General features: G+C 40.3%; 1 protein-coding gene across 3 annotated transcripts; it reads left to right on the top strand.

The window, feature by feature from the left end:
- The first annotated feature begins 34,812 nt into the window (after nucleotides 1–34,812).
- PFKFB3 (6-phosphofructo-2-kinase/fructose-2,6-biphosphatase 3) lies at nucleotides 34,813–124,197 on the top strand. Of its 3 annotated transcripts, XM_063448285.1 has the most exons (16): nucleotides 113,431–113,736; nucleotides 117,945–118,070; nucleotides 118,356–118,452; nucleotides 118,637–118,703; nucleotides 118,804–118,878; nucleotides 119,001–119,057; nucleotides 119,321–119,445; nucleotides 119,577–119,784; nucleotides 119,902–120,048; nucleotides 120,557–120,661; nucleotides 120,768–120,897; nucleotides 121,285–121,347; nucleotides 121,461–121,528; nucleotides 122,089–122,262; nucleotides 123,142–123,164; nucleotides 123,972–124,017. In XM_063448285.1, exons 1-16 carry the CDS (start codon nucleotides 113,655–113,657, stop codon nucleotides 123,976–123,978), a joined length of 1,554 nt encoding a protein of 517 aa, XP_063304355.1. In that variant the 5' UTR covers nucleotides 113,431–113,654; the 3' UTR covers nucleotides 123,979–124,017. The 3 variants fall into 3 exon arrangements, with proteins under 3 accessions (XP_063304356.1, XP_063304355.1, XP_063304354.1); XM_063448286.1 differs by lacking the exons at nucleotides 113,431–113,736; nucleotides 123,142–123,164 and adding an exon at nucleotides 34,813–34,907 and having other exon boundaries at nucleotides 123,972–124,197; XM_063448284.1 differs by lacking the exon at nucleotides 123,142–123,164 and having other exon boundaries at nucleotides 123,972–124,197.
- Nucleotides 124,198–143,001: the final 18,804 nt, after the last annotated feature.

Below are 143,001 nucleotides of genomic sequence, written 5' to 3'. Positions count from 1 at the left end.
GGTTAATGATTTTCTGGACTTGGAATATTTTTTTTTTCAACTTTTTTACCTCTTCCATAACTTTTATTCCATTTCTATTCCAAAAGTGGTTAATGAGATAACTGAAAAAAAAAAAGTATGTGGAATTCAAATGGTCACTTGTTGATTTAAATGTCATGATGTTGAAGAGGAGGTTTTTGTAGTCTTAAAGTAGCTCTGTCACCTCAAACTTACCTTTCTTCTATTTTATTTTTTCTGTCATATGGTGGCAGTACCAGTGGGTTTTGCTCCTTCCTGTGGACAAGCATCTAACAAGCTTAATTAACTCAACAAAACCCCTCCCCCTTGCCCTATAAGAAGGGCTATCCGGCAAAACCAACCTCAGTTTCCTTTCTTGTCCCGAGAGGGAAGGACACAGCATCTGGAGGGTGAGACACACAGGCTGCTGGTCTGGGGGATTCCGGTCCGAGAGCTGCCCGGGCGGTTAGCTGAGAGACCATGCTACCTCCGTTATGGTTACGGAGCAAATGGATACATTGCCTCTTATGCCGAGAAGGTTCCGGCGAATACTTTCTGGAGGCGGTCTTGATGACCTGCGCACAGCGGTGGAACGCACGCCCGGGAGGTGATGCGTTCCACCAAAAGTTTCCGGTGGTGCGCATGCGCATGCCGAAACTTTATAAAAAAAAAAAAAAAAAAGCGCAAAGTTTGATGCTCGGCATAGATGAAGCTGTGCAGTACCCACTGACAGCATGGATGCTTGCCAGAAGTGGTACGCCGTGTCACCAACCCCCCACATGGTTCAGAGGCATTTTGAGGTGAGGTTTTTATAAAAAAAAAAAAAAAAAGCGCAAAGTTTGATGCTCGGCATAGATGAAGCTGTGCAGTACCCACTGACAGCATGGATGCTTGCCAGAAGTGGTACGCCGTGTCACCAACCCCCCACATGGTTCAGAGGCATTTTGAGGTGAGGTGAATTAATCTTTCCTTCAAAATGATCTCTGTAAAAGTTTAGACACTTCATTTGCAAAGTGTGAAGCCACGTGGTAAGAAGAGGACGAAGATGACGGTATACTTTATGCACTATGATGAATTGCTGTGAGCAGTATAGGTACTCTCTATATGCTCTATGACGAATTGCTGTGAGCAGTATATGTACTCGCTATATGCACTATGACGAATTGCTGTGAGCAGTATATGTACTCACTATATGCACTATGACGAAGTGCTGTGTGCAGAAGATGTATGCAATATATGCACTACGATGTGTTGCTGTGAACAGTATATGTAATCACTATATGTTCTATGACGAGTTACTATGAGCAGTATATATACTCACTATATGCACTATGATGAATTGCTGTGAGCAGTATATGTACTCGCTATATGCACTATGACGAATTGCTGTGAGTAGTATATGTACTCACTATATGCACCATGACGACTTGCTGTGTGCAGAAGATGTATGCAATATATGCACTACGACGTGTTGCTGTGAACAGTATATGTAATCACTATATGTTCTATGGCGAGTTACTATGAGCAGTATATATATACTCACTATATGCACTAGGACGTGTTGCTGTGAACAGTATATGTAATCACTATATGTTCTATGACGAGTTACTATGAGCAGTATATATATACTCACTATATGCACTAGGACGTGTTGCTGTGAACAGTATATGTAATCACTATATGTTCTATGACGAGTTACTATGAGCAGTATATATTCTCACTATATGCACTATGACGTGTTGCTGTGAACAGTATATGTAATCACTATATGTTCTATGACAAGTTCTGTGAGCAGTGTATGCACTCACTATAGGCACTATGACGAGTTGCTGTGCACAGTATATGTACCCACTATATGCTCTGTGTGTGAGTGTCTAAGATGACTCGGCCTCAGTAGGGTACACACTATAAAGTCCTTGTATAAGGACAAGAACCTCTTTAGATGTATCCACTAGATGCTCTGTCGCATTGTTTTGTTATCCACTCGACCTTAGTAGATGCACCCACTATATGCTCTATGCCGAGTTTGAAGTGTGGCCTCCGCTTCATTAGTTGTATGCACTGTATTCGTTAAGAATGAGAACTCAACCTCCGTGCATGCTCTGTTAGGAGTTACTTGAGGACTCAGCCTTAGTATATGCATCTACTATATACTCTGTCGAGTTGATGGGTGGTCTCAACTTTAGTAACCACTATAGGCTATTTTAGGGGGGTTCTTTTCCTTTTATATACTCTATATAAAAAAAAAAAAAAAGCCTCACTAGTTTATGGGATATAGGTATACTCTATATGCCTTATGTATGAGGTACTGGGAAGACAGGGCCTCAGTATATGTCTTCACTAGTTTCTCTATGGATGAGTTACCAGGAGATGTATGCTCATTAGACGGTATAGAGATGGCATCTTCACAGTAGCTCATATATCTATATCTGTATCTATATCATCTCCACAGGAGTTGTGTAACCCTGGTATATGGCATAGGTTGTGTAGGTATGCTTTCTGTTCATACAAGATTCAGTATAGGTTACTGATATCTCTGGCAATTTGGACGGTTAACGAACACACACAATGTAGGTGTTTTTTCATCAACACACTGCAGAACAGGATTAACCTCTGCCCCAGTCGTTTCAGAAATTGCAGTGGTCTAATAAATTCCGTTACTTGTAGCAGGTGATTAGCGTGTAACCTCGGTACTGTCTAAAGAAGTACTGTTGTGTATATTAAGGCGATTATTTTAATTTTTGGAGATCAGACTGAGCGTACAGAAGGAAAAATTTCTGAGACCGACGTTTCCCCAGCAATCCATATATTCTATTGCCTATTCATAAGAGTCCCTAGATCTCGTAACATGTTAAAAAAGAAATCCCACTGTTTTCTCTCCCCGATCATAGAAGAAGGGGTGTTGGTAGTAGCGGATCCAATTTTCAAATTAGATAGAGTTCATTTCAGGAAGTCTGTCTTCCGTCTAATGTTTTCTGGTTGGGGATCGCTACAGATGCTCTTTTTTAATCCCCTTCATGTTTCGTGGTAATGATTAAGGGAAAATCCGCAGATTCCAGGGGTTTTAAGGTGTATTGCCACCCTTCATCTCTTCATTCCGTAGATATGGCAGAAGGCTGTAAATTTTCATGCGCACTCTTCTACAGGGTTGGTACATCAACCGGCAGGGAGGAACCGGTGTAGGCGCTCTCTCTCTCTCCTGCATGCGGTTATCTTGCTGAGGTGTAAATTCATCTAGTAGATATTTCGGTAGTTCCTTTCAGAGGGATTGACATAGCCGTCTAGCTCAGAGAGGGTATTTGGAATTAGGAAGTTTGGTCCTTATGTCCGTGTAATTTGACTCTCTGGAGTGGAAAATTGTTGTTCCAGGGCTCTGTTGACAAACTTTTCAACGACCAAGTCACTTCCTGTTTCAGTACAGGTCCCTCGGTGATGGATTACTCTCTTTGTAATGTGTCTTACTTCCGCTTACGTTTTTTCTAGTTGTCTTAGAAAATTAGGTCTATCGGAGCCTTATCCTGGTTCTTATTCCATGCTGAGCATAAAGATTCTGATTCCCAAACGTTCAAAGCTCTATCGGTCTCATGATGTATAGGGATCTACCCTAGTGGTTCTGTAGAGTTTCAGGTTGATAGCCTGACTACGGCTAGGGTTCTTCTTCATCATCTAGGTCTGCGGGAAGATTTGTTTGGCTATGTTGCTTGGCAACTATATATCCTGTTTAAAGGTCTACTTTCTGATAAGGGTTAGAAAATTTTTGGGGGGATTTTGGGAACACCCCTGCTGGTGTGTTTCATTCGTCTAAAAACCCTTGCTTTAATGGCTTCTGGTTTTTTGTTCGGCAGGCTTCGGCGTTTTCTGCTTTGAGGTCCAGGCCTTCAAGCCTGAGAATCCTGCTGTTCTTAGAATTTACATCCAGATTTTAAGCTTGAGGTTTTTTGTAATCTGCCAGGTCCAGACATCCTCCTAGAGTTCTGTTTTCCCTTCCTGGTATTTTTGTCCTTGAATTTTGATATATTTTGTTACATTTTTTTTAGGTAACACCCGTTCGATCCTGTTAAAGGGTTTCCCTTACAAGTTTTGTTTCTCCAGGACACCTTCTTGGGGGCCATCTTATCGGCTAATATGTTCAGAGAGCTTCAGTCATTTTTCATCCCCAGATGATTTTTCAGTATTGCTCATGGACACGGTGGTTCTTCACGCTAAACATTTTTTTTTCCCTACGGGTTGGTACTAAGTGTAGCTTGAAGGAGCTTTGTAATGTCTCTTTTCCTAGGACTGAAGAGCTCAGTTATTCTGGTCCTCTGTTTGTTAGCCTCCCATAAAAGGTGTAAGGATACAGTGATTCCTGCAACTCTTTTGTTTCATTTGACTCAGGCGAGTATGTTGGTTGGCCAATTTCTCCCGGTGGTCTTCAAGTTCCGGCTTCTCTCAGGACGCTTGGAGTATTGGCTGCCTCTGGGCCAGTAAGAACACTTGTTTTTTCTAGTGGCCTTCTGTTAGGCACCATCTTGGGCTTCCATTCCACATTTTCATAAAGCTCTACAGGTTAGAGATGTTCTCATCCTCTGAAACTGCTTTTTAGGCGTATAAGTTGCGACCTACGGTGACATTGAACCCGCCCTAGTTAAGGATCTTGCTATATCCCACTGGTACTGCCACCATATGACAGAAAAAACAGAAATTTTTACTTACCGTAAATTCTTTTTTTCTTAATATGGTGGCAGTACAGCTTCCCTCCCTCTATTTTACATTGTCTTGATTCAGTATGAGTTCTATTTGGGATTTTTCTTGCTACTTACTGAGGTTGGTTTTGCCGGATAGCCCTTCTTATAGGGCAAGGGGGAGGGGTTTTGTTGATTTAATTAAGCTTGTTAGATGCTTGTCCACAGGAAGGAGCAAAACCCACTGGTACTGCCACCATATTAAGAAAAAAAGAATTTACGGTAAGTAAAAATTTGTTTTCTCTTCTGCTTTCAGAATCTATTCTTATTTTCTTCCTTTCTGAGCTTTTTCTTTTTAAAACACAAGACAACTTAGGGACTATCTCACAATATAAATACAATAGACCGCACACATGGATAAGCTCCTATAGTCTATAGAAAAAAATAGATGGAGGATATGGGAAGTATGAAAAAAGTGCATATTTATTGGTACATAAAAATGACATAAACCAATGGAATTAGATTGTCATGGCAGTCCTCATAGGTACTCAAGGGTTGAAGCAGGCATAATTTATTATACAGATGACATGTTGTCTCGACAAAATCGCATAGATATCCAAGCAATAGAAACAGGCTTTGCAAAAATAGGACAGATTAATAAGAGGAATAGCAAAGTGTCACAATTCCTGCTACTGCCAGACAAGGGAGAGATCACCCACACCACTACCCGAAAAACAAGTGATGCAAGTACCCTGGACGCGTTTCGCACCTCCCTGGTGCTTTCTCAACATGTAATGGTGTGGGTGGTCTCTCCCTTGTTTGGCAGTAGCAGGTATTGCGACAATTTGTTTTTCCTCTCATTCATCTGTCCTATTTTTGCAAAGCTTGTTTCTTTTGCTTGGATATCTGTGCTGTTTATGGAGACAATATGTCATCTGTATAATATACTATGCCTGCTTGAACCCTCGAGTACCTATGAGGGCTGCCATGACAATCTAATGCCATTTTTTAAAAATGTTTTTATATATACACCAATAAAAAGGATTTTATATCTCCTCTTTTTCACATTTTTATGTTTCAACTTATTAACATAGGGACTACTTTGTCTTATGTATTTTTTCCTACACTTTGACCGAATGTTTGAGTAAATTCATTGAAAAAATTCTACATCCCTTAGTGCTAAAGTTACCTTCCTACCTCCAGGACACAAAATCGACTTTACTTATGTTGCAGGACAGGATCGTCCCTCCATACACACAATTGGCTAGCCTTGATGTGGTCTCCCTCTACACTAACATACCCCACCAGATGGGATTAAGGGCCTGCAGGTTCTTCCTAAATAACACCTCATACAACGACGCACAAAAGGATTTCATCTTGGCCTCACTCGAGTTTGTCTTGACACACAATTACTTTGTGTTCAACGGCTCCTACTACCTTCAGATCTCCGGCACTGCTATGGGGACAGCGTGTGCACCCACATACGCCAATCTGTTCCTGGGATGGTGGGAACATAATGTCGTCACCACCACCAAGTTCAGTAAATTTCATGAATTCATTCTAACCTGGCATCGGTATATAGATGATATGTTGCTCCTATGGACAGGCTCCGTCACCATGTTCGAGGACTTCGTCAAGATGCTAAATAACAATGACATTAACCTTAGCCTGACACACGTGATTGATGAGCACCAGCTAGTGTTCTTGGACCTCAAGATTATCTTGGAACAAGACGGAACAATTCAGACCTAACTGTTCAGAAAAGAAACATCCACAAACAGCCTATTACATTGGACCAGCCACCATCCCTATCGACTCAAAGCATCTATCCCATATGGTCAGTATTTAAGGGCAAGACGGAACTGCTCAAAAGATGAGACCTTCTATAAGGAATGCCAACTCCTGAAATCCCGCTTTAAAGAACTCCAATACCCCAATCGGGTTCTTAAGCGGGCATTTCAACGAGCCAGTGGTACCGATCGTCACACGAGTCTTCACTTCACTAGACCTACACAGGACTCCAGGACCCCCCGCTGTATTGCCACCTTCGACCAAGGTTGGGATTGTATGACCAACATCTTCAAAAGGAATTGGCCCATTCTACAACATGATCCGGCCCTTCAAAAAATACTACCCAGCCACCCATCCCTGACAGCACGGAGACCACCCAACTTACAGGACCAATTGGTTCACAGTCATCTCTCCTCCCCTTCAGCACCATCAAACTGGCTCTCTGATCTAAAAGGAACCTATAAGTGCGGCCACTGCAAGGCCTGCCAGTACATCTTACCTACCAAATCCGTAATCTCCACTCAAACACAAGTCAAGGTAGTTACTAACGCTTTGATAAACTGTGGCACCACCCGCCTGATATACCTCATCACATGTAGTTGTGGTATTCAGTACATAGGCAAGACCTTCCAACAGTTTAGAAGAATGGTCTTGCAGCATATTAACTCGATCAAAAACACTGTTACCCCAACTACAGTAGCACGACACATTGTTAACTTTCACAATGGAAATAGCGATAATCTACGATTCCAGGCAATCGAGAAATTGATGCCCAACCCAAGGAAAGGTGACTTCAATAAAATTCTACTACAAAAAGAATCTCACTGGATCTTCACCTTCAAAACTCTAGCCCCTCATGGCCTAAACGAAGACTTTAATTATACACCATTTATTCACCAGTGACCTGAGACAACGGTGTATAACTGATAATTTGCTCTCCACCCACTGGTTCCTTACCAGAAATTGGGAACACACCAAATGGTGCCCTTACACATTTGTATGCTCCCACACAGTATATTGTGACTAGCAATTGACCTTGTGGACTGATATTATTCTCAGGAAATACCGTAACAATACCACCATTTGATCCCTATATAATACCGATCCGAAAAGATCATCCCCTGTAATCCTATTGTATCATCTCATATATGGATAATATTTAAAACATGACTCTATTAAGAGATAATGACGAATTGAGTACATATTATTACACATAAATAATATATATTCTCAATTATGAAACACACTAATCACCCCTCATTTGCTATATGGCATGACCCGTTTTGACACTACTCTGATATGCTCTTAATTTCAGTGACAAATTTGAGAACCAAATGTACACAAGAATTACGGCATGTTCGTGTCCTTAAATCAAACCAACAATTTTGATTCTACTGAGCCACCGTAGCTTCTCATTCCCTGACAGCCGAAACTCTACCAATCAGCTGCCGGGGCGGGATTTATAAACTCCACCAGTGGAGGGAGTCATTTCCCCCTGACGAGCCCCTAAACAGGGCGAAACGCGCGTCGGGTTCCTCCGACATTATTCTATACTAGCACTAGATATGCTGCATACCTAACTGCTCCTGAGACAAATTCCAAACAAACTCTCTTTTTGTTTGGGATACCGACCAAGGCATCAGGGCACTTGGGCCAGCGGAAAAAACAGTGCAGAATAATTGATTGACCGACCGATGGTCTCCACACATTATTTAAATTATTCTACTACTCTGCTACTTCTACCACGATTTTACTTCACTCACTAGCAAATCACCTTCACTCTTGCTTTACTATAACCGATGCCCTCGAAGGCATCTTTCTTTCTCCTCTTTCAAACCTCTACGATTAGCTGTAGGAGAAAATCTGACGAAAGCAATTGTGCCGCCCGTCTAGCCGCTAAACGTCATATGACTGATAGTGGTATCCGTAACGGCAGGCACCAATTCAAGAGGCAACCTAGCAAGGGATACGGCACACCGACCAGACTAAACATCTGATCATTTTCCAGTGCCCACTCCCCGCTATTTGCCCATTACGGGAGAAACACCCGTTAGCACTAAAGCGGTCACCTAATCTACAGATCTCTCCGAACTGGGAGACTACGATACCTCTCGTGCTGGCCAACTGAGTGTCATTAACATCTCCCAATCAGTGCTTAGTTACGGGAAACCTGGCATACTACTTGTAATTACTTATGTAAATTATGTAAGCGATCTATTTCTTACCATACTGATTACAGCAGCAGCCAAATTTCTCCTCTACTCTCTAGGTGAGACGACCCCATCTCTAGAGAGATTAATAACTAAGCATTCACTTCTAATAGCCTCTTACGGCTTAGAACCATAAGCTAATCCCTAGAGGTTACTGGGAAAGAAAGTAACCACATATTTGTGCTCTGGGAGAAAACTGTCTTATCCGGAACACATGTTGACAAATAAATGTGGTTACAAATGCATTGCGTTATACAGGGTGATTTGACATCTGTAATCATTCACCTGGAACACATGGTGATATAGTAACTTGGTTAAAAGCGTATTACGCTACACATGGTGATTTGTACACGTGTATCCATTCCAATTGAGGTAATAGAAAGTAGCTACATATCTGTTCTCTGGAAAGGTCTGTTGATACACTACCTCATCCGGAACATATATTGATATATATACTTGGTCACAAGTGCATTACGCTACACTTGGTTATTTTGACACTTGTATCCATTTGAAGTATAGTAAAATAAGTTACTCCATATGTAGACCCATACTATAGGAATAACGATATCTGTGCACACAGAGTTGGACTATCACACAACCTGCGTCCACATTTTATGTTGTGTCTTTCCCTCTATGTTTACCCCCCTACCTACACACCCCGATTTTTCTTGTGCTAGTAAGTCTGGATGCTAGCCAAGAGCTAGCCAGCATACTACTGCGACTTAAAATTGGTGACTGTTTACGTTAGGATCGTCTATTTCCCTATTAAAGTATTATGTTTTAACGCTTTTTTCAGTACACCTAACTCTTTTGGGTGAATAACCCTAAGAACATTTTGGTTCCTAATAAATTAGGAAGATCTTTTCTGAGACTAACATCCCTATATCAGGAACATCATAAGGACAGTCTCTTCTCCCTTTGCACTTGACAAATGGTGCTGCATAAGGTAAGCTCTACTATCTTAATAAAGGGAGTAGAGCTTGACCAATGCCTTAAAGGGACACTATAGTCATCAGAACAACTAAAGCTTAATGTAGTTGTACTGGTGTCTAAATCCTGTTCTTGCAGACTTTTTGCTGTAAACACTAAATTTTCAGAGAAAAGGCAGTGTTTACATTAAAGCTTAGGGACAGAAGTTGCTTCCTGAGTCAGTGCTGCGCAGTGTGCAGCACTGATGTTAAGCGCTAAACTTTCTCCAAATAGATGCATTGATTTGAATTCATCTCTATGAGGAGATTCTGTTTGGCCCCGTCCCGCCTCCTTGATGATCTCTGCCAATCCAATGCTTTTCCTATGGCAAAACAATGGATTGCCTGATAATGTCAGCCAAGGAGGCGAATCGTTGGGCGGGGGAGCAAGTGACCTAAATGATGGTTTTAACGTTATAAGGTAAAGAATACAGGTTTGTGTTCCTGACCCTTTAGTGTTCATTTAAGCTCAACCCTTTGTCAAGATTATCAACTGTAGGAAAAATACACAATACAAAATAGCCCCTACTCTGTCTTATGTTTTAAAGAAACATAGATCAGAAATTAAGAAAAGATTTCTAAAAGAGAAAAAGAAAAGGAAACAACAGAAGAAAGACACATTTGAGGTGATGGGCCCACTTGAAGGACAATAATGGATACTATTATTGGATAACATTATTGCAGAGCCATGGTGCTTCATTTCCTATTTTCTTTGTGATTTTTCACAGATGAACCTATCATAGTTGGGCTACAAATCAAACTTAACCTTTTCACCATGAAATACTTGGCTGTCAGGTGTTGATGTAGATTAATTTAGAAACAAACAAATATGTTTAAATGTCTATCTGTTCCTGTCCAAATCTGAGATGATTAAATTGCGTATACGCAGAAGTAAGTTCACACTGACACATGGAGTTCAGGTTAAAAGCACTTCAGAAAATTTAATGGCATCTGGTTAGAAAACGGGTATGCAGACCCTTTTAAAGGCAAAATTACATCATCATTGAATATCAGATAATAACAAATAAACATCATTAATTGGATTAAATGTTAAGTGACTATATCAGTGTCCACCCATCAATATTATTAATTGGCTCAGGGATTTGAGTGACTAGCTAGGTGTCCTCCCACCGGGAGGTGGTATTGTTCTGGACACGGGTGTGGACAGAAGGCTCAAGCGCCATCTTTCCCAGCATGAGGTTTACTCGGTGGAAAGGGGGGCTTGAGTGTCATTTTACACAGTCAGTGATGTCAGGTCTTGTGGTCAGGTGCAAGGTTCTTCTATGAATAGAACATTTCATTAGTACAGTGTTCTCATGGCCTTCAAATTATACTATGTTGCAAGTTAAAGGAAATTCAGCAGTTCCTGGGTTAGTCATGTCTTTATAGAAAATACAGTCTCTGTTCATTGTGTTAAATGTTGCTGGGAAATTCTGTCATGTAATGTAGTTTAAAATGGATTAAAATGGAGGATCTGTCAGGTAATGAGGACAAAATGGAGGGTTTGTCACAGTGTGAGGTTAAAATGGAGTTAGTACAATAATTCAGTACAAGTTCAATAAAGATTTTTATAATGCAAGAAGCATTGGATACATTTAAACTGCTTTGGGATTTTGAGAGGCCCATTTGTGGGTTTTGTCGGAATAACCACAAGCTTAAGGGGTCCATCGGGTGGCCCATGCACTCAGGGCTACCCAATGGCCATCTTTGATCAGGGGCCCGGTCAGCGTGAAGCCGCAGTTGTGAGAGAAAGTGATAAAAAGTACCCTCCTTCCAGCATACCAACGAACCACACTGCAGAGGGGAGGAACCAGAGAAAGGGAGAGCCCAGAGTCTGGGCCTGACAACATTCAGACCTAGCCAGATGCCACTGGACCCCAGGGAAGCCACCCCAGTTTTATTTGTATCCACTCTGATTATTAGGTGATCCATAAGGTTATTTGTGGGACCTTTGAACTTACAACAGTGTTTAGAAATAGTTATTTTCCTCTCTTCAGTCTTTCTGTTGGATATCTATTTATTCACTGTATCAAGAGCCCATCTCCAGCATCCTAGTTTATTTTAAAATGCATACGAGCATATCCCAGACGCGTCTGCCCAGAAGCTGTTATTTGGTATGTAGTTAGGTTGTTGGCTTTCTGTGAGGAGGTCAACACTAATTTGATATATTCACAGAAAAAAGTGAATTAATATTCTTGCACATATTCTATTAACTAGTGCAAGTAAAGCCAACTCAGGGTTCTTAGGAATAAACAACGATGCCAAGTGTTTTTTCCTGATCAAATCAGGCAGCATTTACTCATGGGTTAGCTCCTCTCCGCACAGCAGAAAGGACAGGAAATAAAACTCTGAAATATGTATAAATAGATCCTCCCCCTTCCCATCAGGCAGTCTTTTTTTTCCTGTCCTTCACAACAGTTTGGAAGGAGTCTGCTTATGCAGGCCTACAGTTTTCTTTTATGCGCACCAGGCAATATTTTTGTAGCCCTGCCAGGGTTCAGCCTCTTAGCCCTGAAGACCCAGCAACGCACTATTGTAAAAGTGGCTAGCCTGTGTACCCCCTTTAGGGACCGTGGGTCGGACCCAACATCTCCCTCAGGGGATGGAAATGGTCCACCACATGCCAGGGTTCAGCCTCTTATCCCTGAAGAACCAGCAAACAGCACATCCGTAAGAGTTGCCAGCCTGGGTACCTCCTTCAGTGACCAGGGGTCTGACCTATCTCTCTCCCTGAGGTGATGACAGCGGTTCACTGCATATACGAGGCCCAGCCGAGTCTAAGCCTTTATCCCCGAAGAACCAGTAAACAGCATTTCCTTAAGGTGACTACCTGGGTATGCCTTTTCTATGTATTCTACGTTGTCTGGGGTTTGATTTAAACCTTCTCCCACTGGTGATGACGAACAGCATATGGGGTACAAATGGAAGCCTATAGTTTAAATAGTTTAGGCCAGGTATAGGCAACCTTCAGCACTGCAGATTTTTGGACTACACCTCCCATGATGCTTTGCCAGCATTATGGGTGTAAGAGCATCATGGGGGATGTAGTCCACAACATCTGGAGTGCCAAAGGTTGCCTATCCCTAGTTTATGCAGTCAGTTCAAATCCCTATTTTGCCGCTGAAACACAGGCCTGCAGCTGTTCAAGTAAGTGCATTTTTACTGTTTGGCATAATCTGTACTATTTACAATCTGTTTATCTTTGATTGTAAGTACTGTCGTGGTTGGCCTACATAGCCTACTTATAATTTAGTAGTTGACACAAATTCTACGGTTCATACCGATATTTTTTTAAACTAATCTGTATGATATGATTCTTCTTGCCTTTGCCTAGTAAGATCCATTTGTGTTATTGGTTTCTACTTCTCCTGTAACTGATCATTATTGTATCAATTCATTTACAGTGTGAGGTATGGTTGTGAGTCTGATTTTTGCAATATATAGCCATTGTTGCAGTGTTATAATAACAGACTCTCTTATTTCTCTTCTAGGCTCTTCCTCTTTCTGACAGACAGAGACTGATTTGTTTCCTGTATCTACAGGTAAGTAGTTCACTAGGCAAGAGTGCATACAGACTCCCTGGCGCAACCAAGTCGCCAAACTTTACTCCACGGGATGTAATTCTCCACTGTATATCCTCCCAAGATAAAGGGCAGCTCTTGGCTGCACTGAGAGGCAAAACACCATTCCCATTCGAGAACTCACACTTATCTTTTTACCAAGAACTGACCAGGGATAACCTGTAATGGCATAAATGGCGCAAATCTCTTGTTTCTCCACTCTTATCCAGTCAATACTGTCTCATTGATATCTTGTGTATTGAAAATTGCACCTCAAAAATAAAGAATTTATATTAAAAAAAAAAAAAGTAGTTATCAATGTATCCAGTCCATATGTAAATCAATAATGAAAGTATTGAACAGGCACTTTATTTTCATTATATAGATATGGGTGGAAAAAAATCTACCCTGGATGAGTGGAAAAAATGGTTGATTTGGTCTCAAAATATGATAATAATAATATGGTAGAGAGAAGTCCTCAACTGGTAAATGAGCTCCCCATTAGAGCTCTGAAACAATAAAACTTGGTATAAGGGAAATGAACCCTAAACGTACCAGGAGATCTTCTAACCATAAGAGGAAACAGCAGTACTGGTCCAGAAATGAACCCAATACAAATATCTCACCCAGGGTGAGATATTTGTATTGGGTTCATTTCTGGACCAGTACTGCTGTTTCCTCTTATGGTTAGAAGATCTCCTGGTACGTTTAGGGTTCATTTCCCTTATACCAAACTTTATTTTCATTGTGATAACATATTGGTATGAATGAACTATGCAATTAAAATGTTAATAAGTTAAAGAATAAATAAAAAATTGGGAGGGGGCAAATGAAGAAGGGAAAAAAAAGGGGGCGGGGGGGAAGGGGAGTGCATTCATCCACTATAGCTTTTTTTTTTTTTTTCCAACTTAAATTCTAATGACTATAACCAATTCTAGTATACATAACATGACACAATATCTAGTTCAGATAATAATGTAATAGAGTAACACTTTTTGTTGTCAAACACTTTTCCAAATAGATTTCTTTATGCAAGCAATCAAAACCTATATTTTTTTTTTAATCTTTGTTTCCCAATGCATCAGTGCATATTTTGTTCAGGTATTTACATAAATTTGTTAACTAGCACTCTCATAAAATAAGATTTATATATTTTTACAACTAATATAATTTATGGAACAATTTAGTATATGATAATAGGGTACGCACTTTAGAATATGCAACAAAAAACGTACTTGGTACGTATGCCAAGACTTTAGTACTTTACGTATAGCAGTCTACTAGGAAATTGTTTGAAAAATGTTTAATACAAGCCTAAATTAAACAGACAGTTAATGGGCAGTGACAAGTTCTTACACAACTTAGAAACATTTAAGTGCCGATCATGTAGAAACTATAAATGAGATTTACAAACTGGAATATCCAGAACTGACATTGGTAGGGAGATGCATAGATAATGTAAACCCTAGTCATATGTTTTTTTAAGAAGAAGATTAGGCTGAAAAAAAAATTGATTAAGGCGCTACAAGTAAACTATGCTGCATTGAGCTGTGCTCTATGAGTGTCAAATGAATTGTACACCTTAACCCCTTAAGGACACATGACATGTGTGACATGTCATGATCCCCTTTTATTCCAGAAGTTTGGTCCTTAAGGGGTTAAACATATGGAACATTACTGATAGAGCTCTAAGCTCTCTGTACTATGGGGCAAAATTTCAGCCAAATATTCTATGTACAGAATGCCTGTGGTTTGCTGCATTGGATCAGTTTAACAAGTTATCAAGGAAGATAACATTCACTCTTAATGCCTTTCTGTGTATCGTTACTGGTAATCCTTTATTAATCCTAGCAACAATGAAAACTTCCTTATCATAATGTTGTGAAAGATCCCCTGGATGAAGGATAATTGCTACCATCAACATGAATTTCTTGACACCCGTTCAACTATCTCTCCCTTGTCTCTGCCAGTACTCCTTATCCTAACCTCATCTTACTCCTGTTTCCATTTATCATTTTGCTTCTCTTGCTAATGGGGTTTTCTTTTAGCTTATTTTTTATTCACCTGTGAATATCTCACTATCTCCCTCCATCCATCCCCCCTCACTTATAGTAGAAGTGATTAGCGGTAGGATCTTCATTTTAGAGGTGGTCTTTACCTAAACTCTTATTCGGTCACTGCATCTGTAGTGCTTCTAGTGCAGTGCACAGCTAAACTTCCAATAGGCAGGTCTGACACATTCAGAATTAAATATGCAGATTAAGGAAAAGCACACATACATTTTTACATTTTACCAGGCTACTTAAAATCACCTAACTCGGCAAACAAATATGGGGATTCAGTTCCACTATATGGCCATATCATGTTAAACACACCACTGCTTCACAGTACCCCAATATCGGTGGGTGCTACACTAATTCCAACTTGGGGGACAATTGGTTCTAACTGTGCTAAAGTGTCTTTAAATAATCATCTTGTCAGCATGGTGATCAACACAAAAATGCCAATTTAAAGCAGATCTGTCACTTTACACAATTTAATAAATATATATTGCTTAAGACTTTTTTTGGAATTTCATTTTAATTCCTGTGCAATCCAAAGATAGACAGGGACTACTTTGTCCTCTTTTAAAGCCTCAGGTTGACAAAAGGCGGAGCTCTGTTGTCATCTTTTGTCCAATCCCAGCAGCTGTCTGTGGAGGGTCTCATGGGATCCTCAATGTCAAAGTGCCATATCGGCAACTGCAAGGTACAGCCTGAGCTAAGTAAAACTTACATCCCCTGCACCCCACAGCCTTCAGAATCCACACCAGGGCTTTTTCAGTTTTTCGGAAATCTTTGCAAAATACACTTTTTCATGACATGAATAATTATTGGAACGCACACTTTAATTTATGGATGGATGCCTAACACATGGGTTTATTCACTAAACACTGAATTAACGTGACTTGTTGGCCTTTCAACAGCATTTAAGGCTGTCAGACCCAAATAGGATGGAGAGATATAAAGCTCTCCCCTGGAGCTGGTCTATCAAACGTGCATGTGGGACTTCTTTAGGTATCTGCTAGTGCCATCAGAACATTTGGCACTAGTGGTGCAGCAGTAGGTTGTAAGGGCAGTCCTCAATTTACTCATTACAGTGCCTGGAGCATGTGATCTAAAGATCACTTCCTCCCAGCACTTGTGAAGGGGTATCTGCAGGAGAGGACAGCAGCCTGCTGCTGTACCTGACCAGCCAAGTCCTCACTGGACCCCAGGGAACCACTCACACAGCTGCAGAACAAGCCACCGACACACGCAAACACACACTGAGCCCCAACAACAAACATGCACGTACACAATACTTCAAGCAGCCTCCCACTAATAATACTCTGAGCATACAAAATATTACACAGCCCACATACACGCAAATACAACCCTACAAATCAACTGCAGCACCCATACATATTAACACAAACAGAACACGGCGATATACACGTTAAAGGAGCACTATAGGGTCAGGAATACAAATGTTTATGTTTAGGTTGCCAGCCCCCCCATTGCCCCACTTAAATAGGGTTAATCTTACCCTTATTCCAAGACCCACGTAAGTCCTCCGGTGCTTGCTCCGCCCCTCCTCCTTGGTTGAGATAATAAGAATTGACTATTGCAACTCATCAATTCTGATTATCTTGGGTTAGGGAGCGGAGCCAAATGCCTCGCTTGCAAGTCAATACATCTCTATGAGGAAAGTTAAGCACCTCCGTGCAGTGCGTGAAGACGCTTAACATACTGACCCAGGAAGCACCTCTAGTGGCCGTCTGAGTGATTTCCACTAGAGGTGTTCCAATGCAGTAATGTAAACATTGCCTTTTCTCTGAAAAACATTCAAATGTCTGCAGGGACATACTATACTCAACAGAACAACTACATTAAGCTGTAGTTGTTCTGATGACTATAGTGTCCCTTTAATTTATCAATACAGGACCGGTACATCAAGGAACGTCAAAGTGTTCTTTCGGCACATTGTCGCAAAAAAGTTGCATTTAGAGTATCGGGGGGAAAAAGAACTGGAAAGGAAATAAAATTAATTTGGGAAGATAGAGAGGAAATGGAAGAAGAGTGGAGCCAGAGCGTTACAGCCCCTTATTGGAGGATAACCCCGGTGTGGATAAACAGGAGAACAAAGAGGAATGGAGAAGGTAACCAGAACTAGTGAAACAGATTATATATGTTAAAACGTAATATTTAATAGATTTAAAAAGTCCAATAGGACAAGAAAAAACAATACATAAATAATACATATCAACAGACATGATACATCACATTAAAAAACTCAAATAGTACTATGTATAGAAAATAATAAATAAAACACACACAAAAATAAATTAAAAGAATATATACATATGCGGCTACAATTAGCCTAAATAAAATGGAGGAGAGTCTATATCTATGACTAATATGGTGCTTATGTAGGTATAAACTAGCACCTAGACACGCTTTAGTAAATATACGAACTGGGTGGTAGACAGGGAAGAGGTATCGAACCTCTAAATGATTTGTAGTATAGTGCCATGTCTATATAGATATGATGCTAAGGGTGATATGCTCATTCATACTAGTAACACAGCAGGAAAAAAGAAAAGTAATGCCTGCTAAAATAATCCTACTATATGTCACTGTCTCTGATAGTTATGGTATTAATGGCATGTTTGTAATGTCTCCCAATATGGAAACACATTTTAGTAATGACCATTCAAATAATTGTACAGTTGGCCAAGTAGGTTTGTGCAAAAATATATTCTAGGATTCAAGTAATCTGTCCTTGATACAAAAAGTATCTCAGGGATCAGTATAACGTGTTGTCTAACGAAGCAGGAGTGCCATTGGTAACAATGTCAGTGAGCTCGCTCACGATGTATTTTAGGCACAATGTTGCAGATATCTTATTTAGATACCAATATTATTGAATTGAGGAATTGACAGGCTAATAGCTAACCATGGTGGATGCAGAATATTGTTATTAGATACTCTATTCATCTAAAAGGGTTGTATATGTGATATCATTATAGCTAACGAGTAATAGCTCCTAAGAGCTATTTTTTGTGCAACTTTTTTTTTATTATTATCTAGCGTTTTTAGGCTATTGGAGATACTTACCAAGAGATACTTGGTAAGTATCTCCAATAGCCTAAAAACGCTAGATAATAAAAAAATTAAGTTGCACAAAAATTATTATACATATCTAATATTGTCTTTAGAATGCCTGGTAGCAATATACTAAAGTTGCTAGTATCGATGAGGTACCCCTAAATAGGTTTTGCCCATTTATTGTATTCCACAGCTGCAGGTGATCACATACACCACTTTGGTGGAACTGCAGTTTACAAATTGATGAAAAATTGTGTTTTAGTTTGGGTACATTCAACAATTTTGGATGGTTTGACAAATTCACATGCCTTACAGTGTCCACACCTATAGGTGCCATTGATGGTGGTAAACCAAGTTCGAGGGGCCATGACGGGTTCCATATGGATGTGTACCGACATGTCTTTTACATTTTTTGGTCTGCGCACTGTAATACTGGGGAAGGGCGATAAATGATTAGTCAGGTCCGTATTGTGTGTAAGAATAGGCCAATGATCGCAGTAAATCTGTTTTATTGAATCCCACAGTTGATCAAATGTGCCAATGCATCATATAGGTGGTTTTTCTTGTTCAGGTCGACTAGTTCTCAAACATGCAGTTCTCTCCATAGAGACCACCCTTTTGAATGCTCTTTTCAGTACTTTGTTTGGGTAGGATTATTTTAGCAGGCATTACTTTTCTTTTTTCCTGCTTTGTTACTAGTATGAATGGGCACATCACCCTTAGCATCATATCTATATAGACATGGTACTATACTACAAATCATTTAGAGGTTCGATACCTCTTCCCTGTCTATGACCCTATATTTACTATAGCTTGTCTAGGTGCTAGTCTATACATCCATACAGACATAAGCACCATATTAGTCATAGATATAGAGGCTTGATACCTCTCCTCCATTTTACTTAGGCTAATTGTAGCCGCATATGTATACATATTCTTTTCATTTATTTTTGTGTGTGTTTTATTTATTATTTTCTATACATAGTACTATTTGAGTTTAGTGTGATGTATCTTGTTTTTTTCTTGTCCTATTGGACTTTTTAAATCTATTAAATTTATGTTTTAACATATATAATCTATTTCACTAGTTCTGTTTACCTCCTCCATTCCTCTTTGTTCTCCTGGAAAGGAAATATTAATTAAAAGCAAAAAAATAATAAAATAAAATAAATTATGTTCTGTGCTATACAAAGCATTACATCCACAATGCAAAATGTACAGTACAATCTGTTATATGAAGCTTGTTTTGTAGCTCTATTTTTTTAAGACTATTCCCAGAGGTGTTCCTCTAACGGGAATTGGACATAGAACATTGTGTTTTAGTCTTTTGTTTATGCCCGGCAACTGTAATAAGATTTAAGCATACAAATAAATCTACCTTGATTTTACTTTGAAGGTTATAAATTGGCTAGAATGCAGTTGGTTTTCTTTGTAATTTTGTTATGTCAATTGTCACTATTAATCTACCATCACATGTAGCGGCTTTTATACTGCAGTAGGTAAAATGTTTATGTGATCCAGTTAGCTAGTGTAAAATATTTTGGCATTGATTGAAGAAAAGAAACAAAAAAACACTCTAAAATAGGTATTATAACTGAAGCCTATTAATATATAAAAAATTATATTTCACAATTATCAATACTGTTAGAAGTTTTATTTTTAGAAAACGGTTAGTTGCAAGATTCAAAACAAATCTGTGATTAAAGTTTAAAATTCCTTCATGCCATAGCATGAACAAAACAGGTGGCCGCTAACTGATCAGTAGTTTTGGCATTCACTGCTACTCACAAGGATACATTTGTGCTTACTTCAAATTGGAATTGCTTAATTTGTAAACAAATGGGGACAAGAACACCTTTTTACTCTAAGGTTCATTAATGGTGAAAATATGGAAAAATATATCATTAATTAGGATCCCCAGCCATAGCCCATGGGTGGAGACTGAGGGGGGCATTAGTTGTTAACTGCTGGAGGCTGCTCCATGTTTTAGGAAGCTGTGAACAGAAGAGGAGATAATAAATTCAAAACAGACTGTGCAATAACAGAAGCTTAAACATTAGACCTATCTTTAAGGGAAGTGTAAGTTACAGGAAGGTGAGGTGTGATTAGGGCTGCATAAAGAAAGTGATTTATAATGATACTAAAAGCATAAAATATAATTATTAAGGATGTGCATGGGGAAAAAATTTGGTTCGGTTTGGCATTCGGGACTTCGGCATTTCAAAACTTCATGACTTCGGATGTTCTCTTGCAGCCGCTTAGTAGACTTAGTAGTAACTCCCTAATTCCCACGGTATTAGGGAGCTATCTACCAAAAGGCTGAAAGACCAATTTAAAAATGTCTATTAAACAGTGATCAGCCTGTGGCAGTGGATGGGGGCTTTTAAACTAAAATACTTCAAAGGGGTGGGGGCAGGGGGGGTTACAATATATCCCCCCCCCTTATTTTACTTTAGGGCCCCCACCCGCCACTCAGGGGTGGTGTCCGGGAGGGGTGGACAATAGGTTCCCCCCCCCCCCCCGATTTTACTTTAGGGCCCCCACCCGCCGCTCAGGGGTGGGGTCTGGGGGGGGGGAGGACAATAGGTTCCCCCCCTTATTTTACTTTAGGGCCCCTACCTGCCGCTCAGGGGTGGGGTCTGGGAGGGGAGGACAATAGGTCCCCCCCTTTGAAGTATTTTAGGGCCCCCACACAATAGATCTCCCCTTTAGTTTAAAAGCCCCCACTCGCGCGTCTCGAGTAGGGGCAGATTATTTACTAATACCAAGTCATTTTTACTTAGCATTAGTAAATTTGGCTGAAAGACCAATTTAGGTCTGTCAGCCTTTTGGTAGATAGCTCCCTAATACTGTGGGAATTAGGGAGTTGTCTACTTACTCATCCCCATCCATTGACTGTAATGGAAGTAACTTACATTTTATATGAATATGTGTTACTTGATTGTTGTAAGTGTTGCAAATGCTTACAGCTGAATCCTGGCTATGTTTGTATACATTTTATTTAAACTAGTATACAGTGTAACATTCTTCATTCTTCTAGTTCGGCACTTCGACAGTTCGGAACTTCAGCAACTTCGGCAATTCAGCTATGCGGAAGTCTCTGAATGATCGAATTGCCCGAAATTCGTCTGAATTTACATTCATAACTAAACGAATTGCACATGTCTAATAATTATATCATATAGGAATATTAAATAGGATATTGTGGAACTGTAAAAAGTACGCAAAAGGATGTTAAAGTTAATAAATAAAACAAAGTCTTGTTTACACATTGGGGCAAAAGAAAAAAAATATAACTTTCAATATGTCTGGCACCAGTGAATTAATAGGATTAAAGAGGCAAAGATTATTTAAGCAAATTTGAGTCGATATCCAAGAATTATAGTAAAGTAGAGGTTAGACAAAAAGCATAAACCTTTTCCAAGCAATTTAATAAAACCAGTTAGACAGGAGACATAGGGAGTATCCAAAAGCCAAAATTCATTAAACAAATCTGAGTCAAGTCTGGCTATATGTTTAAGACTCACAACAAGCACACAATTAACAGCGCGTAGAGGTACTGACGGCACATGCATTTATTCTGTTGCGTGACGGACGTCATTGTCTCTTACAGGTAACAAGCAACAAATTATGTAAAGGTACACAATATCATAACAATAACACTGTACATGTATAGTTTAAGAAATATAGTTTTGTTCCTGGGTATTTATTGATAGGACAATGTTACACCCTGTTTTGTTGAATTAGACGTTTTTCAATTTAGTGTCCAACCTTTTAAACTGAATACAAAATAAAATGTCAAGAGCACACACTAAATGTGGGTACTCTGATTATAGGTAGAGGGAGTAGAAGAAAATGAAATAAAATAATAAAAGAAAATTAAGCTCACAACTAGAAGAATAGTTTTATATTAAGCAATAAATAATAGATGCCACTCTTAAGCCACAGTGAGTCACAGGAGCTGATGTGCAAAACATATAAAGATGAAAACAAGATCTAAACAACTACACTAAAAAGTCCCAATAACAGATCGCATGTTCCAAACAAAAACAAAAGCCAGGAAAACAGAGAAAATAAAAATAAAATTAAAAAAACAATATAAAAAGGAGTCCACAGATGTAGCACATGGGTCACGCAATCCCACAATTAACACAAGGAAAGCAGAGTGGTAAATTACAAGGAGATGTAATCTTCAAAACACGAATGTTAAATTATGTAATGCTAAAAATGCATACAATAATAAGAAGAAGAAGCAGCTCAGTACATAGAAAGACTGGCTGCTATTAAGATATCAGTTGACCTAGTGTCACATCCGGTTCCTGGCTGCGGATCATTTCTGGCAATGGCTTCTGGTATCCAGTACTCCTTTTACAAATCTTGTTTAGTTTTTCTAGGTTTTTTTTATGCTGGGTTTTCTGGGTTCATTCCTGTATTCCATTCCTGAAATTCCCAGTCTCTTGGATTCCTTTAAATATTTGTTTTTTGTTGCCACACCCATTCCTTTTCCATTAATCCCTTTTGTTTCAGTTGGTTCCTACAGGCCGTTGCTCCAAGTCCTCTGACCCTTTCTTGCAGGTAAGTGCTGTGTGTGTTTTATTATTTAGTCATGTATATCTAGGCAGTCTAGGACCCACCGTAATTGGAGTACTTTGGCGCAGTGCTGGGCTGCATACATCTTGGCCATTTATGTATGTCTAAATCTCCAATGTTTATTGCACATATTAGTAGTTAGTTATGTCTCCTTTTGTTTTGCCTTGTATTCCCAGTTCATGTTTTCCTTATGTATTGTCTACATGTTCTGGGTTCTGCTTTCTGTCCTTCTAGTCTTGTCTTGCTGTCTTTGGTGCCTGTTCTAGTCTTGACCTTTTTTCTAGTACTGGATACATATCTGCTGCAGAGCCTCCCCATTCAGATCCTGGGAGGTCTGCTTATTGTCATCTGGCACCTGGGATCTGCAGAAGCTGCATTAGGGCCCTGGTATGTGGCCGTACAAACGCTGGTGCTCAACACCAGGGGGCGTGCAGTTACCCTGCACCAGGCCCTGATAATCCATTTCCACACAGTGACTCCTACTATCAAGATTAGGCATACTGGGTCCTGGTCATCGGACCGCTGCACATGACACCTAGAAATAGAAAAAACAGAACATAGTACTCACTGTAAAAAAAAAACAGGGGGGGTTGGAGGGGAAGAGGGGGCGGAGCAGCGCTGAACAGGTGAACAAAAAAAAAAGGATAATAATTACATTATTTATAAGTTGCGGTGTCTGAGCTACACTGTTGCAAAAAGATACTGAATCTGTTTTTTCATCTCTTTAAATTTATTCACATTTCTTGAATTTGTTTGTGCTTCTAGTTGAAGGTTTCATTTGATGTAATCAGTTCTTGCCTATAGGATTAGGCTGTACTATTTTTTACACACTGTGACATAGTTGAATTAAGCTAGATCGTTAAGGAAGAAACAAATAGTGTGTATGTACAGGTCACAGTGTTCATTTTGCATTTAAGATTTTTCTTTTGTTTTTGTGTATTATCAGCAGCAAAAATAATATAACCTAATTTGAGGTGTGAGGGCACCCTTTCTAATAGGTGTTTTTGGCTATTTCAGCCATACCCACTTGTGGCAAACTCCCCTTTTTACCTGAGTTTGCCACGAGCTCCTGGAGGAGCCTGCTTGCCAGCCTCCTGCCCAAAGACTATGGACCCTGTGGAAAATAATGTAAAAGTCTCTGTTCGTGCAATTGGGATTATATGGGTCGTTTACCGAACAATCGCACAAATAGAGTCCACACTGGAGCTTGTTAACACCTATTAACAACTTGGAACGTTTCTCACTCACCGCAGTGTTCTAATTGTTCGTCTGGGTGACCGCACTTCCTGTAGACAACCACGAGGTGGCGGCCATCTTGTTCGCATGAATGCAGGCGATGTTTGGGCATGAATCTCCTGGAACTAAAATCGGATACAGAAACTCCCGAACATCGCTGGACTTCCATCATTGCCTGCGTTCATTTCTATACAAGTTAGAAGAGCACTGTTCGGTGGGATCATTCGTCTGGATGAAAGGAACAAACTCCAGGGTAAGACTATTGACTTTGTTCGGTAGTTTGTTCGTTTGCAAACTACCGAACTAGACCGGCCAGTCAAAATAGGACTTCCATAGAATTTCTGAACCCCTGATCTGATCTGGGTGATTTTGGATATGTTAGTCACCCAGATCAGGGCTATCGGGGGATGTAAGATTTGTGGGGATATTGTGTGCTTTAAGGCATTCCGGGGGTTTTGTAAAAATTTGTGTTTAGAGATAATTGAGTTTAGTAAAGTGCTTGACTCAATTATCTCCTAAGTAAGGGGAAGGCTTATTGTATTATGTGTGGGAGTATCTTAGATTGTAACTCTATTGTGATTGGTGTATAACTTTGTGACCCTGTGCCCAACAAGGTCCACGTGGGTGTCACCCTTGTTGGGGGAATTGCATAAAAGGCCAGTGTGGCCCCATTCAAATCTATTACAGCTTACACTCCAAAACTGTGTGTCGTCCTGTTATTGGAGGGAAAGAAGATTTACTCCTGTGTCTGCTGTTCCAGCTTTCAGGGTATTCAACGGGGAAAGTCCTTATAAGAACTAGAGCTAATTCCCCAATTTGGCTCCAGAAAGGAGCGGTTCCAGGGCCCCAGTCAAACCACGGCGACTGTGGGCAAGAATGCTGAGGTTTGTCCCCTGTTCCAGCTAGGAAGCGGTCCTTGGCGGAGGTACCCAGCCAGGGGTACAGGAAGCTCCGCTACACCACTGTTAGGTGTGAGTGTTTTTTGCCATATCCAAAGACATTTAGTCTTTAGTAGTATGTTCAATACTGCAGAGCTTAATGACTGTCAAAGTGGCACCATCATATGATGCATGATAACTTAAAAACATTGCCCGCATCCGCCCCTTTCTCACGCAAGATGCTGCCAAGGAGCTTGTTCATTCTCTCTTGGATGGATTACTATAATTCTCTCCTAGTTGGTCTCCCCAGAAGCTGAAGAGCCCCATAACAATTTATAATGAATGCTGCCACCAGGCTGATCTTTCTTGCCCCTCTGTCAATCCTTACACTGGCTTTCTGCATCCTATAGGTGTCAATTCAAAATACTAAGCCTTACCTATAAAGCTTTAAAAAACTCTAGCCCCTGTTACATTTCTTCACTGATTCATAGATATGCTCTTTCTTGGTCTCTCCGCTCTGCCGGTGACCTTCTACTGTCCGCTGCTCGCACCCTCATTGCTAACTCATGCTTGCAGGACTTCTCCCCTAGTCTTAAATTGTTTAAGAAGTCCCTCAAAATACATCTGTTCAGAAATGCTTATGTACTCCCAGAGTAACTTATCTATACTTATCCATATCTGTCTCTTGCTCTCCGAGAGAGCAACACTCCACTCTCACATCCAGTTCTGCTACTTTTCCACCTTGTCTGGTGGCTGTCACCCTGCTGCCCTGTTGTGTTTCTGTACCCCACTGCCTCTAGACTGTAAGCTCGTTTGAGCCGGGCCCTCATCTAGCTATTGTTCCTGTGTAATAATAGTAATAATACAATAACAAGTCAACTCATCAAAGGCCAGCGCTGTTAAAGCTGCTCTGGTCCAGTATAGGTGATGTTGTGCTTGACCCGCTTCAGTCTGGATTCCCCCCTCGTCACTCTATTGAAACAGATGTGACCAAAGTATCCAACAATTTAATCGCTGCTAAATCTCATGGCCATTACTCTATCCTAATTCTCCTTGATCTTTCTGCTACCTTTGACACGATTGATCATCAACAGTTTTTTCTCATTCTCTGTAATCTTGGTCTACAAAATACTGTTCTCTCCTGGTGCTTCTCCTACCTCTCCCAGTGCTTTTTCAGTGTTTCTTTCTCTGGCTCTGCCTCTTCTCCCCAACCCCTTTCTGTTGGCGTTCCCCAAGTTTCTGTCCTTGGTCCCCTACTGTTCACCATCTATACTGCCTCCCTTGATAAACTCGTCAGCTCCTTTGACTTCCATTATCATTTACATGCAAATGACACTCAAATCTCCCTGTCCTCTCACCGCCCATCTTTACTCGTGTCTCTGGCTGCCTCTCTGCGATTTCTAACTGGATGGCTGCTTACTTACTTAAACTCAACCTGTCCAAAACAGAACTTCTGGTCTTTTCTCCCTCAAGTGTTGCTACTCCCGTGTCTGTCTCCCTCCAAGTCAACGGCGCCACCATCACCTCTACATCGCAGGCTCTTTGACTCCGACCTCTCCTTCACCCCTCATGTCCAGTCGATCGCCAAATCCTGCTGCTTCCATCTCAAAAACATAGCTCGCATCCGCCCCTATTTGACACCAGACGCTTCTAAGGTGCTGGTCCATACTGTTGTTCTTTCTAGCCTTGGCTACTGCAATCCCCTTCTCAGTGGTCTTATGTGTTCCCAGATTATACCACTGCAATCTAAAATGAATGCGGCGGTGAGGCTTATTTTCCTGTCCAAAAAAAAACAAAAACACTATTATGCAACTAAATGCCAATAGTGAAGGTATGTAGCGCTGAAAAGTAATCACTTACTCCCCAAAAAGAACTTTGACAGGATAGGTGATCCACCAGATAGTATGTCCCAATTAAAATTGCATTTATTACATTCACAAATTTAAAATCAAACGATACATACAAAGTGCTGGTGTAGTCGTCCAAAACGCGTTTCGACGATTCCGTTCGGCTTTCTCAATTGGCCAACGGAATCGGCAAAACGAGTTTTGGACGACTACACCAGCACTTTGTATGTATCATTTGATCACCTATCCTGTCAAAAGAAGGGCAGAGTCACTCTTAATAAGGACTCATACACCTGTATACTCAGAGCCAGGTTACAGGCTCTTAATAGGTGAGAAGCAACCTATATCCTTACCACTATACCACACTGTATTGAGGATTTCAACTCCGGGGCAAGTTTCCCTGTCTCTCTTTCTTTTTTATCTCCATGTCTCTGAGGTTTACATTGAATATGGATCCATAGGGTGTGTGTCACCTAGAGTACACAACAGTGTAAGTGATTAAAGCCAATCCTCAATAGGCTCTAAACCATGTGAGTGCTTCAAATTAAGAGTTTATATCCCCACTTGGATATTACTGTAATACACTATATATTTCTCCATCTTTTTCCCTACAGTCATCTGTACAATTTCTACGTCCCTAAAAATTTGGGGAGTACCGTATATACTCGAGTATAAGCCGACCCGAATACAAGCTGAGGCCCTTAATTTTACCCCAAAAAACTGGGAAAACTTATTGACTCGAGTATAAGACTAGGGTGGGAAATGCAGCAGCTACTGGTAAATTTCTAAATAAAATTAGATCCTAAAAAAAATTATTAATTGAATATTTATTTACAGTGTGTGTATAATGAATGCAGTGTGTGCGTATGAGTGCAGTGTGTGTATGAGTGCAGTGTGTGTGTATGAATGCAGTGTGTGTGTGTGTGTGTGTGTGTATGAGTGCAGTGTGTGTGTGTATGAATGCAGTGTGTGTGTGTGTGTGTGTGTGTATGAGTGCAGTGTGTGTGTGTATGAATGCAGTGTGTGTGTGTATGAATGCAGTGTGTGTGTGTATGAATGCAGTGTGTGTGTATGAATGCAGTGTGTGTGTGTGTATGTGTGCACTGTGTGTATGTGTGTGTGTGTGTGTGTGTTGCAGAGCTTTGGTGGGGGGTGGGCAATGTTATTATTTTTTAAATTATTTTAATTTTTTTTATTATTATTTATTATTATTATTATTATTTATTTAATTTAATTATTTTTTTGAATTTTATTATTATATTTTTTTTCGTCCCCCCTCCCTGCTTGATATATGGCAGGGAGGGGGGCTCTCCTTCCTTGCTGGTCCAGTGGCATTGGCACAGTGGGGGGGGGAGAAGGGGGGCTGGCAGAGCTGTAACTTACCTTTCCTGCAGCTCCTGTCAGCTCTCTCCTCCTCCGCGCCGTCCGTGCAGCTCTTCTGTCAGCTCCCAGTGTAAATCTCGCGAGAGCCGCGGCTCTCGCCAGATTTACACTGGGAGCTGACCGAGGTGCTGAACGGACGGCGCTGAGGAGGAGGGAGCTGACAGGAGCTGCAGGACAGGTAAGTTACAGCTCTGCCAGCCCCCACAGCCCCTGTCTGTATTATGGCAATGTAAATTGCCATAATACAGACTATTTACTCGAGTATAAGCCGAGTTGGGGTTTTTCAGCACAAAAAATGTGCTGAAAAACTCGGCTTATACTCGAGTATATACGGTAAGTGATTACTTTTCAGCGCTACACACCTTCACTATTGGCATTTGGTTGTATAATAGTGTGTTTTTTTTGTATTATATTATAATAGGATTGGGGAGTTCCTATTTATGTGTGGAAGCTGCCAAACTTAAGAGCACCTTTATCTCTACTTAAAGCGCCTTACAGCACAGAATACTTTGTTGATTTGTTTATTTTCCTATCCGCCTGCACCTCCCACGCCTCCCTCTCTGTCAGTCCCTACATTGGCTTCCAGATAGATATAGGGCTCAATTTAAGATTCTGGTGCTTGCTTACAAGTTTCTACATAATGCTGCTCCAACCTACCTATCCTCCCTAATACACAAGTATGTCCCGTTGAGGCCCCTGCACTCTGCACACCTTTTCTGTGTAACTCCCTTCCCTTCTCTGTTAGACTTTCCCCCAGTCTCCACTCCTTCAAAAAAAATCTTTGAAAACACACTTCTACAGGAAAGCATATCATTTAAACTGTTTGCAGGTTTTTTTCTTTCCCCCCCCCCCCCACCCCACCCCTTCTCCCCATGGACAGCTGATTGACCGTTCAGCTTTTTGCTACACATGCACAATAGCCACCCCAGGGGAAAGCATTGGATTGGCTGAGATCATCAAGCCAAAGTGAAGAACACACTCATAGGACTTTAAAAAGATTACATAATTTGTTACATTCACCATTTCAATCCCCTTCCCAAATTATTAATATGTCAAGGTAGTTGGACTGCAACATTGGTTATATGCAAATACATATCTCTTTAAAATAAATTTGCTCTTTTGTTTACTTTGAAGCCCTACCAGTGTGAGGACGTCCAGTGTCAGTTAGGCAACTTTTTTTATACCGTACTTTTCAAAATAAACTGAAGTTTTCGGGTTTTTTTTGCGGTCCACATAAACTTAAAACGTGTTTATTTGGCCCATGTTGTCCTTTGAGTTTGACATGCTTGATGTAGGTACTATAACCATTACATTATATTGAATTGGTTATAGTGCCTGGAGTCCCCTGGCGCTGTCCGTCAGTGTGAAACAATCTTCTAGCAGTTCAAAACTGAATGTGAGGATCCATGGCTTACTATTCCCACCCCCATCCACTGGAGGTACAGCTAAGGCAAAGGTTGCACACTTCCTTCTAGCCATACTAATTCATATCTCAATGGGCACTGTGATAGGCTGAAAGGGTGATGATTTTACACAATAATGGCCTAATGTTTACATAACAAGTGTATTCTTGGGTTATTCTCAATCCCCTTTGGTTGGTTACAATGACAGAACCTGTAGCTTTTGGGTACTAATATGTAAAAATAAAATAGTAAAATTCCCTAATACTAGATCATTTAGTTTTCTCCTCAATGTGGTGCAAATTACTCTGCCACATTTTTTGTATGAAAGTACAACCTAGAATATGGCTCATGTTCTATAATTTGATTTAAAATTATAAATGTCAAAGTATAAGATATTTCCAAAAATAAACATATTTCTGCTTTTTTCCCCTTCAGCTGCTCATATTCCCATATTCTCTAGTGAGCTGCAGGAGTTATGGTATGAGGTGCTATCCGGTGCTACCAGAGTATAGGTCTATTTACAATTGGTTTTACACTTATCTGGCTCTGTCACTTATGTGGCTTCTGTTCCCCGTGCTAAAGTAAAAGTATGTACGTTTGCATAAAAGGGATACTATAAGTGCCAGGAATACAAAGCTGTATTTATGGCACTATAGCCGCTCTGCCTCCACCCTCTCTCGCGCACACCCTTCCCCAGTGAATAAAGAGTTCAAAGCCATTTTTTTACTTACCTTATCCCAGTGCCAAAGTCCCTCGGTGCTGGGTCACGGCTCCGCCTCCTCTGACCCACAAAGAGCGGGCAGTAAACTGCATGCGCGGTAAATGCTGCAAGCGCATTAGATGTTCCCATAGGAAACCATTAAATCAATGCTTTCCTATGTGGAAAAATCTGGAGCTGGATGTCCTCATGTTCCATTAAGATGCAAGACGCGCCTCCAATGACTGTCTGGGAGACAGCCACTGGAGGCAGACTTAGTGCTGCAATGTAAACATTGCACTTTCTTTGGAACTGCAATATTTTATATCATGGTTGTGTCCAACCTTTTGGCTTCCCTGGGCCGCGTTGAGGGCAGAGGAATTGTCTTGAGCAGCACATAAAATCTATCATATAATTATTTTATATAATACAATTTCAAAAGCCCTTTTCTTACATTTGTTTACTAGATAACTCCCTTATGTTATCTTTATGTGGGTTTGCCATATTGAAGGATATCAACGTAAGGAGCTATCTACTAAACACATACACATGTATATACATATGTTCACATCACCACACATATACATACACAATCACAAATATGCAACACAAAATCACACACACATATAAATCACAGATCTATACACAGTCATATACATACACAGACCTATACACACACTATCACATACATATAATCACAGACCTATACACACACACACATGATCACAGACATATACACAGTCACATACATAATCACATGTCCCCACACATACAATCACAGACATATACACACTGTCACATACATACACATAATCACAGATGTACACACACAGAGACACACACGCGCAGTCACATACACAAACCTATGCACACAATCACATACATACAAACACATAATCACAGATATACACACACAATTACAGACCCACATACATAATCACTGACTTACACACACACACAAAAATCACATATACACACATTTAGTACTAAAGAGGTCCACCCAGCCTCCCTACTTTGCTCTGGAAGAGCTGGAATGGATATTCTGTCCCTGGTGGCCAGTGGTTGCTGCAGGGCTCTTCCTACACAGGTCCTTTGTGCTCCCAGCAAGAATGCCGATGCTGGGATGACGTCATATTCCGGCGGCCAGCTCACAGGGCGCATGAGGGGGCTGTCCAGGAGGAGCACAGCATGTAAAGTGCTCCCTGCCTCCCAAGCCGCCAGGCAGAGCGGACGGTAACAGAGCCGCACTAACTAGTGGTCCCGGGCCCCGGATTGGACACCACTGTTTTACATTGTAACACTAAGTTCAATAGGGATACTGCAACCAGACCATTGGATGAGCTAATATGGTCTGGGTGCCTATAGTGTCCCTTTACCATAACAACTTTGAACATTATTAATTGGCTAAGATTCATTAGTTAATGATTTCAGCCAATGAGTAATGTCCAAGACTGGTATGCTCTGGCATGTGAACGTGGAATAGATATGTGCACACTGAAAAAAATAAAGTTTGGCTGAACCAATTTTAAATTTTTTTTTATATGCAATTTTGTTTGAGATCTCCAAAACTCATTTGACAGTTCTATTTTGCTGATTATCATGCATGCGAAAATATTTGGGAAAAAGATTAGGACAGCAAAAAGGCATGAAAACATGTCTATCAGTGTACTGCAAAATATATGCTGTGACGGAACACTGGCACTCCGACTGAGTACCTCCGCCAATCGATGCTCCTAGTGCTCGCTGAGGACTCCAAGCACTCCAACCGACACCATCAGCACTGCGGACCCCACTTCCAGTGATGCAGCTACGCCGGGGTCTCGCCGTCTCCACCCACCCTGGACTCAAGGCCAGGATCCAGCTTCCAGTGGGTGAACCTCTCTTTCCCCAGAGAGCAGGAACAAGCTGTTAGCAGAGTTTAGTGCCCATACCCTGGGGAGTATAGTGATTATAGCAATCCCCAGAGTGTAGGTATCCCTTCCCCCAAACATGAGCCAAGGCTTCAAGAAAGGTTCAAGATGATCTGATTTTAATGACCACACACTGGTTTTTATGCAAGTCCCCATGCAAGGGGACATCCCACAGGGTGGGACACAGTACAACCAATCACAGACAACACAAACAAAACACTCCCACAGTGACATCACAATCCCTCCTCTCTAACCATGGAGATAATTTTGAAGTAATCAAATTATCTCCCAGGACAGAGGCAAGACTCCATTAACCACATGGTTACAAAAAAACATTAAATTACACAATGTTACAATTACTACATAAAACATATACATGCAACATATACCCAGGTAGCTTAGATCTGAGTGCACATTATTATTGAATGGCGCTCAGATCACATACATACAATTCAATTGCCATGGACCAAAAGTCTTTTCCATAGTCTTTTGTTACACGAATAGGCTCCATGGCATAGCTATCTGGGATAGCACTACTCACATACTGAAAGTCAGAAATACACAAATAAACCTTTCTGCAGGGGAAAATACAGCTATCAGCACAGGGGCCATAGTCGGAAGGCAGGAGGCTAGCCAGTAGTCCCCTCCAGGCACAAGTGGCGAAGGGCACTTCGTCACATATGCATTATATACATTTTAAGTAGATATGTTGCAGTTACCTCAATAGGTGCATTTCCTCACCATTTGGTTCACAGGTCAAGTGACAAATAACCAGAAGAGGGAAAATGAGGAGCAGTAAAAAATAATCTCTATTTTTATATTATATATAATGTATACATATAACCCTTTTTTTTTTTTACTGTACTAACCTAGACACCTAGTACCATAACCAATTCAAGATGCTGTCATGGTGCTTAACCTAAACAGAATTACAAATATGTACTGAATGGCTATATGTACTGAAAAAGAATCAAAATAAAACCCATGAAAAATATATAGCATATGAATAATCTAAATACAAAATTACAAATACATTTTTTAAAAAGTGGGTGAAGATAGAATAAATAGTGCAATAAAAAAGGAAAAATGTGTTGTCTTAAAGGAACAGGTTAATTCTAATACTCCCTCCTTTCCCATGGCATTTGGCTTCTAAAATTTCACATTCAGGAAGCGCGCAGTGCCGCAACTTAACGACTGAGAGTGGTCAGATGACTCTTTCAGCCAATCAGTGACTCCCCATTCACAAAACTGGATTGGATAGAAACATTCTCCACGCCAGTTTTGTGAATGGGGAGTGACTCTCTGTGTCATGTTGCCTCCAGCGTCAGGAAGATTAGATTTGCGCTGGAGGCCACTTCTGGATTCAACTGTTCGAAAACGGTTTAACAGCTGAAGGTAAGAACTTGCCAGGGGGCCTCCTGGCACCATAACAACTTAATTAAGATAAAGATTGTGTTGGTGCCTGGAGTGTTCCTTTAAATTAAAATCTAATATTAGGTAAAAGGTAATGTGAGTGAACAAAAACAACATTTTCGTACATATTGTGTACACTGTAATGAAAATTATGTTATGCAGACCAAATTATTACTATTTTTTTTTTTTTTACTTATATTGACACACCAACTCACTCTATTACTGACAGTGTTTTGAAAGAAATAAAGAAAAACAACCACTACATGCCTGGCAGCAGTTCTGACAATCTTCTTTAGTTCCCCTTTCAGTCTGACAAAAATGCTAGCAACTGCAAAGTCCTTTTGGCATCAGTCATGTACTGCTATGTGGAATGTCCCACTGATATCACTTTGTCTATCAATTATCTCCCTCTCCCACCCCAAACAAAAAACAAACAACCACAAATAAGTAAATTAAAAAAAAAAAATCAAGATAAAAAGGACTATAGGGACAGATTAGGATGCCAGCAAAAATGTATTTTTATTGAGTGCACTTGCCATATTGTGCTGGTCTGGCTAAAGGGATTACTTCTTGAATTGTATAAGCAAAACCTATCACAAATGTTTGCATTAGCATGAAGAATAGATCAAGTGATATTTGGCATTATCTTCCCTCTAATAAGAAGTAAGAGACATTTTAGAAAATACAAAATAAAATTAAAAAAATAGAAAATCTTGCAATAATGGAGACCAGGAAGGAAAAAAAAAACAAGCAAAAAATAATAATTAAACAAACTGAACTATTGGAAACAGGATTAAAAACGGATTCTGGATTAAAGGTATGAGTTAGGTGTGTGGTCTAATAGCATCTTGAAGCATTTTCCACTGGCTATGTAATAGTTAATAGTGATTAACAAAACCACACATTAATTTAAACAGTTTATATATAAACTAAATTTCTGTGCTTTGCTAATCACTCTGGCATTCTAAGTGTTGGGATTACAGTGTGTTACAGTTCATACACTTCCTTTACCATCTCACCGTTTGTGTAACAGAGCAAAGGGTAACTTCCCCCTGTCTCACCAACCTCCTTCCACTTAGTGACGTGGTGGGTGAAATTGACCATATATGACAATTTCCTGCCTTCCTTGACATCCCTATCAGTACACACTGTTGCAGACTTCCTGGACTTTTGTCTGCCAATTCCAGGCTCACAGATTGACCCCTGACCTCAGCAATGGCACTGCGAAAAGGTAAGATATGCTAATACACACCCCACTGGCTGGATGGGGGAAGAATGTGACACCAAAATCACAAAACACATGTCGTCATATCTTTAGTCGGATGTTAGAAATGCATGTGTAGGGAAAATACTGGTGATCCTTTAATCCAGTGCATTTTATCTGTAAATTCATGGCCAACAATTAATGCAGCCCTTTAGCATGGGGTTTGTGTTTAAATGTGAATAGGACAAAACAGCAATGACTGAATAAGAAGTGATATTTTGTTAAAATGGTCCATTCCCCATGAGGTGGAGATAAACAAGGGGATCATTGTTACAGAGTGCTGTGCTAGTCTTATGAGTTATAATTGTGACTGGTAACCCCCTTCCCATTTAGACAATTAACTAGCATTTAACTCCTTCTGTGTCACAGAGACATACAGCTAACTGACATGTAATCATAGAAACATAGAATGTGACGGCAGATAAGAACCGTTCGGCCCATCTAGTCTGCCCAATTTTCTAAATACTTTTAATTATTCCCTGGCGTTAAAGGACCACTATATGGTCAATTAAGTGGTCTGGGTGCCAGGCCCCTCTAGTTTTAACTGTGCAGCTGAAAACATAGCAGTTTCAGAGAAACTGCTATGTTTTACTGAGGGTTAATCCAGCCTCTAGTGGCTGTCTCACTGACCGCCGCTTGAGGCACTTCCACGATTCTCAAAGACGCTGGACGTCCATAGGAAAGCATTGAGTAATGCTTTACTATGGCCGGTTTGAATGTGCATTCGGATCTGATGTCGGCAGAGGGTGGAGAGTTCCCCAGCACAGAGGGAGCCCAGCACTGGAGAAAGGTAAGTCGCTGAAGGGGTTTTAACCCCTTCAGCCTAGCGGGAGGGGGGCCCTGAGAGTGGGGGTGGTGGGACCTAATAACTCTATAGTGCTTCTTTAAGGCTAGCCTGTTACAAAAAGAAAAGTCCTGCGCTCACTCCCATCACTCCTGAACAGCAGCAACGACCACGGTACACATCAGCTGCAATACATATAGTAAAAACCAAAGAAAAAAAAAGTTACCTGTGCTCTCTTCTTAATCCCTATGTATATTAAACAAATGGAGGTCATTTAGTTACTCCAATGGCCACTGGAGGGAATGCCCGCCTGCCAACGTCAAGGCAGACCCCTCCTAGGCGGGTCCTACACTGACCTTTCACCTTGCTTCCTTGAGCTTCTGGCAAAGATATCTCTAATGAGACAGAAAGGGGTATTTTTTTATATTCCCCCCTATATACTTATTAACCCTTAATAGGGAACACATGGGATGGGCGGCAGCATTGTAACCTAGCTCTGTGATACAAAAAGTGAATACAAATACAAAAAGAAAAGTCCTGCACTCACTCCCATCACTCCTGGGCGGCAGCAACGACCATAGTACACATCAGCTGCAATACATATAGTAAAAACCAAAGAAAAAAAAAAAGTTCTCTCCTTAATCCCTATGTAATCCCTTATGCCTACCCATGCATGCTTAAACTCCCTCACTGTGTTAACCTCTACCACTTCAGGTGGGAGGCTAGTCCATGCATCCACTACCCTCTTAGTAAAGTAATACTTCCTGATATTATTTTTAAACCTTTGCCCCTCTAATTTAAGACTATGTCCTCTTGTTGTGGTAGTTTTTCTTCTTTTAAATTTAGTATCCTCTTTTACTGTGTTGATTCCCTTTATGTATTTAAATGTTTCTATCATATCCCCCCTGTCTCGTCTTTTCTCCAAGCTATACATTTAAAGATTAGAGTTGAGCGGACACCTGGATGTTCGGGTCCGGAGGGTTCGGCCGAACTTAGGAAAAAAGTCTGGGTTCGGGATCGAACTTGACCCCGAACCCGATCCCCTTTGAAGTCAATGGGGGCCCGAACTTTTGGGCACAAAAATTGCTCTAAAAAAGTCCTGGAAAGGGCTAGAGGGCTGCAAAAGGAAGTAAAATGCGGGTAAGAGTAGGACAAGTGCCCTGCAAACAAATGTGGATAGGGAAATCACTTAAAATAACATAAAATAAGCAGCCGCTTAGTAGATAGCTCCCTAATTCCGACGGTATTAGGGAGCTATCTACCAAAAGGCTGAAAGACTTAAATTGGTCTTTCAGCCAAATTTACTAATAGTAAGTAAAGATTACTTAGTATTAGTAAATTTAGCCCCTACTCGCTATACCGCGATTAGGGGCGTGTCTAGTAAACAGTGAGCAGCCATTGGCTGCTCACTGTAAAAACTAAACAAAAAAAATACCTATTGCCCCCACCCCTGTTCGGGTGGGGGCCCTAAATAAAAATGTAACCCCACCCAGGTGACTAGGGGTCCCCAAACCCCTAGTCATCCCGCTCCCCCCCAAAAAATAACCGCTACCTATCCCCCACATCCTAAAAATAATGAGGGGGGCCCCTCATCTAAATACCATTTAAAGTCTTATTTCTTCTAAACTCTTCTTTTTTCAGCCCCATAAAAGGCCAAATAAAAATCCATAATAACCGACGCACTTTAAAAAAAAAAAAAAAAATCCATCTTCATCCATGGAGGGCTCCGCAGGGCGGGGAAAGGTTTATAAAGCCTTGCCCCGCCCTGCAATTAGGCTCAGAGCACTCTGATTGGTGGGTTTAAGCCATCCAATCAGAGTGCTCTGACAGGTAAATGCAGAGACTGACAGGTAAGTCTCTACATTTTCCTGTCACAGCACTCTGATTGGTTGGCTTGAAATCTACCAATCAGAGTGCTGTGTCATTTTACACAGCGTGGGAAAGTTCTTTGGAATTTTCCCACGCTGTGTAATTTGACTCATAAAGCCTTGCCCCGCCCTGCAATTAGGCTCAGAGCACTCTGATTGGTGGATTGAAAGTAACCAATCAGAGAGTTATGAGTCAAATTACACAGCGTGGGAAAATTCCAAAGAACTTGTTTAACCTTAAATACAGCAGTCCACCAGGAAATATCTTAGTGGGTCAATGTAGACCTGGAGAACACTCAGATTAGGAGACACCAGCTCATGCACACACCCATACTGTGCTGAGATAATAAAGGCCCTACATAATACTAGCCTGTGGCTAATGGCCTGCGTCATTGTGCCAAAACACAATTCAATGCACCTCTTGCTGTTTTAATGTTTGGAAGAATGATGTGATGCTCTAGTCCACAAACCCTGCATGTTAGTGACCCAGGGGCAATTTCCTGTCTTCCTTGAAGGCTCTCTCCCGCTTGTAAAATGGTTGTGTAATACAAAAGCATGTAAAACACACACACCCTTTGCTTAAACTCCCACTACTCAAGGCTAGCAGCCATGGGTAAAGTATTGCTTAACCAGCCAATATTCCTATTTTTTACCACAAAGGAAGTAACATTTCAGTCATAAACAGAAATTACTAATTTTTTGTGTTGTTTGTTTTCTGGGTACAGTCTGATTGTGAATAAACTGTCTGAAAAATTGAGCAACAAGATTTATACAACAGCATCAATCTGAATTTTATAATTGCTATTAATTAGATTTTTTCAGTGCTTTAAATTAAGTGTTTTGTTGACCAGTAAGGATTAAAAACAGGCACAATATACATAGCAATTATACGTAGACATAGCAATTCAAAAGAAAACGAGAACTGCTTGTGAGCCTAGAATATAAAACGTGGATCTCTTTCAAAGTCAAGAGATGGCTCGTGGGTTTCTAATCTACGAGAGGTAATGTGTATCAAGACAAAAGATAGTTTTCATTGGATCCACTTATTGACAAATCCCTTATTACACCTTATAAAAGAATAAATTCCTGACTCGTGTGTGTGTGTGACGGTGCATTGTGTGTGTAAGACGTGTGTGCTGTGTGTGAGGGTGCAGTGTAAGACGTGTGTGCTGTGTGTGTATGAGGGTGCTGTGGTGAGAGTGAACTCTAGCGATATCTGAGTGTTGCCGTGGTAATCGCGGCAACGCTTTGACCTCGCAAGAGGAACCCGGCGGAGCTGCAGGTAAGAGCTCCACCGGGTCCCCCTCTACCTACTTCCCCAGCCGGCGGCTGCTTGTTAGTGCTAGTGGGCCGGTGAGGGAGATCTTTGATCTCCCTACTGACCCATTAAGGCACACAGGAGAGCAGGCGCTCAGATGTGATCTCCCCTGCCGGCCTTGGCCCATGGCCATTGTGGCCCACCGGGCATTTGCCCGGTATGCCCGATGGCCAGTCCGGGCCTGCTCACAAGTGAGAGAATCCATCAATAACCACCACTAGGCTTCCAGGCCAATCATAGTGCTAAGGCAGCGTGATCACAGTGATCGTCTCTAACAGTGTTCACTCAAGCTAACGACCTGATCGAAGTTTGGGGCTAAGGTTAAAGGTAGAAGAAAGGTTCAAGTTCGTAATAAGATTTGGATTATAGTTAGGGTTAGATTTAGGGATTAGGGAGGGTTTCAACCAGTGTTAGGATTAAAAGGTTTAGAATTTGGGATTCATAATTGTAATTGTCTAGTAGTTAGTTCAGAATGATATTTAGGGGAAATTAGTAGGTAGGTATAGAGTTTTAAATTGACAAAAAAAAAAGATTAGGCAGTTTTTTTTAATTCAGATAAAGGTTATTAGATAAAGTCTACTAAATTACCAGGAGTAGTTATGGTATGTGGAATATGTCTTTAAGAAATATGGAATACGCCTTTAAAAGATGTAAAAACAGAAAAGACGCCAGTTAATATGCCACACAGTGTTACAATATATTAGTCCCAAAATGATGGTGTTATTTAAGTCCCAGTCTTTGAAAATGCGCGTTTCGTGAGTGTAATCTCTTCATCTTCATCAGAGGCTGGCATCAGTATGGAGTTTTTGAGTTTAAATAGCCGGCTGGGTCTTTGCGGCTATGCGTTAATTCTTTGTGTTACAGGATGAATACACATGTGCTTGTTGTACAGGATTGTTGGTACAAAATACACATACATAAAATATAAATAATGGTTTTAAAAGAGGAAATGATTCATGGAAATACCTATTGAAACATTATACATAAAATATGTAAGAACATTGCAATTTTGCTAATGGCAAATAAACTAGTTTTGTAAATATCAAGTCATAAAAATTATAATATTAGATAGTTTTGTTTTTTTTAACATCGTAGTATTAAAAAATCGTGAAAATGATAAAAGTTACACATAGTTGTGAACAGTAGAGAGAATGATGATGTAAAAATGGAATAAAGTAGGAAGGACTATAACGAGAATTCTATATATTATCATACATATGGTATATTTAGTAAGCATTGTCTGCAGTGTGGTTTAAAAATAATTTAAGCAAAAACTGTTAGAAAAATAAAATATTTTTTTTTAGATTTCAGGTTTTGTTTTATATACCTATATGGTATCAAAAATAAACCCATATCTATCTTTCAAAAGCAATATATAAATAAAAAGCAAAAAGAGAAAATGAGAACTGAAATAAGGAGAACAATCCCACTCAGTGGGTGTAATCCAATCTCGCTCTCAAAAATATACCTCCAAATTGTAAATGTCACATATAGAAAAAAGGAAAAAGGGGGGGGGGGGGGGGGGAAGGGGTTTCTATTTAAGCCTTTATTAAAGTATATTAAAAAATAGCAACTAGTTTCCCAATAATAGTAATACACCTAAAAGGTGGGAAAAATGAGTATAATTACCGTATTAGGTTCGTGGAGCAACAGGTATATCCAGGATACAAATACCTGGGTAGTTAGTTAATGGGGAGGACAATAAGAGCAGGGGGGGGGGGGGGGTATCAATATACCAAAATATGGAGAGGTACCTAGTAGCAAGTAGAGGTAGCTCAAGGAGTCACTATATAAGGTACCCAATGGTGCATTTAACCTGAGAAAATATAGAGCATATATGTGTAGGGAAATATATTTGGTATTCCCTGGTATTCCTGCATACAACTTGTGCAGGTAAAAAAGTATTGCTCTGATATCAGGGGATATTCTGGCTAAAGTTGCAGAGCCATAACCCCTTTGCTCACTTAGGTACCACACAAAAAGTCCTAAAATTGCCCTGGACTAACTATCAAAGCTCACAACAGTGAGACAAAATTTAAACTGCTACTTCAAGGCAGCCTCACCTTTCCCTATCTCCCCATACAAATAGCAGCCCCAGAGTACTAAATGGGGGTATTCCCCATCCACTTAACAAACAGTTACACGAACACCAAGGTAAAAATTAAGTAAACAAACCAACCAAAAAGAAAGGTGAATGAATCAAAACGGGAAACTGAAAATCAATAGCATCGGCTCAAAATTAGCTCGACGCGCGTTTCGGCGTTTAAATGCGCCTTTGTCAAGAGCTGAGCAGGGACTGAGCTGATTACCGCTTATGTAGGGTAGAGGGACCTCCCATTACGGGACAGCCACCAATCTGCGTGCAGGGACTGTTCCCGGCAAACGCGAAGGACCTGTGAGCTCCTCCCACCTATTGCTGTCCAATCAGAGGGGAACGACCTCCCATTACGGGACAGCCACCAATCAACGTGCAGGGGCTGTTCCCGGCCACCACGAGGGACCAGTGGACTCCTCCCACCTATTGCCATCCAATCGGAGGGGGAATGGTCACCCTTTGTGTGCCGCTTTGGGAGATCGTAACCCATTGTGGGTAGATCGTGACAGCCTCATACATATTATATGGGGGAGCTAGTATATGTAAATAACACATCGATGTGATTATACTGATCTCCCCCAACAAAAAATATAAATATATCTCTATGCATAATCGGCTAGAGTATCGAAAAAAAGTCTTTTTAAATGTACAGCTCCCTTTTTATCAGACAGAGGTTATTAATACCCGTACAGATCATTCTCTCACTCAAAAGGTAACTTATAATAGTCTGTGTAGTCTGACTGTATACATTTTGTACAGTATGTATATTGTCTGGCAAACCGGGAGATATGTATATCGTACTGAGATTTAGATTGATAGCCTAATGCATTAGGAATAAAGAGTTGTGCGAACATTGTATTCCCTAATAATAAATAAATATGTTTTTATTTGATTTTGTTTTAATTTTATTTATTATTATTGATTCTATATTCTTATTTTTTATATTTTATATATATATATATATATATTTGAGGGCTCTCAACAATAGAAGATTTCTCAGAATGTGGGGATAGGGGGCCCATAGGTAGAATCAGTCATCAGTGCTAAACAAAGAAAGGGGGGAGGGGGGGAGGGGAAAGGGGGAAATGTATTATGTATACATAGATTCACACTAATACTCTATATTCATTAGATGGGTATTCTATATTATATAGAAAGAAAATAAGGTGTCTATTGCAAATAGACATAAACTCATCACTTTAACAGGGTATTATATCCTCATTGTAACCATTCAGTTAGGGATGGAGGGATATTGGATACCAACTAAAGTATGTTCATTTAATGCATAGGGCTCTTTTAGATGACAGGGGACATGTATAATAAAGTATATTATAATAGGGGGCTTATCATTCAGATAAAGGGGGAGAATGAGAAGCCCTCATTGAGACCCTTCGGATTGAGGATCTTCAGTTTGTGAATCCACCTGCATTCCTTTTGACGCAGGATTTTATCAAAATCCCCCCGTCTCTGTTCTCGTTTAACCAGTTCTAGCCCGCAGAACCGTATATCCCTGGATAGACCCCCATGTTTTTCTTTAAGGTGTCTAGAAATTGGTGTTTCCATCCGGTTCTTAGTGCACCTCGCATGTTCTTTTATGCGCTCCTTAAAAGCTCGAAAGGTCTTCCCCACATACATTAATTTGCAACTGCATGTGAGAAGGTAAATCACACCCATGGAGTTGCAATTGAAAAAATGCTTTATTGTGAAGGACTGCTTTCCCTCACTATCCTGGACTGTCTTGGAATTCCCCAGAATAAACTTACAGGCCACACATCTACCACATTTATATGTGCCGACTGGGATCGTGCCACTGAGCCATGTAGATTGAGGATTTCGTTTGGCTACAAAGTGGCTAGGGACCAGGATGTCACGTAGGTTTTTCCCCCTTCGGGCCGTGATTGTGACCTGTGGAGACAGTACTGTTTTTAGATGAGTGTCTTTAAGTAAAATGGGCCAAAATTTTTGAAGCGACCCTTTTACTTCCTCCCAACCAGTATCAAACGTTCCAATCATTCTAATGGTTTTGTTCGGGGTAGTTGTAGAGTCAGACGGTTCTGAAAGGAGATCCTCCCTCTTGGTGAGAAGGGCCCTTTTATAGGCCTTTTTCAGGCATTTATTGGGATATCCCTTCTCCTTAAACTGTAACCTCAAGAGTTTAGCTTTTAACTGGAAATCCTGTAAATCAGAGCAATTTCGTCGGAGTCTAAGATATTGGCCGGTTGGGATTCCTTGCTTTAGAGTTCTGGGATGGTGACTCTCCCATTTTAAAAGGGAGTTGGATGCTGATGGCTTCCTAAATAGGGTTGTTTTAACTGAGCCATCCTTACAGATTGAGATGGTTAAGTCCAAAAAATTTAGGGAGCTGCCACCAAATTCCGCAGTGAATCTAAGATTCTCCTCGTTATTGTTGAGGAGAGAGACAAATTGGTCAAATTCATTCCTGTCCCCTTGCCAGACCAGGATGACATCGTCGATGTATCTATACCAGGATATGACCTTAGACATAAAGGGCGCTAGTGTATCACAAGTCTTAATTTGTTCCTCCCACCAACCCAGGTGGAGGTTGGCATATGATGGCGCACACGCCGTGCCCATAGCCGTCCCTCTCACCTGGTGGTAGAATTTGTTATGAAATAGGAAGAAATTATGTGATAGTATGAATCTCAATAGTTTGATCGTGAAATCAGTATGTGCCTGGTATTCAATGCCTCTCTTGGTCAGGAAAAACCGGATGTGATCGGTTCCCCTTTGGTGCGGGATAGAAGAGTACAGGGCCTCCACGTCCAAACTACATAAGTTGAATGTAGGCTGGACGTGAAGGTTCGAGAGGAGATGCAGAGCCTGTTTGGTATCTCTGATATACGAGGGGAGATTTTCCACAAAAGGTCTGAGGATCCGGTCAATATACAGACTTCCATTTTGGGTCAGGTTTTCTATCCCAGATACTATGGGACGACCAGGTGGATCCTCCAGATTCTTGTGGACTTTCGGCAGGCAGTAGAAGGTTGCTATTCGTGGACACGGGTTGAGGATAAAAGAATATTCCTCATTGGATAGCAACCCTCTACTGCGGCCCTCATCTAGGATCTCCTTGTATCTACCCAAAAACGTATTGGTTGGATCCGACTGTAAAACCGTGTATGTGTCTCTATTGTCCAGAACATCTTGGACCATCCTCTCATATTTAGCTATATCCATAACTACCACATTCCCCCCCTTGTCAGCTTGTTTAATGATGATAGCATCGTTCTCCTTTAGCTCTTTCAACGCTCTCTGCTCTCTATGAGACAAATTCTCATTGGGATATGAGCTAAGGTTTTTAGTTTCAATGCAGTCGATCTCATTCTTGACAGCTTCCAGAAATAGATCGATGTTTCTGAATGCTGAAAAGTTTGGGGTAAAGCGACTCTTGGATTTAAGGTCTGTGTGTTTAAGTGGGGGTCTCATTTCATTATCATCGAGTAAAGACACCAGGTTATTAAGACAATCAATGTCACCACTGGAAAGACCCAGAGATCTTGCCCTCTTCTCCTTATTTAGTTCGTGGAATTTGTGAAGTGCAAGTTTTCTCACAAAGAGATGTAAGTCTTTTGTCCATATGAACCTATCAAAGGGAGGAGTAGGGACAAAAGATAACCCCTTTTCCAGAATTTTATGGTGGAAGGTATTAAGCTGAAAAGAAGATAAATTAATAACCTGTAGTCTGGGGGTGTCTGTGGATTGAGGGACTGGTTTATTAGTTAATATCGTCTTTTTCTCCCTCCTTCCCCCCTTCTCCCTGCTCTCCCTCCTCGGTTCCTTGATTGGTACCGTGTTAGATAGTTTGGGTACTCCTCCTGGTGGCTTATTTCTAAAAAATCAACTCCTTTCTTAAGGATGCCACGGGGGTTACTGGTACCAGAGGTTGTTGGAGTTTGATCTATTTTCAATATATAAATAATATAATATGTACATGTCCACCCCCTCCCTGTGGACTCCTTCACTGGCTGCACATAAAGGGTTAAAAAACAGTTTTTAAAAAAAAAAAGTACCTGATTCCAGCACTGATGTCTCTTGGAATTGGGTAAAGGTCCTCCTCTGTTGACAACATGATGATTCGGGAACCTAGTGCACATGCATCCCCATGGGGTTTTTGAAGATGCTGGACGTCCTTATACAAAGCAAGAGGACGTCCAGCGTCATTTTACATTGTTCAACTATGTGAAACAGCAGGAAGCGCCTCTGGTGCCTAACTGGTAGACAGCTAGCAAAGGCAGTCTTAACCCAGCAATGTATATATTGCAGTTTCTCTAAAACTGCAATGTTTGCAGCTGCAGGGTTAAGGGGACATAGAGAGTGCCCCCAGATCACTTAAATTAGATAAAATATCCCTTTAAAAACAAACAAACAAAAAAAACCAATGCATAATAAAAGTACCAAAATGTCTATTATTAATGTATAGAAACTGGGAAACAAAACTATATTAACCCCTTCAGGACGGGTGACGGACGAGGTCCGTCATCCTGGGGATACCCTTAACGAAGGGTGACAGACCTCGTCCGTCACGCGGTAAAATTAACCCCAGATCGCCGCAATCGCGGCGATCGTGGGGTTAATGGTGCTCCGGTCTGCCTCTGTATTAGAGGCAGACCGGGAGCACCCGATAGTGCTGCCCCAGCACATGTGCCCGCTCTGACAGTATGTCAGAGCAAGCACATGTGCTCTGTATACTTACCTTCCGCCTCCCTGCACTTCCGGGTTCAGTGTGAAGTGCAGGGAGACGGATCAGTGCTGATCCTGCCCCCAGTGTAAAAAAAATAAAGTAAAATTAAAATCCCACCCCCCTTTACCCATTTTAATAAAAAATTAACCCCTTCCCTGCCAATTGATCACTGAGTACAGTGATCAATTGGCAGGGATTACATTTTAATATGATCTGATTTTTTTTTAATCCTTGAGGGTTAATTCTTTTTTTTTTTTAACCCTCAGGGGTTACATTTATTTAATTAACTAATTTAAATATTGTATAATTAAATATTTTGCTAGCTGGGGTGGGTGGGAGTTATGGGAAAATGGGGAATTTACTGTTAGTGCTGCTTACTGCTAGTTAGGGGTTAACGGTAAAAAAAAGCTTAGAAAAATGTTAAATCTGTAAAAAAAAAGTTTTACGAAAGTTTAGGAAACTTTAAAAAAATTAATAAGCAAAACAAAAGTTTAAAAAATAGTTTTAAAAAGTTTTAAAAAGTAAAAAATACATTTAATAACGCTCATTACCACTACACCTGGTACAAGCTAGCGGAAAAATGATCCCACGCTAAGGTTCAAAATATGCCTTTTGAAATACCCTGGGATGTCTTCTTTAAGAAATGATATGGCTTTATGGGGTATTTGGATTATATAGCCTGGTAAAATACTCTAAAATGGGACATGGGCACAGCGTAAAAATTTCAAGTTTGAAAAAAAATGGAATGGCTGTGTCCCAAATGTGCCCCACCGATGTCCACATATACCTGGCAAAGGTACATACGGGGGTATTTTTGTACTCAGCTGACATAGCTGAGCAACATGTGAAGTATTATACAGTCGTAGCACACATAAGGTTTGCAAAATATACTGTGCAAATTCACTTTGTGTGTCAAAAAGGCAGAAAAAACGCTTATTACCACTACACCTGGTACAAGCTAGCGGAAAAATGATCCCACGCTAAGGTTCAAAGTATGCCTTTTGAAATACCCTGGGGTGTCTACTTTAAGAAATGGTAGGCCTTTGTGGGGTAGTTTGAATTTAAAACCTGCGAAGATGCTTGGAAATTGCACATAGGCCCGCGTCAAAATTCAAAGTTCTGTAAAAACTGATATGGCTTGGTCTCCAATATGGCACTGTAGCTTCACAAAATACTGCCAAAGACAATCATTGGGGATGTCTTTTTACTCAGAAGACTTAGCTGAGCATAATTTGGAAGTTTTGTACTTAGTGGCACATATGAAATATACAAAATGCCCAGCAAAAATGCAATCCTTATGTAAAAAAATGCCCCAAATAATTTTTTACCACATACTTTGGCATATATTGGTGAAAAAATGGGGGCATGCTAAGGCACAATATGCACCTTATGATATACCCTTGAGTGTCTACTTTTACAAATGGTAGGCCTTTGTGGGGTTTTTTTTTTTTTTTTTTTTTTTTTAAATTCTTTATTTTTACTGTGCAAGAAGAATTACAAGTATAGCAAAAGTGCCACAACAGCACGCATAGATTAGTCAACAGATTTTTCAGATAGGCACGTAAAAACTGCACATTTTGTTTTTTTTTGTATTACGTTGGAACATGCTAGGTACGATTGTGATGTATAGTGAGGAAAACAAAAAATATAAGTGGTAGGCTAAAATAAAGGTCATGCGCTTGGTTAGGCTATACGTGGCGTTTAAGTGAGCTATGTTTAACCATGTATTAGCCTCAATATATTTACTCAGGAGTTCTGAGGTTTAACATGCTCTTAAGATGGGTCTAGATGAGTAGTATCACCCAGGCTGGTCTGATTTGCGCTTGCTGGTGTAGGCCCTGGGAAATATCCGTGGGACGGAGAAGCTGCCTCTTCGATATGCGTCGCTTCTTGCACAGCTGATGACTCGTTGGGCTAGATAGGGTTGTCGGGTACACTTTTCCGCCGGAGTGGGAGTTTGGGCAGAGTCCAGTGTTTGGTGTCCTGCAGGCCGCCCGGGTCGGGCCTCAGCTTGGCAGAGTCCTTTGGGATACATTTGAAGTCCGAGGAGGTCTGTCGCTTGGTGTCGTCTGCGCCCCTTCGTTTGGGCTGCCGCCTTGCAGAGCTTATGGTCAGTGGGCAAGCTTGTGGTCAGTTTGTGAGGGCATGTCACTGTGTGTAGTAGTCCCTGTACGCCATGGTAGGTAAGCACTTTCAGCAGTTTCGTCCCATTACGTGCCCCGCTTACCCGTGGTGTCTCTCGGTGGCGAGATAGTGTAGACCTCGCTTGGTGAGCTATGGTGCGGGGTATGAGGGTCGCAGGCCTCTCCGCTACATCAAGGCTCCTACCCGCAGTGCTGATCTTTGCTGAGGGCTCGTTGTGGTGGTGGCCCGTTTCTCCCGCTGCAGTACACATGGCGTCCGCCATTTTAGGTAGTGCGCCCGGGTCCCCATGCGGGGCGACAATCTCCCTGGGCCTTGCTCGTGTAGCCTTTGGGTGGGGACCGGGATCACCCCCCCGGTCCATAGGGGGGGGAAGCGGGGCCGGTTCCGCCCGGGGCTGGGTCTCTGGCCGGGTGCTTTCTGGCAGGATAGTGGGGCAGCGGCCGTCTGCCCCACTCACCGCCGGTGAAGGCCTCGCCCGGTCTGACGGCGACCTTCCCTCCAGGGGACTGAAACTTGAATAGCCGGCCTCTCCCTGGAACCAGCACCTCTTCGGCATTGAGAACTGTTGCTGTCGGTCCGAAATTAACATTTTTTGTCGATTTTATGCACGGTTTTGGCTGTAAATTAGCAGGAGCTGCTCTTTCATGCGACTTTCCCGCTCGGCGGTCCGGCCCCGCCCCCTGTGGGGTTTTTTTGAACAGTCAAACTGTTATAATACCCCAAATGGAAGCATAGGCTCATTAAATCCGTCTCTCAAAATTCTACTGTGAATACTGAAAAGGACAGGTCTCCTATATGGCACTGTAGCTTCACAAAATAGTGCCAAAGACATACAATGGGGGTACCGTTGTACTCAGCAGAAGTAACTGAACACATAATAAAACTTTGTACAGGAATAGCACACACCAACTTTACAAAATACACATGAGAAGTTCTTTGTTATAAGTTTGTGTGCGAAAACACCCAAAAAACACAATTTTACTCCAATATTTAACAGAGGTTGGCGGTAAAATGGCTACGTAGAAAGTGTCAAAACAACCTTAGGTAAATAGCCTGTGGTGTCTACTTTATATAAATATATACTTTTGTGTGGCAATTTTGTTTTATTTTATGGCTATTAAGCTTACAAGACAAACATACCAAATTCTAAAATCTCTCCACATTAAAAGTTTATTTTACTCCTTGTGCTTTGTGACCTGTAACTACCAAAAAAAACCTTAAAATCCCAGACACATTATATATTCTGTAAACCAGAACAACTAAATGAATGTATTTTTCATTACTTTCCTTAACTTGCACTAATTATGCACACATTATTATTGCAAAAACTGTAAAAAAATAAATAAAAAATTTTCATTTTTTTTGCATTTTTCTGTATTTTTTAATAATAAATAAGCATTTATGTAAATATATGTTACATCAAATTAAAGCCCTTTCTGTCCTTTAAAAAACGGTATATAATATGCGTTGGTGCAATAAATTAGTAAAATGCAAATTGCAGTTGAACGCAAACAGCAAAAAATGGCGTTGTCATTAAGTGAAAGACAAGCTTCTGAAGCTCTGTCCTTAAGGGGTTAAGGAGTTAAACATGCAATACATTGCAATTTTTTGCATTCAAAGTATTTATGTGGCCAGTCATACCGCACACGAGATACAAAGAGTCCAACCTATAACTCACCCATCCGGTTATAGGGTAAGAATGTGGCCATGTAATACGCATGCAATAAAACAGTTCAAAGTATACATAGGCACGTTACTTAAACTGGAATAATAATAACAGTATAGTAGGGTTTTATTTTCTACACAGTGAATTAAAAACAAAATTGCAGAATTCAGACTAGATAGCCAAGCTGTGACTATGGCTGGGTTGAAATGTAGGAATTGGGAATTTAGGCCTAGATTTTTTAAATTCGGTTTCAATTTTCTAGAATTCAGTATTTAATATTAAAACCACTCTGTTTTGGGGAGTTCTAGTAACTGATTAGCTAATTAATTAATTAAATTAATTAATTTAACATTATAGCTAAATCAGGAACATGACTAAATGAGTTGGGAGATTTAGTGTTTACTTTTGTATGGCTTTAAATACAAATTTTAGTCAGTTGGACATTTACAACAATTAATTATATGGAAAATAATGAAGTTTCATCTTGCACAAAGGAAGAAGGTGTGTTTAGAGGTTTTTTTTTTTAAATTTGCCTGAAGCCAAAGTGATCATCTGCATAATTTACCCTAAAAAAGGCTGTACCATGGAGGGGGGATACACTTAATGATTTATTTTTAATCAGTTACACCGTGTAATTTTTCACTTAAGGTAGTGATCAAAGTCAGGTAGACAAGGAGTGCTATCTTTTCAATAATTACAGTTGCTAAATGGGCAATAAAATTCATGCTGGTTAAATTAACATTACAAACATTTAATATAATTTGATGTCAAACAACTGTGTTGTCATGTTTACATAGTAACATTGGTGTTCTCTGGACTACGTGACAGGAAGCACACCCAGAGGTAGCTGCACAAGTGCTGCAGGAAATTGATGTTGGCTAATTGATTTGTAAATTTACTCCCTTTACTCATCTAACTGAAACAAGGAAAATAGTCTTGAGTGGTTTGCTAAGTACCATATCAACTAAGCTCATTGTAGGGGTTATTGCAAAGAGTGGGTTCCATCCCTTTGGTTATTAATCTCGTGCATTAGTTTTTCCAACTTGGGATGTCAATAGTAGGCCGAGAGCACCTGCACCAGTCTACTCAAAGAGCCCGGCCAACCATCTCAGTCTGTCGTTGCGGCCCAATTTTCGTTAACAGCAGCAGAGCATCGTATGCACCAGGAGAGCGTAATTTTTTTTCAATCTATTCAAATGATCGAACTAGAAAGAGCTCTAATCGTTACCGGTTTTAGATTGCCCCTTTCATTCTGAAGAGGCCTACGACATGGAGATGCTGCTGAATCCGTAGTAGCAAACTTTAAAAAAATCAGAGCTGCAGTTAGAGCCTACAAAATGCATCTACTATGCTTCTAGTTCATACTGAATATCGGTTTCTAGGAATAACACTGGGAAGGCATTAAATAATATTGTTATTTGAAACTCCATAACAGAACCATGGGGACTATTATTTTTCCCATGCCCTCTAACTATGCTGGTTTATAACCCAGCCTTTCCAGCAGCTTGTAATTTACAGCCCTGACTACCTTGTTCTCTCAGTCAGTGCCTCAGGTTAGACCAGGGCCGGCATGTCCATAAGGTAGGACAAGCGTCTGCCTTAGGACGCACCAGCCTGGGGGCACTAGATTGGAGTAACCGACAGGAGGTGGGTGCACAGCGCTCCCTTCTGCCAGGCACTCTGTGTAGCGTGGCCGAGCGGAGCAGCGCGCACCACGGTACAGGAACTTCTGTTTTCTGTACCCGACCGGACTGAAAGGAAGTGCTCACTGAGAGAGCGCTTCCTGTATGTCCGGCCGGGTACAGAAAACTGAAGTTCCTGTACCGCAGTCTGCTCCGCTCAGCCACACTACAATAAAGGTAGGAGACTTACCTGGGACCAAGTGGGGGAGAGAAAGGGGCACTAAGGGACAGGGCGAGGGGTGGTAAGAGACACTATGCGAAGGGGGAATAGGTGGAAGAACACTATGGGACAGGAGAGGTGTGTGTGTGTTAAGGAACACTATGGGACAGGGTAGGGGGGAACAAAAACTATGGGACAGGGGAGAGTGGTGGAAAGAACACTATGAGTGGGGGGAGAACACTATGGGGGAAAGAACACTAAAAAGAGGGGAGAGGAACACTGGGGGGGAGAAAGAGGAACATTAGGGGGGGGAACTAAGGTACAGGGGAGGGAAGGGAAAAGGAACACAGGTGGGGGGGACCACTAAAAGAGAAGGGAGAGGAACATTAAGGGGAATGGGGGGGGGGGTGCACTAAGAGACAGGTATGGGAGGGGGGAGGAACACTATTGGACATGGAGCGGTGGAGAGAGAAACACAGGGGAGGGCTTGAGTGGGGAGAAATACACAGAGAGGGACATGAGGGGAGAGAAAGACGCACAGATGGGCCTGGGGGTGAGAAAGTTCACAGAGGAGCTGGGGATGAAAGCGCCACACAGAATGGCCTAGGAAATTCAAAGGGGCTGGGAGTGAAAGAAACACAGAGGGACAGGAGAAGAGGAAAAAGAGACACAGCGGGGTTGGTGGTGAAAGAGAAAACCACAAAGGAGCTAGTATAAGTAAAAGACACAAAGGGGATAGATGGAGTAAGACACACAAAGGGGGTTGTAAGAGATACACAAGGGAGGTGTAAAACACACAAAGGGGAAAAATAGGGGATAAGATGCACTAAAGGGGGTAAGACATTTTAAAAAGGGGATAAGAAACAAAAGGTGGGTTAAGAGGCACACAGGTTATGCTTTTGGGTATGTGGGGTGGGTGGGCGCCAATATCATCTTCACCTGTGTACCCAAAAATCCTTGCACCTGCTCTGGGTTAGACACATGCTTGAGTCAGATAAATATGTTCTACAATGAAATTACTTTGTTACCACCTGTCTGCATGGTTAAGGGGATTGGTAGTTTATTGCATACTTCCAAACATTGGCGGTTTCAGAATCAGGCCACAAGTGGGAGAGGGTAAATAGGGCAGGACAGTGATGCAATTGCACAAGCTCTGCCGAAAAGGAGGCTGACCTGCATGGAATTGAGCCAGACCTGCCAGGGAAGGAAGCGTGTCCACCCACATTACTGGCCTGTCAGTCTGGTGTAAATACACACCAGGCTGCCTGCCAATCAATCTAGCCAGCCCACTGAGGGCAGGCCCTTATTGCTCCCTGCAGTGTCATAATGCCCTGAACATATGTGAGCGCGTCGTATGATGTGCTTGTGCTATGATTGTTGGGGACAATTCCCTTGTGTTCTCCAGTCTAGAGGGCAGAACAAGACCCGAAAATCGAGACTGTCCTGCAGAAATTGGGACAATTGGGAGGCATGCACTGACTGTAGATGGGAAGTCCTGCATGGAATTAGAGCAGAGACATTTTATTGAGGGAATATGAGGCAGTCGTGGTTATCTCAGGGTTCACAGGGGATCAATTGGACCCCAATAACTCACTGTGCATAGGGTGAGTGGATGGTGGGTGAAAAAAGCAGGCCCCCCAGTGTAAAGGCAATTCACTTTTTTTATTTTTTTATTAATCTCACACCAGTGTCTAGGTGAGGGCATAAATGATCTATAATACTGGGTCATTCGAGCCTATTAAAGGATCTGGATGTCTTGTTTCATTCATTTATTTATATAATATTATTTTTGTAAATGTTATTTGTTTTGTTCAGTTTATTTATTTGTTTGTTTGTTTATATGTTTGTTTGTTTGTTTATATATTTATTTTTGTTTTGTTCCTGGCCTGCTTATATTTATTTATTTATTTAGTGAATAGAATAGGAATTAGTTGAGAATGCATTCCTGTGCAATTCCTGAGCTATTCATGTCCAGTGTTTTGTGACATTCAGACCAATTCAAAAAAGCTTCAGTGTGCAGCTCTGTCAGATCAGTTCAGCAATGGGTTTGCAATTTTGGAGTATAATGAATTTAGTTAAAAATGCCAAAAATGTTGTCACTGAATTGCCGTGATTATGGCACACATGCCACGTCTGTCACTCGGCATAAATCATCATCACGTAACCTGATGCTAGTGCTAATGTTTATGCGCTTATAACGCTATTAGCTGGTGGGTAGAGAAATACAGGACATCACCTTACTGATGATGTCTTCCTCTGCCAGCTTTACTTATTGCAATTCCACAATCTGCAAGAAGTAGAAGAAAACATGTCACCACAGTCTGAGATGGACTCTAAGTACTAGCAAATCCAATGAGATAAGTTTATTGAGATTTAGGAGGATGCACTAGAGCAGCATTTCCTAATTAGTGTTCCAAACAAAAATTGGGGTTCCACAGCGATTTGCCCGTTGGGTGACCCAAGCATTATGGGCCATCCGATGAGTATCGCTAAACAGGGGTCTAAGACCGCAACCGGACCCCTGTTGTATGGGATGATGGGAGGAAGTGACAGCACTTCCTCCCAGACAAAACGTGCCGGCTTGAAGGAGAGCTGAAGCGCAGCGGGGAGTGATTAGCTGCTGACCTGGCACACCATCCTCAACCAGCAGCCTGCAACACTGAAGGAAGAAAAAAAGTAAGTTAAACGTGTGTGTGTGTACCTGTGTCAGTGTGTGTACCTGTGTCAGTGTGTGTATCTGCCAATGTGTGTGAATCTGTGTGTGTATATGCCAGTTTGTGTATCTATGTGTCAAGGTGTGTGAATGTGTCACTGTGTGTATATATGTGTGTGTATGTGCCATTGTGTGTGTGTATCTGTGTGTCAGTGTGTACATATTTGGACCATGGAATGATTTCCTATTCTTAAAATGGTTCTTCTTATCTTACGGAGGTAAAGCAATAGCATGGAATAACTAAAATAAATAAATAAACACTATAGTGTTAGGAATACAAACAGTTTTAATGCTGTAGTCTCTTGAGATCTCTTTAGGTGTGTGAGTCCTCCTGTGTGAGCGTGTGAAAGGTGAGTATTACTCACATTGCTGTCTCTAAGTATTCCTGTCTCGGCTAGTCTAAATCTTTATTGTTTCTCACACACTGCCTATCTTTTACTATAGCGTAAAGACCCGGTAATACGCCCTATCCTATCTTCTTCTCTGTCTCAGGTTTGCGTGTTTGGGTATATGATCCTGACAACAGCTTCTTTTTTTTCATGAAATCAAAGAGATTTGCCATATAAGTGTTTTAGTGTGTTAGTGGCTGAGTTATTTTTATTTATTTATTTTTGATTGATTGATTAATTGTTACCACAAGCTAATAAGTATAGTTTTGGTGTGACTTCTCAGCAGCACAAGATTTCTTCTGCAATTATTTGTTTTTGTTTTGTTTTTGTTCAGCAATGCCACTTTTGTTTGGAAAACTTCATAATTGAGATTGCCAGTATTGATAGGGTAAATTGAACTTGGATATGAAATAATGAATTGAGAAGGTCCTTTGTTAATAAAGATGAGATAAGGAAGAGGATGCTGGTGTGGAGAAAGAAGAGTAAGAAGAGGACCAGTGTGCTGGAAGAATGGGTAGAGCATAGATGCTGGTAGGAATTGGGAAACTAAGAGAATGGGGGAGTTAAATGGAGACCTGGTATAAGGAAGATGGAAGGATAGAACAGAGAGAAAAAATGGGCAATAAAATAAAAGGAGGGTGGAGTGGGCTAAAATAGAGAGGAATATATATATATACAAATATTGTTATAATAAGATGTTGAGAGAGGTTGATATAGAAGGACAGATGAGCTATAAATAGAAGTCAAGCCAGGAAGGATTGGGGGAACCAAATGGAGGAAGGCAGGACATTTTATCTGGAGAGTACACAGTGAAAGACAAACATGTGCCCTGGATCCTTAATTGTAATATATAATATTGTAGTGTACCATAAGATGTAGATATTGGTTCTGGAAAATAGTTAGTTCGATTACTTTTCTGAAGATATAGTACATGAGCTGGAAACGTTCACCACCATTGACCTAGACCCGCAGGATTCCATATAACTTTATTTTTGCTTAAAGTTTCTGTTTAATTTCCTGTGTAAGACACATGAATGAGGATTAGAGAAAGTTAAGTGACAGTGGTCAGTTTCCCAGTCTGCTGTCCATTGATATTTATTTTCTCAGTTAAATAAAACTATTACCTTACAACAGCTACTGTAAATTTCCAGCACTTTGTTTCTCGAGAATTGGGTGTATTTTTGGACTGCAGTCATCTTGCCATGTTTCTATATTTCAAGTATATTTCAAGAAGTCTTCCAAACGCTGCTCTCACGCGTGTTAAATCCTGGAACACTAAGCAGCGTATGCAATTTCTCGGGAAGGGAACTAATGGAAAATGCTAATTAACACAGTATTTATCACACCTCAATTGTGCGTTAATCAGATTTTGCACTTCTGCAACAGCTGGCCTTCATTTTAACCCGTGGTAAGGCCATTCAGTTAAATATTTTAATGAGAACAGTTAAGAGCTCAATTATATTAGAATTGCTAAATTCAGAGTAAACTGATTTTATTGCTTTGAGCTGTATTCCCAGCATCATTATAATGTACAAAGATTGCCTCAGTTAGCTTTATCATTTAAAACCGCCTGATGGCTGCTGTTATTTTGGGCTGGCAAAAATTAAGTAAATAAATGTGGGCTTTAAGGAGAACTACTTTTCCCCACCGGGAGGAACTAGTCCTAGCCAACTCCCCACTCGATATGCCATGTGCAGAGTTACAAGTAATATGGAACAAGTTACACAAGTGAATATTGTGCAGATAGTGGATGCTGCACACTTAAAGGGACACCCCAGTCACCTAAATGATGTTGTTATGGTGCCAGGAGGATCCCGGGTGCACTCCTACCATAAAGTGTTAAACCGTTCTCGAATGGTTTAACCCTAAAGGTTGCCTCCAGCGCCAATCTCCAGGTTCCCCCAGGCCGGGGCGGTCAGTTGATGCTCTAAGCCAATAGGGATATTGATATCATTTATCAATGTGGTATATTAACATTGACTGTGTTCCCCTTTTACCCCCTCTACAACTAAATGGGTAGGCTAAATAGAAACACTGTAGTGGTTATGGTGCCAGGAGTAACCTGTCACTCCCCAGTGTAATGTCAAACCATTTGCTTACAGCTGCTATGCGGGGCTTAGCTCATTGGCGGAGAGCAATCAGCTGACTCTACAGGGTGTAGTTTCCAGCTCTCCATAGCAGAAGAAGACCATGTAAGAAGCCAGTACGTTACACTGGGGGGGTACCACTGGCTACAGTTTACTGCTTATATTGTGATTTATTAATTTGTGTTTCTGACGAATGAATGAATTAACCAAAATTCTGATGAAATTGAATTTGTCTGAAAACTAATGTACTTGTTTGACAACCACTACAATGAGATGTGTCCCTGTAATGTTAAGAATATTTATTCCACTAGCAAACGTTGGTATGGAAGGCCTCTAGCCCAGCGTTTCCCAATTTTTGTTCGTTCCGCGGAACACCAATTAGGGTTCCGCCAAACATTTTAAAAAATAAAATGGTGGATGGCGAGGGAGCAGTGATCTCCCTGCTTAGCTCCCTCGCACGTACAGCAGGCTAAGAGAAGCTCGAGGGAGCTGAGCAGGGAGATCACTGCCCGCACCCCAGCCGCTCATCAGCCCCACTGGACCCCAGGGACTCCATGCCAGCACTCCTAAAGGTAAGAGGGCTAGGTGGAGTAAAATGTAAAAAATAAATAAATATTGTATGTGTGTCTGTTAGGGAGTTTGTATGTGTTTGTGTGTCTGTCAAAGAGTATATGTGTGTTTTTCAGTGAGAGTGAGTGTGTGCTGTCAGTGAGTGTGTGAGAGTGCATGCGTTTGTCAGTGAGAATGTATCTGTTCTTGTCAGTGAGAGTGTATGTGTTTGTATCTGTGTTTGTCAGTGAGAGTGTGTGTCTGTCAAAGAATATGTGTGTCTGAGTGTGTCAGTGTGTGTATCTGTGTGTCAAGGTTTGTGTATGTGTCACTGTGTGTATCTAAGTGTGTGTATGTGCCTGTGTGTGTATCTGAGTGTGTGTATGTGTCAGTGTGTATCTGTGGGTGCAAGTGTGTGTATATGTCACTGTGTGTATCTGAGTGTGTGTGTGTGTGTATTTGTGAGTCAAGATGTGTGTCAGTGTGTATCTGTGTCAAGGTGTGTGTCAGTGTGTATCTGTGTGCCACTATGTGCCAGTGTGTTTGTCAGATACACACACATATATATATATATATATATATATATATATATATATATACATACACACACACAGGTACACAATGACACAGAGATACACACACATCGGCACATACAAACACAGATACACAAACTTTAAAACATAGATACACACACCTTGACACAAAGATACATATACACACACAGAAACACACCATGTGTATCTGTGTGTCACTATCTGCCAGTGTGTGTATATCTGTGTGTCAGATTCATACACACTGGCACATACAAATACAGATATACACACACCTTGATACACAGACACATACAAACATAGATACACACACTTTGACACACAGATACATACACACACACACTGTGTGTTAAGGTGTGTGTATCTGCGTGCCACTATGTGCCAGTGTGTCTGTGTATCTGTGTGTCAGATATACACACACAGATACATACACTAGCACATACAAGCACAGATATACACACATTGACACACAACAGCACAATTATTTTTTTTTGGGGGGGAATGGGGGACAGGGGGGTTACACAATGTTGATACACTATGTCAAAGAGTTCCACAGGAAAAAATAATTGGGAACCCCTGCTCTAGCCTATTCATCAAGTTAACATAGTCAAGCACACTACATTTTAATTAAAAAAGTCATCTAAATAGGGTTCCTATAAATCTCATTGGTTTAATGAAATTCACAGTGGGTAAATATCCAAAGAACTCTGATAAGGAAATTAGAGCAATTACCTTCTCTTCAGTCCTTCCTGATATTTATAATCTAGTTTATACATAGATAAATGCTGTCCATTAGTATCCAAGGTATCAAATGATGTGGCAAGTGTCCCAAATTAATCAAATAAAGATAGAGGTTAACCTAAATACTGGAAAAAGGAAAAAAGAATAAGCCAAAATCTTCTCACATAAGTGAGGAGAGGGCTCCCTGCATATACCAGTATCTAAAGTAATGGTGTGATATATTTGGTTGAGACAAATGTAAGAAAAACTTATAAGCGAAATGGCTATATACATAAATTCCTTAGCCTTGTAAGGATATTCCTAAAGTAGGTGAAACAGTTCTACCACACAATATACATGACTGGCTTAATTGTTGGTAAAAAGTAGATCCAGTGTAAGGTAGATACTGTATGTATATTAGTAAGATTTGAGCAAAGATCAACACATCATGTGGATCGAAATAATATACAAAGTAATCATGCCAATAGTATCGATAATACTAGCATGTGTTACTTCTGATGTTGTGATGGTAATTGCAGGATAGTACCAGTATATGTGGAAAGATATACGACTATCAAGTGCTGTGCTTAATAAAGAGTCAAAGGGTGTGTTAACTCAGCATGGATGGTCTTCGCATAGACTAGTAAGAAGGGGATATAAGGAGGAAAATTGTAGTAAACCTGTGTCCCTTTAAATCTGACTAGATAGAAAATTAGGGGAAAAAAAGAGGAAGAAATGATTGCAACAGAAACTTAAATTATTTACAAACTAACTATATACATAAACAACCTGATGTGACAGGTCTACTAAACAGTGCACATGACTGGCTTTATAAAAAATTGGCCAAAATGGGCCTGGATAACCTAAATACTGGGTGTTGGCTAAAATGTTAAAGGGAATCTGTCACCACATACCTAGCACTCCGCTTTCCCACCACCATCTCATTACTTCTGTAACACCTACCTCTGGTCCACCCGTGCTCTGACTTGTCTTTTCACTGATTTGCCGTGCTTGAGTACACATCCCCAAGCAGGGTAAACCTCCTCCATGATGTTGTAACACTGGCTTCATTGCAGCATGCCGGTGTCTGAACGCAGTTCCTATTGCAGACAGTGGTAGCAGAATTTACCACACGCTGTGGTTGCTATGGGTGGAGAGCAGAAGGACTGCCTGTGGGTGGTCTTTTCTGCTCCTCTTTATCAAACTATTCGTTGGCATAGAGTCTATGCTGAAGAATTGATTGACAGGTAGTAGAAAAAAAACCTATTTTTAAACGGACACTTTAGGCACCCAGAACCAGAGAAACTGCAATGTTTATTTTACAGGGTTAAAGTGACAATGATACCGTTTAGCGATTTTGATGAATTTGCAAAAAACCCTGGTGACGGTTGTCGGGATTGACAGCATAATCAAAATGAGTATTTTATATATTTATGAAATATTCATTTTTCAGGGGGGCTGACAGTGTCGCTATAAAACTGACTTCAGTGGCTGTTTACCTGACAGCCACCAGAGATGCTTCCTGCTGTTTCCCAGAGTTTAACTCTGTGAAACGACGCTAGACGTCTTCATACAAAGCATCTTAAAAACCCCCAATAGAAAAGCACTGATTCAATGCTTTCCTGTGGAGAAGGCCTAATGCACACACTCCGGTGCTGGAATCGGGTAAATGTTTTAAATAATTTTCAACCCTTTAACTGATGCCGCAAAAGATGGGGTTGCAAAGAGACACTATAGTGTTAGGAAAACAGCTTTGTATTTCTAACACAATACTGTGCCTTTAAATAGGTTATTCTCCTGTTATATATATTTGCAAGCAAAACAAAATAATGTGCCGACATGTACCGAGTTGTGTGAGAAGGGAGCTTTAGAGATTTCTTTAGAAAACCTTTAGGCTCTAGGTGTCTCTAAAGAAAAAAAAGAATCTTACCGTATGTCCCATGAATTACATTCTAGGAAAATAGAAATATATAAAATATATAAGTCAGCATTTGAGCCAAAATGAAACTAATGCATTTCTGCAAACAATGTATTTCACAATATATTTGATGTAATTGGTATTTCCCACAGACTCCGCGCACAGTATTGTGTACGCTCAGCTGATGCAGCAAAGTGAAACCACTAAGAATTAGGTAATCTGGGGAATTATCTGAAGTCTACACAGTTCAGTATGACATCTCCTGTTAACCGTTACTGGGTATGGCTGATACCCAATGCTTAGGGTATAAATATTGTTTAAAAAAATGTCCAATAGCTTTACAGTTAAAAGGTCTTGTTTACAGATTGCAGCATTGCATCTGTGGATGTATGGGTTGGGGGGGTCAGTCTGAGTGTGTGTGTGTGGGGGGGGGGGGGGGCGGTCAGTCTGTGTGTGTGTGGGTGGTCAGTCTGTGTGTGGGGTTCACTCTGTGTGTGGGGTTCACTCTGTGTGTATGGGTCATTCTGTGTTGTGTGTGTGTATGGGTTAGTCTGTGTGTGGGGGGGTCAGTCTCTGTGTGTGTATGTATGGGTCAGTCTGTGTGTATGTATGGGTCAGTCTGTGTGGGGTGGGTCAGTCTGTGTGTGTGTATGGGTCAGTCTGTGTATGTGTACAGGTCAATCTGTGGGTTTGTATGGTTCAGTCTCTGTAAGTGGTTGAGATCAAAGAGAGATACCTCTTATCTTGTGACCCAACCACCACGAATCTGATTGAGCCACCCCATCCCTGCAGGGTAAGATGAGGAAAAGGGCAATATTCTTTTTTTTTTTAAACAATTATTAAAGTAAAAATTGTAAAGCTCTTCCCTATCCCACTCTCTATACCCCCTCACAGATAGTGAGCCATTTACATACAGTACACTCCCTATATATAATAACTACAGCTCCTTAATAAGCACACAATACATCCCCTAGATGCACACGCACACACTTTACAGGCCATTTCAGCACACACACACACATACATATGTTTTCACACACTCACAAATTTCTATTCTTAATTTAATTAAAATCCACCCAGCCTACCTACCTTTGGGAGAGCTGAGTGGATCTTTCCCTGGCATCCAGTGTGTCTCCTCTCAGTCTTCCTGCAGTTTCTCTCTGCTCCCCTGCGCGCTTTCTGTAGTGATGCTGGAGCCGGAGTGACGTCATGTCACTAAACAGCGTGCAATGTTACTGCTCCCTCACGTGCCGCCTTAGATGCTTCCAGTGGCAGCTTGCTTTAATGTTTCCTGCCCGGCTTAGCAAAGGGCTGACAAATGCCAGGCGCCATGGCGAAATTATTAGTCGCCATGGCGACCTGGCGCCTGGAATACAATATTATACATTGCATATGCCTGCCACAATGTCAATGTACCCCATTTCTGGCAGATTCTATGCAAATACCTATTTATCTGTATATATTATGAACTTTTACACGTGTGTGTGTGTGTGTGTGTGTGTATACAGGGCCGCCATCAGGGCATGACAACCATAACAGTTGTCATGGGCCCGGCGGCCCTGGGGGGCCCGGCCGCCCGGGCCCCACGTGTGGGGCCCATCGGGTGGCCCACACACTTAAGGCCACCCGATGAGCCCCCTCCTTCAGGGGCCCGGTCAGCGCTGTGGCCGTTGTATAGCGCGACCGGGCCCCTTTAAAAAAAAAAAAAAAAAGCAGCCGCAAGTGCTGCTAGGAGGAAGTGCTCACTTCCTCCCAGCTCACTCCGCGCGGGAGGAGCGCGCCTGCCCGCCCAGCCGTAAAGAGGGAGAGCCCGGCAATGAAGAGGGAGCAGCGCCGACTCCCATCATCCCCAGCCACCCTCCTGCAAAGAAAAGGTAAGAGACAGGAGGGTGGCTGGAAAATGAGCTGTGTGTGTGCATGTATGTATGTCTGTCTGTGTCTGTCTGTCTGTATGTGTGTATGTCTGTATGTCTGTGTGTCTGTATGCATGTATGTGTATGTCTGTATGTCTGTGTGTCTGTATGCATGTCTATGTATGTATGTATGTATGTATGTCTGTATGCATGTATGTGTATGTATGTGTGTGTGTCTGTCTGTATGTATGTCTGTATGCATGTATGTGTATGTGTGTCTGTATGTCTGTGTCTGTATGCATGTATGTGTATGTCTGTCTGTCTGTCTGTCTGTCTGTCTGTATGCATGTATGTGTATGTGTGTCTGTATGTATGTCTGTGTCTGTATGCATGTATGTGTATGTCTGTATGTATGTATGTGTGTGTCTGTATGCATATGTATGTCTGTCTGTATGTATGTCTGTATGCATGTATGTGTATGTATGTATGCATGTATGTCTATGTATGTCTGTCTGTCTGGATGCATGCATGTCTGTCTGTATGCGTGTATGTCTGTGTGTCTGGATGCATGTATGTGTATGTATGTCTGTCTGTGTATGTATGTCTGTCTGCATGCATGTATGACTGTCCGTATGTCTATGTGTGTATGTCTGTATGTATGTCTGTGTGTATGTCTATGTATGTATGTCTGTATGTATGTATATGTCTGTTTGTATGTATGTATGTATGACTGTCCGTATGTCTATGTCTGTCTGACTGCATGCATGTATGTCTACGTATGTATGTCTGTCTATGTATGTTTGTGTATGTCTGTATGCATACATGTGTGTCTGTATGTATGTCTATGTATGTATATATGTATGTCAGTATGAATGTATGTCTGCATATTATTATGAACGGATGTCTGTATGCATGTATGTCTGTCAGTATGTCTGTATATATGCATGTATGTCAGTCTGTATGTCTGTATGCCATTATGAATGTATGTGTGTATGGATGTCCGTGTCTGTATGTATGTATGAATGTGTGTGTGTGTGTATGTATGTATGTATGTCAGTGTCTGTATGTATGTGTGTCTGTATGTATGTTATTATGTGTCTGTCTGTCACTATGTATGCCTGTGTGTATGTCTCAGTATGTGTGTGTTAGTATGTATGCCTGTATGCGTGTATGTCTGTTTCAGTATGTGTGTCTGTTAGTATGTATCTGTGTCCTTTTGTATCAGTGTGTGCGTTTGTGTCTGTGTGTGGACCCAGTGGGCGGTATTTGGAGGCGGGCCCGAGGGGGCCCAGACCCTGAGCTGAGTTAGGGGCCCCAAAATTTCTGGTGGCGGCCCTGTGTGTGTATATATATATATATATATATATATAACGGAAGATTCAAAGATAGCACTCCAGGGACTTGATAAAATGTAACTTTTATTTTACTCACTAAAACATCAAAGGTGTCAACGTTTCAGCTTGATCCCCTCAAGCTTTCGTCAGGACATATATATATATATACACACACACACACACATACATAAATTCATATACACACACACGCCTTTTGTAAAAACAAGCATGTGATCACAAATCAATATGAGCTCAACAGCCAGAAATCCGAAACCTCTGTCTCTGCTGTTAAAAATATTGATCACCTGAAAAAAATAAATATCTCCTCTGTAATTTATCACCTGGGTGTTAAAAGGTCCAAAATATTGATGTTGCCATATTTTTCTTGACTTTGGCAGAAGACCTTACACTTTAATGATCATAACAATGTTGCTAACAGCCTTATTTGATTTCGTTTAGAAAGCCTACATGGAGTAATTGGTTATAGAGTAAACCAGCATCTCCTGCTAGAGAAGATTATATGTAGCAGATGTAGCCACGAGCACCCCGTGTGACCCAACTAAGCTGTCAAGCCATAAAGCCGTTTGACACATAACTGCGGCATGGTGCCAGTGCACTCCTGGCACTATAACCATTGCAGCCGGCTATAACTGTTATGGTAGTTGGAGTATTCCTTGAAGTTTATATACTTAATGAGCACATTCACTGTCAGCATCATCATTGTTTTGTAGAATTAAATGTCTGGCCTTTTCCTTTCATTTAAACTGTGGATGGTTGAACCATTGCAGCTTACCATTTCACATAGGGCCACCATATCATTTATAAAACATTATGTAACAGAAAACAGAAATACTTGATGGCATAATCTTTTCTAGGACATAAACCTAGTCAGTCATTAAAGCGGAACTGTGACTTAGCCGCTGGGGTTTTGGTGCCTAATGGGGGGACAAAGAAAGGTGAGTTTAACTTACCTGAACTTGTCCATCGTGGGTGCCTACATCATCTTCTGACTGATCCTTTTCTGCTCCTGGTGTTTCAGTGCCAGGAGGTGACGTCACGGCTGTACTCTCATGTATGGATGTGTGAGATTACAGCATTGTGTTCTATGGAGTCTTCCGCGGTCTCCAATTTCCTGCGGCCATCACTGGTGGGGGGTTGACACTTCTTGACAGTGGTAGTTCTGCCTAGTGTCAAGAAATGTCAGGCGTAGGAAACACTGATAAGACAAAGTAGTCCCAACTTTCTCAGTATATCTTTTGACTGGGTTGGAATTTCAGTGAAATACAGTCTATATGAGTATTTCATAAAGATTGTATCTTTATGAAATACTCAATTTGTGGGGGGGGGGGGGGGGGGGGGTGGTGTAAGGGAAGTGTGACAGGGCTTCTTTAACCTTTAACATGGGGACATATCAGTTTCAGTAGAATCAGTGCAGGTAATGCCAAACACAAATCAAGGGCAAATATACAAAAAAACATGTATGGAGGAACAGTGTGAATAGATTCATGCATTATAAGCACCAAATTAAGGTGGAGAATGAGGGATACAATCCACTTTGAAGAACCTGTACAATTGTAAATTTAATCTAGAACATTAATAGGATATGTTGCGTTTAGTCCTGAATACAAGAGCGCCAATTGTGAAAATAAGCAGACATATTTGCTTTAGATAATTTAAGCTTAAGATTGCAGCCAGCTCTTGCGTAAACTAACATGCCACAGAGTAAAAGGAAAGATTCAAGATCCTGTAATTTAATACCTGGTACTGTTCCTGGCATTGGCAGCAGTTCCTAACATTGAGCATGTGAAGAAGGCATGGACGTCTCGTGCTCCTAGAGAGGAAGTTAGCATGCATTCTTGTTTGCTTTTCAACACACTATAGACCATTAAATCTCTGGGGTTCGAGAGGCCTAGCAATTACTGAAATAAATACATGCTGTTTAGCATTTTTTGCTCAGGAGATTATATAACGATCTATGTGTGGGGGGGTAAAGGTATGTGGGGAAGAAGTGTGTATGTGGGTGAAGAGATGATGTGTAAATATAATATATAAGCAAAAACTTAAAATGGTATGGTGGGTAATAAATTGTGATTAAAAACCCTTCCACCTGAAGTCTGTGGATTTTGCACCACCAAGCCTCAATAAGCAAACCAGTAACCAACCTCATGCTGATGATTTGCATTAACAACTAAACAGCTGTCCATGAGTGGTTGACTGGCTTTGCATCTTTTCCTGAGTTGTCTTTCAACCCCCCACACACACACACATGCATGCATACATACATACATACATGCTTCACCCCATTACACACCATATCTCATATATAAATATATATATATATATATATAAAAGAAACCAAGAGGGCTGCACTCACCTGAACATGCATACATTATAGGGTGCTGCTGGGGCCAAACTATACAAAATACAGAATCCAAATTGTAATAGTTTTATTTAAAAACACCTCACCTAGGCAAAAAATAATGGGGGTTTAGTTACATTATATGATCATATATTGCATAAGCCTGCCACAACGTCAATGTACCCCATTCTTGGCAGATTCTATGCAAATACCTATTCATCTGTTTATATTATATACTTTTACACATATATATATATCTATACTTTACAGGCCCTTTCAGCGTGCGCACACACACACGTTTTCTCACACATTTTTTTAATTGAAATGCACCCAGCCTTTAGGAGAGCTGAGTGGATCTTTCCCTGGCGTACAGTGTGTCTCCTCGCAGTCTTCATGCAGTTTCTCTCTGCTCCTCTGCGTGCTCTCTGTAGTGATACCAGGGGCGGAGTGACGTCATGTCACTAAACAGCGCACAAGGGAGCAGAGAGGAACTGCATGAAGGTTACTGCTCCTTCACGCGCTGTCTCCATGCTCACTGGCTCTAATGTTTTGTGCGCGGCTTAGCAAAAGGCTGACAAATGCCAGGCGCCAGGGCGAAATGTCTTGTCGCCATGGTGATCTGGAATTTGTTGAGCCATGTGTGTGTGTGTGTATATATATATATATATATATATGTCCAAACTTTGGCGCTCAACCTCCAATATTCACACTGTGGCTTAACCCGGGTGCTTCCCAGCAATAAATAGACGAAAAAGGAGACAGGAGCACTCACTTGGATTTTCAAAAATTTTATTTCAATAAATCACCTCCACATCAACGTTTCGACCCTTCAGGGTCTTTATCAAGATAATCATAGTGTCCAAAAATACCATTATATACAGTGCTAATAAATAAGTAACTTACCCCATCTGTGTAAAATGATTTCTACTCGATTCCGTGTTGGGTGTCAGTGCGCATGTGCAAAAACGTGGTCCGGTGCGTGATGACGTAATCATAGTGCGCCCGGTAAACCCAGCGTGCTGACGTGATAATTGTCTCGAAAATGAGTGTATCGTAGCCATAGCAACACCCACACCTCCGTGAATGCTCTACAAGGAGAACCCTTAATTGTTAAAGACAGAGTGATAGGACCAACTGTAATCCGCTATACAAATCCGACCAACAGGACAGGATAATGTTGAAACAGTATTACTAAATAAGCATAGATAATGTATCTGATGGTAACCCCATATGTCATGTGTAAAAATAAAAATAAGAACAAGTGCATGAAAAGAATGTATCTAAAAATGTGAAGTGCCTATGCTAACTACAAAAAAATATATAATGAAAATAATAATGAAATTAATAATAATAATAATAAAATTAAAACAAAAAATAATAAATAAAAATATAAAAAATACAAAATAAATAAAAAATATATAAAAAATAATAAATAAATAAAATAAAAAATATATAAATAAAAATAAAAAATAAAAAATAACAAATAACACATATAAATAAAAAATAATAATGCATAAATAAATAAAAATTATAAAAAATAATAAAAAAAATATATATATATAAAAATAATAAAAATAAAAATAAATATAAAAATAAAAAAGTGAAAAAATAAATAAAAAGATGCCAAAAATAAATATAAACATAGTTCCTAACCCCAATGTGTAAATCCTAAAGGCAAAGAACAAACAGTGCTCATAAAAAACAAATAAATAGTGATGCAACACGTGATGAAACATAGTGATGTGCAACCTAGGTGTATGTATCTATCTAACCTGCCACCTAACCCTACGATGATGTCTAATTCAAATATATACAATACCCATTTGACATCAAATCTACATAAGATGATACAACCCTGAAAGGAGGGAGTTCTATCCTATCAAAAGTTTTAATAAACCTGTCCTATGGTAACCAATGTGTCAATAAACTACCATCAACAGACTATTCTATAAAAAATCTTATATGAACAAATTTTTTACCTATTAAAAAAGTTTTTGAAGAGTCCTACTCTATCTCCAAAAACATATGGACAGCGGACAACAACAAAACAAGAAGAGATTTTTCATTAACGAAAAGAGGCTGTCCCTACATCCACATATGCAGGCCAAACATAACCGTCATTCATTATTACTAAACCATAAGGATATATACAATTATCGGGTGTCTAAAAATGAGTTGAATGATATATACTCATTGAGACCTTTGGGTTGAATAATGTCCAGTTGTTTGATCCAAAACGTTTCTCTCCGTAATAGCAGTTGAGAGCGGTCTCCACCTCTGGGCAAGACCGGAATTCTATCTATAGCATGGTTCGTCAACCTGGTCCCTACCGCCCACTAGTGGGCGGTAGGGATTTCCAGGTTGATCGGGCGGGCGGGTGCGAGCCGGCGGTACCCGTGCGACTGGGTACCGCCGTGACCATTTGCGGCTCCGGCCCGCCCGGTAAACCGCCGGGGCCGCCTTCCAAAGTGTCCATCGGGTGGCCTATGCTGTCAGGGCCACCCGATGGATGCGGATTGTAAGGGGGCCCGGTCAGCGCTGGGCGCTTTAACAGCGCGACCGGGCCCCCTGTGATGACATCAGAGCTGGGAGGAAGTGATTCCCCGGTCACTCCTCCCAGCTAAAACTGAGAGCCGCGCGGGAGGAACACCAGGGAGTCAGAGTGGGAACTCTGACTCTCATCCACCTGAGCCACCACTGGACCCCAGGGAAAGTCACCCTCCTGCACCTTAAAGGTAGGAAACCTTTCCCATCTCTAAATGCCGTTGTAATAGCCAATCTATGACCTCTGATCCTGTCTCTGAGGGTTAGGTCAGTCTTACCAACATAAAATAAACCGCATGGACAAGAGATTAAATACACGACATGATCTGTTAGACATGATATATAGTGGGAAATCTTGTATCGTTTGCCGGAATGTGGATGTACAAAGGATGTACCCGTTAGCATGTGCCCACACGTCACACAGCCTGGACAACGAAAACATCCCTTCCTCTCTGATATGTTGGGGACCAACCTCTCCCGTGGTAAATCTGTCTTCATCAACCGGTCCTTCAGATTCCTGTTTCTAACATACGATATTCTGGGTGGATTAGAGATATATATATATATATATACATACACAAACGTTTTATAACTGCCCTCTTCTTTTGTCTCTGGCCCTTTATGTGCCCCCCCCCCCTCCAAGTATGAATCCTGGAGACTACTGTATACAGCAAACACAGACATTAAACCCACTGACAGGTGAAGTGAATAACATTGATTATATTGTTACAACAGCACCTGTCAAGGGGTGAAATATATTAGGCAGCAAGTGATCAGCCAGTTCTTGAATGTCATGTGTTGGAAGCAGGAAAAATGGGCAAGCAAAAAGATCTGAGTGACTTTGACAAGGGCCAATAGTGATGGCTAGACAACTGGGTCAGAGCATCTCCAAAATGGCAAGTTTTGTGGGGTGTTCCTGGTATGCAGTGGTTAGTACCAACCAAAAGTCGTACAACGAATGACAAACCGTGAACTAGGTAGGGTCTTGGGCGCTCAAGTCTCATTGATGCATGTGGGGAGCCAAGGCTAGCTCATCTGGTCCAATCACAGAAGAGCTAGTGTAGATCAAATTGCTGAAAAACGTAATGCTGGCCATGATTAAAAGTACAGTGCATCACAGTTTGCTAATTATCAGGCTGCATAGCTGCAGACAGCTCATAGTGCCCATAATGACACTGCCCTAATGCGCCTTCAATGGGAATGTGAACTAGACAATGGAGCAATGGAAGAAGTTTGCCTGGTCTGATGAATCATGTTTTCTTTTAGATCAGGTGGATTGCTCGGTATGTGTGCATTATTTACCTGTGGAAAAGATGGCAGCAGAACCCACTATTTAAAGAAAGCAGGCCAGTGGATGCAGGGCAATGTTCTGCTGGGAAACCTTGGGTCCTGGCATTCATGTGGATGTTACTTCAACACATACCACCTACCTAGAGAATGTTGCAGGCCAAGTACACCCCTTCATGGCAATGGTGTTCCGTGATGGCAGGATAGTGCACCCTGCCAAACTGCAAGAATTGTTTAGGAATGGTTTGAGGAACATAACAAAAAGTTTAAGGTGTTGCCTTGGCCTTCAAATTCCCCAGATCTCAATCCAATTTAGCATCTGTGGGATGTAAATGAACAAGCCATCGAATCCATGGAGGCACCACCTCATAACTTGCAGGCCTCAAAGGATCTTCTGCTAATGTCTTGGTGTCAGATACCACATGACATGTTCAGAGGTTTTTTGGAGTCGATGCTTCGGTACATTAGAACTGTTTTGGCAGCACGAGGGGGACCTACAAGATATTAGGCTGGTGGTTTTAATCTGGTGGCTGATCAGTGTATGTCTTTTGTTTGACTTCATTATTTGTTTTGTGTACCTATTGTACAGAGCTGCAGAATATGTTGGCGCTATATAAATACTTGTAATTGCATAGTATATTGCATACAGCACTGCTGATTACGCTGGTGCATTATAAATGAACAATAGTAGCTTTTCAGCAACTAATAAATCTGCATCTTAAAATAGTCCTTGTTTGCGGGGTTACGTTTTGGCTATATAAATATATTTATTTCACAGCACAGTAATAGGAGAAAGGGAGATATTCTGTTGTAAACAGTGACCCCCTTTATTTAGTACCTTAGCAGCTGCCAGCAGAAGGCTTCATGTTGGTGGCTTTGTATTCTTAAAGTAGTGTTTTGCATAGCTCATACTCAAATCAGCGGGTTAGTTCTACATTTTGGTACCTATTGTATCAGGCTTAGCCTATATTTCTCTCTGACAAAGTGAAATCCAGCCTTGCTGAGCAAATGTTTTATACTTAATCAAGCATATGGCTCGCTTGTCATTAAGGCTTCAGTCTGCTTGCTTTAAATACCTGTGCCTGGAATAAGTTATATTATTCAAATTGTGTTCTTTAATGAGTTGTATGTGGACATGGAACTGATTCTGTTTCTCTTACTGTTTCTAATGCGCAAGCATAATCCTTTCAGCCCCTTTCAACTCAATGAACTTTTAGTATGAACTTAGTACTATTATTAGAGACCAAACGTCTCTGCACAGCCATGTGTCTAAAGTGTACATTTTGGTAGATTTATGTATTCATGCCCATTGTTAAAGAGAGCAGAGATTTTTAGCTGAAAGGAGAATTGAAAAGTTAATGTGTTAAACTGTATGTCCTCTTATAAATTCTGCTGTGTTATATTTATTTTATGTATTTATTATGGTTCATGATTACTCAGGATTACTTGTTAGTGGGGACAACATGGTAATTGTGGGTATACTGATGATAATAATGCCATGTTTTCATTTTGTAGTGATTCACTGGGACTACCAGCAATTCCTATTGTTTATGACTCAATTTAAAGGAACACTCCAAGAAACATAACTATTGATCTCAATAATGGTTATGGTGCTAGGCGTACCCTAGTGCTGTCCCAGCATAATCTGCCGAGCTGTATTAGGGCAGTATGACACTTACCTGGATCCTGTTGGCTTCCCATTTTACTTCTGGTCGTCTCAGAACAGGCGAAATCTGATGTCAGTTTGATCACTGCAGCTACTCATTGAACTAGTTAATTGACTGATAGCGCTCAGGTATCAGCCAATGAATGAATGCTTGCACTGGTATTCTCCCGTTCTATAAGCTGCAATGCAAAGTTGCAGTGATACCGGAGAAACTGACGGAAGCCAAGCACAGAGAGATGGACACAGGTTTCTTCAGGAAGGAAGAGATTCTTTATTGGATCACCGATCGGGACTCAGAGGGACTAGCGTCACCAAAATACAGCAAGTTCTGAGCCCCGGACAATAGTGCAGGCTCCTTATATAGGCACATAACTCCTCCCATATTAAGCTCCACCCGCACATTCTCTTAACCAATCAACACAAATAAGAATTAACTTCCTGTTTGACCGCATGGCTTGTCCAGCACAATGGAGGAGGGGGAATACTACATCCTGTATTCTTGCACATGCTCCGTACACTACTGATCGTATCTTGCCTCGTGCAACCAACTGATCGATACGTCAGCATATGCACGTACACATGCCACGTGGTAATCTCGGCCTACTAAATTTATTTTTACCGAGATTCCACCACATTCCCCCCTTTGATGCCTCTTGATATTTTACAATTACTTGAGGCATCACTTAACCTTGGTTTGCATACACCGCAAGTTACCTTGAACCAGACCAGACTTATCTTATGATGTGAATCTTTTAACACTCATCTTCCTGCATTGGTTCTCCCTGATCTAAAGCCTTATACTTATAAATCGCCATTATCTGTGCAGCAGCCTTCCTCTCTGCTATATTTCCTATCAGGCTTTGCACAGACCTAACTACTAAGGGTAAAAGACACGGCAGGAGTAGACACAACATTAAAATCAGTAGGACTCCACCTACCACTGCCTTAAGCCCTCCAAACCACTCATACCAGCTACCAAACCAACTACTTGGATTATACCCTTTCCATACCTGAGTAGGCACATGCGCTAGTTTAACCATATGGCTAGTAAGCTCAGCTATTGCTTGCCCTTCGTCATCTATTTGAAGACAGCAATTGCTCAGGTTAAACTTCCCACATACACCTCCCTCTACTGCCAAAAGGTAATCCAAGGCTAATCTATTTTGGTAGACTGCTGTCCTCATCCTGGTGTTATGCTTCGCTAGAAGATTGAGCGCTTGTGATGTTTCGTTAGTGATAATCTCAACAACCGCCTGTAATCTTATAATTCGGTTGAGCATATAAATAGGGGTTCTGTAACCAAAGGTACCATCCTCAGCCCACGTGGCTGGCCCATAATAATCTATGATACGCTGGGGAGGCCATTCATTATCTTCCCAGGTGCCTATCTCTATGGGTCCCCTTTTCTTCCTATGATTCACATCATACACTTTAACACCTAAAGTCTCACCTGTTTCAATCGGTAACAAGAAGAAGGATGGTTTGAGCATACCCAACACACATGCCCCTTCCCAGTCCTGTGGCAACTCCGAATAGGCTTTCTTACCACAGATCCAGTACAAATTTGCTGGGGCTCTCCAGGTAGATGTGATGGATAAATCAAACCACACATCCTTTAAATTGGCGTATCTAGCAAACGGGTTAGATGGTTCTGAGACATTTGAAGCCGACCACCAAGTTGTATTCTTTGTATCATCATCATAAGCTTTTTGCCCTAGACAAGTTAATTCTCCTACAGAAGTGTTATACATTATTCCTTTCCTTGCTATGCAAACATAACCTATGATGGAGGTCTTTAATCTCCACTCAGATTTACCTCTAACACTCATATGATAATCGGCTTGTGTAGATATTAATTGGTCAACTGCCTCAGAACCGGACATTACCTCCTTTGCTTCCCAAGGCCATTGGTCTCCCATGTTAGTACCTCCACACACATAGCAGTTGGTAACATTAAGACTACCGGCAATACTTTCGGCTAAATCGATGAACAGGTTTTTAGCATTATGGGGGATCTTATTATCTATACTCATCTCTTCATAAAAGGAATGATATACTTGATGAGTTTGGGAGGATACCGTATCAGTCTCTATCCCTATAAACAATAATGTCCCAGGATCTAAACCCGTCCCGTATATTTGAAACCCAAATAAATTGCCATATTTGTCTAAGAACTTATCGGGGTTATTTATAAGTATATGGATGGGATTACATTCCATAGACTTACAATATGGGCTAGTCGGCAACTTAGTCACTATCATGTCTTTGTCTACTGTCTGTCCCCAAGTCGCCCACCCCACACAAGACCAATATGGGCAAAAGTTATAGTCTTTATTTGGGCATCTAGGACTTACATATTTATTTTTACTACTGGGACAAATATATTTATCATTAGACCCATACGTCCTCTCCCATCTAAGATCCCCACATACATTCCACGGCTTTCTACCACTCGATATCGCTTTACACGCATCAAATAGTAGGACACCCGAAGAATGTACGGATTCTAACACCGTCTTATTAATTAGGGTCCCCTGAGGATCTCCATTCCTGAGAGTCAACCAAATTGTACGAGGTTGATACTCCGGACTGAAGCACTTAGGTTCTCCTACTCCTAAATGGCACACACTATAGTCTATATTTAAGTATCTACATCTCGATACATCTCCTTTACACTCGTATTGTGAATGCCAAATTAGGGTTTGGGAAATATGGTTACCTGTTCTCGTAGTCTTAATGCATACCTCACAGCTAGGAGTGTCGGTACCTCTACCTTCCTGAATATAAAAACACATATAAATAAACACTATCAAAAGCACATCTTTCGCCGTCATCCTCAGTCTTCGTCCGTGCGAAGGCGCCTCAGCTTCCAGGATGTGAGGGCTGCAGGGAATGGAGTTCTGCTCGTCTTCACAGGTGTCCCTTCGAGACTTTCCTGGCTTATATACTATGTGTTGGTAAGCGGACAGGCTTTATTATGGCCTTCTCACTCACGCGCCAAATCCCAAAAATAATAAAATTTGTAATCCACAATAGTTCCTCGTTACTCCGACTGAGTAGTGCGTTTTAACCGGATCTTGCAGGGATTCTCTGGATCTGCTGTAACTTGCCAAGAATCGACTGCTGCTGGCTTAACCCTGGAGTGATGTATCCACGGAGTCACTTCGGCTACTTTTATCGCTGTAGGGGTAGACAAAAGAACAACATAAGGACCTCTCCACTTGGGCCCTAACGGTACATTATTCCACTCTTTAATCCACACTTGATCTGCTGGATGATAACTATGAACAGGGGGATAAATATTCACAGGTAATCTATCTTGTACCCATTTCTGTACCTCCTCCATAGTCTTACCCAACTCTACAACCTGCTGCCGGGTAATTCCTTCTCCCAACTGACTCAAATCCCCCCTTAAGTTACCAAGTACGGGAGGTGGTCGCCCATACATAATTTCAAAAGGAGAGAGGCCCATCCTTCTGGTAGGGGTACTGCGGATTCGCAATAGAGCTATGGGTAAGAGAACGTTCCACTTAAGTTGGGTTTCCTGACACATTTTAGCCAACTGGTTCTTTATAGTTCTATTCATTCTCTCTACCTTACCAGAACTCTGGGGTCTATATGCAGTATGAAGCCTCCACTTTATACCAAGCATATGAGTCAGTTGTTGTAGGCACTGATGAACAAAAGCTGGACCATTGTCCGATCCTATAGAACAGGGTAGTCCATATCGGGGTATTATTTCTCGTAGCAGGAATCTCACAACTTCTCCTGCTTTCTCTGTACGAGTAGGACATGCTTCTACCCAGCCTGAATAGGTGCACACAATTACCAACAGGTAACGATGTCCACCCGATTTAGGCATCACTGTAAAGTCTATTTGTAGATCGGACATGGGGAGTCCCCCCATAAACTGGACTCCTGGTGGCTTTACTGGTCCTTGTCTTGCATTATTTTTAGCACACGTTACACATCTTCGTACAATGGCCTGAGTCAAGTTGGACAATCTTGGTATGTAGAAATGTTTTCTGAGAGATTCTTCAGTACTGTCTCTCCCAGAATGTGTCCCGTTATGATAATTTTGGACAATTTCTACCGCTAGTGATGCTGGTATGACTATTCTTCCATCTTCTAGCTGATACCACTTGTTCTCCAAATACTTTCCTGGTTCAGTCTTTAACCACTCCTCTTCTTGAGCTGTATAAACTGGAGTCCATTGGGACAGTGGAGTTGGTATAAGAGCAGCTATATGCCCCACATACTCCTGTCTTCCTGATTCAGCAGCACGCTTAGCTGCACTATCTGCCATCCGATTTCCCTTGGTTACATCACCATCTCCTCTCAGATGCGCTCGACAATGTATGATACCGACTTCTTTCGGCTCCCACACTGCTTCCAATAGTTGTAAGATTTCAGCTGCGTATTTGATTTCTTTGCCTTCTGAATTCAGTAGTCCTCTTTCTTTATACAAAGCTCCGTGGGCATGAGTGGTTAAAAACGCATATTTGGAGTCCGTATAGATATTCACTCTTAAACCTTCAGCCAATTGTAACGCTCGTGTTAGTGCTATTAATTCTGCCTTTTGTGCTGATGTTCCTTTCGCCAGTGGCCGAGCTTCTATCACCTTGTCTATTGTTGTTACTGCATATCCTGCATAGCGGATCCCTTCTTTCACGTAACTACTGCCGTCGGTATAATATTGAACATCGGGGTTCTGGATGGGAAAATCACGAAGATCTGGTCTACTTGAGAATACTTCATCCATTACTTCCAAACAATCATGTTGACTTTCAGTAGGTTGTGGCAAAAGGGTAGCTGGATTTAAGGTGTTTACAGTCTCTAAATGCACTCTTGGGTTTTCACACAACATTGCTTGATACTTGGTCATACAGCTGTTACTAAACCAATGATTTCCTTTGTAATCCAACAACGTCTGTACTGCATGTGGGACTCGTACATAAAGTTCTTGACCCAGAGTGAGTTTATCGGCTTCAGCTACTAGCAGGGCGGCTGCAGCTACTGCTCTTAGACAAGGTGGAAGTCCGCTGGCCACTGCATCCAATTGCTTAGACATGTAGGCAACAGGTCTTTGCCATGATCCCAAGTACTGTGTCAATACTCCCACAGCCATTCTTCTTTGCTCGTGTACATATAAGTAGAATGGTCGTGTGTGATCAGGTAGACCTAATGCTGGGGCACTCATCAAAGCCTTCTTCACATCTTCAAATGCCGTTTGCTGTTCTTGGGTCCATAAGAAGGGGTCGTGCTCTGTACCTTTGATAGCTGCGTACAGAGGTTTTGCCAGTATCGCATAGCTGGGAATCCATATCCTACAGAAGCCTGCTGCCCCCAAGAATTCTCGCACTTGTCTTCTATTCTTGGGTATTGGTATTTGGCAGACAGCTTCTTTTCTCTCTGGCCCCATAATTCTTTGACCTTCAGAGATATGGAATCCCAGATATTTGACAGTTGGCAAACACAACTGAGCCTTCTTTCTAGACACCTTGTATCCTGCCTTCCAGAGAATGTGTAGTAGATCGTGCGTTGCTTGCTGACAGATTTCTTTTGTAACTGCTGCTATCAACAAGTCATCTACATATTGTAACAATACACACTCTCCTGGGATGGACTCGAAATCCAGTAGATCTTGACTTAGGGCTGAACCAAATAGGGTAGGTGAATTTTTAAACCCTTGGGGCAGTCTTGTCCAAGTCATTTGGCGTTTTGAGCCCGTTACAGCGTTCTCCCATTGGAAAGCGAAAATACATTGACTTTCTGCGGCAATTCGGAGGCAAAAGAAGGCATCTTTGAGATCTAAGACTGTGAAGTAAGTAGCCCCGCCCGGAATTAAAGCAAGCAGGTTATATGGATTGGGTACAACTGGATGTATACTAACAACCGCATCATTGACTGCTCTCAAGTCCTGCACAGGTCGATACTCATCTGTACCGGGCTTTTGAACAGGCAGCAATGGGGTGTTCCAGGGGGAAGTACAGAATTTTAGGATACCATACCGTATGAACTTATCCAGATAGGATTGGATGTTCTTCTTAGCCTTCTGCGGGATGTGGTATTGTCTTAGGCTCACTGGATAAACCCCAAGTTTTAGTTCAATTTTTATAGGTGGAATATTGCGGGCCAGTCCTGGTGGGTTGTTCTCTGCCCAAACTCCTGGTATGTTAAATAATGTCTCATCACTCCTAGGGTTTTGGCTAGTCAACACTGTATAAAGTCGCCACTCTTCTTCCTTTGGTACAGATAATGTCATGATACCTGAAGGTCCATTAAACTTTAAAGATGTTGTTCCATTTGGTAGGAACGTAATCTGCGCTTGTAATTTTGATAGCATATCACGTCCCAGCAATTGGACTGGACATTCAGGCATATAAAGGAATTGATGTTTTATTACGTGGCCTCCCAATGTACAGAGTCGACTTTTAAGAACCGGTTTTTCAGCACTTCTTCCAGTTGCTCCTATCACAGTAATAGTCCTTCCAGATGGAGGAGCAACTAGATTAGTCACCACTGAATGTTCAGCACCAGTGTCGATCATGAACGCACTCCTTTTCCCCCCTATTGATACATCGACCATAGGCTCCGCTCGACCAAGGGGGATGGAGCCCGGTCGGTATCAATAGTCCTCCATGACCGTGTCAGCCAATCCCACGAAGTCCCTGCCTTCTCTATCGCGGGACCTTTGCGCTGCTGGAATATACCTGTCTTCCCTAACACTTCCTCTGTTCCCATTATTCCCTCTATTACCATTACTCCCTCCGGGGCCTCCTCTACCTCTCGCTCTGCCTCTAAAGTTTCCGTAGCCTGCCCTGGGTAGGTCTCTCTCGTACTGCTCTCTTTGCGGACATTCGTTCCTCCAATGCCCTTCTTCCTTGCAATACGCGCACTGATTCCTACTCAAAGGCTCCCTACTCCATCTACTATCGCCTCTATCTGGGCCCCGTCTATCTACGCCTGCGATCGCTACCGCTAGCATATCAGCCTTTTTACGCATCTTGCGCTCTTCCTCTTTCTTACTTTCTGTTTCCCTATTCATATAAACCTTATTCGCTACCTCCATTAGTTGGGTGATTGACATACCTGCAAACCCTTCTAACTTTTGTAGCTTGCGCTTAATATCTCCGTAAGCTTGGCTGACAAAGGCGGAGTTCACCATTCGGGAATTGTCTGCGTCTTCCGGATTAAAGGGGGTATACAAGCGGTATGCCTCCAATAATCGGTCATAAAAGACACTGGGCGCTTCATCGCTTTTCTGAATCACCTCAACTGTCTTCGACATGTTAATAGCTTTCTTTCCTCCGGCTTTCATGCCAGCAATTATAGCGTCTCTATAGGCTCTGAGTTGAACCATGTCAGCACCATTTACATTCCAATCGGGATCGGTGTTGGGATAATGTGTTGCGGCCCATGCTGATGGATTGGCTTGGTTTAAAGTACGGGCTTTATCCTCTAGTGCTTTAATGGCTGCTTGATTTATTCTTGTTCTTTCCTCATTGTTAAATAAAGTCATTAATAACTGCTGGCAATCAGCCCATGTCGGGTTATGTGTCTGTACTATTGAGGTGAACAGATCAGTCATAGCTTGTGGTTTCTCAGTATACGAGGAATTGTGGGTCTTCCAGTTTAAAAGATCGGTTGTCGTGAATGGGACGTATACAAAGACTGGGTCAGCATGTGCCATTTGGCCTGCGGCATCGATGTAGGCTGACCCAGGATTCAGACGAAGAGGCATCTGATAGTGTTTTAATTGTTGGGCACCGGTCAACTGTCGGGTCTGTATGGGGCTACGTGGAGGGGCGTCAGTCATAGGTTCCAGTCGGGGAGAAATAGGGTATGGGGATGTGGGAGCTTGGTTTTGGGAAAAGGTTGTAAATAGAACACTTCGAGCCGAGCTAGATGAAGCTTGACCGGAAGTCTGAAGTGGCGCCAAATCAGGATATTCGTTTTTAATGGGGGTTGGTTCTGATTCCGGAAGGGGAGATTTAGTACGAGGGGGGGTGGATCCTGTACTGGAGGAGGAAGCGGAAGTGGATGGGGGTAATGAGGGGAGGGTTGCAGGACTTCCTGCGTTTGCGTCACTTCCTCTTAACGGAAAGTAAGGGGGTGGCAAAGGGATCTCGGACTCAGGGGGCGTGTCCAAAATGGGCCTAACACCAGTCCTAGTGGACGAACAAGTCCTAGCTACCATGAGGCGACATTGCTCCTCGTGGCATGTCCGGAGCCATTTTGGCGAGTCATTTACGGCCTGTCTCCAACAATCAACATAAGGAAACTGGCCGTAAAGTTCAGGCCTACCTGACAGCCACGTGTAAGCGCTGTACCAGAGTTGGATCCAAACTGCCACGTGGCGGCCATGCCGCAACCAAAGTAGGCCACTCCCTAGTACACAAAGTGACCAAACGTACAGGAGACATTTTAACCCCAAAATCACAAGTTTTAAATCCCTTTTTAAAATTCTTCACCATACAACCTAAGGGATCCGGAATCGTTGACTGCGACGCACCCATACTTAACAATGGAACGTCGTCGACAACGAATACTATACACGCGTACTATTCAACAGTCACACCCGTTTCCTCTGGCAACAGCACCACGTGGTACGGTTACCAAGTGAAACGTACACAATAACAATAAACACTCAGGGAATTCCCGTACACACACAGCTGTTACACCAGTCGCTATATAATCAATATTATGCCCTTTGGCGTAACTATACAGTCACCCACGCTATAATTCTCTATATACGAATTACCCGTCTATAACACACCCCAGTAACATCGTCTTTTACAAATAGCGGTTACAGTACGGTTAGCATAGGTCAAAGCACAAGTTAAGGTCACAATACAATTATTAGTGGTTATGGTGTTAAACATGCAATGGACGACAATGATTAGTACTTATATACAGTGTCAGTAAATATACAGGGTTATGGTACCGTGCACTATAATACAGTAACACACTATTAACACTCTCGCTAGACGGCTGAGCTCGCGCTATCTAACAAGATATACACTTTACTAAACAATCGTTAACACATTTACAATTCCCAACTAAACTATTGGCCAGTACCTTGAATGGACTACCTAAAACTATATACACCCGTTTTGGTTAGCCACACTGCCCAATCACCACATATAGCGAGCTAGAGAACCGAATTTACACAGGCGCCTCTTAGTCGCACTATCAAAAGTCTAGTGGGTTCCAAATTTACACGCCTTCCCACTTAGCCCAGATAGGTTGAGAGCTAGCGAACCGAATTTACACAGGCGCCGCTTAGTCTCCCGGTCCCTCCGACCTAGCGAACGTAATATACACCCTAGAACGCTAGTCTAGATAAGACACCGGTGTCCGGCTAGGGCTATTTACACCAGGACCCCGCCTGACTAACAAAATCAAACGGTCTGACTAAAGAGCGTTCGATCGAGCGGTGCGCCTTCGCTCCTTCCCTCCGACAGAGGGGGCAGATACACAGATTCAAAACCCCTTTGGGCCTACCGCACAATCGGTATACCCCTAGTGGGTCCTGCCGTCTAAAACAGCAGTTGTCTTACCTCCTCGTTCCTGAACCTGAGTTCACACTCATCGACGGGGACACCCCAGCACTTCTCACGTAGAGGCCGATGATCTCCTGGACAACAGACCAGTGGCGCCGAGACGAAGGGAGGTCCACGCAGAAGTTCAGGGGTGCAGCCGTAGAGAACGTGGGCAAAGATAGACCGTCTCACGCCTCTGCCTCTCAGCTACCGTTGAACGATGAGCTTCCCGGCCAATGCACCAAATGATACCGGAGAAACTGACGGAAGCCAAGCACAGAGAGATGGACACAGGTTTCTTCAGGAAGGAAGAGATTCTTTATTGGATCACCGATCGGGACTCAGAGGGACTAGCGTCACCAAAATACAGCAAGTTCTGAGCCCCGGACAATAGTGCAGGCTCCTTATATAGGCACATAACTCCTCCCATATTAAGCTCCACCCGCACATTCTCTTAACCAATCAACACAAATAAGAATTAACTTCCTGTTTGACCGCATGGCTTGTCCAGCACAATGGAGGAGGGGGAATACTACATCCTGTATTCTTGCACATGCTCCGTACACTACTGATCGTATCTTGCCTCGTGCAACCAACTGATCGATACGTCAGCATATGCACGTACACATGCCACGTGGTAATCTCGGCCTACTAAATTTATTTTTACCGAGATTCCACCACAGCAGTGGCCTTTCGTTAACTAACATTCAAATTCCATCCCCCCCCCCCTCCCAACTTTCTAATGACATTACTGAAAAAGAAAAAGATTATTGACTTACCTCAAACCAACGCTTAGACTGGATGGAGAAATGTTAAAGTCCCTCCTTCCCCTGAAAAATTGGTATTTCATAAAGATAGAATGTTTATGATATACTCATTTTGACTGTATGAGGATTTCACTGAAATTCAAACCAGGTCCTGATATTTGTCTCAGTATATTATCTCCGTCTGACCTTCTTAGACACTGGGCAGAGCTACAGTGTCAATCCCGACAGCCATCACCAGTGACTGTTGCAGGGAATTTGCTCTGTTTATGAAGGATCCCGCAGTCTCACAGATCCCCCCCCATAGACCACGAGGGACAGGTTCAGGTAAGTAAAGCTCACCTTTACCTGTCGCTCCCCCGCCCGGCCACCAGACCACCAGTGTCTTTGCGAATTCTGCAAATTCCCCAGTCGATCACAGACAACTTTAAAAAACTAACTTTATTAAATTACACTATAGGCACCCAGACCACCTAATCTCAATAAAATGGTCTGGGTGGCATGTCCCTGTAGTTTTAATCCTGCAACTGAAAACATTGCCATTTTGCAGTCACACTGACAGCCACTAAGGGCACTTCTGCCTCTCATACGCCCAAGCCTCCCAATGTTTCCCTATGAGGAAATAGGGTGAGATCATCTATACTGTAAAGTAAGTAAAGCTCCCCTTTCGAGCCCTCACATGACAGGAAGAGGGAAAACCTAAATAGGTAGCAGGGCATGTTTGTATTCGTAATGCCATAGTGTTCCTTTAAAGGACCACTATAGTGCCAGGAAAACAAACTCGTTTTCCAGGCACTATAGTATTAATAGGTCCCCCGCACCCTCATGGCCCCCTTCCCGCCGGGCTGAAGGGGGAGGAAGGGGTTAAAATCTTACCTTTCTCCAGCGCCGGGCTCCCTCAGTGCTGGGGACTCACCTCCTCCTTCGGACATAATCGGCTGAATGCGCATGCACGGCAAGAGCCGCGCGCACATTGTCAGTCCATAGGAAAGCATTCTCAATGAAAATCACAGTGAGAAGCTAGCAGCTGTCAATGAGACAGCCACTACATGCTGGATTAACTCATGTAAACATAGCAGTTTCTCTGAAACTGCTATGTTAACAGCAGGCAGGGTTAACCCTAGATGGACCTGGCACCCAGACCACTTCATTGAGCTGGTTAAGCATATCATAAAGTTATTTATTTATTTTTATTAAGGCTTTCATAAGAAACAGGCACAGCATGATTTCTTTGAAAAGGAAATGGTATTATTAAAATTCTGAGCACTTCAGCAAGGAATGAAAACTCAAGTTCTTTCTCTATTATTATTATTTCAATATGCCTTATACAATGAAAGCAGTTGCTATTTTATAAGTTGGAATGCAAGAACAGCTAGTTTGATTTGGGCAATACGGGCACCATTCCATCTTCTATTGTTTACACTCTGTGCATAATCTCACCCTGGGCTAAGACTATCCTGCTCCTGACTTTGCACAAGCTATAAGCATGAAATGTTGTGGCTCAGCGAGATTCCATGTCAAGTGAGCAGCTGTTCCTCCCCGTGTACAGTGCATGCACAACTCATGTAGCCGTGAATGACTTCCCCATGATCCAGCACACTAGTGGCCGAGATTTCCAAGAAATTTCAAGAGAGTCAGCTTGGTCTGCACAAGAGGAAGAAAACATGTTTTCATTCTGTTCAGCATCGAATAGCACTGCATTCTTTGGATTGCATAACTTAAAAAAGGAATACAGAGAGTTTGCATGTTTCTGCGGGGGTACAGCAACAAAAATATTATGATCTCGTGGAATGTTTTGCTGGAACAGTTTATTATGTACGCTTACTGAACTGGAAGTCAATATTTGTAATATTATGTTGTGAAAATTTTAAAACATATGGAAATATTATAGTTACTATACAAGCATATACTAGTAATTAAAGAAAAAAAGTTACTTGCGCACTACCCCAAATCCCTATGCACACTCCATCACTCCAGTGGCCATTCAAGTGTAAGCTCACTTGCCAAGATAAGGAAAACCCTCTTAGGTGAGCCATACATTAACCCTTAATAGGTTTATTAACTGTGAAGGGGGGTATATATATGCCCCTCTCTGTCTCATTTGAGATTTTATCTTTTAGCTGAAAGCAGCAAGGTGAATTGTTAGTGTAGGACTCACCTAAGAGGTTTTGCCTTAACGTGGCAGGTGGGCTTACACTTGAATAGGCATTAACGATACTAAAAAAAAAAAAAAACTCCAGTTGTAGGATTTGCGATAGTGCACACGTAACTTTTTTGTATATATGGATGCTGACGTGTACTATAGTCATTGCTGCCACCCAGGAGTAGTGAGAGTTTGAGCGCAGTATTTAATTTTGTATGTTTGTATATACTAGTAATAGCCATTAATTATTAATACCACATATCTAGTGCTCTAATATGTACATACAGTAGTACAGTAGTAAAATGTCTCGGTACACGAACGATCCTCGGTACCCGAACAAACCATGTCACAAACATGATCAATTATAAAGCTATGTCTCACTTTAGACACATTTTAAATGCCAGAACAACAGTTACCTATCCCCTTCCAAACAATAATATCTCTTCTCCTTTCCACTTACGCCATCAACTCTCATCATTACAGGTACGGTGAAGTTACAGTTTCCTTTCATTTACTGTACTATTTGTGTTTATTATTTTTTTTCTAAATGATTTTATGCATGTAAGGTATTATTAAACTGTAAAATTTGTGTTAAAATGCTGTAATATTGGGGTTCTTAAACGCATTAATCAAATTTACATTCATTTTGATTCGGTTCTCGAACAAATCGGAACTTGAACAGCCTTCTTGAAAGGATTAAGTTAGAGTTTCACTGTATATGTAAACATACATTACGTCACATTACATGTTCTGTTTATCATCAGGCTGGCTGTGGCAACTCTTGCATGCTTAAAATTTTATCTTCCTCGTCCATCTAAACTTGTCCTGTTCCAACTACAATGATAGCTTTTAGCCCAGTATTTACAGCTGCTGTAAATGTTTCTATATGTTGTGTTTTTATAGGATGTCTGGGGACATCAAAATGGGTTATTTATAAAAGTGTGTATTGTTGATTATTCAAAGTGAATTAAAAATTATAGAACAAAATTGCTACATTGGAAAAAAATCAAATTCAGCAATATTTTTTAGTTTGATTATTTTGGCCTAAAATTTGAAATTCAATTAGAATTTCTGACAATTCTTCCTTTACTGTTAAACAGGCTCTGTCACTTCTAGATATAATCTTTATTAAATACTCATGCTGACTCAATCCAAAGAAATTACAAGTCAAGGTAGGGGATACTTGTTTTATGGGCAAGTCTGAGGTTGAGAAAAGTTGTCCATTGTCAACTCTTGTCAAATGCCAGCGGCTGTCGCAAGCAACAGCTGTGGGAATAAACCCTCCTCTTGCATGCACGTGTGTACAGCACTGACACAACTCCTGGCAGTTGAAACACCTGAGATTCAGATTGTTCCCTAGAAAAAGATGGCCCTGGCCTGGACACCTACCTTCCACTTCACCCTTCGGCTAGCAGACCTTAAAGGGACTCTCCAGGGAGGAGATTTTACTTACCTGGTTCCAGCGCCGGGAGCCTCGTGAAGCCGCGCCCCCTATTTCGTAAAAATGACAAAATAGGCGGGCGCGAGCAGGGAGCAATCAGACGCTTCCATTCGGAAGCGTCTTTGCTCCCTTGTGCGCATGCGCGGCTTCGCCACACATGCGCACTTACTTCAGAGGGCGGCATTCATGCCGCCCTCTGAAGTCCTGAGCGCACTACCGCGCGTGCGCGCGGTGTGCGCGGCCGCGAGCTGAGCTGAGCTGAGTGACAGCTCAGCTCGCGGTCTTTGCCCGCCCCCCTCCTCTGCTGACAGGCTGGAGAGAGAAGTCGCGCACACAGTGCCTTCTCTCTCCTGAACACGTCAGACGTATTTTAATACGTCTGACGTGTACAGGGCCTTTTTAGGGCCCTGCGTGATAGGAAGTTCCTCTAGTGGCCGTCTGAGTGACGGCCACTGGAGGTATTCCTATCAATCAATGTAAACACTGTATTTTCTCTGAAAATACAGTGTTTACATTAGATTGCCTGCAGGGAGCTATAGATAATACCTGAACAACTACATTAAGCTGTAGTTGTTCAGGTGACTATAGTGTCCCTTTAAGCGGAGTTGTCACTTTTTGGGGTCTTTGCATAGTCTGCATATGTGACAGATTTGCTTTAAAGGTAGACAAAACAAGCCAACCAGAGCCTCAACTTTGTAGATAATTTTAATCTGAAAAATACTCACAGAATTGGGTAGATTTATTTCTTACTTACTTTTGCAGAAACAAGAAAATATTTTTGACTTGTTTTCAGTGGCTGAAAAAGAGATATATATTTCTCCCGAGTCAAATTAATGTCTATAAAAGGTAAAATACAAAACTAATGGCAAAACAATGAATAATTGAACAATAAAAAAAAAAAAAAGAAATAACTGATCAATTTTAATTACTGTCTAAAACATGGTTATCTATAAAACACTTGTGGTTTTATAATAATTCCCTCAGTCGAAAGGAGTGCATTTTGTGTACAGAAATATGCACAATATGTGTTTTACTCTGTCAACCCACTGACCTCCGTAGAATTCGGAGAAGACGCAAAGCTATCTTTATCTCGGAGGGAACAGGCATAACTCTTGACTATTTAGACTGCATTTGTGCATGGTTTTTAAACCATTCTGTGATCGTGATCTTGATCTTGTTTTTGTTTTTGTTTTTTTAACAAGAGAAGTCAGTTAAAGGGATATGAAGTAGTTAGGGTTCCTAGAGGTCCCTTTAAGCCTTTGTGCAATAACAATCTATTAGAAACTCCTAGCAGTGTTTTTACAACTTTGTTACCAGTATTGAGTTGGATATAAACCCTCCTTACACAAACACTTCTTCATATGGTAGTAAAAAAAAAGGATAAATATAAAAGAAAACAAAAGTTATAAAATTTAAATTGGAAAGAAATTCAAAAATATCCCACAGTGGATCAAATTCTGAATATATTTTAAAAGATGATGATAATACAAAGATGTTAGAAGTATTGAAGCAAAACTGGGATGAAAAAAAACAACAAAACAGTATTGTGGACCGAATGGGTGATCGTCCAAATCCCCGAGCAATGAGTTGAAATGGAGGCAAATCATGAACCAAACAAATCGTGCAATGGACTAGCATGTTCATTTTGATTTGTTATTTAAAATATTATCTGTGGTGCCAAAAAAAAAAAAAAAAAAAAGAGATTATTGATGGGAAAAAAGATGTTTGATGGTTAAGGGGCAGCCACCAAATGTTGATTGTATTCCTAGATCATTTGTGAAGAGATCTAGGATCTGGATGTGGTGTCAGAGTGTACCTGTAATGTGAGATGTAACACAAACCATGCTCCCCCTCAGTTCTGTATATAGCTATGATTTTCTGAATAGGTGACCAGTGCGTTTTTATGTTAAAAATATTTAAGCATGATTTATATGAATTCCTATAAGTTTATAACCGTTTCATATGACACAAGTACATTTTGTCCAGGCGAGTATTTATCATAAAAAAATTTCACCAAACTTCCCATCTTCCAACAAGAATTTCACAAGGCATAAATCACATCTATGCACTTTCTGTTCTGCATATTATTTTACTAAACGTATTGTGGGAACATATATCATTTCAAAATATGACCTAACTCAAGGGATGTGCATGGGCAAAAAATTTGGTTCGGTTCAGCAATTCGGGTAACTAAAAAAACTCTGCACTTCCGAAATTTGGAACTTCGGAAATTCAGAATTCAGAACATCTGTAGGGCTCCCTAACCCTACCCCTACCCATGTCATCATCCACGTAATTTTCCCTCCCTCTCTTGTTTTGCCACTTTTCAGAAATCCAAAGCACTTAGACACTTCCGAAATTCAGCAATTCGGTTTGGTTCGGCACTTCGGAAGCATCCAAATGTCCAAATTTCCCAAAATGCATCAGAATTCCCCGAAATGCATCCGAATTCATATTCAGAACAAAACGAATTGCACGTCTACCTAAATCGTGGGCTGTGCAAAGTTCCCAAAAATATATTTGAAAATGTCGTTACTGTGTTTATCTCTCACTGATATGTTCATTTTAGAATTTCTCATGTTTGCAAGTCTGATAAAAAAACGTATTTTGTGCACATACTGTTTAACTCTCTGGTCTATTCTTCAATTATCAAAATCTAAATTCAGTGTTTCATAGGTATATGATTTTAAATACAACATTTCCTTGATCTTTTTTTAATTTAGTTTTGAATTAATACTAGGTCCTGTGTTAACTATTTTGTTAACAGTCGCCATCCAATGAATCGCCACTTTGTGACCTCACATCTCCTCTCCCTGTGCAGAGCTCTGTTGAAAGCACGGAGGTGAGACAGTGAACAATCTACTGTAATTTACTGCATTGGCTGTCTGAGAGTAATAGGAGTGTGGTTGATAACAGCAATCACACTCCTATCAGTAACAGCACTGTATATGGTGGGATCTCACTGATTCCAGCATGCACTGGCTGCCTGATAGTGATAGTAGTGTAATATCAGTCAGCATGCTCAGTTAATGCCAGATTTGTGTAGAAATTGTGGTGTTCTTTCAAAACTTTAAATGCATGGAATATCGGCATTGGTTATAGGGTATCGGCCCGAAAGTCATCTGATAATCTGTATAGGCATTGGCTCTGGAAAATTAGATTGGTTGATCCCTACTTAGTTGTTATCTTGCAAAGTAGGGATCGACCGATATTGATTTTAGAGCCGATACAGATAATCTGTGAACTTTCAGGCCGATAGCGGATAGCTTACCGATATTCTGTACATTTACCATATTTTGTTTTTGCAGATCTTTTTTTTTTATTAAGTGGTAAATGCACAAAATATACATGCCAGTCAGATTTTTTTTTTATGTTTTCAAGAATATTTATGTGTGTGTAGTGGATGCAGTGAGAGTATTTGATTAGTGAATGCAGTGTGTGTGTGTGTTTGTGTAGTGCTTGCAATGTGTTTGTGTAGTGGATACAGTGTGGGTAGTGGATGCAATGTGTGTGTTTGTGTAGTGGATGCAGTTTGTTTGTGTGTAAATATGTGCGGTAGGAACTCCCCCCCCCCACCTTGCCTGTCTCTTAGTGCCCCCCCATTCCCTTTAATGTTATCCTTCTCTTTTAGTGGTCCCTCCCTACGTCAGTGTTCCTTTTCCCATCCCTCCTATGTACCTTAGTGTCCTCCCTTAATGTTCCTCTCTCCCCCCCAGTGTTCTTTCCCCCTCTCCTGTCCCATAGTGTTCTTCACCCCACCTTCCCTGTCCCATAGTGTTCTTCACCCCACCTTCCCTGTCCCATAGTGTTCTTCACCCCACCTTCCCTGTCCCATAGTGTTCTTCACCCCCCTTCCCTGTCCCATAGTGTTCTTCACCCCCCTTCCCTGTCCCATAGTGTTCTTCACCCCCCTTCCCTGTCCCATAGTGTTCTTCACCCCCCTTCCCTGTCCCATAGTGTTCTTCACCCCCCTTTCCCTGTCCCATAGTGTTCTTCACCCCCCTTTCCCCTGTCCCATAGTGTTCCTTCCACCCCCTCTCCCCAATAGTGTTCCTTACCAACCCCACCCCCTCTCCCCAATAGTGTTCCTTACCAACCCCAACCCCTGTCCCATAGTGATCCTTACCACCCCACCCCCCCACCCCTGTCCCATAGTGTCCCTCTCTCTCTCTCCCCTCTTTGGTCCTAGGTGTGTATCACCTTGGTCCCCGCTCCCCGGTGTGTATCTCCCCTCCTTGGTCCCCGCTCCCCGGTGTGTCTCATAGTAGCGTGTCTGAGTGGAGCAGTGCGCACCGCGGTACAGGAATTTCAGTTTCCTGGGAATAATAACCGTGCAGGATTCAGGACATATGTAACTATTAATTGTTATTGCCTAAAACGTTGCAAATCTACTATTAATAACTTTTATGTCCTATTCAGCAAAACAAAAAATTTGATAAAAAAAAAAACCTGAATAAATGGCACTAACAAGGTCACTTGTCTGTATTATATGTGAAGATGATGAAGAATGCTCTTATATCAATAAGCTCTCAACAAGCAAGGGTCTGCTGGGTATCATCGCTCTGCTAGCACCACCACTGGGCAATAACAATGAATAGTTACATGTATCCTGAATCCACCACTGACATAGAGGGGATAGGCGTATTATATTAATGATCACACAATACAGGAGTCTCCCAAACCCCCTTCTTACATCACATGTGTTCCGAGTCGGCAAACACAGTGTTCTTCCGCATCTGGGTGCCAGGTCTAGCTGTGCGCGGCCCAATCACTCCTGAGCGAGAACGAGGCTTGGAAGCAGCAGTGACGTATGTGAGCGGGCGGAAGGGCAGTCAGCTGTGGGCAGGCGGTGTGTGAATTGATGGCAGAAGTGCACTACAGTCGGGCTTGGTGTGTTATGCAATATTTTAGGGACAGGATGCACATGGCAGTATAGTGGTATAATGAATTCTGTCTGGTGATACACACTGCAGGTGGCCTGTCTCTATATGCGCTGGCTGGCAGCCTCCACTCATTCATTATCTGTATTGCCGGTGATTATCGACCGATACCGATACTTACAAAAAAATCAGAATATCATCCGATAATATAGGCCTATCTCTATAGCAAAGTTACCCAAAGTACATTTGGCACCCCTAGAAATGAAAAAAAAAAAGAATTTCCACTCCACCCTTTGTGTCTCTCTGCATGCCTTTACTCCTTGTGTGTCTTTCGTGACCCCCTTTACCCCATTTTTTTTCTTTGTGCCTTAACCACTCACCCTCTTTGTCTCTCATTACACCTTCCCCCCTCTGCCCCCTTTTGTGTCTCTCTTTACCCAGAGCACATTTTGTGTTTCCCTTTAACCAAATTTTCCTCTTGTCAAAGAGCCGCATTTAGAGATGGCTTGCTGTAGGTCGAAACATTGCACTTATCGCATGTTGTTACTTAATAAATTGGAGTGCTGGTCTATGAAAGAATTAAGGTGCATTAAAGGGATCCTATAGTGCCAGGAAAACAAACCCTTGTCAGTGCGAGCCGTCGTAAAACAGGTATATATAAATAAAAAATAAATAATAATAATAATAAAAAAAAAAAAAAATATATATATATATATATATATATATATATATTTATATTTATATTTATATAATATTTTTACATTATGAAGTCATTTTATTAATTATAATTTGAGGGACTTGCCTGACAACCCAGGCGGAAAGTCCAGAGAATTTGGCTCACAAGCCCTACATTTAACCCTGTGACTTTCTAGGACACCATAAAACCTGTACATGGGGGGGTACTGTTTTACTTGGGAGACTTCGCTGAATACAAATATTAGCGTTTAAAAAAGAGTAAAACCTATCACAATGATGATATCATCAGTAAAAATGCAGTTTTTTGCATTTTTCACACACAAACGGTACTTCCACTGACGATATGATTGTTGTGATACATTTTACTCTTTTGAAACACTAATATTTGTGTTCGGCGAAGTCTCCAGAGTATAACAGTACCCCCCATGTACAGGTTTTAAGGAGTTTTCAAAAGTTGAGTCAAATATAAGGCTTGAGTTTCCTTTTTTTCACATTGAAATTCGCCAGATTGGTTATGTTGCTTTTGAGACCGTATGGTAGTCGAGGAATGAGAATTATCCCCATGATGGCATACCATTTGCAAAAGTAGACAACCCAAGGTATTGCAAATGGGGTATATCCAGTCTTTTTTAGTAGTCACTAATTCACAAACACTGGTACTGTTTTACACATGAGACAGCGCTGAATACAAATATGTGTATTTTATTGCAGTAAAAGCAAACCGTATTATGACATTCACAGTAAAAATGGCATGTAGAACTAAAAAAATAACAACATTTCTTATTTTCTCCACTTTTTTTATATTTTATTCAAATTAAATTATGTTTGATAGTTAAATATTTGATGTTAAATGAAAGCCATTTTTCCCCTAAATAAAATTATATATAATAAGTGTGGGAGCACTTAATATAAAAGAGGTGAATTACGGTTGGACAGACATATAGTCAAATTCCAGGTTTTGTTTAGTTTTGTTTTGATCACAACGTGTACATTTGGCTCAGTCCTTAAAGGGTTACTCTATACATCCAATTATAATGCAGTGGACAGAGTTAGATATAAAAGTTTAAACAATATAATCATACTTTTAAATTCAACATGTGAGTCAGCACTGATGGAACAGGATACCTTGTGCAAATGATGTTGTTGTATGAGCAGATGTAGTTTCTATTTTCTATAAATGTTTGGGTAGTGAAAGTAAAATAGCCTGGGTCTGGGTGTGTTTTTGTTTAGAGAAAATTAAGTTTGTGTGTGTTTGAGATAAGGATTTTCACTGCAGTCTGTTTTAAATGGTTTTCCTAATATGCACTAGCTCTGAGCAGAAATCCATCTGTAGACATTTGTTTGGCTTGTTAGATTAAAGTCATTTCACATTAATAGACAATATGGTACATGCCATAAAAAGAAGCAAATGATACATGTAAACATGGACAATAGCATACATAGGAATGTTGTTTCGTTGATTTCATTGCCTTCCTTTAGGTGTTAACATGTTTATCTGAGGTTTAAATGGGGGACCTCACCCGACGTTGCAATAGACTGGATTTAGCTAGATGGGGAAGAACTTGTGCAGTCTACAACATGCCCAACTGACTTCCATAGAATAGAATTGAGATAAAGCAAAATGAAGAACTGTTAAAGAACCTACCAGTAAAACTAGTCAAAAAGGAACTCGGAGGTGCAGTGCACATGGTCTACTTGAATTTTGCAAAAGGTTTTGCAGGGTTGAGCAAGAGAGAATGCTAATATGGTTTACAGAAACAGTGAACGCTTATTTCGCAGGCAGGCTCCCGTCACTGGAGACTAAACATGGCTTCCACCAATGCCATAAAGAATTTGAGAAAAGCAAAAAAGTACTTAGTTAAAGGATTACTCCAAGAACCATAAAAAATCCAGATATGAGGGGTAGTTGAGAAATCAATGAGAGGATGCATGAAAACATGTAGGTACCAAGGAGAATACGCAAGGGATGGTGTGCGAATAAATGATTGTAAATGGAGGCTGATGGGGAAATAAAGTAGAGGAAGCAGGGGTGATGGAGAAATAGAGGAGCAGAAGCAGGAGATAGTATAGATATGTAGGAGAGGAAGGGAGGATCTAGGGCATAAAAGAAGACAAAGCTATGGGTGGTGGAGAAATATATTAATGGGCATATGCAAAGGTACAGTATTTACAAATGCGAGAGTTCAAAATGAATTTCAAATCTAAGGCCAAAATAGCCAAACAGAGAATAACTCTGAAATAAACAACAAAAAAGGGCCTTGATTTATGGGTCCCAACTTAGTTTCTAGGAGTCCTGCTTTGGGGGATCACAGGGAATTGTCCCCATCAAACATAAAATGAGTGAGAGCATCATTAGACGCGTGCTTTAGTGTTCAGTGTACTAGGACTCTGCAAAGAGCATTGAAACTGTGCTTCCTCAGCGGGCATTGACCGGCAGCCTGGGATGCATTTACGCCAGGCTGTACTAAACAGTATTTTGAAATTGAATGGCCGTTGATCTGTCAGTTTCAGTTTATTTGAAGCATCTTTTTTGTTTAAGCAAATGAACAGAAAATACTGGTTCTGCATGTGAATCTATGTGGACCTTTAGAACCAATCATTAGTTGAAAGTGGACTTGTCACCTACACACCCTGTATCAATACAAGTTTGTGGAATGTTATAGGAAATATATGGAATCTTAGCCAAAGTAGATATATTGTTTCAATGTGTACTCCATGTTGTCATCCATTTGTGAGCTAGTATCTCTTCAAAACACAACGTTAAATGGATAAATCATTCAGTTTGTGTAAGCCTGCGTTTGGTTTTTATTGCTAGGGTGAACTACTGCATATATAGGGGCCAACAGTCCCGATTTGGCCTGTGGGGCTGTCCTTGCTAAAATGAGTCACAAGGACCTGTTCCACATTCTCAGATCTAACAAGCAGTTCAAATCTGCTGGGCAGATTTCATGATGCAGGAGGGCATGGGACACTAGAATAATGCAATGAGAGCTTCAGCTGCACTCAGTGCTTGGTCTGCCTTGAGGGTGCAGGCTGTGGGTCAGCCTGGCCATCCAATTTTTGGGTGATTTTGCCTACTTTCACAGACAGGTCTGCCTGCAGCCCAGGGAATTTCCTCGGTTTTGCAATGGACATCTCAAAATATAAGGTCATCTAAAACAATCTTTTTTTCAGCCCTGTCAGCAAAGATTTACTTCAATAATGTTGATATGAAAATTCTTACTGAAAAAGGTGACCATTATTATTGCAAGGCTATAGTGCCACCACACTGAAATATCAGACAGATAATAATGATAGTGCCATTTATAATGATGAGTTTAATTTCATTTTTGTAGACAATGTTGTACCCTGTGCAACTTTGTACCCCGTACAATCATCCCGAATTATCATTGTAGCTTAGAGTTGTACAGACTAAGGATCAGGGTTGTGGGGTACCTACAGCAATGCTTTATTAAGCATGTGACATCACTACTTCTCCATTAATCATTGTTCAAGATGAATGAATATGGGTTATTGGGCTTGTAGTTGGTGTTAGGGAGCTCGGAGTTAGAAGGTGTTTAGCTTTATGGTTGACTAAGAGTTAGTATTGGGGGCTTAGAATAAAGTGGGATTCAAGATTTGGGTGTAAACATAATGTAGAATATAACGCCCATAATTCTAAACTTGATTATCCGCCAGTCCTAAACACTACTTAATCTTAATGTAAGGAAACAGAGATTGCAGGATACATTGTTGTACCCCGCATTACTATAGCAGCAGGTGCAACAGTGCACCCCAGATTGTAATGACACTATCATTATAAATAGGGCTATGATGGATCTATAGCCTTAACACCGCAGATTTTTACAGTCACAATGTTTAAATGAATATTTCAGAGCGATAATAAATTGGATAATACTATCATACATTATATATATATATATATATATATATATATATATCATGATTATTCTTGTATGTTTGTGAGTGTATATATAAAAAAGTTTGTGTGTGTATATATATATATATATATATATATATATATATATATATATATTTTATATTTTATATATATTTTCATTTTACGAGAACATGGTTAAAGACTTGGTAATATATGTGGTAGTTTAGTATGTCATAGTTCATTAAAATCACTGTAAAACCAATTTCATGCTAAAAGTCCACTATAGGACTGACACATTAAACTTGTTGTTATGACACTGAATCTACTTCAATAAAGGCAGTTATATTCACCTGAAATTGCTCTCTTCATTTGTTTAGTTATTGGCTGGAGCAGTGCCCAGGCATGTACTTTATGTTAAGAGTTATTGAGTGCCTTGCTTGTTTGTTGTTTCTATGTATGTATGTATGTATGTATGTATGTATGTATGTATGTATGTGTGTGTGTGTGTGTGTGTGTGTGTGTGTGTGTGTGTATATATATATATATATATATATATATATATATATATATAGATCCTCTAACTGCTATTGAACTTTTATTTATGAGAACTTAAGGTTAAAAGAAGAAGTGGTAATATACAGTAACAACAAGTCATACAGAAAATGATTACTTCAAGTTATTGCTGCTAAAGGTGGTTTTACAAGCTATTGAATCATAATATGTACTTTTCACACATGGCTTCTCCATTTTGGATTTATAGTAAATCATGACACCGTGTAATATGCTGTTTGTTCTTGTTCATCTAAGGTTGTATTTACCTAAATTTAAGACCTATGTTTTACCTAATTTTAAGACCTATATTTAAAACCATAGAATTCATAGAGGGTGTACTCTCTTTTTCCCGTGACTGCATGTGGTAGGTTAGTATGTCATAGTTCATTACAATCACTGTACTCAAAGTTCTTTTATCTCCATGCTTTTGGAAGATGTTCTTTTGTTATGCTTACTGTCTTGGTCAATGAACCCATCACCTCCACAACTGCAGGTTTTGTATTGAAGTCCATTTATGCTTCCAAGACACTAATTCGAATACAGTTTTGTTCTCTACATCAAGGGAAGACATAGAAAAAGGAAGTTGGTGACTTTTTGTTCCCAATCTTTTGTTAGGAATGGTTCATTGTTCCATCACAATAGATAGGATTAAAATGGTTGAATACTTTTGTTTCAATACAGCACCGTTAAGTATTTACAAACATAAAGAATATGTTTCCAATGTAAAAGCACAAACTTTAAATGATATTCAGATGATTTAAATAATACACAGAATAGTAAAGTGTCACATTATTCATATTTAATCATTGCTTGCTGAATGGCTGCTATCTACGATATATTTTATATAGTAGAACACCATTAAGATATACTCTAAGATCAAAACCATTCATGCTACTTGTGGAAAAAGTAGCCCCCTCGCTTGTCAGGTCTCACTGCATTCCATTACTTACAGTATCAATGATTTACAAGAATTGCTGCAGCTGTAATCTTGTACCCCTACTTAATGAACGTACTATACTGAGTGTACACATATAGCATCATCCCTGTAAATTGTCGGGTGTATTCACTTAATCCCTAATTATAATTAGTTGAAATCTGATTAACAAAAATGCATGGTTTGTGCAAATTCTCCATGCTAGTTATGGTCACGCATTGGTTATTTTATCCTGAATTTTGTAATTTGGATTTCAATTTGCTACAAGTCATAGTTTACTGAATAACTCTGTCAGTGTCTGTGTATGCACTTCAGGGGACTTTAAACACGCTTATGCAGTTATATTTGGGTAATGGTTATGTGCTGGAAAACTGTTTTCAAATCAAAATTCTTTGAGTTGAATTGACAGTATATAGCTGTTCTGGAGAATTTTTCCGGTTCCTCTATTTTGGCCTTAAATGTACTTTGAATTCCCAACAATTCTCACTGTAAGTTTTCCATGGGGCCATTAATGTGCTGATATTTTCTGTACTGCTTAGTTTATCGTGTTAATTTCTGACTCTTGGTTTAATGAATAACCCTGTTACTGTCTTTTCCTATTCAGGGTTGGGATGATCTTAGTTTGCTGGGTCATTAGTTTATGCTGTATCAGCCTGTAGCAACAGCTGAGTCTAGAAGGTGACAAAACAATGTAATCACCAGTGTAATCACTCATTATAACAGACTAAGAATAGTTGTGTGCTTCCCATATTACTGATCTCTGCACCTGGAATGGTAGAGCATATGATATATGAAACAATGTAAAATGTGTGATTTGTTTTATTAGTTATATAAAAATGATGTTGCAAAAAGTATTACATATAATGGAATGAACAGTGTATATTTTACATATCAACAGATTTTCATCAGAGAAGCCATATTACATTTTATTTTAAAAGCATTGTTTTAAAAATACACTTCAAGGGTCACTCCAGACCCCTAAACAACTTTAGCTTGCTGAAAAGCTTTATGTGTAAAGAGTGAGTCTTTTTTTTTTACATTTTCTAAAAAGTGCAGATTTCAATAGAAATTGACACTTTTATAAATGAACCTGGTTACACACCTTGGCTTTCATGCAGACAACACGTAATGTTACGTCCTGGTTGTGTTAGCTCAATGCAGCTGACCTCAAGAGGCAGCAATTGCCCAGAGCACCTGACTTACGAGGACTTCTCATTGAGCTGTATTGGGAAGTCTGTGATTGGACAGCCACGGAAAGTCTGGGAGGGGTTAGAAGGGGGGAGGGGGGCTTGAAAAGGCAGCAGACAGGAGATCTGCTGGTTTTGCAAGCTGATTTTAAATATACCCCAAATAAAAACTCGCATGCATTTAATTATGTATTTTTTTCAATGGGGATATATCTACTAAACAGTGATTTTAATTTATGTTGTATTTGGGCAGTGAACTGTTTCTTTAAATAAGTTAAGAGAAAAAAATGCTTAATTCGGATGCATGGTCAGAAAAAAAAACAGAGCATAGCATAATACTGTTTATTACAGTGTGTTTTTTTTTTTTTACTGGTCCATTTCCCTTATTTCTTTTCATCTCTGAATACCTATACACACACCCTTTTGTGGTATAAATGTAATGCTCAACTATTGGGGAGTAACAGTTTTTTTCTTGTGGCAGCGGTATTGGTAGTTATTAATTGGCATTAATTGATGTAAAAAAAAAAACAGCATAGCATATATGTGTGTGAGCATATACATTGGTTGCCAGTGGTTTAGCTGCGAGCTTGATGATTGGATTGCAATCAATTTTTTATTAATATTTAATAAAATATTTTTAAAAAATAAATCCTTACCTGCAATGCCATTATTAATTTGTTATGAATAATGGACACCAATATTTTAGTAGCCAGTGTTTTCTCCCTGCTTACATCAGAGGCATTAGCACTTTTTGCGCTCCTCTTGTTCCTAGAAATGTTGTCATCTTCAGATAACGAATCTCAAAACTTCTGTTATGCCTTTGTTTACATGCTAGTATGCAGTGCTTGCTACTCATGAACACTGTTAGCTCCGAGCTGAATGCTTCAGTCCTCACAACAGCAATAGAGCAAAGCATGTATAAGTGTAAGACTAGCTGCCGGTTCAGTACTGAGTCAGGAAAGAACATAATCCAGAATAGATAAATTGAAAAACAATGGATTATAGAGTTGCTGTTTTAACTAGTTTTTCTCTGTATATCTTCCTGTTATTTACAAGAGGTACATAAGTGCCTCCCATATTTATGTATAATTCACATGCTGAGAGAGGATATGAATTAAGAAAGAGACTTCATAGGAAGTAGCAAGATTAATTACTCCATTTCCGTTTGACACCATGTGAATTCTTTATACTGTTGGAAAGTACTATTCATTTATCTCTAAACACTAGTATTGTTGCTCCAGGCAAGGAGACAACTCTAGAATGGATGCATGGCCTGTTCTCAACTCATCCCATTAAACAAATTTGAAACCTCTCATTTTATCATTATCATAGTTAACCTGTTCATCTTAGTCTGCAATTTGTATTACTAAGATAATGGCTGCTCCTTAGATACTGATTGATGGGTTTATCTGAGCAGGCTTGTGAATGCTCATTAAAACTAAAACAAAGAAACTGAGACTCTGGCTGAAGCAAGAATATTATAGACTTTCAGAAGTCTTGTCAAATCATTTCCTGTTGAGCAAGGTACTACTAGCCTTTATCTTCATATATTCCAGAGAAACTCATTTAATTGTATTGTCAACTAAAATACTTTCACCTGAAGTGTATACTGATCACCTCACTCAATTTCAAAACATAAGAAGAGAGTTAAGTATTTAAGATCTTTTGCCTATACAAAAAAAGCGCAGAAACTTGCAGACTTGGAAAATAATTTTTCTAATATAGCTGTTTCGACTTACATTTTCAAATGTACTTATTTTTCACAGTTGATTGTTCAGTGAATAATTTCCAGGCCGGTTCTCACTACAGGAGCAATGAGTGACTACCGCCAAGCCAACCAGGTCCACTGTCTGCTTTCATCTGGAATCAGACAGCAGTAAAAATGTCTTATAAATTGACGTATATGGGATGTTCACTTTCGTGAATATGCAGCTAGATGTCTTCATACTGTAAAAAACAAAGAAAAAAAGTTACCTGCGCTCTTTCCCAAATCCCCATGTATATTTAAACAAATGGAGGTTTTTAGTTACCTCCAATGGCTATGAGAGGGTATGCCCACCTGCCACGTCAAGTCAGACCTCTTAGGTGGGTCCTAACTCTAACCATTCACCTTGCTTCCTTGAGCTTCTGGCAAAGATATCTCTAATGAGACAAAAAGGAAACAACTCTAGAATGGATGGATGGCCTGTTCTCATCCCATTAAACAAATTTGAAACCTCTCATTTTATCATTATCATAGTTAACCTGTTCATCTTAGTCTGCAATTTGTATTACTAAGATAATGGCTGCTCCTTAGATACTGATTGATGGGTTTATCTGAGCAGGCTTGTGAATGCTCATTGAAACTAAAACAAAGAAACTGAGACTCTGGCTGAAGCAAGAATATTATAGACTTTCAGAAGTCTTGTCAAATCATTTCCTGTTGAGCAAGGTACTAGCCTTTATCTTCATATATTCCAGAGAAACTCATTTAATTGTATTGTCAACTAATACTTTCACCTGAAGTATACACTGATCACCTCACTCAATTTCAAAACATAAGAAGAGAGATTGTATAGTTAAGTATTTAAGATCTTTTGCCTTTCCAATAAAAGCGCAGAAACTTGCAGACTTGGAAAATTATTTTTCTAACATAGCTGTTTCGACTTACATTTTCAAATGTACTTATTTTTCACAGTTGATTGTTCAGTGAATAATCTCCAGGCTGGCTCTCACTACAGGAGCAATGAGTCACTACCACCAAGCCAACCAGGTCCACTGTCTGCTTTCATCTGGAATCAGACAGCAGTAAAAATGTCTTATATATTGACATATATTTGATGTTCACTTTCGTGAATATGCAGCTAGATGTCTTCATACTGGCTGACTGTTCCATGGGTGTATGTCCTAAATAGACCCCAAGAACCAGAAACAATTCAGTTGTGTAGTCTTATGACAAATCTCATGCATGAGCCACTTTGAAAAAGTTAATGGTATCAAATATACACTCAAAACAGGTTGACTTTATTCCAGCATTAAAATCATTTATTGTGAAAAGACCGCAATCAATATGTCTGGACCACCACCAAGTACTTTTTTTTTTTTTAATAATTTATTTTATTTATAGTTCACAAGCTACATTGACTGCATCAGACATTTATTTGTGCAGCCCAAATATGACGGCCTGGTGCAATAACCTACAATGGTTATTGAAGTGTGAGACCATGATATTGGTGTCAGAATATAACAAAAGAGATGATATAGATGTTTAATGGTTTATTAAATATTGACACAAAGCCATTCATTCATATATTTAGACATCAACATATTTAAGGTATAATCCATGCACGATATCCACTACAGCATGCCCTGACGCTCCCTCAATGTAAGTAATTAAACTGTACTTCCTACCTGTAGACCACCGGACACCACACAGAGCCTTTATGGAGAGGCAAAAGCTACTGCTAAGAGCTTCCGTTAGATCTCCTGAGCTCAAATCCTGCCATGCAGGGCCAACTCATTGTCTGAGAGTGTCAGCAGTACTGAGATTAGCTCAGAGCAGAGAGCTTCTGGTTCTTCACAGAGGTTGTGGACCCCAGATAGGAAGTCAGACCATTAGCAAGCAGTTTGACTGCTTATATGCAGAGCACTCCTGGCACCTTACTATCACACGTCGTTGTAGTGGTTATGGTGGTTTAAGTGTTCTTTTAAATAAAATAAGAAAGGTTAAACAAAAAAATTGTAGCTGTCACTTAATATTGTCAAATGGTTATTGTGTTTAATTTTTATTTTCCTAAACCTCATATACACACACACACACACACACACGCTATATGAGCTGTAATTACATACTACAGAGAACTCAGGAAGACGGCCAAGCAATGATCAATTTTTGTGACCAAACATACATACAAGAATGTACACACATGCACACGCACACACACAAAGAGATTTGTGATGCCAAAAAGAAACACCTGTTTGCTGGCTGTGTTGATTACATTATCTCTGGCATCACAAATCTCTTTGTTTACTCCTGCTGCCCAGTAATTCAGATTAAAGATAAACTCACAAAATAGGTCGTTTTGTATTAGAATACCTATCCTAACTAGACCCATCCAGAAAAAAACAGCTTACCTAGCATAAATCAAGAAACGTGTTCATATTTTGCAATGAAACAATAAACATTGTCATGTAATATTTATTACATCAGAATCTAAATTGGTCCAATATAAATAATAGTTAACATTTAGTTTTTATTACTGATGATAGTGGGGTTTTAGATTTTCTTTTTGACTTAACATTATAAAATAATTGCTACACCTTCTAGATGTGTAACTTTTTCAGTGATTAAAACTCCAACTCTTTTGAAGAGGTTTCTTTGAAAGTCACATATTTTTCCTTGAGAAATGCAGCCCTTAAGGTAGGAAGCTTACACATACCCCAATAAATAAACTTACATTGATTGGAGGAAAAAGTAGTGCTCTGTCCTTGTGTTCTAGCAGCGCTGTTTCACAATACATAACAACAATGGTACTTTGGAGTGGTGAGCAAAATGTTGGTCATGGACAAACTCCTCTACAGATTTCACAGAGAAATATTGCAGACTTTCTGTCAAAAAATGCACAGATTAAAGGACCACTCTAGGCACCCAGACGACTTCAGCTTAATGAAGTGGTCTGGGTGCCAGGTACCTCTAGGATTAACCCTTTTTTTTATAAACATAGCAGTTTCAGAGAAACTGCTATGCTTATAATGAGGGTTAATCCAGCCTCCAAATCCTCTAGTGGCTGTCTCATTGACAGCCGCTAGAGGCGCTTGCGTGCTTCTCACTGTGAAAATCACAGTGAGAGCACGCAAGCGTCCATAGGAAAGCATTGTAAATGCTTTCCTATGCGACCGGCTGAATGCGAGCGCGGCTCCTGCCGCGCATGCGCATTCAGCCGATGACGTCGCGATCAAGATGGAGAGGAGGAGGAAAGCTCCCCGCCCGGCGCTGGAAAAAGAGGTAAGTTTAACCCCTTCCTCTCTCCAGAGCCCGGCGGGAGGGGGTCCCTGAGGGTGGGGGCACCCTCAGGGTACTCTAGTGCCAGGAAAACGAGTATGTTTTCCTGGCACTAGAGTGGTCCTTTAAGAACATAGACCCTAATGTACATGTAAAATTTATGAAGACTTCACTAACATCCATAAATTACATTTCAAATTTCTACCATATTAGATGGGATTTAAAAAAAAAAAAAAAAAAAAACACTATAGGCACCCAGACGACTTCAGCTCATTGAAGTGGTCTGGGTGCAATGTCCCTGTCACACTTTTAGTTTTAGAGAAACTGCAATGTTTACATTGCATTACTAAGACAACTTCTAGTGGCTGTCTATCAGAGGCGCTTCTTGCTTGCTATGCGACTTTAGGTTGCCTAACTGAGGCTGGATGTCCTCATGCTCTGCATAAAGATATCGAGCATCAGCTAAATCCCCATAGGAAAACATTGCTTTAATGTGCTTGCGCTGCGGTTGTTGCCAGTGGAAGCGCTGGCTAGGGAGCATAGGAATGGAGTGACGTGACCTAACTACACTCCTATGCCAGCATGCTGGCAACAAAGGTGCGTCCCAAGCAGGGCAAATAAAGAAAAACGTCCAGGCGGAGCAGTGGACCACCCAGGGTTGGGTGTTACATAAAGAGTAACACCCCCAAAGCGCTCTTGGAATGGAGAAAAGTGAGTAAATCTATGTTTTACATTGAATTCACTGTGTATCTTTATAAAATATGGTGCATTCAATATATATGGGAGTGATTTTAGGTCAGTTAATTTTTTTACAACAGGTTCGCTTTATTCATCAAAAGTAAGTTGTGTATCCACTTTACACCTGAATTTGCCAGTTGCATGCAGATTTGAGGATTCCAGTTCAATAGCCTTTCGCTGTAAACTGAGATAAACATAAGTAAACAAACACAACATTGCTCTCCTCCCACCCAGGAATATCCAAACAACCCAGAGGGAGACATCTGCTCAACAGTCTTTGTGTCATGATCTTAATGTTTGATAGGTGGAGGTGGACAGAAAACTTCAAGTGTAGGTCCTTTTAAGCATGGTGGTATTTTTCAAACCTTTACCAATAAAAATAAACATAATATAAACACTAGCGCAGTCACCATCATGCAATTAATTTTGATACACATATTTTGCCTTTTGAAATAGGCATTTATCAAAATTAAAGAGACAGTATAGCACCCAGACCACTTAATCTCAATTAAGTGGTTTGGGTCCCATGTCCCCATCTGTTTTAACCCTGCAGCTGAAAACACTGCCGCTCACCTGCCTGACATGCACTTCCACCAAAATTTAAATCATAGAGAACATCTGATTGGTGCAGCATATTATTTCCACGCATGTTCACTAGCCTTCCAATGCTTTCCTGTGGGAAAGCATAAAGTTGTCTGAGATCTCAATTATCTCAGCCAAAGAGGCAAAGTGGCACGCCAGAAACCAGAATTGTGAGGGAGAAAAGGTAAGAAAATTCACCTTTTTAACCCTTACAGAGGGGTCCCGGACACCTAAACAGTGACTTGGGCACTAATCCACATTTGTATCCCTGTCTGTAGTGTTCCTTTAAGAAAAAAATAAATAAAATGTGATGAACATTTTAAAATACAAATAACAAAACCATTAAAAAAGGAAAACAAATATATATCTTTAAATAAAAGCACCCACTAAGATAGTGGGTCTGCAATGCCGGAGGACTGTGAAAAACATTACTCTTTCATTTTAATCCAGATGAATTACACCCTTGCAATATTGCTGAAGGGGGATGAGATTGATTGAACCGTTCCAGTCAATATTCTTACCCATTCATTTTCCAGTGCAAACAATGAGAAATAAATGCATTTTACAGCTGCATTCTTAATAAATAAAAGTTTAAAAACTATTTGGGTGAATGCGTGTTTAAATAGGTCATGCCCACTGTCTAAAACATAAGGGTTCCTATATGGCGCAGGAAATTGACACTAGACTTGTGCACGTTGTGAAAGTTTGGTTTTGCCAATTAATTTTTCCTTAAATTCAATTTCTTGGTGGGATTTCCTATGCTCGTTCATGTAATAGTTAATCCTTCCAAATATCATCCGTGGAAAAATATTTGTGGAAACATTCAAGAAACCAAAAAGGTATATGAAAATGGGCCAATGAGTGTACTACAAGATATACACGTAATATAAATATTATGTATATATTTTGCAATGCTCTGGTGGGCACACCAACTATGATGGGAATCTGAAATACATTGCAAAGAAATATGATATTTTTCATTGTTTTTACAAATGTATGAAAATTATGTTTCAAATATTTTTATTTCAGACTAATATTATTGGGTCTGCTTTTGCAGATAAATTCATCTCTAAACAGTAAGCTGTAAATATACAGCAAATATAACCTATTCAGTTTGTGCCAGTTTTCACCTGGTTGTATGTGAAACCAATGAACAAAACTGCAATTTCTAGTTCATCCCAGTGAAAACAAGAGAAGGAATCAAACATCCTGTGTTGTGCTCTAAAAACAATTGTATTCTAATGAGCATAGGTTCATTGTCTCCAGGAACTTCCACAACCCAGCAGACTTGTTAACATTGCAAGGTAGCTGCTAAAATCTGCCATATAGGGAAATGGATTAAAGAAGTGCTTGATAGATACAATCAGCCAATACAGCTGTGTTATATAATTAGGTTTTGAAATCAAATTAAGTTAGCTCAATCTTTCCTACAAATTATGCAATGTTAGATTTTTGCACAATTAGGGCTTCAACAGTACATACTAATTAGTCCAGTAATATCTGGCTCTGCCAGGTTCAGAGTTTTGCATATAAAATTAGTATTTATTCAATGTCACTGTACTTCTGGAGATGCGCTTGCAATTGTGTTTTATTTCTTTGTCAAGGTCATTTTAAAACTGTTTTATTTACGTTTACTATCAGGAGGATTTGCAAAAAAGTGTTGGCAACAGAAAGTGGGTGCAGAGTCCTGAATTAAATTTTCCATTAGTTTCTATGGTAATTACTCGACAATGAGTTCTCCCCAAACAAATTGCCATATATTTTAGATTATAATGGGAGAAATGTATAACTACAGTAATTGAAAAGACTGAGTTTCCCAAATGGGTCAATCGTCAACTTTTAGGAACATCCTATTCTGGTTATTGTGGTGAAAGACCCACTTTTAGAACTTTACGGTTTGTGACACTTTAATACATTTCACACAAGTATTTGGGAAAGATTGTTTAATATGATCACTATAACAGCATTGCTAGACTTTAGACAAGTCAATTTCTACATTTTTACTGTCATTTATTTTGGCCTGTTCTATGAAGGCTGATTGGAAACTTAATATAACCTATTTAGTAAATAGACCACCTAGACAAGAAGGCCTAGATTGATCTATGTAGAAATCTGCTTATCTATAAACCATATTTTAAAAATTGCCATTTAAGGCAGTCATAAGACATAAGGTGCCAAGTAGTGCACGTTTGGCATGGGGATCAGGTGATCCCTTGAACTGGAGAATATTCAGAATATCATAATAATGTGTTGACATAACAAGCTACCCTATGCAATATACCAGTTTATGGGCATTAAACTTGATGGGATGACCTGGTCACCATACCCCAACCTGCTAACTCCTAATACCAACCTTAAAACTGTCACAATAGGTATATAGTAAACTGCAGGGTAAATCTAATTCCACTTGGAGAGAGAAAATAATATATGGTAAAGCAAAGGGTAGGACAGCTGCTAATCGTGTTCCTTAATTAATTAATAAGAACTGGAATAAGTCAAGTAGAAAAACCCCTGAGAATGCTTGCCAGCAGAGCAGCGGAATAAGTTGTGTTGAGTCACCATCCAGCAAGTTCTGATTGAGAGCCCCAGTACCCATCACAGTCACTTTAGACTCATTTTAAGGAAATACAAGAAGACTATGAATCTTCTTTAGACCCACTCCCCCCCCCCCCCCCCCCCAAAAAAAAAAAAACCCCAAAACAACACTTTCTTGCTTTGTGCAAAAATGTTAAAGCAGAACTGTCACGACTGGGGATTTTGCATAATTTGCAAAGACCCTCAACAGTGACATGACTGGTGGGGGTTCAGTAGTCTGGGGGACAAGAAAATGTAAATTTAACTTACCTGAACCTGTCCCTTGTGGGCACCGAGAATGCAACATTAAGTTCTATGATAACGCGGAATCCTCCATAGATAAAGTCAATTCCATTTGGCATAAGAAAATACTGAGTAGTCCCTACTTTGCCTCAGTATATCTTTTGACTGGGTTGGAATTTCAGTGAAAATAAAGTGGAATATTTAATAACTGATCTTTATTATAATAATGGAAAGAATTGTCAAGTAAAAATACATGAGTAAGCACAGTGGATGCTCATTTATACAGAGTGAAATGAATTACATTTGAGGACAGTAAAGGACTGAGTGGTGTAACTAGTACAGGACAGCTGTCCTGTAATTTAAGCAGGGTACTTATTCACTTAGCTACCTGAACTTGTGACCATTTCAGTAGAAGCACAGTGATAGCTCCTGCGAGTAGCAGAGAAGGTTGTGTTGTGTTCCCATGACCCTTTTCTTCTGCAGAGCTAGCAATACATTTTATTGAAACCAATTTAAGTACATTTTAAACATTGAGACATTGATGACAATTACCATATTTGCTTGATTATAAGATGACTCCCCAAATGTTGGATCTTGAATATCTGAAATACTACTGAAATAAATAATCTAGCTAGCTATTTTCCTCTCCCTCGCGGTGCTCAATTTAAAATGAGAGGAAGTATCCGATAGTGACAGGGGCCCTGTTGTGCTGTTATAGGGCCGCAGCGCCTAACTGGGCCCCTGTTTAGGAACTCCCATTGGGCCACCTGATGTGCATGGGCCCCCCAAGTGTGCAGGCCCCAGTGTTGCACCAGCTGCACCGGTGTTAGTTTCGCCACTGTCGGCGGGGCTGATGTGCTTCTGTCTCCTTTCTCCTGGCTTGGTTTGAATTGTTATAATACAGGATGCAGTATTTTAGCGAACTGTGCTCTGTAATATGGGGCTCACGTGCGGGAGTGATGACTGTTTTCAGTGGTGGAAGCGCACAAAGGTTTCTGCTCTAGGAACAGCAATAGTCAAACTTCTCATTTTGAAGGAAAATATTTTTAAATTAAAGAAGGATGGGGCTTGGGTGTAGAACAATGTTTATGAATGGTTCAGTACTCCTCACTAACAGTGGTGGAAGTGCACGAAAAAGACGACCTCGATTATAAGACGGATGGAGGGTAAAAAATTATTCATATTTCTTATAATTCAGAATTTACTTTAATTGGTGCCATATCAATTAATTCTGTAATACTCGTCAAAGACCTAAGAATAACTGATTCTGGAATAATCATGATTGGTAAATACTGGGTTGATTTAACCCCTTAAGGACCAAACTTCTGGAATAAAATGGAATCATGACATGTCACACATTTCATGTGTCCTTAAGGGGTTAAAGACTTAGCATGGGGTATGTTTTTCATGGCTGTTCTAAACAAAACTATGATTTAAAGAAATATAGAAAATAATTGTCAACTGTCATCCATTTTCACAAAAGAAATATAAAATAGATTCAAATAAGAGGGTGACTTTTGAAAACCTTTAGATTATTGATTAACACACAGTAGATCATCCGTTATCTGACAATCTGATTTCCACCACCCTGCATAATAATACAATTCTGCAGAAAATCAGTTTCTGTAGGTGGATCACCTGCCTATACATATACATTTTCTGCCCTGTCAATGGTTTATAAATCAAAGGAGAATAATTATCCAGCTAAACTGATTGTGTGGTTCTTCTGTTACCACTATATAATCAATGATATGTGGTAATAACACTTAGTACAATAAAAGAAGAAAATTACACAAAAATGACACCCCTGACGTCATTCAGCACGGTTTTATTATTTTTTTTTTCCAAAAATAGCATTTTAAAAAAAATTGGTCAATATCGTCTATATATATATATATATATATATAGAGAGAGAGAGAGAGAGAGAGAGAGAGAGCAACAAAATATCTAAAAGGCCTTGTTGGTAGATTGAAATGTGAATTAGATCAGTTTTGCAGCTGTACCTTCTAATCTGTTTTAACAAAAGAACAAAAAAAAATTTAAAATTAAAACTCTGCTAAACCAGTGAGTCATGTACTGCAGTAAATGGGGATTCTACCAGCCTTGATCTAATAAGTTTTCCAAATAACTTAAATTTGTTAGAAACACTTTTCAAATGATTTACCTGCAGAAGTCAACATTAAAGTTTATGGGATTTGTTTACACTAAATCATTTGGAAAACATGTTTCTGAAGGATTTGAATCATTTTGAAAAGTTAATCCAAAACTATTAAATTGAGGCCCTCATTCGAAATATAAAAAAGGAGTTGGAGTACGGGTGTCTGCGGGATCCAGGTAAGTTCAAATCCTTGAACAATTGTTTGATTACTTACCGTTCAATGGTACCAAGGGATATCTGGAACCATAAGCACCACAGTGCGCAGTGTTGGTTATTATACTGACATCCCACACAACTTATACCCTATATTTACACAGTAACCGGTTACAGAAATACACTTCAATCCCTACATTCATACACAGACACTTCAAGCAAATATATTCCAACATTTTGATGCTGAAACCACATCTAAGTCAAACCTTCCAGGCATGCATGTCCACAGAATAGGGCAAGATGCCCTTAATATTTTATTTCTTTTTTAATTTTTTTGATAAGTACCCAAGGCATTGTTTATTTGGATTATGAATGGAGCAAGGACAAAGTTTGCTATACTTTACAGTGCAGCTTAGAATTAGCCGTGGCACGGCCAAATGCAGGAGCCATAGAGGTTCTGCTTCCTGCATGAATCGCTGAACATTCACTTTGGGTGGGCAAGTGTATTAAAAGCTTTCCCACTGCAAACCACAACTGATTTATCAGAGGCTCGTGAAGGAAGTCAGTTGCTACATTGAACCACCCTGGTATCCAGAGTGTAAATCTAATTATGTATAAATTGTGACCTTCACTCGTTTTGCATATAAACTATTGGAGGACACACCATTTCTCTCGCCACAAGAGTATCAACACAGAGCTGTTTACACCAAAGCCACAGATTGCCATAAGTCTCCACATATTAAAATTTGAAGAAAAAAAACGAGCAAAATATTGCGAGCACTGAGTATGTTGTGAATAAATATCACTTTGATAACAGGACGGTTTTGATAGATCTTCATTTTCCTTCACTGCAGGAGCGTGTCATGAATAATCAAATTTACCTTAATTGGCATTTTAAATAAAAGGTTTCTCTCAGCTAAGTCACTTATGTGTGACACAAATGATGACATATCTGCTATTAGAGTGTGACACTTTGGAAGTTTAGACAAGGTGAATTACTCTGAGGCTACACGCCTTTGTTCTTAATTAAGGAAAAAACAATGGTTCCTTGTCATATTAAACTCTATTGAATAGAAAACCTGTTTTCTAGAAATTTGCTGAAATATCCAAACTGTGACTACATCAGTATTTAGATGAGCGTGTTTTGCTTAAAATTTTGTCAATAACATTTCAATTTATTCCAGTTTTGTTTTAAGTGACAAAAACACTATTAGTTTGTTTTTTTTACTAAAGTGAGAATTGTCTGGAATTAAAATGTATTTATAAATGAGCTGAACTGGAAAAATTCTCTAAGTCTGCTATGCTTTCAATTCAGCTATTTTGATCTAAAATTCACTTTGAATTCCCAACAATTCTCACTTCAGTGAACACACTGCTGCAACGATTACAATGCTAAAATAAATTACCGTATTTTCTTTTCAAATTGGGTAGTGTTTATGTTATGGATATGGTGGAAATCATCATGCGTGATTATACAGTTTACTTATCATTGTTGGTAATTGACCAGGAAACTTCAAAGTTTAGGCTAAGGAACTAAAAAACAATTCTCCATCTAAGAATTTATTTTCTAGCTTGGCTACTTTGGCCTAAAATTGCAATTCTATTGTCACTTGTCTCTTGTTACTAAATTTATTATTAAAAGGGTCTGTTTCTCATGAAATTGACTCCTATGAATTGAGACAATGGAGTATGCTGCTAACCTTTGAAACACTTAAGAAAAGTGAGGTGCTTTAGGGGTCTGGAGTGTCCGTTTAATTAAAAACGCCCACAAAAACACCTGTAAATTGTCTATATTTTGCATATTAATAAGATTTTCTTTGTATTAATTATGTTTGATATTATTGAGATTTGATGTTGAGTATCTTACCCGAGTTTAAGGATCTAGGACTATAGTTTTTAACTTTGGTGGGTTAGTGATTTTTGCGTTTATTTACCCTGACTGCTCTGTGCCAGCTGCAGGCTCTTTTTACCTTTATATCATTGAATAATGCTGACTGTTTCCTCTTTAACAGGCGGCTTTTTCAAGTTAGTTTACCAGAAGATTTAAAGGTTTGTCCAGGACAGCTTAATTTGCTTGAGGAAATGTTATTTTCTCCATACAGTGCATTTTGTGGACAGGGCGAGTGTGGCATTGCCTCAGGCACCCAACTTAGCTGACCTCATCTGACTTTTTTTCAAAGGAATTAGGCTCAAAGGAAATAAATTTGAAGTCTTAAGCCATGCCCTACTCAACTCCCCCAAAACTTCCGTTATAAAAAAGTATAAAAGTAGTGTGTGAGATGAGGGGGGGTCAGGTGCTTGCTCTCCTACTGGTGCAGCTGGCACTGACTCTATGGGTGATATAGAATGGGTTATTCACTAAACATCAAACTGTAGTGAATTGTAAACAATTTTGCAAAATGCGTGCACAAAGTGCTGATTTCAAGTACTCCTTTATTGAGTTATAGTCTCAGCTTGGATAGTTGAGCCTCAATTTTTGCTGACTGGCTTCCGGTTTAGTAAATTAATGCATGTTCTGAGTTATGTTAAACTATAAATGCAGCTCAATCTGTGGGCAGCCTTGGAATATTACTTGATACATTATTTTTTTTATTTTTTTTAAATTGGTTTGCATATATGCCACATTCATATTTTGTTTTCAGTGAGGTAATGCTTTCTAAAAAGGCTCAATTAAAATGCCTATATCTGAGAAATGAACTGTCCTAATAAAATCCGTAGTCTTTGTGCAGATTAAGTTAGTCTGAAGGAGTGGTGTATTTTTGGCAGAACCTCTCAGAGGATACAGTGAAGACCCAAGGAGTGCATGGCCAGCAGAGGTGTGAGTCAGTTTGGAGGGGGGAGGGAAACCTCTACAGCCTTTTGGAACGTGAGGGACGTGCCCCAGGCAGAGGTAGCAACAGGAAACCTCCGACCCCCCTCTTGGTTGCCAAGACCACCTTCTGTTACCCAGCCCAGTCTCCTGAGCGCTGCTTTTCTACTGAATGCAACGTCTTTTTTTTATTGTGTTAATAAGAGCTATTACATATGTCTTTAGAGACAAGTCCAGTACTGAGCCTTGGGCTACAAAAGTTTTAGACATTTGCCAGTGGCGGGCTGACGGTGTCCTATTTGTTCCTTTTATAGGTGTAATAGAAAAACCTTGAGCGAAGGGGAGGCCTACAAGACCTGTGCCTAGTAACTGACATGGAAAGTGGGTGACATTAAATGACAATAGCTGTGTTTGTGAATCAGTGTTATCACTAACGAAAAAAACTGTTCACGGGTTCAGAAATAGTGATAGGAGCACCTTTTATATTATAATTATGTTCACTAAGCATAGGGAGCATTTTTAAAATGCAAATATTTTATATTGTATCTGTAGAGTGGATTAAGTGTATTCAAAAGAACAAAAGACATGGAGGGGGTGGAAGTCCCCCCCTCCCCCTCCATCCTATCTTCTTCAGTAATAGGTGATTAACAAGAGTGTTAGAACAACAAAAAATACACACTTATAGTAGGAAACAAGTAGATAAATGTTTAATATAGGAACACAAGACCAGATATTAACGCAATGAGATTTCTACTATTGCACTATTCACCATAATTGTGTATAATTTTAGTCCTAAAACTATAATGTATATTCACTAAACAGAGAGCCATGGCTATTTTATAACAGATTTACAAATATAGATTAAGTAGTTGTGTTGAAATAATCTTCAGCCGGCTGTTAATTTACTGTTTCTGAATATATATATATATATATATTTTTTTTTTTTACACTGAAAATACAGAAACAAACATATTAGTTTCGGGTAACACCACCCCACACCCAATTAGAATACATATTTAAAAGTGAATGTAATATTTAGTTTTAAAACGATATCCATGAATATAAACCAGATATTTTGAAACTATTCTGCTCATCTGTGTGTTTTAAAAACCTATTTAACATTATAGTGATCATCACATACATTATTAGATCCAGGCAGTGTGAGTGACATTTACCATTTGTACTTTATTAGAATGGTGAAGTAAATATTTGGCGTACATGACACAAAATTAAACACATTTTTACAAGAATTTAAGTCTGGCCAGATGTAATATACCATGCTGCCAATTCAACTCTCACTTTCCCGTTATTTCGGTTTCTGTATTATTGATTGGTGCAGGGCTTATTTACTAAACGAAATCTTATAGAAATGACTACTGATTTGCACAATGACTACGGATCAGCCGCCTTGTAGATGTTAATTCTACATTAACTTATCTGGCTTAAATTGCTTTAAACTGGTTATCAAGCCATTACACTCACCGTTTATTGAATAACTATGATTATGTTGACAAATGACATCCTATATGTATTCTGTTTTCGTGTATTCTCTATGCAACGCATTACACGTGTGCAATTTAAAAATAATATATCATATTTTCACACCAAGAATTGTGCATTTCTCCTCTAACACCCTTACACCATATTCCCGGGAAACATGGGGTTAAGCTATGTACGTGCGGGGCACTAGGACGTGATACCGTGCAGTACACAGAGATGAGCGCTTGGTGGCAGCAGTGAGTAACAGGTGGAATGGGGGCGGTACTGTCGGCATGTGACGTAAGAGGTATCAAGTTGCATTTGGCCGGCCGGGGTTTTTTAGAGCTCGCGGAGAGCGAAGCGATCAGAGAGGATTAGAGGAGGTGTGCTGATCACATCGTGAGAAGTATTCGAGAGTCTTACTAAACGCGCTATCACTGTGCCTAGTATTCCGGATTGGATTTGATACATTCATTTCATTTTGTGAGAGTCCATCCTTCCTGCACAGTAAATAAAGGATCCCTTTGGAGAGGGAGTTCCGGAGTGTACCGTTTGCTCGAGGTCTTATTGCCCCTATTTGCTATCATGCCGCTCCTGGAGTTGAGGCAGAACCGGATTCAGAAGACCTGGTTGCCCATGGGCGATGCGCCAAGGACGCCGATCAATGGTAAGCTGGGATACAGGGCAGGCGGATGGCTGGCCTCCCTCGTGGGGCTGATGATGCTGAGGAGGCTGGATTATCGCTATGTACCGTGCTCTCTCCTCCCAAGCCTCCTGTCATTACACACGTGTTAATGCGATCCGTGCTGCATGGAATGTGGGGAGCACTTGTTGCGGGATGGCTTGAGATTTCGAATGTTTAAAGAGCAGTTCTGGGCGAACGTTCTAAAAGTGAAAAGCCTGCCGCAACATTATATTGCGAGAGCCCAGTGTTTCTCTGGCCAGTTCTCCACCCTGTATTAAATGGACCTAACACAACGTACACGCAGCTGGATCTTCTGTTTTTTAATGGGATCGAAGCTGTATGTGCATCTGGTACATTTTGTTCTGTTGGAGAGTTTTTATATATATATATATATATATATATATATATATATATTGTTTTCTTTTTATATCTTGCTCGCCTTACATATATACACGTTGTGAAACCTGTGCCTTGATCAGAAAATATAAAACCATCTATGTGCCCGTTGGATTGCTGGGCATTTAGCGGGTTAAGCCTTGTCCAGTTAAATGAAGATGCCGGTTGAATCTTAAACAGGGTAGGATTGCGTTGATGGTTGTTGCGTGGCAGTGCTGTGTAATAAGGAGGATGGATGCGTGAATTGTTGGGGGTGGTGTTGCATAGGAATCAGCTGGTGATTCACACATTCCTTTCCTTGGATTGTCTAATGGCCAGCCAGCATTCCATAATTTCCCATCATCTCCAGATCCCCATGCCATGCCTTCAGGCATGGGAGGGCTTCTGTTGTCAGGGATACAGGATTAACATATCAATGAAATCTACAGATCTGTGGCTATGGTTAGACAGCAGTTTTAGGAGTTTGGGTGCAGCATAATAATGTCATGCTAATGATGTGCAGTTATTTTAATTGAGTTTTTGTTTTGCCCGAAATCTCTTAGAATATAAAGTGGTTGGTTTTTTTTTTTTTTTTTTTTTTTTTTTTTTTTTTTTTTTTTTTTTTTTTAATAAGGCTCTTTTGCTTCCTGCACTCACGTTTAGTTTGCATTCTACACAAGTAGAGCAGGGAGTGCTCAGGATAATCCCCCTCCACGTGCATCTGGTTTGAATACATAATCCATGATGTCTGGATTAGAGATCCAAAATAACTTTTTTTTGTACCAGACCTTTAGTCCTCTGCAGAGGATTACAGCTAATCCACGCAATTTTCCAAACTCTAAATTTATGTTTTAACTATAACTATTAGTAGGGGAAAACATTCCCCCCCACCCCCCCTAATTTTAAGGCCACAGTATCAAAAATGAAAGCATAGATGGTTGAGTTTTTCCAGTTTGACTATTTTGACCCTAAATTTAAAATTCACTTTAAATTCACCTTGGGAATAACACTGATGTGGTGATGGCATTTATTCTTTCTCTTTCGTAGCACCAACATAGTTTCGTCAAGTTTATTAGTCAAGCATTTTTGTATATAGTTTGGCAATGAATCACCATTCTGTAAGTTGGTTTCATATTGTTACACCATGCACACTGAGAAATTAAAATTGATCATCTGGTTTTATATTTATTGAATGCATTTTAGGCAAACTATGATTTGGTCACCATTACCTAAAACTGCATCATGGATGCCTAGAATGCCCCCCCTCCTTGTTACTGAGCTATTTTTTTTTTCCCCTATCCCCAATTATTTCCTTAGTGATTATTAACGTAGCACCAACATTTCTCCGGCTACGTTAAGTGACAATAACCAAATCTATTGGGATAGATTAAAATCATACAGATATTTTTTTTTTTTCCCAGAGCTACATTTTCACACTGGATTTTTATTCCAGTAATTCGTGCAGTTGTTTGGTCAGTATTACAAAACCCTTACAGAATATTGGTCTTCGGTAGAAAATGGGCAATGTAGGGCATCAGGTGGGTCAATCAAAAGGGTTTCTCAAATACAAGGTTAGGCTCTGTTACCCTCCCCATTTTATATATTTTATTTTTTTAATTTTATTTATTTATCTTTGGCTCAGCAAGGAGTGTCTCTTGAAACAAATATCCAGTGAGTTAGCAGAATGCAGTACTGTAGACACAATACCATTGACTTGTTCTGTTGTATTGAAAATCATCAAGTGTTTGATATGGCTCAGAAGATAATTTGACCACAATAAACCAGGCATGACTCCCTTTTGTTTGATGCACTTGTCATGTCCAAAAAAAAGTGAATTATTCAGATTGTCCCCTATTCTCCATCTGCCAAATTACTGCCCCCCTCCCTCCTTAACCCCTTAAGGACCAAACTTCTGGAATAAAAGGGAATCATGACATGTCACACTTGTCATGTGTCCTTAAGGGGTTAAAGGTGTTCCTTTGTGCCCAGAACATTTTGGATTATGAGGATTACATTCACATGCGATTACCTGATGCAAACAGGATGCAATTAATACAGCTAAGCTGCCTGGTGTGCATTAATATAATAAACTGTCTGTAGTCGGCATATGCAGCTACTTCATTGTGAGAACAATACGACGAAAGGAACCAGGGAACTAAAGCAAGTGAGTTTTGGCCACCTATAATTGTTGTAGCATAGTTATGACTAAGATTTGTCCTATAATGGCCCTAACCTATCCTGCCCACCCTACGGAAACTATTGCACGTTGAATAAAACATTTAGTTTTTTTTTTTTTTTTTTTTTTTTTTTGTTTAATGTTGACAAAGGTTGGTGTGAAAACTAAATTCGGTTGCTTTTACATAACCCTCAATTTAGAATATCCAGGAATATGTATGTGTATGTGTGTGTTTTTCTCCCTTGAGTCTTCTTAAGTATCTTTGCTGCATTTAATTGTAAACAAAAGATTTACAGAAGGGCTCCCTTTCTAAGTTGCCCAATTCTGTTAGTATTTGCAAGTCCCACAAATGTTGTAATAGCTGGGGGTGGCTTAGGGTGTGGTCTTAATCTTGGCAAACATGCAATTATCAGACACCTAATTTACACACACCAGGGTGCCCATATGTTCCTTCCTTTCTTTTAAAATTCCTTTTAAGGTCAGTGCTTTTATCTGTTACTGAGATCCTGTTTTTTTTTTTTTTTTTTTTTTTTTTTTATCAATTGCTTGGCAAAGAAACCTTGCAAATATTTTGGGCATCTCAGATAAATGTCTAATGCTGATCAGTAAAACTTTTTTTTATTTTTTTTATTTGTTGTGAATGGCATTTACACTAACTTCAGATTTTAAAGTATGTGTTGGCCTCATTCCTAAATAACTTGTACTAACCTGGTGCTTTGCATAAATGTGGCCATTGTTACAATTAATCACACCCAAGTCCTTTGTAACCAAAAGAGCGAATGTTTCGGATGTGTCTATTTAGAACACCTGCTTGAAATTGCAAGTTTAAAGGAAAGGAAAGAAAAGTATATTATAAATTGACTTCAAACTGTCATTTTATTGGCAAATGTGTGAGGAATGCAGTTTGGTGCCATTGTGCTGGTGTGAAATGGACAATGTGTGCAGTTAGGTGTAAACCAATGGTCTTTTCGAACTGCAGAGTCAGTAATGCTCACACTTCTTTTTAACTGCCCACAGGGAGCTTAAAGTGTGGCTTCCAAATATTGTATTTTTTTTTTAATATTTTTTTTTTGTGTTTAATTTACAATTTTATCTGCAGAAGTACACACTTGTAGAATACAACTTACAAAGGCTTTCTCTTATGCACAAATCATATGCATATAATATACTGTATGCATGCTCGGTTCACTGTCTACCCCCTTGAATGAAAACATGGAACAATGGCTACTAGTATTGTATAAGCACCACAGTGCTGATAGTTCTTAATGAGGTAAAATGTCCCTGCCACTGTGGCATTTCACTTGGGGAAACATTTGATGTCCGAAAACTTACTTGCTTGAAGTATTGCCTACTGGTTGTTTCTGTTGAACCGCCAGGGCAAGATCTAGTGTTAACAAGATAAACAAGCAGTACAGTATACTATTATGCATTTTTCCTCCACACTGGGATGCACAAGCTGTTTGCTTAGCTCCTGCTGCCTCTTAGATGAGGTCTGCATAGTTGCTCCTGCTGACTCATGCTGGATGATAAATTGAACACTGTGTGAACAGATGGCAGATATTGATGTCTACTAATCTCCTTAATAAATATCATCTATCTATATTTTATTTTTTTGTCTTTTTTTTTCTTTTAATTGTAGTGGGTGGGCCACATCTTGCCAACTCTCCGACTGTGATTGTAATGGTTGGTTTACCAGCTCGTGGAAAGACCTACATCTCAAAGAAGCTTACACGTTACCTCAACTGGAGTGGAGTCCCTACAAAAGGTAAACTGGACATGAGTAGCTAGGAAGTCCATATTACAAACCTGCAAAATAAGAATTACCATAAACTGACAAATATGTTCTCCACGTCTTAAATTGGAACTCTTCTGAAGACGTCATATGCATTGCATATCTATGCTTCCTGTTCTAGAAAGCCAGGTGTCTTAACATAAAGCACTACAATGGCTTGAAGCTTTTTACCTGATCACGACTAAATAAAGGCATATATGTATCTGTTTACTGCTGTATGTAATTCTATGACTAACTTGGTGGGTTTCTCTGTTGCAGTTTTTAATGTTGGCGAGTACAGACGAGAAGCTGTAAAGGATTTCAGTTCATATGACTTCTTTCGCGCAGACAATCAAGAAGCCATGAAAGTCAGAAGGTACATTCTTTCACTGTTATCCCTTCCATTATAGCAGCACTGCTCCCTTTTCTTGCCACTGGTCATATCCATAGTTTCCAGAACTTCTCTGATCCTTCATATACTCCAATGTGTTACTTTTGAGCTGTCAAGCCATTATGAGCCATCTTTATGTAAATAAATAAAACTTTATTTCTTTATACAGACAATGTGCCGTTGCTGCCTTAGAAGATGTTAAATTATACCTGACTGAAGAAGGTGGACAGATAGCTGTAAGTTACTGTTTTGTATGTTCTGTACTTTTAATCCTCGCCATTTTTATTCTTTTTATTTACTTACACAAATTTTTAATGATTTCTGTATCTTGTTCAGGTCTTTGATGCCACTAATACAACCAGAGAGAGAAGAACAATGATTACTGACTTTGCCAAAGAAAACGATTTTAAAGTAAGTTTGATATTACAGAGTTAATCTCCCGTTCATTATAATCTATGCATATTGTAAGTGAACAATTACCATGTTTGAAGTTACGGTATGGTTTTAATACTTTTTTTTTTTTTTTTTTTTAGGCATTCTTCATAGAATCTGTGTGTGATGACCCAAGTGTTGTTGCCAGCAATGTGATGGTAAGATTACCAATTCGGTGTGAACCTTTGCTATGTTAACTATTTTGTAGAACCAATCATAAACTAAATCTTAGCATCTAGCCCAGCCACAAACATACTTTATTTTTATTTTACTTTTCTGTTTAGTCCTGTCAGGATTTAAAATCTTACCCGAATTCATGTTCTGAGCCAGTGACAGATTTAATGTTCAGTGTATTGTCTAAATCAATGGATCTTTTTTGTTTTTTTTTGTTTTATGACCTCTTATTTGTTGTGTTGTACAGGAAGTGAAACTGAGCAGTCCAGACTACAAAGGTTGTCCATCAAAAGAAGCAATGGAAGACTTCATGAAAAGAATCAACTGCTACAAAAAAAGCTATGAACCTCTTGATCCAGACAGCCATGACAAGTAAGGCCTAATTTTGTTCAGTACACCCTCATTTTAAGTTATAAATGTTCAGAATTCTACGGTTTATACTTTCGCTACTTCTGAGTAGATGTATATCACACATTCTAATGTGATGCCTTTTACTTTCACAGGAACCTGTCCATGATTATTGTGATTGATGTTGGTCGAAGATTTTTGGTCAACAGGATTCAGGATCATATCCAGAGCAAGATTGTCTATTATCTAATGAACATCCATGTTCAGCCGCACTGTATCTATCTGTGCCGTGCTGGCGAAAGTGAATACAACATCAAAGGGAAGATTGGTGGAGACTCCAGTCTATCACCCCGGGGAAAAAAGGTAAATCCTGGTGAATCTATACAATCAGAGGAAGGGTGTTTGTTACTATATAGGTTTTTTTAATTTTATTTATTTTTTTCTTGTAACATGCATAGTAACAAATTAATTTTCTCTTAGTTTGCTATTGCACTCAAGAAATACATTGAGGAACAGAACCTGAAAGAATTGAAAGTGTGGACGAGTCAACTAAAGAGGTCTATTCAAACAGCAGAAGGACTGACTGTGCCTTATGAGCAGTGGAAAGCGCTAAACGAATTGGATGCTGTAAGTCTTTCTTTACTACCTATTTAATTTTTTCTTGTAATTGGTTTGTTCCGTAATTGGGTACATATTGTTGCAGGTACACCCATATCCCGTTGCTTGGATTTAGTGAAAATAAAATTCATTGTATTTAAATTCGCATAGATTAAATCAACATTTTTACCTAAATGGGTCTAGATCAAGATAAACACCTTTGAAACGTTGCAAATTAAAAAAACAAAAACAAAAAAAAATGAATTTGATTTTCACTAAATCCAGCGGGTGCTCATCCTTCTTGTGTTTTTGTATATTCGGAGCGCTGTGTAGCACCATGGTCTTAAGGTAACTTTTTTTTTTTTTTTTTTGTTTTTTTGTTCATTCAAAACTTTATTTAATTAGTGTAATACATATTCACACACTTTGTGGAGAACATTGTCTGTTTTAGGTTAAATTACCTCTTTAATATCTAGCAAGAATTATTGTCTAATGCAGTGCATGACCTTTTTTATTTATATATTTTTTTTCTCTATAGGGAGTATGTGAGGATAAAACCTATGAAGAAGTTAAAGAGCTTTATCCTGAAGAATATGGTCTACGTGCTCAGGACAAATATCATTACCGCTACCCTTCAGGAGAGGTAAATTACATCTGAATTTTATTTGGGTGCACAATTGGAACTTCACTTCATTATAGATTTATATATATTTTTACCTTCCGTAACAAATTTTACTTTTAATATTTAGTCATACCAAGATCTGGTTCAGCGCCTGGAACCGGTTATCATGGAGCTGGAGAGACGTGGAAATGTCCTTGTCATTTGTCATCAGGCCGTGATGAGATGCCTGTTGTCCTACTTCCTTGACAAATCTGCAGGTATGGAATCTTTCTTTATTACAACACTGCTCTAGTTTTGATATTGCCATACAATGTGATCATTCAGGGGATGACCATAATTGAAACCTGTTGCTATACTAAAATAAAGGGTAGAGGTTGGGGAGACCCTAAATATACAACGGTCTCAACTGAATATCTATGCCTCCTTTGTTACTTTCTGTGGTGATTGCCAACATAAATATAAAATTCTAAAAGCGGCAACACTTCTCTAAATCTTTTAGATTATTTTCTGTGCACATAGTGTTGCAATCTTGGGTGGATAAACCAATGTACTGGTGTTCTATAAATGGCTTTTTGTTTGTGTGTTTTTTTTTTTTTATTATATACATACTATGCCTATACTGATTAGATATGTTGTCATTGCAGATGAGATGCCCTATCTAAAGTGCCCCTTGCATTCGTTGCTGAAACTGACTCCACTGGCTTATGGTACGATTTTCTCCATGTTAGTCAGTTTAATTGTACAAGACGTCTTGTTACCACTTTTATTTTTCTGAATGTGAACGTGTATATGCTCACGAATTACATTTTTATTTATTCAGGGTGTCGTGTGGAGACTGTCAATTTCAATGTGGAAGCTGTGAACACTCACAGAGAGAGATCAGTGGAGGTAAATCTACTTTGATTCTATGTATTTTGAAAAAAAATTTCAATTGCTAAGACCAAACATTCTGATATGTAATTATGACTGTAAATACATTAGATAATTTGCACATAAAATTCCAATTAGTACTGTACCGTCAGACTAAATACCATCCCTGGTTTTGGGTAAACTGTTTTCAATGCACATGTTCCACTTGCCCTGTGGCAGTAAACCTTTTTTCCGTACTTTTGAGACATTGAGTGCATCTCCAGTTTACCCTCAAATCAAAGGTTGGCAGCAGTTGATGCACCTGCTGTACATGCCCCACTCATCCAAATGGAAGGAGTTGCTGTCATGTTTAGATTGGACAGTGTAAACATGTTGAGTGTTTTTATATATTTTTTTTATTTTTAAGCTTATTATTTTTAATTTTTTTCACTAGTAAATGCATTTTTAAAAGCAAACTGTGTTAATGTGCTCACTATAGGAGATGGGGCGATTGTCACCGGTGAATTCTAGTCCTACTTGTTTTCTCAGTAGTTTAGGCATAAACACCTATTTTATTATGTGTATTCTCTTTTCTGCAGGATTTCAAGAAGGGTCCTAATACTCTAATGAGACGCAATAGTGTTACCCCTTTTGCTAGTCCTGAGCCGAATAAAAAAGCTCGAGTCAATAGCTTTGATGAGTTGGGTGCTTCAGCATCTGCTTCAGTACTATATTGTGCATGCCAAGAACCACCCACTGTACAAGCTGGACAGGTTGGTGCATTTCCTCACTTCAGTGTTTATTTTTTTTATTTTTTGTTTATTTTTTTTGTTCTATCATGGACATGAACAATTATCCCCTGCATCTTTCCCTTATCTGCTTACATTAAGATGGAGGCTACAGTGCTTCTGCCTCTTTGTCCTCTTACTTTCGTTTTGCCAGCGCATGGATCATGAGACAGCTATATCCCACTGCCTTTATTATTCTGCTAAATATTTCTACGTTCACCCATTCCTTAAACAAAACTGAAAACCCATTATAACACCTTACCATTATATGGCACAGTGCTGTACAATAGGTAAACAAAACTGGCACTAAATTCTAAAAAAAAGAGCATGATTTACATTATAGAACAATAGGTGAAGAGGGCCTGTCCAAAAGAGCTTTTACAACCTCTCTAAAAGGGTGAGGGAGAAATATACAAAGGGAATTATGTGATCTGTATGTACCTTAGGGATGGGTGGTGGGATGTTGGCAGAGGAGGGAAATAAGGGGAGAACTGATGGACTTCTCTAAAGTAATGTGCTTTCAGTATTTCTTGAAGTAATGCAGAGACTGGGAGAGTTGCATATTCCCACAGAAGAGAATTCTATAACGAGGGAGCAAACTTGCCATTGCTTCTATAGTGAAGCAAGTAAAGGCATAAATGGGTTTTTCGCAGCCACCCTGCATAACTGCCTGCTAGGGCATTCTTTTTATTTCTACTTGCATTTTTGTTTTGTAGTCCCGTCCCCCATTTTTTTTTTTTTCCCTCCGTTCATGAGCTTGTCTAGCAAGAGTTGTTTTGTTTAGAAAGTCTTGAACCACTCTGTTTACCTACTGCTATTCTCTTCTTACACTTGCTCCTTTTTCTTTTATTCCCTCCTTTACAGCCTTTGATAGGAAAGGCTTGTCTGTAAGTATTATCTTGCATTTCTGCTTTAGCCCTGCATGATGGAACACCCTGCAAGCTGTTGAATTTCTATTTGCTGTTTTAACTCGTTACTAATCTCTCTTAACATGCGTGGGTGGATTTTAGTGTTGGTGCCTTTAACGATATTATAAATAAATAAAAAGTGTGTATGTAAATTTTTTTTTTTTTTTTTTTTTTTTTTTTTAACCCTCCTTCCTTAAAGGTGATCAATAGGTGATTACTTAGCAAGGGCTCTTTTATTTTTATTTTTTTTTTCCAAAGGTAATTCAGTGCATGTTGGCACGCTTTCCTCCTGTGTGAATTAAATCCCGTTTTGCTCACACAGTGGATTATCACACCGGTTAAGTGCAGTCTGCAATATTTTACATTTTGCACTCCTTTGACATGGTGACAATCCTTGGCAGTCTGTGATTTGTATTTCCACTTCCATTATAAAGTACATTGTTTCTAGAAACGGGAGCATTTTATGAAGTAAAAATCTAAGGCTGACTATAAGTTTGTTATATACCTAGATGCGATAGTTGGCATGTACTCATTGGTAATTACATTAAAATTAAAAAAAATTATAGTCTTGGTGTTCCAAATCTGAGTTTTATAATGCTTTGTGAACAATAGGGTTGTCATATAATTGATTACTTGATCACAAGAATCTGATTTTACTGTACATGTCCATTTTGTGGTGTCTTGATGTTAACCTGATTTGTTTTTTGGGGGGTTTTTTTTTGTCCCTAATACTTCACCCCTGTATGGAAAACTTATACTAAAAAAAAAAATCTTTCCTTTTTCTAGGGTGTAAGTGATGTTGCTGCAGAAGAAGCCCCTGTATCATTCTTTATCGGATCATGAATGACATTGATAAATGATAGACATTACCAACAACAGGACAGCTGTTCTTTACATTCCACACTTCATTGAGAACTTTCTTTTTTTTTTTTTTTCTGATGGTTCCAATCCGCAGCTGTTTATTTTTGAACAAATTTGGATTTTAGTGGACAAACGATTTGCCACTAATGGATGTTTTCTTGTGCGTTTAAAAAAACAAAAACTGAAACAAAAAGATTCACTTCCAGATCATTTCAACTATGGTGTTCAAAGCAGAGACTTTGCCTTTTTATTTACATTTTTTAAAACTTTTTTGTTTTGCTTACTAATTTTTTTAATTTCTTGTGTTTTTTTTTTTTTTTGAGAGGGGGAGGAGTCTAGTGTATTTTAATAGTTGTTTCTGCCAACTTTGGAAGTTTTTTTTTTTGTTTTTTTTTCTTTGCAAATGGTAGTTATTTGGAAAATAAGACTACATAATCTGGTTTCTATTCTTCCACTGTGATCTCTTTAGGATCACTGTACTGCTGTTTGCATTATGCAACAAGTTCTAAATTAAGCTGGTTAAGATATAGAACTCGGAGTACCAAAGGTGAGCAAGACTTTTATTTTTTTATTTTATTTTTTTATTTGACTTTATTTTGTTCTGGTAAACCAAAAGTACTGTCTATTTATTCCACCACTTGGTGCTAGTTTGATCGTGGCCTCTGTGTAAACGTTACATGTTTTTAATACAGACGGGCACAGTCACACCAAATGCACATTGTTCAGACACAGGTATTGTGTTCGGTTTTACGCTCACCCTTTTCGGTACTAGAGAATAATGTCTAAACTAACTGAGCCTTGAGCATGCATGGCTTATTAGGCCACGATGTAACTCTCAGTTCAGTGAGGGAAGACCTAGAGTAGTGTTGGCCCACCTTGACCTCTATATGTTTGTGAACATGCTGGGCATCATAGGAAATTAATTCTTGAAACATTTTTGGGCACAAAGGTTGACTACAATGGAAAAGCACTCTTATTCTCCCAGTAGCGGCTAGTAGAACAGTATATGACTGCTTTCTACTCCTGGAACTTGACTATTTGGGAGCTGTGCCCGCTGCTAGAGCCTTCTTTAGTCTCCTTGCTCACACTCCTACACTGCTGTGCTTTGCAGTGTGTGGCCATTTTCGTAGACTTCGTTAGGTTTTCTACTTTAGTCTCTAGGGAGCATAGTTACTCCTAAGAAATACAATGTATTTTTTTTATAGTTTAACTTTATCTCAAAGATGCATGTTTGCACTTTACGCTAATGGTCGGGACAGGGTTATGAAGTGCAGATAATATGTGGAAGTCTTGGCACAGATGAGATGGACTGACTAAGAAGTGGTAGTGGTTAGACATTCATATAGTGTCTGAATACATAGCAGTGGCATGGGATTCAGATGCTGATGTATATTTAGATTTGTCAGCCTAACTTTGCTGTTTTGGAATTGTCATAGAGTTGTAGTGTTAGTTAGGCATAATGCCTATGGCACTCACTGGATACCAAGACCATAGCAGACTTTGACAAATCTCTTCTGCGTAAATGGAAAGATGGTTTTGAATTGTATTTATATATTTTTCTTTTTTGTGTGATTGTAATTGGTTATTTTGTATGTTTTTATATATATAATTTTTATTTTTTTTCCCAAAAGTGCAGTTAACCCCATGGCTAAAAAATACTTCTCTCTACGTATACAAGCACGGCTAAATGTCTATTTTTATTTTGATATCTTCCAAAGGATCATCTCATATTTGTATACCCCTATCAACTACCGAGCTACATAAAAGGTTAATACTACCGGTGTGTTCACTAAATGTCATGCTCAAAGCATTTACATTTATTTTGAAATTAACCCCTTAAGGACCAAACTTCTGGAATAAAAGGGAATCATGACCTGTCACACACGTCATGTGTCCTTAAGGGGTTAAAGACCTTGGTTTTTGTTATTACACTTAAATTCACTCCACAGATGCATCCTAAAACAAGAAGCCTTGGGGTCCTTTTTGCACATCAAAAAGAAAATCATTCTCATCACTTTATGTATAAAAAAAATAGAATCTTGTGATACACCTGACGTAGGAGGTGTTTAACGTGTACATCATTCTTTTAGGAGCTGTTAGATTTATTCCTTGCGTGTTTGCGTTTGTTTTAATTTAAAAAAATAATTTTTGTCTCTCTGTAGCAGTAAAAGAACTGATAGTTAAGACCACAAGACAAGTTGTGTTTTTTTTGTTTTTAATTTTGTAATATATTTACTTTTTTATTAGTTACACTTTTTTAATGTTAGATGTGATATTTATTTAATGTATTCAGCTTAGCTTGAATTTTTTTTTCATATTTTGTAACTTTGTTTATGTATTTTCCTGTGTCCCCATCTGAGAAATGCCTTGGATGCAATTTTATGCCGGATGATGATAATACAGTATATGCCTTTCAGAAATTTGTTTGTCTTGCTGTTGCTGGACCAATAAAGTAATTTTGTTGAAATTTGTTTTGTTTTTTTCCCTTGGTTTTGTTTAAAAAAATTTTTTTTGATTGTTCTATAAATTTAGTACTAATTATATGCATTGTAGCTGAAATAACTTGAATATAATTGTAAATAAATACACAATGGCTAGGGAATCGGGCATATAGCTTCATATTGGGATATATGCAGTGTAAATAATATATCTAAATACTCCAGCTTCCCAGTTTCGAGTTGTATTGTAGATGTTTGAGCGGTGTTGCTGAATACAGAAATTCTACAGCAAAAAGATCATGGGTAATGGTTTATTTTATACTCCCTGTCTTTTTCAGGTTGGTAATGAGTTCTATCATATTAATCTTGATAAGGGAATGTATTTAAAAAACCTTTTGTGAAACTGATTTGCCCACAACTGTTAAGGATTTTCTGCTCAATAAATAAGTCTACTCTTTACATATGTAGCTGTACATCAGGTTGGTTATTAATAGAATGTTACGATGTGGAATACTACTTGGCTCCCCAATATGTCACGGAGGGCACACAAAGTAAAATTATTATTCATGTGAGACATACACTGATCAGCCACAACATTAAAACCACTGACTGAGGCAAGTCAAATAGATTTTCTTGTTACAATGGCAAGTGTCAAGGATTGGGATAAAATGGGCAGCAAGTGAACAGGAATCCTTGAATTTCACGTGTTAAAAGCAGGGAAAAAAGGGCAAGTGAAAAGATTATTTTGACAAGGGCCGAATAGTGATGGCTAGAAGTTCAGAGAATGTAAAAATTAGAATTTAAAGTGCATTTCAAATGTAAGTCTAAAGTAGCAGAATTGGAAACCTAGCTGGCTGAGATGATGTCTTCAAGTTTAGCTATTTATACCTTGCCTTTGTAAATAACTCTGAATTCACCTAGAATTCTCACTTTAGTAAATAACCCTGTTAATGATGGCCATGATAAAATGGTGTTGGACCACACAGTGCATTGTAGTTTGCTTTGTAGCTGCTGACCGGACAGAGTGCTCTGCCCACCTCCAAAAACTCCTTCCGTGGGTATGAGTGCCACATGTAGACAATGGAAGCAGATTGCCTGGTTTGTGGTGTGTTTTTTTTTTTTTTCCTCCCTCTCACCATTAGGTAGATGGCTGTGTGTGTGTGTGTGTGTGTACATCTTTTATCAGGGCAAATGATGGCAGCTGGGTGCACTGGCTGGTGGAGGCAGTGTTATGCTCTGGGAAAACCTTGGGTCCTGGCATTCATGTGCACTTACCATGTACCACCTAGAGATTGTAGACCACATACACCTGGCCATGGCAGTAGTGTTCCCTGATGGCACCGGCCTCTTTCAGCAGGATAATGCACCCTGCCAAATTGCAAAAGTTGTTAAGGGATGGTCTAAAGGAACATGACAGAGTTAAAGCCTCCAAATTCCCCAGATCTGGATCCAGTGGAACATCTGTGGGTTGTGCTGTAACAACAATTCCGATCCATGGAGGCCATACCTCTTTAACTTGTAAGACTTAAAGGATCTGCTGCTACCAGAACATTGTAGAGTTCATGTCTCGATGCATCAAAGCAGGCTTAGTAGCACCAAGGGGACCTACAAAATATTAGGCAGGTGGTTTTAATCTTGTGGCTGATCGGTTAAAAGTGTACAAGTGGATTCACTGTTACAATACTTAAAGAAAGCTAAACAAAAGGCAAGGTGCATGCAATTTATTGTATGAGAAACTTATTTATAAAGTGGGAATAAATTCCACAGCTCTGGAGAAGGGGTGGATGAACGCACGTATTAGTAGCCAGACCGCTTGGGCTTACAGTAACAGAGGTGGTTAAGGACCGTGTTCAAATGAGCTTACCTGCTAGAGTGAGTTGGGTATAGTAACCCAAAAGGTTTGTGTGTGGGTTTTTTATTTTTGTTTTTTTTATGACCGTTACAGTAGAGGAAGCAAGGTGGGGGAGGGGGGGAAAGCTATTTTTAATTGATCTGCAATACTAAAGAAGTGATTTTTTTTTTGATTTTTTTTCTCGTTATTTAAGGAATGGAACAGTTAAACCTTGGAGAAGTCTTGAAGGTGAGCATCACAGGTGGGAGTGCGAATAGAGGATGGTAGGCATAGGTCTTTGGCAGAGAGTAAGCGCCTCGATGAGACATTGTTGTGTACAAGTGAGGATTGGTAGGTAGAACTGTTATGTAGAGTTTTTCAAGAGCTTACCAAAATGTTAAATTGTGCCTTTTATCTTACGGTAAGCAAATGTAGGGTCTGGCAAAGGGGAAGGTGCGGGCAGACAGGAAGATGAGCTTTGCGGTCTTATTCATTATAGACTGTAACGGGGATGTTTGGAACACGTAAGATCACTGAGCAGATGAGAGAATAGCAGCATGGACCAACACCACATCTGGTGTTAAAATCATAGAGCTCATCCGCCCCTATTTGAAATGTAAGTGGCTGGATTTAGCGATCAACAGGACATGAGGGGTGAAGGAGAATTTGGAGTTGAAGAGAACACCTAGGCTAACACTCTAAAAGCTAGCTGAAAATCATTGGAAATGTAGTTAAGAAACAATTTATGGTGTTAAGGTTAGCCATCACTGACCTAGGCAGTGAGTCAGCGAGGTAGAGCTGGTGGTAGTGATGTTGAATTGGAGGGGAACAGACACGAGAGTAGCAACACTGCAAGGAAAAAAGACCAGAAGTTCTATTTTGGACAGGTTAAGTTTAAGGAAGTGTGCAGCCATCCAGTTAGAAATAGCAGAGAGGTAGTCAGAGACATGATTCAAGAGGGATGGTGAGAACAGACAGATTTGCGTGTCATCCACATAGAAATGATCAGGAACTGATGAATTCACCAAGGGAGGCAGTATAGCTCGAGAACAGTACGGGGCCAATGATGGAGCCTTCATGAAAACCAACAGAAAGGGGTTGGGTAAAAGAGGCAGAGAGAGAAAAACACTTAAAGAATGCTGGGAGAATTAAGAGGAGCACCAACAGACGGCAATGTCTCAGACCAAGATATCGGAGGATGAGAAGAAGCTGTTGTGCAGCACTAAACCAGGAAGCACCTATAGTAGCCATTTGAGTAACTGCCACTGGAGTAGTTACTAGGCCAGGCCAGGCACAGGCAACCTTCGGCACTGCAGATGTTTTGGACTACACTTCCTATGATTTGTCAGCATTATGGGGGATGTAGTCCACAACATCTGGAGTGCCGAAGGTTGCCTATCCCTGCCGTAAGCAGTAATGTAAACACTGCTTTTCCTCTGAAAGGCAGTGTTTACATTAAAAAGCCTGCAGGGAGAGGCTATAGACACCAGAACCGCTATATTAAGCTGTAGCTGTTCTGGTGACTATAGTGTATCTTTAAACCCTTAAGGACCAAACTTCTGGAATAAAAGGGAATCATGACATGTCACACATGTCATGTGTCCTTAAGGGGTTAAATTCAATTTACAGTGCAGGACATAAACTTGGTAAGTTTACAGTTTAAATTAAACAGTTTTTTTTTTTTTTTTTCCCCATGGAGGCTGTGTGAGAAGGATACCATAGTCACCAAAACAACTTTAGCCAAATGAAGCAGTGTTTGTGTATAGATCATGCCTCTGAAGTCTCACTGTGCAATTCTCTGACATTTAGGAGTTAAATCACTTTTGTTTCCATTTATGCAGCCCTAGCCGCCACCCCCCTCCCCCCCCCCCCTTGTGACTGACACAGCCTGCATGAAAAAAGTATGATGGGCCTTTCCATGAGTCTAGTGAGAGAAGTTTTTATTTTTTCCTCTTTTAGCCTATGTTTACTAGTTAGGCAATATATGCTGATGGATGAATAGGTTCAGTAGAAATAAAACCTGTGAATAACTTTTTTTTAACTAGATTTAGAAAGCTGGTGCTGCAAGGAACATAATTATAGGGAGCATATGTAAACCGGTGTTGGGGGAGCCAAGGTATGGTTGGTAGATGACATCTTAACTGCTGACCCATGTAAACCTTCCCGCTGCCCAATAATTACACAGACACCTGTATAGTGGGCATAGGCGTGCGCAGCCTATTGCATTAGGATGTGCACCCTAAAGCACAAACACACGCCGTGTGTGTGTGTGTATATATATATATATATATATATATATATTTGTGTACGGGATTATGGAAGGGGCGCACATTAAACTGTGTGTAATTTTAATATAAGAGAGTCGGTTGAGGTGTGCCGAAACCGACGTGAGGTTAGGCCTGCAAAAGAGGGCCAAAAAGTGTGTGGCATTTATTAAACACAACGAATCATTTAGACATATTATAGGAAGCGAGCCTGATTTCTTTCTGGACTTGGAATGTACCGGTTGTATGCCGAGGACTTCCAGCGACCCATGTTCTCTACAAGATGAGTTGGAACTGGACGACTTGAGGCTGCTGTGGCGGCCCTAACACGGAATGAATGTCCCGAGAAGGAATTCGGATTGAGGCCAAGACTAACAAAACAAGGAGCGAATGCATGGCATGAATTGTTTGAGGGATGTGGCAAAAATAGTACGAGCAATCATTATAATCGGAACGCACTTAAGATCCTGAACCACATACGATACTCACACATATCGCAAGCTTCGTAGAGTACTTTTGCTCAGCATTAGTAGACGAATCTTACCTGTGTAGACCCTAACTCCAAGCATGATCGATACCTTTTTTTGACCTGCAGAGGAAATCCGGACTGCGTGTTCTTTTATGTCAACTGTAACGATTAAGCAAGGACCAATTTCGGAAGTGGTTAGGGCGGAGGATACTGCAGGGGACTTGAGATGACAGGGTTAGCGTGTGTCAAAGAGAGTACGTTACCTGGACCTAGTTCTTGATGCATGCTGTGAGGAGGAAAGAAGCGTGATATGTTTAAATTATGCAAAACTCAGATGCCCATTGAAAATTCCTGTGTAGTAGAGCTGCTTAGCGAATGGGTACGAATAGGCGAAGATAAGGACTAACCCGTAAGAGTTGAGGCCGTGCCGTAAGCCCTGTGTGTGTGAGAGCCCTACCCATGATTTGGGCCATGTGGACTAGAACTAACTACGCGCAGCAGGGTGTTAACCCCTTGTGAACAAGCGTTAACCTGACCGTACACAAGTGATTACCTGCATTACAACACAGCGAAAAAGGACTGTAACAGGCACCTGATGAAAACCGACTGTGGAGATGGGAACCGAAGAATAGAATGCAAAGCCGTGACTCACCGTAGGAAAATGTTTGCACGAGAGGGGAACCTGAAGGGAAGCTTTGACTAAATTTGAAGGCGATATGCGTTTGTATAGCAAGTACCCTATAGCAGTCACTTGGCAGGCATGAGATCGTAAAGAATGTACTGTGGGATGCAAAAGGTGTTACAACTTAAATCGAAACAACCAGCATGACCGAAAGTAACTCCTGACGGACTTCTTAAACTTACATGAAGTGAAACGTGAACAACGACAAAATGCGTGACAAATGAATTGAATGCGCATGGAGGACCATGTGAAAGTCAAGCGTGCAGACAAGTCCCAAAAAACAGTGGATGAAGGATTTCAAAGGCATTCTTATGGCCGAAATAAAGGCAGAGTGATGCCTTTAAGTTCGATATGAAAACAAGTGGGAGTTCTGTATACCCGGCCAAATCAGACTGCTAAAGCATAACCTGCAATGCTTGTATAAGTGACGCTGACGTGAAAATGAAGTGATAGTATGAGTCGATAAACGGTAATTTAGAACTCAATGTACGAAAAATGCCCCCAAAAAGCTGTGAAGTAATAAATAGCCTATCCGCAATACATGAGTCCGGAAGCAGTCCCTGTATGTACGACAGTGACTGGAGGACCAGACGATGGTCAAATACAAGGCCTAACCTGAACAACGTGCAATGCGAAAGGCAACGTGAGACCCCACATACGTACTTAGCTGAACATAAGTAAGAAACGCCTGGAGGGACCGCCGGTCCTGGTCTCTACTAGTTTGGCCTGGGCCCGTAGTGTACGCGGCATGTGAGGAACACCAGCGAGGGACAGGTCGGGGTAATATACAAATTGGTATCCTTGAACTGTTATGTCACAGTAACCAGCAAACCCGTAGCCCGGAAGAGATTACGCATCGAAAAACACGGGATTAGCCTAGTATGGCAGTCCTGACATACCGTTCGCAGTACCCTAAGAGTATGTAACTCACAACCAAAGCAGAGCGGGAAATAAAGTGCCAGGAATACCCGCGTCGGTTATAGGATCCAAAACATAACGATTATGCGTGACGGGTCTGTAGTGTGCCGTCCCCCCAGCGCGCTAGGGGTGCGAGCGTGAGTGAGTGTGAGTGAGTGTGTGCTGGCTGACTAGCTAGTGCCGCGATGCGGCGAAACGATTACTCTAGGTTGGTGACAGGTGAGGCCCTGCTATTTGCCAAGCGGCTTGAGAGGCTCTATCTATGCGTTGGCGCGAGGGGGCAGTGTGGCCACTGAACGGTGTGGCGGGGTGTCGGCCTCTCGGTGAAAGTTAAACATAAGATAGAATGGGAGTGACAGGTGAGGCCCTCTCTATGCCACAATGCGAGGCGACTAACTATGATTTGGCCCGAGGGGCAAAGTACCTCCAAGTATGAGGATGGGTGTTGGCCTCGCGGGACCACATAACCTATGGCAAAGAAGCCCGGGGGAATAACAACTAGTGGACACCTAGGAACCTAACAGCCAGCAGTTGCTAACTAAGATGGACGGCTAGATAGTGAGAGAGGACATACCATTGAACGAAACGTGGGTGGAAATGAGTTAGGATCGTACAGCTTGACCGAAACTGGAGCGCCCTGCGAGCGTGTCAGAGTCCAGACGGTCGGGACGTTTAAACAAGAATGCGTGTATGATTGTAGGTATGGCCCTCGGGGCTCGTGGTGCCATATCGTGGCCTTGTTCTGTAATGTAATACGATTTTTTTTTTTTTTTTTTTTTTTATATGCGGATCTCGTTCATAGTCCTGTCAAAAACGCGTACTTGCCTTAGCCTAGGCTAGTTCTCCAGAACTGCAGTGTGAACTCAAATGCACGCGTCTAGTAACATATGTGCTTGTCTGCGCAGGTGTACAAGGGAAGGTAAACAGGCAATGATAGGACTCAATGTAACGCTGAATATGTTAGGATCGTCGAACAGGTTTAGCAATGCAATGTGCGGCATAATCGTCAAGTATGCATGGCTGCGTATCTGCAAGCGTGAGTTGATGAATGTAAGATGCGCATAACAGTCAGAGCATCTGCGTTTATACTGAAGATGACCAATAATGACGACGACCTTGTGTGCCCTACCCTTTCATTATAAGACGTCTAACTTTCAAACTCACTAAACTTCAACGTATTTGGACCTAGAGAGCACGGTGACAGATTCCCTATCTAAAATGTACATCTACACGTGAAACAAACAAAAGGACCTCAAAACAAAATAACCACGAATAAAACACCTTTGTAAAAGCATCTTGAAAGCAAGTGTGTTTAAATAGACATAATAAGGCTATCTATATATGTTGACATTCAGTATAGCGAGAAAAACTAACTTGATTCCTAAAATGAAAGGAGAGAAATTGAATTATACCAACGGAACATTCCCTCGCTACCGTAAGAACCTGGCGTGAGCAGCATTAAAGTAATCATGAAACGCAAGCTATTTGCATACTACTCCGGCCGAAAGACATCGGCAAGAGAGTATATGGGTAGTTTAACTTGCAAACTGACCATAGTAAGAGTCTCAAACGAACAGGATAAACGATGATTTGTCAAACTGCCGTGATGACATGATTACCAGGCACCCAGGATTGAGAAACCTGAAATATACAAATGCTGGGGACCTAGCTGAATTTTTTTTTTTTTTTATTAGAATAGTAATGGCCTGACGTTACTGTGATACGGCTTAGGGAGAGGAAACGCATAACAAAAATATAAAAAGCCATGCATTTCGGAGGAAGTGAAACGTTGTATAATAGGTTATAACTAGAGAGAGATAAATGGATACACTATAACGAGTGAAATCCCTGGCCATGCAGCCATTGATAATTTCATGCAGGTATACCTATATACTAGCAGTTTAATTCTCTCGGACGGCAACATCGTAAAGGAACACACGATGAAATAGACAGAACATGAACCGGTAAATGAAGCTTTAAGAAACAATGAAAAAGTGTACTAGACGAAACCTTGTACGAGTGCTTGTCGTACCCGTCATGGAACGCATAAAACCAGGTACGTGAACCGCGGTAATGAATGAGACCTAGCCTAAAATCACTATACCCATAATACTGCAGTGATAACAAGTGTATCCAATGAGCCCGATAGGATTGAAACTACGCGGGCTTTCAGACACACCGATGAGAGCAGAGAGAAATAGGAATTGGCACTGTAGCTCTTCATACCAACCATTCCACAATGCTGGCTGGCTGAGCATAATGGGAATTGGAGTATGCAGCGGGCTTTTACCAGAAAACAGAGAGTGCAACGGCAAGTAGCCTCAGCCAGGGCTGAGAATTAGACTCTGTCCCCCAGCTGCGGGGGGAATATATACATTGTACCTTGTACCCTCACGGACCGTGACAAATAAGAGCAGCGGAACGGGCAGTCTAGGCAAAACGGTCGGGACGAAGTGTGAGAGAAATGACTGAAAATAAACTAAATTCAACGTAAGTGCAATCGAATGAATTTGACTGAATAAACGAAACCGTTTGACATACAATGTGCGCGGAAACTGCCGACTAGCCCGGTCGTTTGTTTAAACTCACAAATTCCCGTGTGGAGTTGCTGTCAGTCGGTTTAGGCGCGTCGCGGAAAATCTGACGTCAGAGGTCTGCGTGCCCCGGAAGCGCAAGGGAATTTCCGAGATCGTCGCAGACAGGTGAGTAAGGGGATTTGCTGGGTTTAAATAGGCATAAAAATCCCTCCCACAACTTCAGGCATACGCCTTCTATATATATATATATACACAAATACACTGCTGTGTGTGTGAGTGTGCTGTGTGAGGGTGCTGTTTGTGTGTTGTGTGAGGGTGCTGTTTGTGTGCTGGGTGGGTGTGTGTGTGTGTGGGGGGGGTTGGGGGCAGATTAGATTGTACCTTATGTAGGGAGGGGGGATCCTTGCTGCCATGTGCCATCCCTTGTGGTTCAGTGGAGAGTGAACTCTAGCCTGCGGGGCTAGAGTTCACTCTCGCGAGATCTGAGTGTTACCTGGCTAGAGCTCACCGGGTCCTCTCTTGCCTCCCTCCCTGCTGCTGTGGGCCGGTGAGGTAGATCTTTGATGGAGGCTTAGAGCAGAGCCGGCGCTCGGATAGCGCCGCCTCTGCATGAGCCGACAGGGGAGATCCTGAGATCTCCCCTGCCGGTTTCAATCCATTGGCATGCCGCGGGGATTAGGGTGTGCTCAGGCGCACCTGGCACACCCCGTGCGCACGCATATGATAGTGGGTAAATGCAACGTCCACAGCTTTATTAACTATGAACCAGCATTAACTTCCAACTGTCAGCTGATGGGGGTAATTACACCACCAGACTGATATCACTTTACGTTCCCAGAGTCCAAAGCAGCCTGCCTTCAAGTCAATCCGAATTGGCACTTGCCTTCACATACAAACATTGGATCAGACCGCGCGGTACACTTTCCATAATGACAACTACTCCTACACCAAACCCATCAATCCTCCGAACCGAGCTCCCATAAAGACTTCGGGCAAGGTTGCCCCTCCTGATCCATCTCCAGCTCCGCCTCTCGGAAACGATGCCACTGGAACTGAGAAAGCGCATCAGCAATGACATTTTCCACCCACACATTATACTGTAAACTCAACAGGATCAAGCGCCGCAGCAACGCCAACACCGGCAGCGATGCAGACGAGGAACGATTCATCACATGGACAACACTCATGTAGTCCGTGTGAAAATTAACCGTCATATCCCGCAAGTACTCACCCCACAATTGGGAAGAGTTCCAGAAATGTGAGGTTCCGCATGAGATCCCCACCCTTCCAAGCCTCCTTGTCCAGAACCGGAGTCCTCCGCCATCCACAGCCGACCTTGCAATAGACCGCCATCTTACGCCTCCACTGGCTGACCGCTGCTCAGGCCGCCTCCACTTGCCTCCAACAGCCGACCGCCCAGCCGGCCACCATCTTCTTCCGGTCCTACCTCCTCCCAAAGCCGACCACTCACCCGCCATCTTCACGTAAGCACCCCGCTTTGCCCGACTGGCGCGCTCTGACGTCAATTCCTGCCTCACCGGAAGAGAAGCTGGACTCCTCGAGCGGCCCGTGCTGCTCCTGCCATCTTGGGCCCGCCGACCTTCACCCGCTCCAAGCCACAGCCGCCTGCCAGCAGTCCGGATAGTCACCGGAACGCTTCCAACCACTGCTCTGGCTCCTCCAGCTTCACCTCCGCTCCATCTTCCACTGCCCCACCGCACCTGGATGGGGGGAAAGGCACGTAGGAGGTCTGGATTGCCTGGGCCTCATGCCGCCATCATGCCTCTGGCCGCCCTCCACCACAGCAACCTCGCAACTAGTCGCCTGCACCCCGGCCATCATGTCCGCCAAGGACTCTGTCCCATTCTCCGCCGGTAGGCCTGCAGCACAGCAATCACTGCATCCCGAGACACCGCAGCCATAGCCAGGAATGCTGTAGGTGAGTAATGGGAATCACTGGTGCTCTGCCAAGAACTAACTGCTTGTCTCGTGTGTATATATATATATATATATATATTTATTTAGTTTTAGCACCAACACCACTCTCGTGGAAAGAGCTCCTAGTGTTATACTCCTTCCTTTGAAGTGGTAAGTGCCCACCCGCCAGCCTCCCTTATATCTGTCCCTACTTTCTGCAACATTGTTTCCCCTTTTTATACCACCCCTTTTTTTGGGCAGCAGTCATACTTCCCTTCCTTGGCAGTGCATTGAATATATTTACAAAGGAGCCTCATGTGATTAAAGTTCAATTTACAGAGCAGGAGATAAAAACCTTTAAAGTACGTTAATATGTGATTGAAAATAAATACATTTTTCTCTATACTGTGTTGCTTATACTACATTGCATTCTATATATTATAAATAATTTGTCCTATGACTGTATTGATAGAACACATTTTATACATCATTACACTTTTTGCAATGTTACTCTGGAATGTGCATCTCTTGATTTGTATTGAACGGGATCATGTTATGAAGTATATAATGTTGATACCAGAGGTCTAGTGATTTTAAGTATGATAATGTCAAAATAGTATATGTTTATAATACAAGTCTTTTTAATAATTTATTGATATTTTATGTATATTTGTGTATATAAAATTATATTTTCAATTCTTTTTTTGAGAAGTAAGAAACCTGACATTCTTTGAACAAATATTGAGGTTTATTGTTAGTCTTTAACCCCTTAAGGACCAAACTTCTGGAATAAAAGGGAATCATGACATGTCCCACATATCATGTGTCCTTAAGGGGTTAAAGGAGCCTCTCAGGTAATACCTGCATATGTCTTGAGGCAGGGGGCAATTGCCTCCACCCATCAGTCCACTTGCATTCTTCCATGCCTCTCGTGTGTCTCTATTTACTAGTCGCATTCTCTATTTTGGCCACAAAACCCTATTTTCAAGAAGGCTCCATATAGTGGGTGTGTCTGACTGTGTAATAGAGCTCCACAGCAGTAATACTCACTGTAATGTTTCTTTAAACTTCAATAAATGTCTTTAGAAATCAGTCTGTGTCAATCAGATACATTGTTCGTAATCTAAATAGCATTATAGGTGAATACATTATTAGTAAGTTACCTAACATTTCTCAGAATGGCCACACCCCATTCACATTATGAAATGTTATAAGGTATGTTTTGTAAATTAAAATAGCAGAAGGGCCATAATGCCTGAATTATGCATAAAATTAGACTGGCACTGTGTGGGTTTCTACATCGGCTGCTGGCGTGCAATACCTATGTATATGGTCAACTGGGATGTTTCCTAATGGACTGCATTATGAGTTTGACAAGGCTGCCAGATTACAAATGGCAGTAGTCTGAAATTATATACAGATTATGTAGTAGCACACATACATATACAGTTTTACATCTTACAAGGCTACTTAAAATCAAATCACCTATCTCAGCAAGCAGGTATAGGGATTCAGTTCCACCATATGGCCATATTGTATTAAGCCCACCACTATTTCACAATACCCCAATATCGGTGGGTCGTAATTGCAATGTGGAAAACTATTTAAATAGTGCTTGTGCAAAGCGCTACGGAATCTGTTGGCGCTATATAAATGGCAATAATAATAATAATAATAAATAAGATAAAGTGTATTTAAATAAGAGTTTAGTTGTAAGAGCATTGTCAATTTAAATAATTAAAATTTTATGTGATAAAAACACAATGCAAAAATGTGCAGTGTCAAAACTAAACTATTAAACTGATAGAATTTTGATGTATATACTCACAATGAATATCTTATATCAAATTAAACTTATAATTAAGTGACATTACTATCTAAAAGCTCCTCAAATGTATAATTTCACGTGGTCACCTCCAAAGGGGTATCTGAAGTTGGGGGGCGGACAGGGTCAATAGGAATTTGGTCTGGACTTACATAGTCAAAAAAAAGGGTATTGTGTGCACACGCAGAAAATGCATTTCTCAACATTGGTGCTGCCGTAGAGATCTGTATACTGTATATATTTTGTATATAATTTGGTTTCTACGGCAGCACTGTTGCAGAGAAATGCATGTTCCGGGTGTGCCCCCAATTCTCTTTTTCTCTTTACTATGCAGTCTGAAATGAGTCTGTGCTCATGATATGCATAAAACAAACGCTCTAGCTGTCACAGGAAATATAGTTTGTGTTACTTAGGCTTACAGAGTTCTGTGAATGCCCAGTCATGCTACATATTAATGGAGGTTGTGGGGATATATGCTGTCAAACCACTCAATGCCAAAAATCTCTCCCAAATCAATAAATTGTAAGCTTCCACACAGAGATCTGTGAGTTCCATGCACTAAAAAGGGCCACTCTTTGCCCCAGGCCAAAAGTTGCCAGCCCTCCCCTGTCTTATTATTCCTGTTTTGTTCATAAAAAGTGTTTATTGTAGCCCTGCTATGATATTTCCTAGAACTGTGGGATTGCCAGAGAATTAGAGAAAAATGTGTTTGATTCCCTAACGTGTTCTCAGCAGATTTGTACTTTTTTGCTGTATGTTCTACTGAAATTCGGCGTGTGTCAAAAAAACAACAATTCCTCAATGTGGCATGCTGGGACACTGGGTGTGTTAGCCACCTGTGCGTATGTAATTGTAAGAACTAAAAAGCTAGAGCTATTCTTAGTGCCCCCCTGGGGGGAGAAACCAAAAAGATTTCATTGAGGCATCAATTGTTTTGCCTGTTGATTAGGATATGGACACAATGGGGAGCTTACAGGGAGAGCTTTGATGTTCAGGCATTGTCAGATAACACTGGGACTGAGTATTATCTTAATTTCACCCAGGGAGGTGCCAGATGGCACAGTCCTTGTGTAGTTAAAGGGCATGGGTGGTTTTTGGGTGCATAATGTACATTTAATTTATTTTGAAATCTTACATTTTCTTTTTATGGCATTTTTTCATGTTTTAATCCTGTTTATAAGTTTATGTATTTAAATTTCTTTATCTTATGCCTGTTATGTAAATCTGAAAAATAAAACTGAGTAACAATAAACTTGTTTTGGCATGGCCTTCTTTACCTATTGTTCCAGTATGTCTAACATGTTTTGTTTAAGATAGTTGGTTTTAAGTAGCCTTCTAAAATTTAAAACTGTATTTTTTTTGTGTGTGAGTGCGCTGTTCCTTAATCTGTATTTTGTATGTATTTTGGTCTTTATATCAGCACCACTACTGAGAAATGAGTGTTCCAAATATGTCCCTACAATGTATATTTGGAATACAGACAGGTTTCCCCTTTTTCAGTTCATGTTACCGGTGTATGGTGGAGTAAGAAAAGTTACTTGAGGCATTTCAGAGCTGTAATCACAACACATATACATGGGCACAAACTTGCCAATAAGCTAACTTGTCCCCGTCCATGTGGTGAGTCATTGCCTGGCATAGAGAGATACATACTAATCTTGGAAGTCAAAAGTAGCTCAGACAATGGACTGGATTCTTGTAGAGGGCTGTACCAGTGGTAAATCACATTTGAGGTTGATTGGTGGGTCCTGGCGAGTATCCATTAGCAGCTACCACCACTATAGAAGTTGTTACGGAGGTGACTTCAGCCCTGGACCTCTTCAGGTGTTATTATACTGGTGATTTTATAATTATATTAGCAGCAAATCAAAGCAGCGTAGCACAGCTTTGGCAAAGCGTACGAGCGGAGTTGTAAGTCTTGGAAGATAGAGACCAAAAGGGGATTTATAGAAAGTAGGGAGAGAGACAAAAGGGCTGGTAGGGAAATGGGCACAGAGACAAAATGGCTTGATCAGAAATAAGGGATTAAAATGGCGTCTCTGTGTTTGGAATTATAGTTTTAAAGAGAACCTGCCACCTAAAACTTTCTCACTTACTTGTAGAAAATGCAAAGTCTTTTTTTTTGGTAATGATATTAAAAGTATCTACTAACAACAACACATGCACCTATGCCACAGTGAATAGGATAGAAAGACACTGTTATACAGGTTTCCTTGCAAAAGCAGCAACTAGTCAGTGTTTGCCTTGGGGTGAAATCATAGCAGCCTGGATAAGTATGAACACAGGACAATGTAGCACTGTTTCAAAGAAGGAACTGGCTCTGGAAAGAGAACAAACTGATAGATAAATAGCAATACGTCTGGCTCTGACAGCATGGCCTTGTGTTTTGTCAATGACCGTTAGGAATGCATTTCAGATAGTGATGGTGTGAAATGATGGGGCCTATAATGGTATTGAGCTATGTTCAGACTTACTGATGATCCTGTTTCTTATTGGTACACTTTCCAACATTTCCTGTTTAATCCTATCCATCTGAGACTGGAATCACCTTGATGGGAAAGAGATGTATGTTTCGCAAAAGACCTCTCGAAGGCACAGTTATAGAGACTATCACATGCTTCAATAATGTCATGGAACTTATTGGAGGGATACTGCAAGCCTCTTCAAGATCCAGGATTAGGACATGAACAGGTTAAAAAATATACTTCCCAAACCTAAGTAAGGTTTATTATTCCTGTAGTGAGCAGGTTGCCCTGCAACAGGCATAAAAAAAACCGGAGTATGACACTTTATAGACCTTTGTATAACACTGCTAGTTACAGGTCATGTATATAATAGAGTACAACTTACCCAGCAACCAGTCCCAATTTAGAGTCCCTTGCTCAAAGTTGGGGAACACAGTATTCTATATGAGAAATTGATGTATTCATCAGATACCCTGCCAGGGAACATGGCAATGACATGTATAATCCTCAAGTAGCCTTCCTGCATGTTGAGTAGTAACTCCTTCTATTAAACTACAGATAGGGAACCATGTCAGTCAGTTTATAGAAGGCCCCTTACCTGATATAATAAACTCAGACTACAGAAATGAACCAGGTTACCTGAAATGTATGGCAGGCAGCACCTTGGTCATTCTTCGAATGTCAGATCTTCCCTATGCTTATAGGATCATTGAGATAAATCTTTCTCACCTCGTCCTCAGTCATGCCATAAATATTTAGTAAATTCTGTTTAGGTTTGGTTTGTGTAATCATCTCCCATGTCTTCCCTAAATAGAATAGGCACAACTGGAGCATTAACAGCATCTGGACTATAGGGAGCAGCTTCATCTCCGGCTCCTGGTCTGCTTTGTCACCACCTGCCTGAATCCCCCAAAAACCTGTTTGTCACTCTCAGGTGGTGTGGTGTAAACAAGGTGTCATGTTCTGTATAGGTTGGTTTAAAAAAGATGTAGGTCACATATCTATGGCATCAATTACTGTAATTTCATATCAATGGATGCATGGAACTGTGTATCTTTGCAGCAGGGGAATTAGAACAGGTCAACTGACATTATTTTGTCCTTTTTATTCACCTGAGAGTTACAAAATCCCCCAAATCCTAAATCATTAGCTGTCGCTAGCTAAGATTAGTCCTAAATATATTGTTATATGCTCCTCCTATCGCCTTTGGTTAAAGGGTGTTTGCTCTTTTGAAATTTGGGTTAACCACAAGTATAGAATAAGTTGAAAACCTAACCTTCCCACCTCCTCTGTGCCTCCCTTTAAAAATGTAGTATTGACTTTTCCACTTACATGTAATTATACTGTTTGTAAGTTGCCATATGACCTTTATCATAGTTCATTCAAAAAAAATAATATAAAACATTATAAAAACTAATAAAAAAAAATGTTGAAGAATCAAAATATTCAGTACTATTAATATTCAGTAGCAAATTCCAAAACTTTAAATAATTGATTATTGATTTTATTTTCCTTGTATTTTTCTGTATGCAATACATTATAAAACTGTGAGATCAGATCCACCCTGTTCTTTTAATACTAGAAAATTCCAGCATGAACATTTTATTTT

The sequence above is a fragment of the Pelobates fuscus genome, chromosome 3 (genome assembly GCF_036172605.1).
Source record: "Pelobates fuscus isolate aPelFus1 chromosome 3, aPelFus1.pri, whole genome shotgun sequence".
Taxonomy (NCBI): domain Eukaryota; kingdom Metazoa; phylum Chordata; class Amphibia; order Anura; family Pelobatidae; genus Pelobates; species Pelobates fuscus.
Note: the sequence above shows the minus strand (reverse complement) of the source record. Positions and strands in the feature narration are given on the sequence as shown.

Coding starts and splice junctions, on each gene's coding strand:
- PFKFB3 (XM_063448284.1), top strand. CDS start 113,655: ATGCCGCTCCTGGAGTTGAGGCAGAACCGGATTCAGAAGACCTGGTTG. Junction 118,453..118,636: donor GAAGCCATGAAAGTCAGAAG/GTACATTCTTTC, acceptor TTCTTTATACAG/ACAATGTGCCGTTGCTGCCT. Junction 120,898..121,284: donor CTTCCTTGACAAATCTGCAG/GTATGGAATCTT, acceptor TTGTCATTGCAG/ATGAGATGCCCTATCTAAAG.